Here is a 144,179-nt window from a genome sequence, read left to right on the forward strand (position 1 = left end):
CTTTTTACCTTTTGTCAAGGTAATAAGTGACCTCTTCAGTTGGGTTGCCGCATGTTGTACCAATAGGTGCCGTTTAAGCCTTGGAATATGCGCCAAATGGTGACACAAGACTAGTGAGGGTACAAGATTATTTTTTGCTCAATATTGGACAAAACAGACCCAAATGTTTGTTGTACCCAACACTTTTACTAGGCACAAATTTACACTTATTTGAATAGAGTGTACTCAAAAAGTTATGGACGGATTTGCATGAATATTGTCTTAGGGTGGTCCTTGGTAGAAGTACAAATTAGGTTTTGGAAGTGATCCGGATCTGGGTCTGGATCCAGGATTTTTTTTTAAGGATTCTTCACCATTTATCCGAGTACTTCTTGTGGGTGTACTGACAATATCATGATGGCGGGGAATTGTTTAGCCCTGGCGGAGGTTTGCACTCTCTGAGTGCTTTCTAGTTTCATGTACTTCCATTCTAAGCTTGCCTTGTATTTTTTTGGAGAATTGGGAAACAAACCAACAGTGACGTTTCGAAAAGTACACGTTTATTGTAGTTGTACGTTCAATATAGTGGAGTTTAACACCGCTTTATGTTCAGAAAAATTTACATTTTACGTGGCACCAGTTGGCATGCAATGTACCAGCAAATTTGCAAAACTAGAAAAAGAGTCTTTTTTTTTATAGAGCTCACTTATAATGTTCAGAGATTAACGCTCCATTTCAGTATCGATCGGACTGTGTGACATTTCCTGGTAAAAAAAAGAGACAATGCACTTTATTTTGTGGTTTGTCTCATGTGTCATTGTTGAATATATACGGCAATAATTATTGTTGTGTATACCCCTGCTATACAAATAGTTGTGATAAGTGCATATTGAATAGACGTTTTGTAATTTATTTGAATATTTATTACTTTTCATCCGCCCACTGTTAAAAAGTGCAGTTACCTGGGTTATTCATGGTATTACTATAGTTTCATCTTGTCTATTTGTCTGATGTTTGCACTGCTACCGTCCACAGTTGGCGATGCACGTACTGATTTTTAGGTATTTTAAGTATTTTAAGTATTTTATCCCGGTTTTTATACGCGACAGCGTTGTAACAACTCTGTATTGAAAGGCGATATTCAAATAGAAATGCCTTAATACACTCTAAAAACATCCTGGTTAGGTTGACCCGGAATCAGGGTTCTATTTAGCCGAACCCTTTTTGGGGTCAAAAATGACACTCTTCCGGGTCAAATTGATACTTTTCCGGGTCAACTTTAAAAAAAAAAAAAAAATCTGGGTCAAATTTTTTCCCACTTATTCCGGTCAAAAATGACACTTTTCCGGGTCAAAGTGACACTTCCCCGTTCAAAGTGACACTTTCCGGTCAAAATAACTATTTTTCCGGGTAAAAAAAATGACACTTTTTGTTGTCAAAATGAGTCATTTTGTTGAGCCAAATAGAACTGCGATTCTGGGTCAATCTGACCCGGATGTTTGTAGACTGTATCTTGAACGGATGAGGGCGCTTTATCGACGCTATTTTGAGGGTTTAAACAAACATGTATACCATGTAAATTACATGAGTGTACCTCTTGCAACAATATTCAAACATTACGTTTTTACCATCAAAGTCAGAAATATTTGTGTGCAGTTTTTCCAATGGTGTTGAAATTCGCCAGGATGGTTCCTAGTAAATCATGCTAGGGAGTTGGGGTTGAGCGGGATTTTTATAGTGTTTGCACTTTGAAAATGGCATCATTTTTCCGAATTGAATACTCCGACACTATTTATCATAACGAGTTCCCATCAGTGCATTCGGCCATTGTGCGGGTCTAATTACCACGTTACCCCTCTTTTTAAATTTGATGTTGGGTCGACCATCACACAATCTCCATTTAGCTCCCCCGTCCACCTGTCCGCCTTCCCCGTCAGCCTCCCAAATTGACATCAAGCCCTCAAGCCCTCCTTGATTACCAAACGCGCATAGACAACATCTCTCCATTCTACTCCCGATTCACCCTGCATTCACCGTCGTCCACGAAATAGAAGGGGGAAAATGATGTCTTGGGCCTGTTTATCGTATGATGAGCACTCGACGAAGATTTCATTTGATTAAAAAAAGGACGATGTTCGAAGGCGTACAGAGTGCATTGGCATTCGGAGTTCGCGTATAGAGTGAACGCCTGCTCCGTGAAGCCCCGGACAAATTACAAGATTGTATCCGCGAAGCTTCCATCGATCAGGCAGTTATTTCGCGGCTTGCTTTACGAGGCAGTGACGCACTGCGTCGAGCCAGCGATGCATCCAGAGCACATTTCAGGTGAATGTGAATGGTTTGGGGCTCCAGGGGTGACTCTTTGTAACTCAGCTATAAAATACATCCAAGCTTGATTATTAAGTGCTACCGTTTTGGTTTGTACATTCAACGAGGTATTTTGGGTAAGTATATCGGTCAACCACAATGGTTAGCTATATTTGGTACAATAATTTAAGGCAACATTTTTGAGCACCGACAAATTTGTTAAGTGAAGGAAGTATTGGCTTAGCAGCAACAAGTCACCAAGCAAAATGCTATGTTGTGAATACTGCGAATGACTGGTTCTTGACATATTTTGGCCTGATTCAAAAATTTGCTAAACGATGTTTCTTTAGCCTAGCAGCTTAATGAAATGTAGTTTCTCCAGTTGCACCTTTGATACTGTCTTTGCAGCTGATCCGTACGATTCCTTGTTTCCTTGTCATCCGTTAGCAACGAGCATAGCTAATCTCACTTAATCTATTCGTTGCGCTCGATTAAGGGATTAATTCGCCGTAACATTGATTATTAGAAACGTTCAGATTTTTGCAATTTGCATGTCATTGTTATTAATTAGTGTCGTAGCTCTGTTTTCAAACAGTACTCATAGTTTGATGTTGTATAAGCGAAAATGAGACTTGTTCTTGGGCAGGACACTTTGCTACAATCGGTGCAATACGGCATATAGTTACTCTTACTAATATGATTCGCAACCTTGAGCTAGTATGTCCCCAAGAAGTGTCGTCCAACTATTTTTAAAAATAACTACAAAACCATGATTCAGGGGTCAATTTTGAAAATTGTTAATTGTGCAGATACTCCTTATCCTTCATCTAAACCCCGTATGAGTTTCATTTAATTTCAGTCACGCATCACTGCACATTGGTAAATTGATCACAACAACATTTTTGGACACTGTGACCAAGTTCCATGCCTTAATCCATTTCAGTGCTGTGTTATGCAAACTGTGTCAAATTCTGCATGCTATATAAAAACAAAAAACCTGATGTGGTGTGGGATTGGAATCATTTGCCATTGAGCATTAAACCGAGGTCTTGCCATGATGACTGATAGCCGGGCAAATGAATCCAATCCCAACTCCAGCCCTTTCCACAACATGCAGGATTTTACACAGCTTACACATAACACAGCACTGAAATTCATATACAAGGAACTTGGTCACATGGTCCACAGGGGTTTAGGCCAAGGATTATGAGTATCTGCACAATAAAAGAATTCAAAATTGACCTCATGGTTTTGTAGTTATTTCACAAATAGTCAGACGGACACAAGATATATGTGTGATGCGATCAAGCTGAATGAGTCGTTTGTCGACTCTGGTCAATTTTTTTTGACGGATTTGAAAAGAGCACAATCTAAGCATTACTGCTGTGTAAACCGCATGCTGGTACCTCTTTAGTTCACTAATTATGGAGATCGGAACACCAAGAGATGTGGAGAAGTGATGTGATGACGTGGCCCTATTTTGGCCTGAATCTCCAAATGAAAGATCCCGACAAACACTCATTTGACAGACAGCATACATCGCAGATAGTGATTATATTTTTGCAGGTCCCAGTGGGGTAAACCTGTAGCCCTCTTTGCACCGGACTGACCCACTAACTGACCGTTACTGAGGAATTATACTTGCTTTTAAGTCTTACTGTTGCCCAAATATTTGAAATAAAAAACCCGCAACGCCTATAAATGGTTAAATCCGGCCCATTGTGTAGACCAGATGCATGAAAAGACTTCCAGTGAATAGCCATTCTGAATCAATTGAATAGAATAATGTAGGCTCTTGGACTAGATTAAGTAGAATATACTTTTAGTAATTTGTTAAAAGTGATGATCAGAATGCACTACAGGCCTCTGATACTAAAAACATCTATGTCATCACTTTACTCAGTGACGCAAAATTACGTCAAGTGTACCAGAAATGGTTCAGCCAGCTCAACCGTGCCATTTCGACATCCATCAACACTTTTCTATAGGTGCCCAAACCGACCGTGAAATCCTTGCGGCTTTACCCCTCCGAGAAACGGCCAACTGCCCCGGCTATGTCTTAACCTGGTCTTAATAGGAACTATAGGCTTTTACCTAAATGTACGATTGTTGCATTGACACCCTGCCAACTACCTGGATTGTAGTAATCTGTGAAAACCAGCCTGATCTTAATCGGTGTATTTAGGAATATGCACGCCAATTTAAAGCAAGAAGAGCTTACTGGTTAAGGATTACAGCTATGTTTGACAGAAAAAAAATTATGTTAGAGGTAAGATATAAATTCGCCAACCCTCGTAAAGCCATGTGCTTTGCCAACTACGATATTATCAATAATATCTCGTTCTATTCTGAAATATTCATAGTTGATGTGGAAAAACTGTATTGATTTCCGTTCCAACTCTCCCATTGACACCGGCGTATCATCTTCATCAGCTTTGTTTCCCAAGCCTCACTTTATAATAAATGTGTCGTTTTCATTTCATTTATAAGTCAGTTCATTGACTGTTTATATTCTTATGCATTGCATATCGGAATATCGTGTGATCTGGTACACGGTACCTTGTGGAGACATTTGCACAATAGGGAACAAAAGATTGTACAGGGTGAGTAAAAAAAAAAGGAAACCCAAATGTCGGGACTACTGTTTTATTGAAGTTCTGCATGTAGCACTTTCAAAATCTTTTTTGACACGCCCTGTATGCGTCTCCACGGAGCAATTTCTATAGGTAAATACGTCTCCACGATGTTATCAGGGACTGGATTTTACTCAAAAACTAGGAATTTCCAAGGTGTGTTGATTTGTCGCAAATTGAAATATTTTATGTAAGGGATAATAGCCCTAACAGTCCTGAATCCTCCAATTTCAATACGATTTTGCACACACCCTAGGGAGTTAGGGCTAAGTCCGAACATTAGCCCAGGTAATTAATTCTTGTTAAAATAGGAGCATTTTGAAAGTACACTTTCAAATTCGAAAACTTTAGTACACGAGAACAAAGAAATGACTCCACAAGGATACAAATTCCAGTATGTGTTGTTTGAGGTACACATACAAAAGTAAAGATGGTATTCTAGTTTTGCTAAACATGGAATTAAGACGTTTCTTACATTTGCCAATTAAGTGAGTGGTATTGTGCAGAAACCTCAAGTGCATTAAACTCCCTAACTCGGTATTGCTATGCAGACAGCACAGCCACTTAACTGTACCAAGCTAATGCGATGCTGACTCCTTACATTACGTGCGGTGCAAGTTAAAGAAAACCCACCAAAGCAGTGGGCGACTTAAAGTGTAGAGCTTTACAGCTCAATCTTGTTACGGGGTAATCCTATACGATAGCACTGCCTTGATGACAAGTGCAATCAGTGAATCAGTCAGTCAGTCAGTCAGTCAGTTAGTCAGTCAGTGACGTAGGTGCAATGAGGAAACTATGCTAGATCTCTGGGACTAGCACAAAGGTTTTATTTACAACTCACGACCGACTGTCCTCTACAGTATGTCCCAAAAAGTGTCCGTCTGACTAATTTTGAATAACTACAAAACCATGAAGTCAATTTTGAAAATGTTTGATTGTGCAGATACTCAATGTTCTTGACCTCAACCCCTATGAGTTTCATTTGATTTCCTTAACGCCTCACTGCACAATGGTCAATTGATCACGACAACATTTTCGGACACTGTGACCAAGTTTCTTGCCTCAATCAATATTTCAGTGCTGTGTTATATAAGCTGTGTAAAATCCTGCGTGTTGTCTAAAAGGGCTGATGTGGTGCGATTGGAATCATTTGCCCTTGAACATTAAACTGAGGTCTTGCCATGATGACTGATAGCCAGGCAAATGGTTCCAATCCCAACCTTTTCATAACGCAAAAGATTTTACACAGCTAACATAACACATCATTTCAATTAAATAAGTCGAGGAACTTGTTCATAGTGTCCAAATATCTGTTGTGGTCAATTGACTATTGTGTCGTTAGGCGCGATAGAAATTAAATGAAAGTCATAGGGGTTTGGGCCAAGGATAAGGAGTATCTACACAATCAACAATTTTCAAAATTGACCCCTGAATCATGTTTTTGTAGTTATTTCAAAAATAGTTGGACGGATACTTTTTGGTACTTTTCTGCACAATCAACAATTTTCAAAATTGACCCCTGAATCATGTTTTTGTAGTTATTTCAAAAATAGTTGGACGGATACTTTTTGGTACTTTTCTGCACAATCAACAATTTTCAAAATTGACCCCTGAATCATGTTTTTGTAGTTATTTCAAAAATAGTTGGACGGATACTTTTTGGTACTTTTCTGCACAATCAACAATTTTCAAAATTGACCCCTGAATCATGTTTTTGAAGTTATTTCAAAAATAGTCAGACGAACACTTTTTGGGGCATACTGTATGTAATACTAACCTGATATTCTAATTACTGCCCTGGATATACGTCACGTGAATGTTTATCTCAGTTTTATACTTTACCTCAAAAGACCCTACGACCACACGGAAGGGAATTCGAGTGACGCAAACGCAGACGCCAGATTCGGTCAAAGTAAGTATACCAGATGGACACTCGAACATGAAATCAATGAAATGTTTGGAAATTCCAATACAGAAGGCTTGTTAGTGGTCCCTGATTGCATTACCGTCATCAGAGACTTGAGTATTTACTACTTGGAATCATCAATGTAATTATCAACCAGACTTGTGTCTCCCTTTTTGGGGTTGATGCAGAGCATTCAAGTCAAGTCACGTAGGGAAGTTTCCCATTAAGTCAAGGCATGTTAATGGCAGAGCTACCTTTGTCATGTTGCCACCATTTCAGTCACGTTCCCTGCATCCAATAGATGATTGTTAATGTGCAAAAAGAAACCAGACTATATTTCCTTCCAGGCTCGCTTTGGTTACGTTGATTTGAATGGGGGGAAAAACAAGATGGCCGAAACATGATAAAGGTATATTAAGGACATTTTTGTAGGACACCCACAAAAATGTTCTTGCGAGCATGAAAAGGAGATGGTAGTAACGTAGTCCAGTACGTGTTTCCAAGTACATGTATTATCCAAACCGTATACGTGAGATGGTTTTAGGTTAAACATTTATAATGTTGGTAAGAATTAAGCGAGTGTACGGTGTAACTATGTTTGTTACAGCGTTGTTTTACATGCAGGCCTACCTCTGGCTAGTCTGAGTATCACCCGTTGTCAAATGGAGACTTCTCCATCCCAACGTCTTATATCATGTATTAGGGAATACAAATTTTATGTGACCTGTGCGCCTGCCAATCGGAGTCGACTTTTAAAATTGTGACGTCATTTCGATAAGAAATGTGGATTAAGCTGTTGATTGGCCAATTTGGCTGCCATGTTCTTGTAATACATGTTCTTGGCGCGGTTCTGTTTTGCATAATTAATAGCCGAATCTGCTCGCATATCATAGACCCTTGCTGTGCAAGGGGATATTCCATAGGCCATAGAGCAAGGACCCGGAACAATGACGAACCTACAACGATGGATCGAAATGACATTTTACAATCCGGAATCATTCGGCCTGCTTATAATTACAATACCCTGCGATTTTTTTTAATGACGATTTCGTTTGATTGATAAAGTACTGTTAAATGCTGGGCCATGATATTCCTACTTTGTGGGCAATAAAACAATTTTAACAGAAATGTAAAGCGGTCATTGCAGGCAGTTGAGATCTGTCTACGATATAGGACTCCAAAAACCGGTTGCTTTTTAAATGTGCTACCAGTAATTTTTTTGTCAAAATATTTGCATTTTTTGTCGGACACCTGTGCACCCATACATGGAAATGTTCATACATTGCTTGGACAAATTCCCATACAAATAAAAATAGATCTTATTTAAATAACAGGCTAGGCCCTTTGGGAATTTGATCTCACAGTTCCCAGAAAAATAATATGAATGAGGCAATTTCTATTTTTATTAAAAGTCAAATTGAGCTGTCATTGCCGACAGCAATCCTTGACCGCAGAGAAGCGCGTGGTATAGACGCATCCTACGGCTTTACGGGAAATTGAAGTAGTTTAATTGTTTTACCACATTTTAATTACACCGCTTTGTGGTTTGACGTTTGGTTGCCGGCTATACGCCCACTGCAGCCATCTGCCCATGTTGGAACAAAACAAACAAGAACAAACCAACACGAAAGATATCTGTAACATCAGATACCCATAGTTATCTCATAATGTTAATATACAGTATTTATCACAATACATGTAGTTTATGTTTGTGTTTTCCCCTCAGAATGAACCAATCAGTTGAATTATATATCGCAGAGATGAAAAACTGTTATCAAATATGAAGTTTGTGTCATCTACTTTTACACTGCACTAACGCACTACTTTTTCACATGGTGGAAGGGACTGATTAACGTTTATTTTCGTAACGCCATTTCCCTCAATTTTCATCGCCTTTTGCAGGTTGCCAGGTCTATGTACTCGTAGATAGAACTTTATTCTCTTCCGATTAAACTCTAATTGATTTATTCCCAAAAGGAAAAACAAATATCTCAGTCTCGAGAGCCTGTAACCACCTCTTCTCCGAGCTCCTTGTTCATTTTCCTGGAGCATTCGCTAACCTAATTCTAACAGTTCAATATGAATCATGCCCAATGTGAATGAGTAAACTTCCCAAAATGTATGAACACAATGCTTGAATACCCAACGTAACACATATCAATATGATCTAAGCATGAGCCATCGGACATATTCAGCGCACCTTTTACCAAATACTCATATTCTTGCCCATCACCAAATGCTTGTATACTCAGACGATATTGATTTGTCATTCAGACGTGATGTCTGTGCTATCACGTTTGATATTAGTATTCTTTGTAGGCTTTGAGAAATAGGGCTAGACTCCAGCTCTGGAATATTTGCAAATTTATCCGAAGACTCTCCGAATAGTGAGACGAGAATATGTGTTTTTTTTGGCAGTGGGTTACATAACGTGATAAGATTGTGTAGCTATAGGAAAGCCTAAAAGTAGAATTATTTATAAAAGAACCGGGTGGCATCGTAAATCTGCGGCCACAGCTATAAGCAGTACCTTTTTGATGAATTGGGCCAGTGTGTCCTAAAGTCAAGTGTTTATTTCCCACGAGAGCAGATTCTCAAATTAGTTCCTGTAGTACTTGTTTGAATTGACAAAAATGAAAGTACCCTAGGGCTTGCGAAAAAAACCTTACCTTACAGTAGTAATTGCCTACTTCAACATATAAAATATTCAGCCAAATTTAAATGCATAAAATAGCGGGGTACGTCTGTTGCAACCTGATTTGTAAAACAGTGAATAGGCCACAAAAGTACAATACTCTTAACGCTGTAGTAAACAAAAAAGTAATTATAATTAAGTAATGTAATTTGTAATGTGATATGAAATTAATTTGGGTTGTGTGTTGTACCATTTTGATCAGGGCATAGGGTAACAATACCATTTCCATATGCCGTACTTTTATGAAATGGACGATTTTTATGGGATATAATTTATAGTGTTTTCTGTCCATTAATATATGCAAATGGTATGAATAACCTTTAAAATGTGTGGGTTTGGTTTGTTATTTGTCAGGCTGACGGTTTCGTGATGAACATTATAAATACCAGGCCAATAAATATGCGGTGGTTAATGGTTTATGGTTTATGGGGTTTTTTTTACATATCATTTCACAAAAACATAATATTAACAACAATCTATATAAAGAATGATAAAAATGATACGAGGGATCCATGCAAAAAGCATAATGCTTGTACAAGACCTGGAACCCGTAATTACAAATTAAGTTAATAAATTAATATGTACATGAATTATATCAGGTGATTACATGTTTACTAATTAAATTGAAAGGAAATTAAATTAACAGGAAATATACACATTCCTGGTGATAATTAGGGAGCAATACAATTGCTTTTGATAGAAAAGCTTTTGATTATTATTGTTATTTATTATTTTATTATTATTATTCTTATATTTGTGGTACTGAACCAAGGAATCCTCAAAAGCGCCCTAGGCACTGTAGCTCGCAAGCCTGAAGAAACCTGTAGAGAGAAGACAATGAGAAGAAATTACAGTTTTAGAGGTTGGAGGAAAAGCCTAGAAGAATATTCTGGGGAAAACCCACGGAATCAGGCAGGGACGGAAAACTCAATCCAAATTTAGAACAGGGCAGGAATCGAACTCAAGCAATGGGAATGGTAGGCGAGGAAGGAACCACTGCGCTATTTTTTTTTTCAAATGAAGGAAATCTTAATAACTGACTAAATAAGTCTTTCGCACCATAAATCACCTGAGAAAGGCCACCAGCGATAAATATGTTTTAATGTTGAAGGTAGCGTTCATATCGTCGCAGAGCTGACAAACCGACGAATAAGCGAAAACCTTGTTTGGAGTAATTCGTGTTTGAAGTTGGACACTTCTCCGGGCGCCGTATTTTACCCTTAATGTTTCGATAAAAAACTGTTAGTATATATTCTGAATAAAATATGAAACTAAGTATCCAACAGGTCACTTATTTAATCAGAGAAGTTGTGCGATATGATTTTATTTGATCGTAAACGCATTCGTCAGTTTGTCAAATTACATTAATCTGCAATATCCGGTTGTTCTTCACACTGTTTGTATGCTATTCGTCAGTTTGTCGGATCGCGCGTGCACGCACGCGCAATCCGACAAACTGACGAATAACATTCGTTGGTACTTTGAACGCACACCTTACATAAGCTGGTTACCAGCGAAATGTTTGTATGCTATTCGTCAGTTTGTCGGATCGCGCGTGCACGCACGCGCAATCCGACAAACTGACGAATAACATTCGTTGGTACTTGGAACGCACACCTTACATAAGCTGGTTACCAGCGAAATTTCGTATTCGTCACTATGTCAAATTATGGATTTGTTTTTGTGAGTGATTCGCCACAAGGGGGGCTCTGAATCTCAAAATCCAGACAAATATTAAGAATTTTGGCATAAATACTTGAAAGAGCAACCTTCATAAAGCCTAAAAATAACAAAAAATCGAAATCGCCAAAATGGTCGATTCGCCGGTTTGTCAGCTCTGCGACGATATATAATGTTTTAATGTTGAAGGCATACCAGTCTTGTCTGCGATTGTTTATGGTGTAAATCGAGGACACACACGTGCAACATCATCGATGAATTGAGGACAGGAACCAAATCGAGTACAACGTGTACAAAACCAATGAGAGCTGTTGCGAAAAAAGTTTGATTATAAACAAAGGAAAAGGGAAGAGGAACGATAGAAAATCCTCGAAATACATCATAAACAAACGTGGGTGTTTCGCCGTATGTGTGTTTTTATTTGAAGTCGCTATATTATAACACATTCTCTTTCAATTGTAGGTGCAAGTCCAACGTTTTACTAGTCTTTATGTTACCAATATAAACCTCCTTGATCAGGTCATTAAGAAATTATTATCTTACAACCGACAGCCTTGAAAAAGATGATAATGTATCATATGCCGTACTCTGTTCTCTGTATTTGTGTCCTCTCAAAGTCGGGGTTGTATCTCCGTAATGGATGACTGCGCGCATCATCGTCTATTGCTGTCGTCAACGGGCACTGCGGTGAAATGTCAAAGCGTAATAACAACATTATTTGCGCTTTGCTTCACATCCGATGAGGCTGTAGCGAGCCTACAAAGGTTGGTTTCCTAACTCTGGGGATCTCATAGTGAAGATAGAGCGATGTGCACGAAGCAGCTGATGGCTGTAACATCTTCACGATAATAAATGTTAGCAGTATCCTCCACTGGGGACTGTATAGTGTTGTATTTCTGCTGACTGACTCACTGACTTGTACTAAAAATTCAAGACCTACAAAAATACCGCAGTGTGCCATAAAATACATATTATAGGCCTACCCACACAACCACGCGCAGAGAAAAGTAGTTTTAGGGTCCCTTTCGGAATTTTCAATTTCATCAACTGACGCTGTACTAGGTATACATGTAGGCCCCACGTATACAGTTAACGTGTAAAGTCTGTCGTTCTGAAGCACGGTGCCAGCCATGGGCGTCGATTGGTGGGGAACGGGGGGCGGCGGGACATGTCGTCCTCCCAAACTATTTTCGTCCCTGAATAAAAAAAATTGTAGCCTTCATTAGGTTCTGTAGCTCAGAATATCTGATTCAATGACTCCAAGCTCGAAAATTATGCTCGAAAAATGATGATCTTTTGCTAAAACATTGCCATTAGTCAGAAATTGCCTCAGATCGCCCTTGGGCCCCGAACCCCACGCCGTTTAGGCTTTGTGCTCGCATTCGTTCTGATCTCGATACACATGTATGTACCACCCCGCACTTTTGAGAAGCGATTGACGCCCTTGGTGCCAACAGGCTTTCAGAGCTAGGACCAATTCCAGTTTGGCCTGGCTTGATTTGTACAGTCTTTGTACTTTAATAGCATTAATATGAATTTGGTGCCGGTGCCTAGGGCGGAGTAGGGCCTACGGAACACTTGTGCCTGGGGCCTAGGAAACACTTAATCCGGGCCTGACTGAGTGACTCACTGATCGAATGTCACTTGTGAGCCGGGCAGTAATATCGTATTGGATTACCATTTGCACTTAGATACCCAGCTGATGAGGCCATGGTGAGCCTATACAGTGGGGTTCATTTTTTATAGTTGCATAGGCTCCCGTGCGAAAAAGTAGCGATGTTTTCCAAGTATGTAATTGCTTTAACAGCTTCTGATGAATGTTGGGGAAGGCTTGAATGAAGAGCACTGCACTATGATATGTGTTTCTTGTCACCGAAATGTCTTGAACCCTTGTTGTGATTTGAAAAACGCACATTTTTTTTGCATTTTTTCTAAGAAAAATGTGAAACCTATAAAGTGGTTTGTTGTAGTGCCGCTCACCAGGAATTCACCAAACAAGGCCGCCTAGTAAAGCTGATCCCACATTTTCTATTCAGTAGATTCGGAGTGGCTATAATCACTGGAAGTCTTTTTATGCATCTGGCCTACATAATGGACCAGAGTCAACGCATTTCTAGGTGTAACGGGGTGATCCTATACGAGAGAACTGCCCGGCTCAGAAGTGATAGCCAGTCAGTCGGTCTGTGAGGTAGAGACAAGGGGACATAACTGGCCCACCCCTCTGGGATAGGCAATAATATCCCTGCAGGGTATGACTGTTTTCATCATTAACTTTATGTTTTCCCGTTTGACAATACTTCATTATTGGAATGTGTTTACCATTAACGATCTACCGTAGTGGAAGTCTAAGGCTTCCGTTTGCGTACGACAATAATCCGCATTTCAACGAACCCACAACCGGTAAACACATTCCAATACTATTCTGACTAGCTAATTATAGATCACCCAGAAAGTTACCCATTTACAAATATTTCCACTTGATCGACGGGAGTTCTGACGTCTGATTGAAATAGGTTAAAGTCATTATAGGCTACATCATCAGCCGTTGCAGTGGCAGTGTCTCAGCCCTAGTTGGCGAGGTGTGCCTTTTGGAAATACTTTGTTACTCTCAGATATGAGATAAACAATTATTTTAACTGGTGAAACGTCTATATTTTAAACCTATAGGTGTGTGCTTTAATTTAGTCATGTCCTGGGTTGAAATGAGAAGTATTTACTCATGGCGATTTTTGAGAAGTATTTACTCATGGCGATTTTTTTTTGCTGGCCCCAGAGGGCTAGCCTTTTAGTATCTGTATCACTGTTTCTTGGTGTAACGGGGTAATCCTATACGAGAGAACTGCCCGGCTCAAGAGTGATAGGTGTTCAGTCTCTCAGTCTGTGAGATAGGAACAACGAGGACACTAATAACTCGTACATCTGTGTAAAACACCGTACATCGTGGACTCCTTATTGTCCCTCTTTTGTTCATACTCACTTTTAAACAAAACCTCCCATGTTTTGTGCACGATCACACATCGTGGACCTTCGGTCAATCGTGGACCCTATTGCCCTTTAAACGTGACGTCACAGGTGACACGACCTGTAGAATATAAAACGAAATAATTTGTATTTTATTGCCCAAAATTTTGCATTGCCCTGATTTAATTTCATTGATCTTTAACATGCCCTTTAACATGTCACTCGCGTACAGTCGGTTCGTCAACCCCATTGGACGTGTAATACAGGTGACGGCCCTCCACTTACAAACTAATATGGCAATCGCCACACGTTAGTGGCATGTTCTGCGAACCAAAGCACACTACATTAATGTCCCTGCTGTCCATATAACGTCGGCATACGGAACCAGACCATTAGTCCTCGATACAGAATGTTGGAAAGCACTCTGACAGGCCGCTGTCGGTTTGTGTACTATGTCAAGTGAGTCTGCGTGTACGCTATACACTGTCCTGTCTACGTGTTGAATTATTTTGCATCGCGTGCTGTACCTGTAATTATTTCGCTCGCACGCATCAGTGCAGCAACGAAACTCCCTGTAATAGTTTTCACCGCACCAGTTGATCGGTAGGACCCAGCATTATAGAGACGAAACGTGTGCGATCCACTACGCCCGACTGGCGCTCGTAAAGACATGGCCAACTGTACAGACAATGCAGTAGCACGTATGCCATTGTCTCTTCGTTAGTAATATTTTTTTAATATTCGCATCGTTGAGCGTGCAGCTATTAAATAGCGATATGCACGATCGGCGGACTGAACAGTTGCGTATTCATATTTACATAGATGGACTTGGTGGGTCTGTATTTTACTGCACCTGACAGATTCACTACAGTTGCCGTGCGTCTAGACGTGAAATCGACACAGCAGCACATTCAAGTAATAGTGGATAAACGCACCAGTTTCAATTGATTGATTTTTTAACTGCAATCTGAAAATAAATCGGCAAGAACAAGCCGCTTTTGACTGTCCGCCTGAGCTCAACTTCTTACAAAATCGTTCGCTCGTTTAAATTCCTGGAACTTGTGTTGTCGTCTACAGGTTGAGCACCTTGTCACGACCAGGGGACATAATAAGGAACGCCTCTTCGTCAGAGAGCACGCCGTTGCGTAAGACACGAACACGGGTCTACCTGGACCGTCCATCTGCATGATTGGTGAGTACTCTTAATATTTTTTCATGTTCTCCCTTCACAGGTTGAAAATATCAACCTTAGTTAAACCAACAATTATCCCTGCTGTCGTGCACTCGATCGAACGGTAGTGCACTTCCATAATTTTGAAAAGGTATTGCAATGATGTGGTCATTTTTTTTGTTGATTATGTAATTTGATATCAATCATTTTATTTTGCAATCACGATATAGTATTATTTTTTCATGTTCTCCCTTCACAGGTTGAAAATATCCATCTCATGTAAACCAAAAATAATCCCATTCCCTAATTTGGTATCCATCGTTGTATTTTTCAAAAACAAAAGACAATCCCTATTGTCATGCACTTGATCGAACGGCAGTTCACTTCGTATATTTTAAAACAGTATGCCAATTATGTGTTTATAGTTTTTATTTATTTGAATTTGTAATTTGATATCATTGTTATTATTTTTGTAAGATCTTGGAGATTGTCACATGCGGTACATTCATGATATGACGCATCAATTATGAATGAATGCTTATTAATGTTGTCGTAGTATTGCTGAGAGAATTATCCCGACAGCCAGCAGGCGCTATGTTTTGTTTTGTCACTTTGCATGCTTATCCTTCTAAGGTCTACCCTGAAATACGAACTCTTGATATTTTTAAACAAGTGCCATAAGGATTAAGGCAAACACTCATAACAACATCAAAACAGAAAGTAACATTTGCCATGCGTTCGAACGGCAGCGGTGGCACTCCATATAATTTGAATGATTCGTTCCGCTCGCCAGCTCGATGTTGGGCAATCTGAAGTTCTAGAGTCAACATCTATAAAGATATTCTCTTCAGGTTGATTTTGAAAGCATCTTCTAGTCATGTCTCCAGACGTACTCTGTTTTTGTTCATAGTTGTTAGAATCGCTCCTATTCATATGATACGGCACATTACCACTATGCTAAGTTCACACATTGCCGATTTTTAAGTATACTGGAACTTATAAAACCTGAAAGGATATTTGTTAAAACAAATGGTTCCACTGGAAGCGGATGAATTTCTGTTCATAAAAATATTCACGTAGTTCTAACTCACCAAACAATGTAGCTCTCGGTATATTTGCAGTGTTGTTTTTTTGTTACAGGAAATGGCAAATATAAAAGACTAAAAGACCAAATAGCATCTTTATGTTTATGATCGGTAGATGGCAAGTTTGGGCCTAGGCAAGGATTAATCGGTCTACTGAGTTTTTTTATGAGGAAAACCTTGCAAAGGGTAAAACAAGAATAGCTTTTTATTAAAACGAAACTACACTGGAATTGGCATAGCGCATGACTAGTTTCAATGAAAGCCCGTCCAACTCCTATTAGGTTGGGGATGTGTGTAAACCTTGCTATTTGTTAATGTTGAGTACAGAATTCTAGCAACGTCAATGAAACTTTTAAATGAAAAGAAAAACCTTCAGGGGAGAAGTATGAACATTTGCCCCTATTGAAAGATCGAATGAAAAAAATCCTGGCAAGCACAATCAACTTTGCCACCATTGTCATGGCCGAGGTTATTGCTTTCGGGTCAAAGCTTCCATAATGGCGGAAATTTTATAGTCATGTCATGATTTTAGATACCTTGAGAGAAATATGGATTCTGCACTGCCTGAAGATTTAGAAAATACCTCCTCTGGATATTTACAGTGTTTGTGCTAGACGTTCGAAGCACTGCGCTTAGCCGCGGCAAAACTAGAAACGAACAAAACGAAGGAGATATTTGTAGAGCAAGCATAATGTATAGCGTAGTGGCGCAATTTCATCGTAATAGAACACTGCTGGCTGGAACACATTTTTGCCTGGGAGTAGGGGGTGCTGAAGCATATTCCAGCAACCAAATCCAAAAAGTTTGGGGTGCTGCAGCACCCACAGCACCCCCCGTTCCCGCGGGCTTGTAGCATTACTTAATTCTCACCAAATTAGTAATTAATGCTTATTCATGTTGTCGAAGCATTACTGAAAGGATTAGACTGACAGCCAGCGTGAGCTATGTTTTAATTAGCCACTTTGATTTCCCAACTAGTAAGTGTCCTATGTACTTGTCAATTTTAAGATGCAAGTTTTTTTCCCGTAGTAATCAAATTGTTTTTATAAAACACAATGATCGGTACTTGAAATTTTCAATGTGTGGTCGAATGGGCGTTGTCTGTTAAAGCAAATGAAAGCTTCAAGGCTATGTAACAACTAAATGCAAACACTGTCCTCGCACTTCATGATATTTTTAATTAAAAAGGCTTAATTATACGTCCATTATTATAGGAGAGCAAAACCTGCGCAGCAAAATGGAAATTATCAGTATATGGGTTTATTTTCAGTTATTCATTTTTGACAATGATTTTTTGGTTACTTTTTCTTAACATATGTTTTTGAATGATGAAGTGGAACTTTTTTTTTCCTTGTGTCCCGGCCTATATCTCTGGTTGATCTTACAACGGAGCAGAACATGTTTAGCACATGTTTCTGTCACTGATATCGGCTCAAGTTCTGTTGCTGATGGTGTCTGGTGTTTATGATTCAGTTACCAATTGTATAATGTCTTAGCTCCCCTAAATATGACATATGTCACTTTTAAGCACCAACGTTAATTGGATTCAAAGGTGAACGCGATTCACAAAATGGGAATCGATTCTCAGAGGATTATGGTCTTTATTGTGAACATACTATCGAAAAGGAACAGTAACAAATATGGGGGGGGGGAATTCGAAATCTGGATAAATACAGGAGAAATTACGATACACGGACATTGATAATTGGAGGCAAGCAAAGTACGACATTCATTTTTGACTGCCGATGTCCATGTACACAGTATGGTGCTGTGGTCCAATGGTTACGGTGTTCGACTCGTGTGCCGTGGTATGGGTTCGAATCCTGACCGTGGGAACATGGTGCTTGTGCTCTTGAGCAAGGCACTTTACCATTATTAATTCGTCCGTAGGTCCCGTGTGTTGTGTAATGCACGTTACAGAACCCAGTAACACTTATCGCTAAGAGAAGGGGTTTACCCCGGTGTATCTGGCAGTGGCTGCAATATGCGCCGCAGCACCTTGTAAACCCTTATAAGGTGCTACATAATGGGTCTCATATTCTCATAAACGTCATGTACCCGTCTTTAATAATAGACATAATTTCCAGCGCCTTGAGTACCTAATTGTTGTTAGATACTTGCGCTATATAAGACTCCGGTATTATTATTACATCAATTGAAAGTTGAAAATAAAAGTGATTTTTTTTTCGTGTTCCGAGTTAAGGCTAAAAAATTTAAAACGAAAGTACTTTGTGGCCATCACGCTTTCTAAATTTCACTACATTACAAGGAGCGTTAACCTACAATAACAACTTAGTCTAACGCTGGGATCCGCTGATAGATGAAACTTAATTCACTTTTTAAAGACACTTCTTTTCTATAACCAAGCGAATTGATCCACGGAGACAGTGCAGTACAATTTTGCCGGTTTCACATGTTCGTAAATTCATCGTTTTGATACCCTAGCGAGTCATTACGTTGCGAGTGATTTGGCAATTTTGTTTCGAACAAAACATCTGTACATCAAAAATATCACCGCACGCATATCACATGGGGCCATTGTCATTAAAATATGATGCCTCAGGCAATGAACCAATAAAAATAGATTTCCTTTCGATAGAAACATATTGGTTTATCTATATATTCAACTGCATCTGATGTGCAATGTTTCTATTGAGCCGGGATTCTTGTTTTTTCATAAAGAATATGCTATTTTTTTTTAAATGCTTCATCTAATGTTCTGTACACTACGCGCATAACGCAGTTTTTTAGGCTATGAGCAGTGAAGTTAACATCCATTTATATGTTTTTTTTTAAGTCGTGGTTTTTTTCAATAAAAAATAATTTGAACACAATAAAGTTAAAGTTATAAGTGGAACTTACGACCATAAACCATTTATTAGTTTGAAATGTTTTCTGAACATGTCAAACTTGTAAAATTAGTTGGGTTTTTTTTGCAATCAGTTGTACTTTTCATTTTATCACCCGATAGGTAAATTTTAATATTTTATATTTGTAGGTACACTCTCTGCATGTGTACAAAACGTTTTCAAATCTGTTAGGAACTGTTCGTTGCCGTTTGGCAAATTCTCACGACAATTGATGATTACAGCATAAAGATCGAAACGTCGAAACCAAACCAGCTAACCGCAAAAACAACCTTTCTGTGGGAACATGCTACACATTACACCAAAATATTTTGGTCACATGTCTAATTGTAATATTGTGTTGTACTTTAAATGTTATGCCAGATATCTCTAGTTGCCAATATTAGTTGCGATGCATATGACCTTCGACATATAAAATTTAATAGCCTTTCGCTTCGGACAACGCGTACTTGTATTAGTTTGTAGCAGGTACTGGTAGAATATGCAGTATAGGCCACATTATAGATATTTTTTTTTTTCAAATACATTATAAACGTATTTAGCAACAAATGCTCATTTGAAGAAAAAAACATAACTTACATCGGCGGTGAATGGATTTAGTCAGCGTCTTGCTGAAAACATATGGAATTCACCACACATATTTGAACAACGTGTGAATGATTTATTCTTGATGATTTATTCTATAGTCGCAGATCAATAGTTGAGATATAAAGTCGCGGTGACATTGTGATGTTGAATATCACGACAACGATAGTATCACATAGTGGTGGTTGGTATGATATTTATTCCGGTGATAACGAGACGATTGCGGTCACAAAGATATTGAGTAATTTCATCAAAAATCGGGTCCGAATCAGTGACGTGAATAAAAGAAAGACTTTACATAGTAATGATATGCATACTGTCGACGGTATTCAAATCACGGACTATACCATATGTAATACAATCCCCGTTTTATTATAGTGATGTTTTTTAACGATACTCGTAATGAATACGTCACAAAAGAACGGATAGATTGATATTTTGTAAATGAATAGTTTAAATCCTGAAGCGTTGAAAACATGTCCGCGAAAATTGACCAATATAAGCCCCTAAGTTTCTAATAAAATATAACTACAAATTTTACTTGAAAAAAACATACAAAATAAATCAACTATTTAACCATTTTTTCTTGGGGGGGGGGGGAACAATTCGGAAAGATGATTATAAAAAGATTGTAAAAGGAGGAACAATGTGCAGTTATGTTATAGTCACGTGGTATTATCACGAATTGCTTTAAATTATGTAAACATCTAAAGTATGTTGTTCCAAGTGTGCCATCGGCGTTGCATTTTTGGGCGTCGTATTGTTAAGCACTGGCAGGGATCATTGTGATTTCAAGCAAGACTTTCATGCAAGACGGCCAGAGCGTATTGTGTACTCGCACTTGTTTGAGGTGTGTCTTGGGGTATTTCTCTTTCGTGTCTAAGCGATTTTATTGACGTCTGTACTCCTGTCTCCATGATCAAACTTGCCTTGCCATGTGACATGTGCTGAGGATCTCTCGCAGCTCTTAAGACAGCGCCCCCTTGGAAAATATGGCTCTGAGAGATAAAAAGAAAATCAATTCTACGGAATGAAGTTTGACGGCACGAGCAGCAGCGAGAATTTGGCTTCGAGCCTCTAGGGTCGCCAGGTGCTTAGCGGCGGCATGTAAACATCAGTCGGGACACGGTGAAAGAAAAACACAGTATCCGTGCGAGGATATTCGCCCCGGAGTTATACGGATACAGATCTGCGACTTGTCGCAGATGGAAAAATGCAAAGGTGAATGAACGGAGAAATATCGAAAATTATGCGAGTGTTTCGTCACGCCACAAATCAAGACTAGACAAGCCTTGTAAGACTGGTCCCGGGGTGCCGAAATGTCTAATGGTCTTTCCACACAAACGGTAACAAAAGTGTGACATTTAGAGGGAACCATGGACAGGATTCGATAGTACGAAGTACTCTGTCATGTTTTCCCTCATTCTACATCCAATATCCTAGTAAGAACATTGCCCACCAACAAGTTTGAAATTTTTTTCTCAGGTTTCGAGAAATTACAGATGATTATCTTCAAGATATAACGTACAGACATTTCATTTCAATTTTAAGTGTTTGGAAGCAGTGCATGAAATTCATGAATTACCCCAAATGTGTTCCTATTGAGGGATCGCCACTGGCCAATCTTAGTTTAAACTATATGTATTTTTTTTTTTTTTTTTTTTAACTACAGGGTGTACACATCTTCAAGACTTCTTGTTCATAACAGACTTCATGTTCATAACAGTGGCAGAAACTTGTCACAAATTCATGTCCATGTTTCGAAAATGTATCAAGTCGCATCATAATTTCATAAACACTAAACAGGCTGCTTGAATGTTGAATGATAACAACTCTACATAAAACAAGTATAAATGGAACATGGGCAGGATTAATCATAACAAGGATATACAGTATGATTCAAGAATGTCCGTCCGTGGTATGAACATTATCCTTCATTTCATCTTAAAGATGGCCCAGTAATTTCCTACATATCCAGTGAATCAGCCTACTTATTTATCAGTGCCATCACGAACAATACAGAAATGTCTCAAAACCGAATATTAGCAAAAAAAGCTGCTTTGAAATCAACCTCCCATGTCTCACACATAAAGTTATCAGCTGTAACCGTTAGTGTCGACAGACCCGCTAGTCTTTACATGCATATAACCTACATCCGTTTGCTACATCCGATACCTTTAGTTGATATGTCTTAAGAGTCATTAAGCATTGAGGTCAAATTTTCTGTACCATATGGGTCATTAAATTTTACTTGTTTTCTTGTTTGCATGTTCATCACGACCAATTGCAATAGGATTAATCCTAAACCAAATACTCAAAAGTACAAGTGTTAGTCATGCGTGACCTCTGCCCTGCAGAACCATGCAGGTATCATACAACACGGTGCCATGCGTAGGTTTATGTGGACCGCTTAAGTCAAGGTTTCTGTTGACTATTTGAAGGTACTAATTCGTTAGATATTATGTCGTTTTTTTCCCATTATACTTCGCATAGGCCTCATGTTATCTGAGGCGTTAGATCGTTTGGACAGCAACACCCACTCTTGTTTGACTATACTCCCGAGGACAATGCTTTGTGTTTCCTTTGTCCCTGTTATATTACACTCTCCCATAGACTAAGCGCACAAACCTACTACAGAGGACCGTTTTGATTAAAAACCCAACTCCCGAGGACTGAAAGGATCTGTTGTTCTCCCTTTGTGTGTATGTCCTCGGGGATTATGTAGAACAAAAACTTCGAGGTGTGCACTTTTGTTCAACAGGGAAACACGTCGATGTGCAGGCTTGCTTGTCTAAATTTCAAATGATTATGGATTGAATTGTAACCAAACAAAACCAACAACTGGTACACGTACCTGCAGAAAAACCAAATACTTGACTGTAGTGTTGACAAAATGTTGGAAACATGGTAAATCAACGATGTGTACTATACAAATACATCCTGGTTGTCGTAGAAGTGCACAATTACAGGTGCTGAAGTGTTGACTGATGGAGGTAACCATGTAAGCCAACACCGAAGAACCAGCAATATTGCACTTGACTCCTGAAACGATTGTATTTGTTTTACCACACCTTGTACATACTAAGTTTCATTGTGAAAAATGGTCAAAAAAATCCGTTGAAAATCATTTTTAATCGTTCTTTCGTTGTAAGGGTAAGAGTATGATACCAACCACCAGCAACCTCACTTGCCGTCGCAACTATTGCATAGTTGGGACACTAGGAGGTAATAGTAGAGAAATATTACCCTGGTACATAATACGGCCGAACTATTGGGCGACAGTACATTTGACGCAGGTGCGGGGAGCTACTTCTTCTTCCATGACGCGTTGGAACATCGACCATTGAAAGAAGCGCTCGTGATGTACGAGGTGAAATAATTCAAGTTAACCAGATTGATTTTGGTTGTCACTTAACACCATTGGTGTTAAACTTTAAGAGATTCATTCGATCAACTGAAGTCATAGTTTACCGATTACACTTGCTCACCGAGTCCAATTTACCGTACTCGCCGGCATTTAGTAGTAAACGCAGCGTCAGCCTCTTTGGCGAACCATTAACCGACCGGTTGCCCCGAGCCCAACCGGCCGGTAACCGATTCCGGTAACCGATCGACATCGATCATACACGGCGGAAAGTCACTCTCTGACGATCCTCCTGCCTCGGGCTACTGCCTGCTCACTCTCTTCTCCTTCCCCGCTGGTCGTTCGTCGCGAACTCAAAAATTGATTTCCCGATATGCTGCTCGTCGGTCTATTGAATTAGCGAACACTCGACGCAAATCGTGGAGGATGAAGCAGGTAAATTGATACAAAAGCTTTTCCACTCTATTGTCATGCGAACGGTTTGTATTACTCGATATTAGAATAACTGCCGGCAGGTATGATCGTGTATTAAGTGGTCCGTTTACACATTACCCTTTTTTTGTCTGCATGACGAGTAGATAAATTTGATTTGGTGCGTTGTTATAACATGGAGCTAAAGCTCCATGGTTATACTTTCTCTCCAAATTGCGAATAAATCTATCAGCAATAGCCGACGAGTCGTTTGTGCAGTGCACTATAGAGCTCCAGGCTACAAGGTAGTGCAATAAGAAGGAAACCCTTTTTTTGCAAGCAATTTTCACCTACTTGTTGAGCATATTTCAAAATTAAATTCAATGGTATTAAAACACTGATCTTTAAACATAAGCGACCGGGAAAAAAACTGATTGCAAATGCATTTTGTCACTGAGATATGTAAAGTTAAAAATGTCATATGCCAAACCTGTTTGTCCACGGACGGCTTTATTCAATCCGCTTGCCTGAGCTCCGGAGCTTGATTTGAAGACAAAAAAACACTACACGAGACTTAAACGTGGACAACGGTGAATTTGGTGATTTGTATTCAAATTAGCATAATAACACTTTTCTTGCGATTTTTTTAAAGATTTTTTTCACCATGTATGATTCACTACATTATAAAAAAAAACAGTTCAAATAATTTAAGTAAAAAGGTTAAATTTGCTGTCAAATGTGGGTTTCCTTCTTTTTGCACCACCCTGTAGGTATAGTAAGATAACTTTACTCAGTTCGTCCCCCCAACAAAAAAGACAAGACAAATTATATTCAATTGATCCAGAATGGCTTTTTACTGGGAGACTTTTCATGCATCTAGGCTGCACGGTGGGTCCGATTTCGCCCATTCATCTGCGGTTATACGGGGTAATCCTATACAACAGCACTGCCCGATTCACAAGTGACAATCAGTTAGGTAATCAGTGAGTCAGTCATTGAGTAACATAGATACACAGCGGACACAATACTACCCCTAAATAGGTCAAGAGAAAATGCGATGTCTGTTTCGAATTGCTTTTTGAATGATTATATATTTACAATAATCAGTGTAATAATTAATCAAAGAAATTTGCCTCAGACGCCAAAATAGCGTAAAGTATAGTACAGCTGGCTTGTTTAATACTGGAGTTGAAGCACTAACTTGGCACTGCTAATCCCTCAATTAATGAATTGCAAACGGTCAGCGAATTTGGTAACGTTTGACCTTGACCTAACTAAACCTTGCGCTACTGTCAAATTTACATTTGTCTGTACTTTTTCAATGGCTGGCCTCCCGTCACGGCAATGAACAAATTACACCCACGGATATACCCTCAATTTGCGCAGAGTTGCTGGTAGACTAAAATAACGACAGAGGTTTTAGATTATTACCACTGGTATTCCCCTTTGCCATTTCTAAAAAAAAGGTCTTGCTCAGAAAATGACCCAAGGGAAAATGAAGCAGCTTTTTACTTATTGTGGTTTATCGCAAAGAAAGCTCCTCAGGAATTTACGTCACATGAAAAATAGGGCAGACGGAAGGAGACGGTTGTGCAATGCTTTCTGGGTAATTTAACTGCCATTATGTTGTTTGCTGCATTGGGGCGACCTCACATTCAGTGAGTTAGGTACAAAGAGGACACTTGGTTGGCCCTCTGGGGAATGTCGGTTACTTCGGCACCTAGCCAACTCGGCACCCACCAACTCGGCACCTTGACAACTCGGCACTTGCCACCTTGCCAAATCAGCACTTAACCAACTTGACACCTAGTCGGCCCTAGCCAACTTGGCACGTGACCAACTCGGCACTTAACCAACTCGGCACCTAGTCGGCACCTAGCCAACTCGGCACCTATCCAACTCGGCACCTGACTGTCACTTGTAACTTAACACAAAGTTGCACACTTGTGAAGACAGCCGGGCAGTGCTATCGTATAGGATTACCCCGTAACGCCAATGAATAGGCTAAATCCGGCCGATTGCGTAGATTAGATGCATGACAATACTTCCAGTGAATATAGGCATTCCTAATCGACCAGCTTTACTGGATTTGCTTTGCCTTTTTACACAATATTTACAGTATCAAAAGGTATTGCCGTGAGCGCACTAATTTAATCTGTCGTTGCTGTCTGTCTCCGCTAATTTATTATTACTAGATTTGATATTTTTAGACGGGCCTTCATCAAAAGGTTGAACAACACATTGCATAAAAGCCGACGAGACTCTACAAAAATATAACTAAAACGCATCGCCGATAAACAGAAATACCTCACATCAATATATGTCTCCGTACGCGCCGGCAGCGTCTCAAGCGATATAGCTTTATAATATAGACGATATAGTATGGCATTTGTACAATTTTTGTTGTACTGTATAAAAAAAAAGCCAGATTTATTTATCCTGGATGATAGCGAACTCCGCAGAGGGAGAGATGGGGGCAACCGCGTCGGACAGCCCGCTGATAATGTCCTCAGGAGACTGCATTAGTCCGTGTCGAGTCGCCTCCGCCTACCTAGCGGCTGTTTTCAGAGCAAATGTTGCCCAGTGCGATTGCGCCTTTTGGCGGCGGCAACTAGCAAGTAAGCTGTCATTTTTTGTTTACCTTCTTCCGTCCATGGAAAGATAATACCGGTCAAAAATTATCGCATGAAGTGCAGAGGCGAACATTAGTAAACGCTTTAATACTTACAATTTGTCTCAGGGAAACTGAGACAATTTCTTTTAAGCATTTACATGTACATACAGGGTGAGTAAAAAAAAAGGATCCGCATTAAAGATTTTTTTATGACAATCAGTCAAATTTGAAACACGAATGAAGTATGTCTTAAAAGAGCATGTTCTTCCACTTATCTGAAAAAGAAATTCCTGAAATTATCCATGCCATCATAAGTTAGGCATGTTTTACTAAAAGAACCCATTTTTATAGCTGTCCATGGAATGCCATTGGAAGCTATTGAGCTCAGTGAGAATTACAGACAACACACAAGCATTCAAATACAATTGAGATTTTAATAGTTGAAATCAAGACTGAAACATTATTCTTACTGTCAGATTTTGTGTCTGAATATGAGGAACAAGTCAACCCTTTTTTCCCTGAAATATTGATGGCATTTTTGTATGTTTTACTTTGCAAGTTCTCGTTCATTCATCGAGGTGGGAAAACGTCCATGTATCATTGTTAACGGTAACGGTCAATGAAAGTGGTGGACAGCCGAGTTTTGTAATCTTATTATTGAAATAAATATAACTTTGGAATAGAATAAACAAATTACGTGAAATGTTCACAGTTAAAAGTCAATAAGATGTACTTTATCACTATGTTGTTGTTTTTCATGAATTGGAGCAATTAAGCCAAATGTTTGAACAATATTTTTCAAATTTGCTCACTTTCTTGTTGACTCACCCTGTAGAACATGGAGAACTTTCCTAATCTCGATGATTGTAATGGTAGTGTTTACATGCATTTGTACATTGGTGTAGCCTTGTGTGGTCTCACTTAACGTAATTATAGTGTATTGTGTTCCATGTAGGTAATGTACTTGTTTGTTACTTTTTGTATTGTTTTGTGTGTTATATAGGGATAAGCTTAAAAGCTTTCGCTTCATTTTTATCCCTACATGTTGGTAATTAGCCAATTAATTAGTAAATTGCTTATGCAAATAAATGTAATTTCATGTATTCAATTCTTTATATTTTATTAATTGTTGTCAGCAGTGTAAATGTATCTCTTACCAACATGAAATAAATGTTCAAATGAAAATCTGCCGCAAACTGCATTATGCCGACTGATGTTGACCGAAATATACAAACTGCTCAAACAGCGGTATTACATAAACCATTATATTAAATACTTCATTGTGTTATTTTAACACGGCGATTTTTGCAGTGTGAAAATAAAAGGGGCTGGTGTTTTTTACTTTCTGTCTGTGAATTTTAATGTGAACCTTTACACAATTTCGAATTGTTTGACCAAAATCATCTCCTGGCCCTAATGATAAAGAAAAACGAACATTCTGTTACAATGTCTTTCATATGACTTGTATAGTTTTGGACTTGACTTTTGAGATTTTTTTTCGGGAGCATTAATCTCTCATCCGCATTCTCCAAAATCAAACTCTGTGGACTCAGTGTAGGGCTTTACGATAGAGGACAGACACACAAAGGGAGAACAAAAGATCCTTTTCAGTCCTCGTTGTTGAAAACGGTCCTCGATTGCACGGTTATGTGTTTAGTTTATGGGAGAGTGTTATATTACAGGGACAAAGGGAAACACAAAGCGTTGTCCTCGGATGTATAGACATTCTGGACTGTCTTGACTTTCCGTACGTAGTGTGGGATCCCTCAAATGTAATTTGATGGAAAACTATAATAAATTCTAGTGTGTTCTTGACGTATCTAACCATACATTGTGTAAATATTTGGCCGTAAAACAGGTACTTCTCAGACAATCCCTCTGGCTTTTACATTCCGTTACCACATAAAACTGTCTGCTCACGAAATTTAACATTATACTTCGGGGGCCAATGAATTAAATCACAAGCGATTTACGTACATTGCCACGAAATGATAACGATTTAGTTTTCGTGTAGGTATGTCCTTGATGATAATTTATTTAGTACAACTGCCTTCGCATGCGCTCTAAAAACGTCACTGTTCATCTAAAACATTGTTCAACACTCTTCCCTTGAACGTTAACACAAAGTGCTGTCTGATTGATAATGGAAATTTAATGGCCGCCAGGGAACATAAATACCGACGAATTATTGCCCTTATCATACTGACAGTGCAGCGTAAAATCTTCCATCTTTAGTTCGTGCTGACAGTGCAGCGTAAAATTTTCCATCTTTAGTTCGTGCTTTTCCAATCATGATAAATTTGACAGCATTTGAGGACAAAGGGGGATTAAACTGATACAAGTCGCATTACCTGAAGATGTATTATAAAGTTGGAGAAAAAAAAAGAAATTGGGGATCCCCGGAACACCATACTTTATAATTATTATGTATGCACTCATTTGATTAATTTCAAAATGTAGTTATTACTAATTATCAATTATATCAACCTGCGTGTTCGAAGCGATTAATCAAACGCCTCGATTAGTTGGTAAACCAATGATCAATCCTTAACACGGAAACAAATCTCACGATAGAATTGGATATTTGAACCCGATTCGGTAAACATTGGTTAATTATCTCGGCCAAGGAGGTAATGTTTTCATCGGATAATGTTGATTGATTGGATCGGATATTGTTGATTGATATTGTTGATGGTTGGTTTGTCTGTTAACAAGATAACTCAAAAAGGTATGGACGGGGATTTACATGAAATAATTTTAAGGGGTGGTCCTTGGTACAAGTAAAAATCGATTCGATTTTCGAAGTGATCCGTATCTGGGTCTTCACCATTTATGCGAGTATTTCTTTTGGGTGTACTGACCAAAAATGGCGGGGAATTGTTTAGCCCTGGCGGAGGTTTGCGCTCTCTGAGTGCTTTCTAGTTAATGTATGCCTTTCGAAACTGTGTAACTCTTGACTTAAGAGCGAAATGTCAATGCTTAAATCCTTACATCTCCTTAAAAATTTCCACTGCGTTATTAAATCTTCTCCAGCAAAATAAAACAGAAATATGGCAATGGGATAAAGCTGCAGTCGGAATAAAAACAGAATTCTTGAGATACAAATTCCGAGTGTCTTAAGGGCGCTAAAGCAGGATCCTTCGTTCACATCTTGTTTTGATAGGGACGCCGCGGGGTTTTGTAATCTTTCTCCTCCACGCCAGTCCATTAACAGAGAACACCCGTACATTATCCACAAACCTCCTCCGATAGCCACACTCAGATATATATACAAAAAAACTATGTGTTGCTTTACTTCCGATGCCTTTAAAGTTGTTTTGATAGTTGCTCGAAGCTTTGAGTTTCATAACTGCAATGTTTTTTTTATCGAGATAATTTAGTGGACGAAAGAATTTAAAAAGCATTGTAGTAATCGTACCGTGCAATTTAGTACGATGTAATTAACTAGAATCACATAGATATATGATTTTTTTTACTGACAGATGTCAGTATTGTAGTTGGAGAACATATTTTCGATATTAAAGGGATGTTACGGGTTGGAATGCACCCAATTCGGCTACGAAACGCGTTTAAACGAAATGATATTCAATTAAATGGAAAGAGCATTTAAAAGTAGAAACGTCCACACAACCGTCCTTTAAATATCGGGTGTTTTTGTGTTATTCTTGCGAGAACCATACGAGAACATTTTGGGGGCCGAAAACCGAGCTTTTGATGCTAGTTGTGAGTCCAGTCACACATAAAGAGTTGCATTCTGCGGACGTGTAAGAAACAATATTTTGTGTACGTGTTTTACATAACCCCCGAGGACAGACACAGAAAAGGGAGAACAACAAATCCTTTTTGTCCTCGGGAGTTGGGTCTTTTGTTCAAAACGGTTCTCTGTAATAGACCTTTATTATGTTGCCACCATTTCAGTCATGTCCCCTGTACCCAATAACAGTACTGAATGATAATGTTTGTGTGCAAAAAGGAATCAGACTATTTGTCCTGCCAGCCTCGCTTTGATTGCATAGATTTGAATGGGAAAAGGTCAAATGGCTGCACAATGATAAAGTTCTATAGGTTCGTGTGCTTAGTCTATGAGAGAGAGTTATATTACAGGGACAAAGGGAAACACAAAGCATTGTCCTCGGGAGTATAGTAAAACATTAGTGTGTGTATTGGTAATTTGTGTATTATGTATCACACGCACAACATGAACGATACATTGAATAGAAACGGCTTGAAATACAAAATATGTTGGCCGTCGTGTTCGATGTAAATAACCGGCTCTCATCGTCTTTTCTCGAGAACGGTAAGACATGAGGTTTGTTTCCTTTCAACCAGACCTTTAAAAAAGTATAAATAAACAATCCAAAACATGTTATAGTCGGGGATTTAAGGCCGTAATGCCCCTTTAACTATTAGAATTGAAATCGTTATACCTAAATATTTCATTATTTTAGCGGATGCTATTCTTTAGATGACAACGTGTCAATTAACAGGTAGTGTTACTCAGTAATATAATTTACATAATTCTTTGTAAATTTAATTAGACGTTACCTTGAAAGGGTGGATCAAAACTTCGAACAACGAAATTGATTCCACTATATGACTCATCTTGTTTAGTAAGCACAGTAACAATTAGCCAATTAACGAATTTTAATGACAAACCTCCACAACAATACCATATATCTGCATAACATATACAGCCAGATCGGATGAATGGTACCAATTATGCATGGATGAAAACATATTCTTCCCGCCCGTGCAATGCTGTCCCGGTCCGTGAATACATTCAGCGCACACTTTGGTGTGATGTATTCAGTTTCGATAGAAACAAAACTTGCATCTCTTTTTATACTCCATACACGCAATAAACCAGGTGTTGAGAGGCAATGGGAGACACTTGAGACTCTTGGTCGTGTTGGTGGCGGCAAACACACTTTTTTTTTTTCGTTTCTTTTTTTAATGTTAACGTCATGTTTAAACCAATGTGCGCATGCTCGACTTGAGGCAAACAATAGAATTCGCTGGTACCCCGCCCTGCAAACAGGACGCTGCGACAGGCTGATGAGTGAGCTTTACAGAATCTTGTGAAGGAAGTGGGGGTGGAATTCTGGGTAATTTATCATGACCTATGTATAAATACATCTGGCTGCAGCTAGCTGTTTAAGACCGCAGTTAGCCAATGCACGCAAATGCTATCCGAAAACCTTCTCATAGAAATTCGAAATAAGTGCCCATTTTTCAATCTGTCCACGGTCTCAATTGTCATTTGTTAGGAATTTAATGGATTTGGGTGAGGGTAGTTTTGCTTTCTTTAGTGTTTGAATCTTTCTTTCTTTATTTGGTTCTTTTTTTATTTTACTTAATTTTTTTTGCAACAATGGTCATATCCTTTTGGAAGTAGTGGTAGTCCTGAAAAGGATTGTTTGGTTAACGTCTTAGCTGTTTAATGTGCTGCTCTGTCTCTGCCCTCTACTTGGTAGCCTTTTTTTTTACCAAATGCAAGTTCCGGTCCATGTTCTTATTGCGACAGTCTCAATATCAGTTGCCGTGGATAAAAAATAAAAGCTGTACTTGCATTTAATTGGCCTTAACTTAATAAACACTTATCCAATTGGAAAGATTTTTCGGTGTTGAAAAGCTATTGAAATGCACTCTTTAAATGCGTATTGATATTTGCGATGTAGTTTTTAAAAGCTATGAAAAAGAGGGGACTTTGAGGGTTCGGTTGATTTAGACACCCTTGGAGAGGATCTAAAGTAATCAAATTTTAACGAACGTAAACATGAGCAAGCTTGCCCATATCACCCATGTATTACATGTGACGGCTGCTGAAGTTAACATGTAACAAACAAACACACACACACCCCCCCCACACACACAAGTAAATTACCACATCCAACACAGCTTTTGCCCCCAAATAGTGCAGTTTTACTAAACATGCAAATCACTTTCAAAAACAACGTATGGATGCATAATAAGCATATTGAAGGACCTGACCTGCACCATGTTTTGCATTTTTATTACCGTCGTTTGCAAGAAATCGAAGTTTTTACAGGGTAGGGTAGTACATGCTGTTACAAAATAATGAGAAATAAAGTGCAACATTTTGCATGTCAGGGATATGAATATTAGAGAGCCAAGTTTTGATTTTATTTTTAAATGAATAATAGTTGATGCCATTGCGTCTGAAATGGTATCGTTGATTCCATGATTGCTTTTTGAATGCCTTTCAAAAAGGCTTCTCTTAATAATAAAAATAATAATAATTAATAATAATAACAGGTTCTTATATAGCGCTTTTAACTAAGATCAAAGCGCTTTACATTATTATTACCCCTAATCATTGGGCTAATTAAACATTCCATATACCATCTCAGCTCCCTGGGGAGTATACAGCTCGATGCTGCCTGTTAGGCGCAAGGAGGCTAATTCAATCACAATAACCATCTCTGCCCTCACAGGTACCCATTTACTCCTGGGTGGAGAAAAGCAATGAGTGACAAAGTGCCTTGCTCAAGGGCACACGCACCATGACCCCGGCTGGACTCGAGCCCATAACCTGCAGCTTTACCCGCGGACCACGAATCCAGTACCCTTAACAACGAGGCCACAGCACTCCACCACAATAAGCATCAATAAGCCCCCAATTCCGGAAATTCCACTTAATGATGTTGTCGTTTTTAATATGTCAAATTTGCCTTAACATACTCGACAAGTGACCGTTCTAAACCGATGAAATCACACTGCCCGAGAAACATTAATTAGTACTGAATCTTGGGATTGGACAATCAAGACTGTCCCATTTCACAATTCATCCGGAAATGTTATATCGCTTAAAACTCGGATTTAATTAATTTAGTTCAATGAACTCTATCATGTCTTGGTGGTTATCGCACTTTTACCGTTTTGTATTAAGAAGAAGGAAAAACTAGGACATATACATCAAGATTAGAAAAACATCTTCGGTGGGCGGGGAGAGGCATTCCGTCGATGACACATCAAAACGCATCACAGGTGTATCGAGGCGCCGGAAGATATGCGCACGGAATTTCGATTAAACCGACCAGTTAAAAAATAAGACCGGAGTTTCAATATGTACATTGTGATTCGTCATCAGTCAAGGATGATCCGCGAAAAGTCACATCTGTCAATTTCTGGAGCGAAATGGTGATCATCTTCTCGAGTGACAGACAGGACACAACTGATTTCATTACTATTTTTTAATCTCTAGGAATCTAGTCCCATGTTGTTAATGGTTTATTAGCACAGATTCCAAGCTGACGCATAAAAATGTTACTCGCTGAGCGATATCGCATGCCGTATGTTCTCCATCACACACCGAATGTCTCTAATATCCAATTACGCTTGTGAAATTGCTTATTAAAGACATGTACAACTTTATTCATCAGTAACATCTATAATTAAATCATGATAATTTACACCAACTCGAGAGGTAGTGAGTTTTCGACAAGAAAAGTGAACAATTTCATGGGTTGTTTAACCCTTCACGGTACACTGATTAATGTGTACGTGCGTCTCTCCCCCACATAATCATTATTGAGATGCCAGTATACATTTTTATGGCTGATTGCAGACTATTAAACTCTGTGTCAAGCCTCGTTTTACCTTGTAAATGTTATTTTGCATATCCCCTGTCGCTAATTAACAAGACTTCTATTTTGTCTTATTCCAACGTGATTATCTTACCCACCCTGATAAGAAAAGAACGGCTGGTAATAGCGCAAGACTGCAATTTCACCGATTCGGGACTTAATGTCCGGGAATTTCTCGATAGCAGATTGGCTTGCATGCATAAAAGCTGGGGTTTCACTCCGTGGACGCTCAATTAGAGCCGAAATGAGCCGGCAGCGTATATAATCTAAGAGGCTTGGCGGGTCGGAATTAAACATGACTCCCGTGAGAGAGATCGTCTGGGGCTCGGTCCGGGGAAGAGGATTTCCCCGGAACACGAGGTGATTGCCACGGCTTGGTTCATTAGGCACAATTGAAAGACCTGGATGGAGAATGGTTTTCAAATGTGATTCATGTTGTTATTAAAGCGATGCCAGTTCATTGAATGTACTGTTGTGGCGTGTGTAACAATGTGTCATAACACTGCTTCATGCAAATGCTGTTTGTCACAAAGGCGCAGTGCCTGCGCAGCGCGTCAGATGTATTCGACGCTCCTCACGTAAGTACACAGAGACATAACGGTTTCTTTCAAGCAGAACGGCTCACAGATATCAAAGGTTATTACTTCAATCTCAATTCAAAACCGCATTTATTTTCCTCTTCATGACGGAAATGTTTACGTTACATAGTGTGGACATTCTTTTGTTTTCGTGTAGTTAAGAAAAACCTGGGGAAAAAAATCATTTTACTCACACTGTGAAAACTCTTTCAACCCATTTTTTTTCTATGATTCCGTTTAGTGTTTCTTCTCATTTTGCCACGGATAAACCTAACCCCAAAATGCCTCTAAACCTGTTTTCCAGAGAGGGGAAAATCTTGTGTGGACGTGGGCAAGTCCACACAACGTCGCTGATACCTGGTTTATGTGGACATCTTTTGTTCGGAAGTCCACACAGTGAATGTAATCCATTTTGCCTTGAGTGGTCTGCGTCCACGGACGTAAAAATAAAAAAGTATGTGCTGCCCCACATCACAGCAGTCAACTAGTGTCGAGAGGTCGATAATGTCACCGTATTTGTTAACTACTTGAATAGCAGTTCATGTTCTTTTTTGTATTGCAAGCAGTGGGGCTGTAATTACACCGCCTACGACAAATTAATTCACTCAGAGTCATTTTCCCGGTTCGAAGTACCAAGTTCCACGACCATTTCTGTTCTATCCCGCAACTCCTCGTCTTCAATTAGGCCTAACCGTCTAGCGTCGCAGCCGAGAACCCTCGAAACACGCTCGCACCGGAAATGGACATTAATGTCACCCAGATTTTTTCCCCTTCTTCAATTTCCACTCGCTTCCATCCAACCAGCAGAGTTGGACCGTATTTGACTTTCAGTAATTTGCGAGGCTTGATGAGCAGATTCGAGCAAATGTGTGTTTGGCTCTCGAAATTGGACATTTCAAGGGTTTGTACAGGGCGCCGTTCGGATCCACTCCTTTTATGCGAACCTCGAAACGGACAAGTGCCCTCCGGAGCAATTTGCTGCCGTCCGCGTTTCGTGGACGTTAATTGAAACTTCTCCGATTCACCAACATTCTCATTGCTCCAGATGACTGTTGGAACACACATGAACATCTCGGAATCGATTTGCATCTGTATCGGACCCAGATGTTTGGAAATGGGTGAAGTTACTCAAAGTTCCTAAATTGTTTTTTTAATTGCCATAGAATGGAGGAGGGGGCATGCCCTGGACCCCCTATAGCAGGGGCACTCAAATATCCCCCCCCCACCCCACCCCACCCCACCCACCCGTCTCCATGCGTTTCCTTAAAGCTACATCCGCCCCTGAAATACTTGTACTTTTCTTGTGTCTTTGACGTGTTTCAAACAGCCTCCAAACACGCGAACTCATTTCCCACTCTATCTATATTCAATCTGTATAATGATTCATACGGATTATCATTCGGTTAGGCCTTATTAAAACAACCCTCGCCTCTCTAGCCATCCCTGGCCATTGTTTATAGATTTGTTTAGCGAACCAATCAAGCGAGAGGGGTCGCCCTTGCTCTTCAGAAAATTAAAAACACTCGAGCTGCAGTTGCTGATACGTAATATATATTACGCAGAGATGATGGTCCGTTCCCAGAAAACGGGAATACTTAAAACAACTCTGGTAGATTTTTCCCCAGTTGATTCGATCCGATTATAGATGTCTAATTGAGCGAGGTTGCATGATGGCCGTATGGCTTTTATAATCAAATAGGCTTTCTAGGTCGGACCATTTCTTCTGCTAAAGAATCTCAATCCAAATTGGGTGTCAATTAATATTGTTAAATAAATATTTTATTTAGAAAATTTACTTGCAGATGCTAGATGCACTGTGATACGGATGGAAATACCCACAATTAATGGAGATACTGTCTTTTTTTTCTCTAAGTGGAAATTGTAATTATGCAATAGTTTTTTATTTGAAAATTAGCATCCTTGCATCTCTTGCTGGCTGACATTTTTTTATTCTTATTTTGACTGGGCCATTTCAATGGAATCCACTGGTCTCCCATGGGGCCCATGCAGTAAAGAGAAGACAATGTGAAGAAGTTACAGTTTAAGATGTGGGAGGAAAACCCCAGAGGAATATTCTGTGGAAAACCCACGGAATCAGGCAGGGACTGAAAACCCCATTCACATATTGGCACAGGTGGGAATCGAACCCGTGTCACAGCGGCGGAAGGCGAGGAAAGAACCGCTACGCCAACCGGACTCCCCAGTGGGAAAGCCAGGTTGGGTTTGATCATTGGAAATGTTTCCTGGCTCTCCAAAGCAAAATTTCAACAGTTTCAGATCTGACGATTAATGTTTCAGTTAGTCTTGGAGCAAGGCTTTATTTGTATCCCCTAATTTGCTGCCAGTCCCGCGACAAGCACGGTTAAGTTGCCGCGGTGGTGGAGGTTTCTATCAACAAGATGGATCAATCCAGTCTCGGCAATATTGGCAGCGCTATCCAGAAAATTCGGAGCACACCTCACGTGCATGCGTTAGCTTGAATACAGCGCGCGTGAGGTATGCTCGGGTGATTTCCTGGGTAGCGCTGCCAATATTGCCAAGTCTGGCTTGGATTCATCTCATGTTGATAGCGAGCTCGCTTGCCACAGATCGGCTGTGTCAGGGTTATAAAATGAAACTCCAGTCTTGGCGCGAGACTACATCACTGAATAGCATGTCTTGTCGACTGAGAGTCCAGTCGGGTTTTGATTAGACCCGAACATTCTCCAGAAAATGAAGAAGAAATAAATCAACTCAGATGTCGCGTTGCGTTTGCACCTTCTCGCTACTTCGCAAATGTCAATGTCGTCCATCATACACGTCTAGGTCTATTTTTAAAAGTGATGACGAACAGGTTCATTATTTACGAAAGTTGTTTTGTGTTTCCATAGGTTACTTTCTTTGTATGAGACTCGAATGTCATGTCATTTGATCGAATCTGAAGTTACAACTCATTTTTAATATTAGTCCTTTTTTGGGGGCAATGTTCTAGCAACAATTCAGTAATAATGATAATCAGTTTTTTTATGAATTGAGCTTTCATATCCTAGATTTTGAAAGTGCTACATGCATAGCTTCATTAAAAAAAAATGGGTCCTTCCATTTGGTTTTTTTTTTTACTCACCCTGTAATGTCCTCTTTGTACCTATCCCACTGACTCACCGCCAGTCACTTTTGAGCCGGGCAGTGCTATCGTATAGGATTACCCCATAACGCCATTGAAAGGGCTACAGTTGGCGCAGGTGTAGTCTAGTTGCATGAATTATTCCGAATCAATTGAACAGAACGTTGTGCACTCCGGACCATCTTTGCTCTGCTTCTTGGTGAACGGGAATGATCGTAAAGTATGAGGAGTTTGAAAATGTATCCATCTTCGTCCTTCCCAGTTGTCGACACAAATGTAGGCCTACACGCTTAATAAAGACCCGCATCAGATAAACAGCCTTGACATTCCACTTTCAATCTAAATGATGCTTGATTATAATGGAGATGAGTTGAAGGTGTTTCATTTAGCATGGAGTTCCACGGTTATTGACCACATGCGTAACGGCCATCTTAGAGGACATCCATTGTTTTTGTAAATCAGCAACAGCGAGTGCGCAAAAGGTTCAGTCGTGCATACCCAGGAAGAACACATTGCCATCTAAGATGGCTGCTACGAATAAGGTCTACAGCCGGATGTGTTAGAAGGGATATAGCCTGACCTACAATCACGGCCCCGGGTCGTCGGCGAGGCGCTGCCCGGCTCACACGGCGAGTCTCTCGGGTCGTAATACTATCATTCTCGCGCCTGCCCCGGACATTGTCTCTGCCTTAGAAGCTACCCGCATGCTCGTGTACTTCTTGCATTATTCAGACGTAATGATACAGTAATCAGTGTCCATGTTACAACACTCTCTCTGAGTCATCCCCATGATGTTTCTGTATTTGTAGGGCAAAAACCAAATTTTCTCAGAGAACGTCAAATTATGCAGATAACAAAACAACTGTCCGAGTCAACCCCCCCCATTTTTTTTTTTTAAGAACTACCATAAGTGTTTTAAAACAGGATTTTAAATTCAGATTTTACCTGATAATCACATGATTTAAATCTCACTTGACAAAATATAGTAGGCCTACACCTTCAGATGTTCTGAAGATCATTTTACAGGACCAGTATTGTGTATTGATAAAATAAATTAATTGGTGTCGAGAGAGGGCGGTTTAAATTGGCCATATTTTTTACAACATCGGAATCTCTTGAGTATATGTTTGAAAGAGTTCTGTGTGGACCATTTTGTTTTCTCAGTACACGTGTGCATATACAGAAGCTGTGATTTACTATGATGCCTTCACTCCTATTCAAAAAAACTATAGATATTATGTCAATAACCATTTTTGCTATCAACAATTCCCTCCGTATCTCTTGAATGTATTAGGCTCTTGTCTCTTCCACACCCAACTTCAGAAGGCTTGCCGTTAAAAGTGCCATTATCCCCCGATAATTCAGCCTCACTTCTACCCCCATTTAAAGCGGAAAGCACAGCCTTCATAGCTGCGCTATGTGCACTTTTTAACCGACACCAGAACAGATAACTATTGAGTGAACGCAGATGATAGATATACGCCATTACAAAAATAATCCCAGGCCCTTTCTGTTATTTCACCCTGCAGTTTTGGTTGCCTCATACAGCTTGTGTATATACATCCTCTGCTTCTTTATCTCTAAACGGTCTGACGATTTTTTTTATCACTGCGTGCCTGTGAAGTCACGTGACCGTGACGTCAGCGCGGGTCCCCGTATACGCCTGCCATGCGTGGAAAAAAAAGGCAACGGGACAGTTGTTCCGTTGTTCGAGCGATGCTGTCATTACGTGCGAAACCGTCGTGGCCAGCGGAGCGCATCTGTACAATTGGTTATGTGTAAATACAATTCCAGTGGAAAATACAATTTGTTATTTCTCTCTTTTGAATAGGTTTCTAGGGGGGATTTAATTCAGAGCTGATCTGATTCAACGAACGGCCTTGCGCTGGGAAGTAGCCTTGACAACTGGGCAAACTCTGGGAATTAGTCAAGAAAGAAACGTCAGTGTTGTGTTGGTTGTTTCTACCACCAGACGCACCAGAAACTGGAATCAATTTTACTCGACTGTGGATCTATACCCGCTGCCGTCTGCGCTGACGTGAAGATCAGAAAAGTGTGCCCCTTTGAGAGGATTAGTCTTCAACTGCGGTTGCCCGACTTTGTTAAGAAGCTGTTAACAGTGACACCCCAAAAATGGAAAGAATTAGTATGAAGAGGAACGTAGTGGTAGGAGCTGTTACCGTGCTGTTTCTAATATTCACCGTCCAAACTGCCGAAGAAAGACAACCAGACGAAGTTCGTATCGGTAAGTTATATTTTCTTGTTCTTGTTCTCTCTCTTGTTCTGTTTTGATAACTAGCTCCGAATGCTGGACGGGATACTTTTGCTGGTCCTAAAAGGGCCAGACTGTTGGCCTCTTTTAACCTGATTGACTGACTCACTGGCTGGCTTACTGACCAATTGACTGTCATTTGTGAGCCGGGCAGTGCAATCGTATAGGAGTACCCCATTACACTCAGTGATTGAGCTAAATTCAGCTCATTGTGTATACCATGGAAATACTTCAAATGAACAGGCATTCTGAATCAGTTGAATATAATTGCTTACGCTCTGGCAACAGTTTTACTAGCCTTGTCTGATTGTGTGCTTTGCCATGTCAAATTTAAGACAGTTTCATGGGCATCCATGTACATGTTGGTCTTTCCATACATTTGGGATCCAATTTTCAGTGTCCCTGCTACATCTGACATGTATAATATTTTGTAATTCAAGAATGGCAAATTACACAGGTCAGGTGTAACAGGGACAAAACAAAATGTTACACTTTTGGATCCTGCATTTATGAAATGACACATGTATACAGAATGACAAGACCCTTACTGATATTACATTGGAATGATTTGTCGCTGTTCAAAAGGCCCGGATGTGGTCACATCTGTTTCGATGTCAGTAAACTGGGTGCCAAGTCGTATATCACGCATGGCGTCTGTGATGTCATTACTACATACGACTGATCGCGTTAGCGTCCGTATCACAGGAATGATGAAGATTTTGTTTTTGTACTTAACACAAGATGTAAATGATTCATTTTTTTTTTAAATATTCATGGCGGGAAAAGTTATGACCAATTAGAAACTCCATTATGCTAAAACACACATAGCAACACAGAAGTTCGTTGACGTGTCATGTCAGCACTGTTCCAATATAGGACTCCGGAAGCAACTATTGTAAACATGAAATTGAAGGAAGTAATTGACTGTATGGTCACAGTAAATATGCGACTATATGCGACCTCCTCTGCTGCCCGATATATGCGACTTCCGAAAAACCCCAACGGTGTCCTATACCAACTGAGCTATCCAGCTCTCTGTGGGCCGGGCTCCTCAGTTTGACAATACGTTTGCTCAAGAAATGTTCAATAAATTAATGATATTATGGACATGACAAACAGTGCAGCTCTCTAGACAGGCCTTAGTCTCAGAAGAGATATGTAAAGATATTCGAAGAGATATGTAGTGTCATCGTCGACGGTTTAAAGTTGTTTCGAAGAAACTCAAGTATGTCCACTTTAATTTGTCTACACCTGTGCGTGACGATTGTATCAACAAATTCTAACCTCATTCGGAGGTAAATTCACAGTCGATTGTCCTGTCCATATAGATCCCTTTGTCGATTCTAACTACAAGACAGAAATATTGATTTTGTAATGGGGTCGTCACATCTGTCAATCGAAAGAGTGATACTTTAGCATATCAAAGATGAATGCACTTTTCAAAAAGTATACATGTACTCAGCCTAGCAAGTAGGCAAATCTACAGTGACATAAGAATCACGGTTCGATAGGATGCAGAATGACTCGTATCCAATCAAATCGGACAGAAGATTTTTAAATTGAGTATTACCCCGCTAGTATGGATCTGGCATCCTAGATATTTGGCAGCCCAGTTCTCCTTGTATAAATTCACATGCATCTGAACAAAACAGTATCGATCCGCAACGGCTTTTGGCATCGTACCCGGCACGGACAGGTCTTTTGTAGGGAGGATTAGAGTATTTACTTTCGGGGAATCAAGGGACCCAACCTAAATAGCACTTAAACGGTTTTAATACCTACGGCCGACCAAATCGGATGAGAGGGGATCAATTCACAATGTTGCGCGGTAGTCCTGACTTTTTTTCTTTTTCTTTTTAATAGAAAGCGCAGACCAAACTACTGTCACTTTAAGGACAGTAAAAGAACTTAATATCCTTAAACTCTGAAAACATTTCTTTGTTGCTTCGTAGTTTCGTTCCAAGTTTTCACGCCGGGGATAAACAATATTGCCATCTCAAAACAAACTGTTAGACACCATTCAATCATTTGGGAAGGGCTTAAAGAAACACTTTTTTTCATTTTTTGTAGTATTCGTGATCATTGATGTTAGAACATCCTTTTTCTGGAATGTTCTGTCTGATGAGGTTTGATGCTTGTCACAGCGCTGTGATCTATATGAAATAGAACTTTAAAACTTTGCTATTAAATGTGTAATGGTACCATTAAGGAGCCACGATATCGTAATTTCTTCGCACGATGGGAGATATCGGTAATCAGGGAGACATTTGCATGTCTCCCTTATGTCACAGCCCCCCTTTAGAGGCACAATTTTATTGTCGTTAGGTTATATTTGTTGCTCGTGGTCTAATTAGTAAATATACCGAAATTCGTGGGAAAAGGACAAGGGAATATTGGGTTAGGGCTCATTTAAGTTTGGAAAATGTTGTGCACAAGTCTATGGGGATGTCTCCCAAATGTCCAATCCAGGGTAATATTTATTATTATTATTATATTATTATGATTATTATTATGCATGCAAATTAAAACTTGTTACCACCGTTATATAAACAGCAAAGTTATTATAGTGAACACCATGGACTACAGCAAGTTTTGCATGCTGTATGTTTGTTTCGACTTTAGGAGCGCACTTTATTTCACTCGATTTTCAATTCATGAAAACAATTTGCTGAATTAGTTACGATTGCTCCATACACCTGCGTACATTTATATACTGAGTTCATGTACTAGTCACAATATTTTTGTTCACATGCTCATGCATATTGAGTACCGAAGTTGCCTACATACGTCTAACGTGGGATCGTAAAACAACACTTGCTGAATTTTTTACATAGTATGTTTTGTTCAATTACAGGACAGTGGACTGTGCGGGTACAATATTAATACAAAAATAAAACTGCGTCGGCGTGTCTAGGACGTATGTGCATATATTTTCCATTATCGACCTTTACAGTAGACATTTAACGCGTCTCGTTGCTTGCTAATGCTGGAGTTGGTCACACATCTAGACGATTAGTGCGGCATTATTATCTAGCCAAATTATAACCTACCGACTATATCACCATAGAATAGTAACTGGTGTATATTATAACTATACCATAACCTTCACTTGCATCTATCAAGCAAAGCATGATGAGGTAGTCCCTCTCCATTTCATGGCAGATTAACGTTTGCACTTATACTTACTTACACTGCGCACCTCAGTGTTGTAGTCGAGTATTTGTTTTACGAGTACCGAGTACTGCCGAGTACTTAGGTTACCGAGTACGAGTACGAGTACTTGTACTTCCGAGTACAAGAACTGGTCTCCGAGTACGAGTATACTTCCGAGTACGAGTACGAGTACTTGCACTTCTGAGTACAAAAACCGGTCTCCGAGTACGAGTTCTTGTACTTCCAAGTACGAGTAAAAGTACATACGAGTACTTTTATTTCCATGTACGAGTACTTGTACTTCCGAGTACGAGTATACTTCTTTTCCCGAATACGGCCATACGGCAAATGGTTCATTGTGTGTAATTGGCCCAGGCCCAGTCAGACCGATATACAGACCCACTCACGGCTAGTTGATTAATATGTTTGTCTGGACGTGCACAGAGAAAAATCAGGAAACTTCGATTTCTCCGATCCGCAAGCCAATCAACCATTTCAAACTGAAAGTTTCGATAAAATATGGCCGCGATAAGTCAAACTATTCCATTTTTTCCCCGAGTACTGCTATTCGAGTACGAGTACTTTGATGATCGAGTACAATTTTGACATATCAAGTACGAGTACTTTGCTGCCCAAGTACAAGTACCGTCATTCAAGTACGAGTACTTTGACATGCGAGTACGAGTACGAGTACTCTAAAAAAAAAAATTTAAAAAAAGTACACGAGTAGTACTCGAGCACGAGTACCGAGTACGTGTGCTACAACACTGCGCACCTGCTTTTGACTATAACATACTGCGAACTTCAACTGTGTCAAAACATCGAATACGCTGTAATTAAGCAATCCCTCTATAATTCATAGAAGATTAAGATGTTCCAAATGTCTACTATTCTGCCTATGCATTACACTAGCTTACACTGCGAACTTCACCTTCACCGTGATCAAGTTTTAATGAAGCGATCTCCTCTGCAATTAATTCAAGGCAGAATAACATGTTTCCAACACGTACTATTCGGCTCATGACGTGTCCGTCGAGCCTAGCAGCCTGGGCAGTACGTGGTGTTGAATAATTCATTCATTGCACCGAGGATATACGGTCAGCGACGTATACGGTCAGCGACGTATAGTTCAAGTAACAATTCTGAACTCATCAAATTACAATCAATTTCAGAATACAGGGTGAGTCAAAAATTAAGTGACCTGATTAGAAATCATATTTTAAAAAAATAAGTCTCTCGCTCCATTTAACCAAAAATAACATAGGGATCAAGTATATATCATTGACTAAGTAAGTGTGAATATGTCACGTAATTTGCGTACTATGTAGTCAAGTTATGTCTATTTTAACACCAACATCACAAAATTCAGCCGTCCCCAACGACCATTTACCGTATGAATACAATAAAACAAGGGCTTCATGAATGAACAAGAAAAGTTGCATAGCAAAACAGGCAAAAATCACAATCATTATTTCAGAGAAAAAATCCTTATATTCAAAACACAAAATCTGGCAGTAAAAATTAATGTTTCACTCGTAACAACAATTATAAAATTCTCCTTTGTATCTGAATCCCCGGTTCTCACTACCCACAATACCTTTAAATGGTATTCCATTGACAGCTGTAAAAATGAATTATTTTAGTAAAATATGCGTAGCTTCTCATAGCTTGGATCAATTTCCGTAATTATTTTATTTTTTTTTTCAAATGAGTGGAAGAACATGCTCGTTTAACATATGTTTCGTTGGTGTGTCAAATTTAATTGCTTTGTAAGAAAAAAATCGTTACTCCAGGTCTTTTTCCTTTTTTGACACAACCTGTATTCGTTTTGTTTTATTTTATGACATGCTATATTCTTTACTATTCTATATAAACTAAGTTCATATAGTTTAATCATATTCGACCTTGTGGAATATCGTATTATAATACAGTTTGATCCGTGGCCCGGATATTAACCGCTTGGGTTTATAATAATAAACCCTTTCACAATTATTTCATTTTAGTTCATGACATAAGCAGAATCCATTGCAACCTGCTTGTAATATTTCATCTCGCTAAATATTGTATCATTAAATATTTAACCTCGATGGCCCAATATTATTCATGTGTAATGTACACCTACTCTGGAGAATTACTGTGAATAACAGTTGTACGCAACCTTTTCTGTAACATGGTTCAATATGCATCTTCAGCAAGATAAACAGTGTGATTAAAAAAACAAAACACGAAACCCAAATGTCTGAAGTATTGTTTAAGTGAAGTTCTGCATATAGCACTTTCAAAATCTAGGATATGAAAGCTAAATTCATAAGCTTTTATTTAGTACAAGAATCATGCAAATCACTCGTGTGCTTTTCAAGTTGAATGAACATTTTAACTGTTTCAAAATGTGCACTCTTCAATACAACTAACCAAAAAGGGATGTCAAATAGTTTTCATACATTTAGAAGGAGTAGTGAGTTGCACACAATATTTCATTCAGAAAAAAAAAATCATTTTATTTCATGAATCTCATGCGAATTTGTAAAACATTCTTTTTAATGGCTTAATTAAAACCAAATTTATTGGTTAGATTTCATGATCGTAATGTGCACTGTTGTACGGGTAAACATGCAAATATTTTAGATTTCTCAAAAGCCCGTAAATCATCCCACTCAAACGTTTCTCCAGTGGGTCGACGACCGCGTGTCCAGTGCACATACCAGAATTAACATTCCTTCACTGTCTGCCGAATGTGTTAAATATTATGCATGCAGGCATTCTGTCCAAAAAAGCTGTCCCATCATTCAAAGGATTGGGTGTGAGCATGCGCAGTGACGCTACTTTGTATTCGTGCGCGCTCAAAATGTACAAGTGGTAAACATGGTACGGAGATGTTTGGTGGATAGATAAACATATTTTGCGGCATCTTCGTCGGGCGATAATTCCTTGCAGTCCCGGGCGATAATTCCATCAATCTTGCAGGAATTATATTGTGAAGCGTGAGGCTATACTTCCCATATATATTTTTTTATTAATTGGTTGGTATCATGTGACGCCAAGTCCAGGACAAGGCCTCGATGTTGCTTCTCTTTCCTTCAAATTCCAGGTCTGGTTTTAATTATATAGATTTAATATTTGGTATATGAACTACGAACTCCACGCGGCAACAAGTCAACCCGACATAACGCAACATGATCCGGAAACTAAATGAAATCAAGTCTCCGTATAAAACGTTGATAGCAACGTAGGCCTACATATACATGTGTCGCCCCAGATGCGGTTTACACTGTCGGACGATACCAACCAGTTGCCTCAGAATAAAAAAGTAGGTTTATGAGATATGACACAATCGGGTTAAGGCTTGGGCAGCCGCAGCATTCGCGATATTCTCGTGTCGAAGCGAGTTAGGACAATACTACATCACGATGCTCCGTATTATACAATGTGTTAAAAATGTATAGGCTCGTTGATGTCTATGATTCATGCGCTTTATGCATTTCAATTTGTGTGGTCGGCCCAACGGTGCGATTCGGAGGTATAGTCTGCTCAATTCAGAGCATGTATTTTTGCAGTAACCTAACCAATTTGCTCCTTATGAGATCAACATATCACGTGGGCTTACTACACCTGTTGATCAGGTTATAATTTTCGTCACAACAATAACACATAATTGCAACGTAATTGCACATAATTGCATACGTACATAATATTCATAGTCAAAAAAAGTGGTATTTTTTTTTAATATCCGGATACATGTCGTGTTCTTCAGTGGCATATAGCCAGGGTTCTCACCAAAGCGGGGGAGTTGGGGGAGTGGGGGTGGGAGCTGGATGTTACAGTGGGGACGCACAATTTCTGTTAAACCCGTTAACCATAGTCACTTATAGGACTGATACATTTCCAGGGAGGCTGGCTTGGGGCGACGATTTTTTATGGGAGGGGGTGCGGTCCCCACGCCCCCACGCCCCCACGCCCCCTCCCCCCCCCCCCCCCAACCCTTAAGCTACGCCGCTGGTGTTCTTTGCCGCGTAAACCAATCTGAAACTTCCGCTACACTTAAAACTGTTAACAAAAAACCTGTTTACCGTAGAATTTGTTGATGATATGCATTGAAGAGGGTCTTTGTAAAACTCGTTGTAAAAGTGGGACGTTAAGTGAACTCTTGTCTGAAAACAGGTAGGCTTTTGTATCCAGAACTTAAACAAAACGCAATTAAAAAGTCGTGAGTGACCTCGACAATTTGTTCTTACAAAGGAAATGGTAACGGAAGAATCCAGCTGGATATTTGCATTTTTCTCAACTCAAATCTGCTCCTTCAGACAACACAAAATAATTTGTTATTACCTTCCATATCGTTAACTTCACACTTGTTTTTCGTTAAAAAGTAACAAGTATTTAGTTAATTAGTAAAGAAGTAAGTAGTTTCATCTGCATATAATGTTTATAATAAAACGCGAAGGTATTCTCGTTCAGAATGAAAGTATACATTTCGGAAGGTCTGGTACATTTACACTGTTGACACAATTTGTGTGATAGCGTGTATTGGAGAAAGTGGGACACATGTTAACCTGTTACAAAACTGGTAGTTCTTTGTGTCCACAAATAAACGTATTTGGAAACGGATCGACCGGAACCGTGCCATGACTGAACGCAATTGCAAACATTTGTTCGAGAAACGGACAAAGAGTTATTTACGAATCAGTTGAAACCAGCTAGATTTATGGATATAACAGAAATGGAAAAAGGACTATAGATGCAAGTAAAGTGCGGGCTACAGCGCAGGAATCCAAGAGTAATCTTTTGAAAGGTTTTAAACATAAAGGTTTACTATGTTTGGAAAAGGAAGGTTTACGACATTTGAAACATTATTAGCTGTGAAACATATCCTGGAGCGTATTGAGTGAACGGTCTATAATGGTGTAGGATACGTAATTGAACGTGACGGGTTTCGTCAAGAAGAGATACTATCAACATTTTTTCTAGCAACTTCTTTCGCTAGCTGGACAATTGCTTTACTTATATAGGTGGGTTTTTTTTCGATTATTTTCAATATTCCAGTCAGGATATCTTATTCCGCTTTGTTATCTTCAAATGCGAGAGCACCATAAAGTTTGTATAATATTATGTTTCTTATAATATTTCTTGTAATATTTGTCGTCTCGCAACTGTAAGGTCTTTATAGTCCTTTCTCTGCTAAATGCAACAGAAAGCCACAAAGGTACAAAGTTGTTGCGTATACTGCTGCATTTAGCAGGCAACCCAAGTCCCCGTGCTTGTTGCATCTTGTTGCATTTTGCAGGGTAACTGCTTATAGTGCCAAGGCAATACAACAGAATCCACTGTTGCATTTGGTTGCATGTAGCAGGGTAACTGCTCATAGTGCCAATGCAATACAACATAATCCACTGTTGCATTTGGTTGCATGTAGCAGGGTAACTGCTGGTGTATACTGGGTTCACTGCACAATGCAACACATCCACTGATGCAGTTTGTTGCATTTAGCAGGGTTCTCATTTCAGTTGTGTCGGATAGTGTTGCATTTAGCAGGGTTCTCATTTGAGTTGTGTCGGATATTGTTGCATTTAGCATGTTTCTCATTTGAGTTGAGTTGGATATTGTTGCATTTAGCAGGGTACCTGAAGAACACCCGATCGGGCTTAGAGTTTATGACCAAAATATGGAGAAGATGTCCGTATATTTACCAAATTTAGTTGAATTGTAAGATTTTGCAGCATAAATAGCAAAAACTTAAGTAAATGCACAGAGAAAAAAAATAGTTGCAAAATTGCATTAGTCTTAAAGTGGTTTTAACTTTAAAATATTTTATTTAGACTGATTTGAAATATGCACTTTGCCCTCACAAGGCACTGGCTGACTTCCGTTAGGACCTCCTTCCTCTAAATCCGATTTATTGGAAATAACTTCTACTTTTCAATCGATGCGATATTGATTGATTGAATTGACTGGACAGGCCCAAGAATAGTCCATTAATCATGTTGCGGCCATCTTGATTTTTTTTCCATATCGTTCAGTACCGTTATTTATTAGAAACAGGGAACAGGACTGAAATGGTTGATGATAAAGGCTTGTGGTACTTGACTCTTCCCGCGTTCGCGTTAATAGCAATTCTATCGAGTTAAATACCGGCCAAATATTTACTGATTTAAAATTTGAATTGGGTCCTTATACACGGAACTTTCTCACTATAGAATGTTCTACCTCTCAATCAACATATGTTACAGCCGATGAGATATCTTCAATTGATTGCAAAGAACCAAGAACTGGGTAGTCCATTCAGTGGAACCCACTGGTCTCCTATTGGGGCCCGGTATAGAGAAGACAATTTGAAGAAATTACAGTTTAGATGTCGGAGGAAAACCCCAGAAGTATATTCGGGGAAAAACCCACAGAATCAGGTAGGGACTGAAAACTCAATCCATTTATTGGCCTAGGCGGGATTCGAACCCAGGTCACAGCGGTGGAAGGCGAGGAAAGAACCGCTGCGCTAACCGGACTCCCCCTAAAGTTTGCTTTAATAGCAATTGTAAGGTTAAATACCGTCCAGACGGAAAATCGTTTGGCAGTTGTTGACAATCCTATCTAACGGTGTCGTTCCAAAGGTTGTGTCACCGCTGCGATCGATGTATCGATTCTCGCTCAGTTTATCGCAAGACCAGGAGTCGAGTACAAATAATAATAGCCCGCGTGATTGTGGTGGTTAGTGAACTCGTGGCCAGAAGGCCTGCAGTGTTTTCTCTATCGGATGCCACTTCTGTCAATTGCATCGATAAATACTGGGGATTTTGCAATGGAATGGCTTACCAAATGAAAAACCAATCTGCTAGAAGTTAAAGTGCATATCAGTAGCTTATTTGGAATGGCGTATTGCAGCAGTCTGCTACAAGATAAAACAAGACCTAGTTTAATCGGTATGGAATCTGCTGAATTTAATTAACGATGAACTATTATCGGTGACGAAATACTTCTACAAAATTACACCTAAATATTCAAAAATCTCAAACAATAGTTTATGAAACAAATGGGTTTTGAGTTGCTTTTCTACTTGCAACAACTATCCGGGGTGGAGCATATGCCTAATACTATCAGCTGACAGTATACGAAGAGATCCATATCTTTTATAAATTGTGCATTAATTTTTGTAGGAAATGAGTTAACAAGTGTGAAGCATTTAAAGAGTGTCTGAGTGAACATTTCACATTAGCACTCATTGTTGGTGTCAAAGCTGTAGAAGTGAACATTCACTTTCATCTAATTACACTTTTCTTACCTTGCTAAACCGCTTCAATGTCTACCGTTTTACGCATGTCATACACTATTAATATTTGTTATATTATTTTGATTGTCCCCTCATGTTCACACCCAAAATAAACTGTTCATATAATGTTACAGATCATAAACTACAAGGGTTTTTCTAAACTTATATTCTAATTCTATAGTCTAATTCTAATCATATCCCGCATGAAATAGGTTAACCTAGTATAGAGGTTGCAATGCATGTAATGAGCGAAATCATGAGAATATTAAGAATCATGTGATGCTAAGTCACCAACAGACAAAAAGATGATTATCATTGTCGATAAACTGCCACCATGATAAGCCTCGTTGGCATGATCATGAGTCAACTGCATTTCTGCAGTTGATTGGAATTAGAATTAGAGACGTCTCATCCTCTTCTCATTCCCAATGCGAACAGCGCAGCAAGCTAATGTCCCTTGCAAATGAGTGTCACCAACTCCCAGCGGCCCGATCTGCAAGATATGGACTTACACAATCGCCCCAGTCCCAGTCAGCGTATGAATTATCATACCTAATCACATCTGGAGAAACCCAGAGGCCACGCTTTTGTGCTTGTCTTATTTGATAAAATTGCCACAGTGTTTCGGGGGGAAATTGAGCGAAGCGTTTCCACAGTTACGCTGCGAAGCTCCCCTGTCCACTTCGGTTCGGCCTGACTGAGAAGAAAGCAGCTGAATCAGTTTCCAGATCTTTTTTCACTTCGTCCCTTTTACGTTATCACGTATCTCTCAAGTAATTGGCATTTGGTGCGACTTGAGAAATAGGAGGAATGATTGAACAAGGTCAACAAATGTGGCATCTTTTTCATGCAACTCGCTATCTGACTTTTCTTTTGTTCACGCCAATCACTGAACCCTTTCAACTTTCTGCAGTCTTTTCAAAAAGGGAAGATGAATTCAAGAGGTTAATTAAACAGCCGTTGAATTGTCTTTTTATGCTGTTTTTTTGCTGGTCCCAGAGGGCCGGCCTGTAGTCCTCTTTGTACCTGACTGAACGACTAGCTGTCACTTGTGAATTAGACTTGCTTAAGTTCACTGTGCCTCAACATTTTGAAATAGGTGTACCCGTGACGTCAATTAATGGGATATACATCCGGGCCATTGTGTATAGGCCACATGAATGAAAAGACTTCCAGTGAATAGCCAATCCAAATCGATTCAATGCTTGTGCACTCTTGAACCAGCTTTACCATAGGCTAGCCTTGTGTTTCTGTGTATTCCAAACATGGCAGATTCGAAATTGGGTCACGGGAAGGGTATCCTTGAAAAAAAATCTAGATTTGATATGTATTTGGAACCATCTTCACTGCAAAAATTGCAGTGTTAAATTTACAACATTGGTATCTTTATAGGACCATCTGGTGTTAAATTTTACTGGTGTTGTCCCATATAGATACCGAATGGTGTTAAATTAACACTACAGTTTTTGCAGTGTTGTTAGCATTCTAAACAGTTCCATTTGCAGATTTGTATATGATTGTTTGAGCTTCTGCGGGTAGTCCTCTCCCTTGTTGGTCCGTCACTGCATTAAAACCAACCAGCCTGAAAGTCGGCGGTACTATTTCACGATGATTGATGATTGATTTGGGTTTTTTTATGGAGTCTTCATGTGCGGGAGAGAGAAGCTGATAGCTGTGTATGTATGTTTTGTTCTCGACAGTCACCTTGAACATCTGAATAATTTGTTTATATGCCTAGCATGTATGAGTCCGTCCGTTCTTCAAGCACGCGCCATCGTAATTATGAATCCCCAGAGTTTTTGCGTTTCTGTCATGAATTTTTTTAAACCATGGTATTAGAATGTACACATACCAACGTGTGATTACAACAGAAAAGTGTTACCTGTGACTTTTCTGTAAATTTAGAGCAATCTTGCAATGTGCAACATTTGCAAGCATTAACCAACAAAACTATCAAATTATTATAAAAAACTCACTTGTCTGTTTGTAAATAATATTCTCAAGCATTCTGTCAAATCATGACACCTGGCATGCTGTCATTTTTAAGGAAAGAGGAATTTGTCGTGTCAATTTCCAACAATGGTTAGCCAACCATCGTTGAAAAAAAAACTGACCTCTTTTTCAAATACTGCCCCAAATTCACCAGAATTAGTTAGTTCACATTTTGTTTGCAATCGGTTACACATCCGTGAAGGGGTGCAAGCCAGCTAGGTCTTGTTCCCTGACCTGATATTTCCCTGACGTCATTAAATTGCTTCGTTTCGTCTGAAGTAGGTCGGGAACCAGAGACTACAAGAACAACATATTTTTTTCTGGTTTTTCCAGCATCTCTGAACACAAAAATCTTAAACAGGTCAGTGTTACAATTTTTTCCTGTAAATATTAACCCCAAATCCGTCCGCTTCAGAGAATTGCAGTAAACGCAAATGTATAATTACCGTTAACGATAAACCTTGTAAGTATGTTTGCATTTATGGGTAAACTAACCAGCGCAGAAAATGTTTCCAAGCAGACTTATGTGCCCTGCAAAAAAAATCAGCCGTAATCAATCAAAAGCGATGCAAAGTCCATGGCTTACTTGCTGGTTGTACCCTTTCTGTTTAAAAACAACTTGGTGCTTAAATCACTTTCGGTGCCAAGCTTTTATTATGGAATCATTGTTTTTAGGCCTGTTCGTTGAAATACAACCGGAAAAGACTTAAATTTTTAATTAAAAACAAAATTGAATTCAAGCCTGCATCATTTACAGCCGTCCCTTAAAATGAATCCGTCAGAAAAATGACCTTGTTTGGAGCTCAGAAATTCACCGTCTGTGACTTAGCAAGTAAAGCCATTATCGTCGCTGACAATCAGGTGCTCCACAAATTTCTACAAATGTGACCTTGCCAGTGTCTGTAGTGGCGCATCATCAAAAGCTTGGATGTTGTCGTGGAGGAGTCGAGTTCAGGTCAAGTTTATTTTTCACGGACGAATGTGACATTTCAGTGTCGCGAACATGCTGAATGTCTGACGTGTGCTCGTCTTAATGTTTTCTCGCTCGGACTCCGTCGGTATTGAGTAAACAACGCTTCTAAATTTAGCTCGATGAAGGCGAGGGACAATGCTAAAATTTACATTTTCTGGATGCAAAGATCTTATCAAAAGTCATACTAACTCTAAATCTTCACACCGTTGTTTTTTGAACGACCAACAGATGTAACGATCGTGGCCGATATCGCGATAATCGTGATATATGAAAGGCTGCGATACAATATTGCGCGATACTGCATAAAAGGCATACTAGAATTCATCAGAGACCGAATTCGTAGACAGCACAGTTCCATTTACAAGTGTGCAATAAATAAATGTAATACAGAACTGTAGCAATGAGACAGATAAAAGAATACATGCGTAGCATGTGGACAATGAATTAATACAGGTGCATAGGCCTAAACGTCAAGATGTGTTATAACTATAATGCTCAGGATATGTATTGTGATATATGACGCAAATAGACTACAGTATATTGTACCTGAAACTTGGTATATACGGCACACTCTTCGACCAACCCAGATGGTTTTACGTTCCCTGGAGGGTATATCTTACCAAGCCTTACCAACAGTTATGTAGTGACCCGATGTAGCAATGATCATTGACAGACTGTATTCGAATTGCCTCACTTCAAGCACAGTTTACGGTTCTCAAATTGCGACAGCGTGATGGTGTTACCGCGTGCATGCTTAATGTTCAATTCACACGCACACATGCAATATTAACGAGGGAACTCATTTCGCACTCGTGCTAAACTAATTGCATTGGTGTTAGTTATTTCTTTACCTGGTTGCATTCAACCTGCACTATTTGCTGATTAGTTTTCCAGGTCGTCACACTGCAGCTACGCATTCAAGAAACTAGAGCCCAGGACTCGGAATTTCCCGGGTAGCGTTGCCAAAGTTCCCAATTAGACTTGCTTCGTTTGAGCTTTTTGATAGCGACCGCTACGGCAGTTTTATCGCTTAATCTTAAAACGCTGCGCAGCTTTTTGTCATGCCTGTGCGATTCACCGTCATTCCTCCGTTGGAAGTCATATTAAAAATTAGAAACTTTCAAAATATTGGACATTTATTGTTCAGCTTTTTCAAAAGTATTGACTGCCTATATTTATTTGGCAAATGCTGCCCTGGCAGCCTTGTTGGTAATACTGATACTGGTGGAATAGGTATACTTCATACTGATGGCTATAAAAGACACGTGGCATATAAACTCTAACTGAATCACAGCTACTTTATCAATTCAAATATAGTAAGACATTACATTGGAGGTAATTTCATACAAATTAACGTACAGAAACTTGTACATGTACCTATTATCTTTTCTTGTGTTGTCGCACTGTAACTCCTTTCAAAGATCTTTCTTGTCCCTTTCTGATAAACGTGTCACAGTTCAAGTGATATATCAACAGATTCCATCTCTCTATTTATTCTGCTTCTGTCTCTCTTGTAATCAACACCTTAATGGCCCTTTGCCTTGTGGTTGACAATTCCATGAAAAGGGTCCTTTAAAGTGCACTCTTATATGCAGCCTAAATTCTTATTAACCTTAAACGTATCTTTCATTGCAAGCCGTCAGCGTATAACTCATGGATGGAGCTCCTCTGGTGCCTTAACCCTGCTTCCCTCGTTAGGATGTTTGCTTGGGAGACTTCAGAAAATGTTTTAATTCCTTTCTTCCGCACCAGTATATAATTTCTTCTCTTTTCATTTCTGATGTTTCTGTCCGCTCCTTCACCTTTCTTTATCGACTTTTCAATTGAGCGACTTCCATTACAAATAGCTAATTTACTCTTGTGTTAATTGCATTTTCGGATGCCACTAGTTGTTCTTTAATAGTAACGAGAAGCTATCCCACATCCCAACATCCTCGCATCTCAAGTTCAGCTTGTTTGCCTCCGTCTTCACTCCTCTACCCACAGCTGCTTCTGTCCTCCTTGCCGAACGACAGGGAGAAGTCACAAAACTCTCCTAATGGGTCTAAGAGACATGCCGAGTTTCCAATCAGCGCTTATCAACACTGTCCCCCTTTTCCCGATCGTCTTAACGAGCCCCTTGGGGTGGATGTATCAACATCCCCCTGATGAGGATGCCCAAAGCTATCACCGCAGACATATAACAAAAAAAATATTGCATCTCCGTGAATCGGCCTACGGGGATAAGCTCGTACAAGGTAAACACAGGATGAAACAAACATTCTGGAGGATGGAAAATGAAGACGTTCGTCGCCATCTCGAGGATGCATGCTACTGCATCCTTGAGTTTGACTATCATCTTGTCATTCTTGATTGTTGCAAAGAGGCGTTTAACGGAACAAAATATGACAACTTGTGTTAAAAGGTTTTACCGCGACAACAAGACAAGCAACTACATACACACTTTGGCGCACAGAATCTTATTCGATTGATTCAGGATGGCTAAATAGTTCCTGGAATATACTGTATAGGTGAAGTGATGTGTATGAAATTCAACTTTCGCCATTTGCAAGGAGACTTGACATATTGCCTACACATGCATTATGAGTGTATATAAAACATGTGGTGCCAGACTAATGCACATAATGTAGATGCCACAAGACATACCAGAATTGGTAAGTCTCGTAATACAAGTCCCAGACTAGTGTTAGTCACAAGTGACAGTCACTCAGTGAGATAGGGAACTAGTCCAATGCACAGTAATATTAAGTCAGGCAGTGAGTCAGGCAGTGAGATAGGTACAAAAAGGAGAGCAGCAAGGACCAGCAAAAACATACTTTGGTAAGACCTCTGCACTTGAAAGCAGGCGGTCGTGGGTTTGAGTCCCACTCGGGAGGTAACACACTGAGCATGCAGTGTTTATACGTCGGTGAAGGGCAAAACGTAATATTGATTTACATCACCCGACGTCAATGCCATCTTATGTATAAGTACAGAACCATTGGTAAAGCTATGAAACATTAAACTAGTAACTGCAATTGTTTCGATTGTATACCATTTCCTATTTAACCCTAACCTGTAGGGTTTGTGAAAATCATATATATTGGAGAATTCAGGATTGTCAGGATTAGACATATTGGCATTTAGGCCTATTTTTCACCTTACTTAAAACCATCTTCAATTCAAAACCATCTTACCAACGTTTGAACTTACTGATGAAATGTTGAGAGCAAATCAGTATAAGACAACCGTCCCAAGACGATGCTGTCACGACTGCACGGTGTCTCAATGCAGCCTGTTGAAACTACAGCTGACGGAGCATGTCCAAACAAATCAGCTAGCTTGTGAAGTAAAAGCAAATAACAAGGAATTAAGAATAAACTTTACAATCAATCAAAGCGCCAATTTAAGATTTAAACAAGAATCATAGTTAATTCAATAGTTTAAAAGTGTATTCGGTCTAAGTTTCTAGAGGAAACTCTGAACGAATAAATTGGCAGTACAACTGTAAAAATTACACTCGTGAGTAGAAAGGGTAGCCTAAAATCAATTATTTATTCCGCATTCATTTTATATCGTTAAAAGTAAATGATGCATTAATAATAACTAAACATATACCTTCAGTAAACTATATAAAAACACTCTCCAACATGGTGGTATTTTTAGCTAAATATATCTTGTGTATAAGATAACTTCATGCAGTATTTCAATTGCAAGTAACAGGACCTCTGTGAATATGACCTACAAAATAATTCTTGCCAACTGAAAGAGCAAACGCGAGTAAGCGAGAGTGATGCTCACTGCAATCTGTGCCTGTGGGATGCGGTCTGAATAAACATTTTATGCAGCGGAGAGACAGAAGTGGAAACTGGAGAGTTTCGTTTCCCTCCCAATCTCAGCGGCAAGAGAGTTAAAATTCGGCCGTGGTTCGTCCCGCGAGTGACCCGCCGATGGGCAGGTGTTGAGTTGCACTATCCTCGTACTTAAATCCGAAATGGGACTGCAAAAGGGGTTTTGTGTTGTTTTGATGAACTCAGAGTAAATAACAGCATGCGTAAAAGTGACGCGGACTAGAACTGCTGTCATGCAACGCACGGTCATTTTTAAGGTAGTTGTCATACTTTAACCAAATCGGGCCGTGCAGCTCGTACAGGATTGCTGTAATGATGTGAAATAAAGCACTGTGACAGAGCATTTTTGGTTTACTAATGTTAGCAGTGCTCATCACATTCCACACTATAATATCGGCCAGCTTTAACAACAAATTAGAACCGGCTTCCAAATAATTTAATTAACACGAAGACAAATATACTGCTGACAGTCAGAAAAAAGGACGAGCTTCGAATGAATATTTCATTTCCAATAGAAGTAGTCCTTAGTCCAATTCAATATGTTTTAAGCCATAAAAAAAAATGTTTGAACTAATTGGCCACTTTTAAGACAAATTGCAATGTAAATAGAATATGTGAAGAAAAAAAAGGTTTGAAGTATTGTACTGAGTGATGTGAATTATCAAACGGCCTCGTCATTTTACAACGACCGATTCGGGGCCTCCTCGACGACTCACGCTCTTCCCTCCCCGCCGCACAGAGCTTTTTACCCGAGCGCTCACCTAGTTCCTTTCCGCCGTCGGTCATGTCAAGAGTGGAATAACAAATCGTCAAAGGCTCCTCGTCGGGTTATTTATAAATCACTTCCTTTCGTTGTCCTCTCCATTCCTTTTTTTCGTCTCCGTCTTTTGGTTCGGTCGTCAGTTTCGATTAAAGAAGAGCGAGACACGCCTGACGACTACTGAACTCGAATTGAAATTGGCCGTGTCGAGTGAACGCTTTTGACCTTCGTTGCGGTTATTTCTTCTCTTCTGTTTTGTTGTACTTGTATCTTTCTTTTTCCCAGGGCTTGAACGGCAGATCTGACGCACGTTCCCTTTTTTTTAAGTGATAGGTCTGGAGAGGGAAGATGCTTGAGTGTACTAAATGGATACTTTCTTGTGATCATTTAGCTTTTTCCTCCGGGGATGTTTTTGATCCTTTCCTCGTCAATTTACTAAAGTGGGATGTAGCACAAGAAGATGAATTAATCTCGATTATACGCGGGACAGACCTTGACCTTACGACTCAGTTATTAAACTTAATGAAACCAAACTTGTTGGGTGGGTAGATTCTGCTCGTTGTGTCTTTGATGTTCAGAGTTTTGATTTTTTTTTCTAGTCCCAGTGGGACAGCCAAGTGACCTCTTTGTACTTACTTAACTGACTGACTGGCTGTCGCATGTGACGTAGCAAGGCAGTGCTATCGTATAGGATTACTCGTAAAATATGACCAGGCTAAATTATGTAGACCAGATGAATGAAAAGCCTTCTGCAGCTGTACATTGTATTGAGTATAGACCGTACTGTATAACGTTGTATCATCGGCGGGCAGTAGAAGTGTCGGTTTTTCATTTGTGTCACTGCTGGGCGCCCTAACGCACAAATCAAATGTAATTGCTCACAAAAGGAAGCAATACTAAACGCCAGTGGGATTATATTCTATTGCTGGGATTGCAGTGGGCATTTTGTGACATCCCATGGTTCAAATTAGATCGTCATCATCTGCTAAATCTGGCACAGTGATCGACAGTTGTTTAGGAGACCGAGAGTGCGCGGGGGTCGTGCGGGGAAACCACTTTCCCTCACGCGGTGAAAGATTAATGCTTTGTGACACTGAAAGCGGGCCGATTCATCAGAATGCTCTCGGAGGTAAATTGGGACACGCACCCCCTTGATTACGGGTCCCGGTGCCGTGAACTACGTAAGTTCAGATTCACCCCGTTGACGGTAAGCAAATCTGTCTTCTGCAGCCAGGTATGGGCACTAAACAAAATACGCATGCGTGAAAGATGTCACGTGGTTGAAATTGTACATCACTGTTTTTAGCATACTTCGTCATGTTTTAACCATGTTTTAACGGAGGTGAAGTTTGCATGACGGTCAGTACTATAGGTTGCCGGGGGAAAAAAAGATTGATGGCATTCAGCGAGGAATTTACGTCCATGTGCTCGCGTGCTGGGCTGTCGTGTGCCTCATTCCTGGCGCGTGTTGGGCCCGCGCGGGGCCGGGTCAGTCCAGTCGATACCACCGGCACGTGCTATGCAGAAAGTGCGGTGTTATCCCCAGGGCTGGTTCGAGCTTCCTAGAGCCAGGCTGCCGGCTGCCTGTCCCGTTGAATAATGAGCCTGCCTCGACCTTTACACCCAGTAGAGTAAAAATATCCGATCCTATACATTACATATTGCCCGTATTATAAATCCATTCCCTTTTTTATTGATGACATTTCATTATCAAGATATGCCAGAAATGTATTTTACTGAGTTTTCATTTTGGCCTTACACAATTTACAAATTACTGCATTTATCAAGGAAAAAGTGCATGCAGGATTAAGGAACTATACCCATCACAAAATAGAAGAAAACATTTATCTTTTATAGGAATGTGTTGGCCCCTCATAAATGTGGAAAATTACCTTGACGACTGTTTTATGTTTTATTTTGTGGCCCGAGAGTTTCAGCCTAGTTTCCTCTGAAACTGGTTGAGACTGATGGACTGATACACAGACTGTCACTCGTGAATAACAGTGGTTGTATACTGGTAAAGAAAACCGGGCAGTGCTATCGTATAGGATTACCCCATACCGCCAGTGAATGTCCATTGTGTAGACCAGATGCATAACAAGACTTCCAGTAAACAGCCAATGCAAATCGATATTAGGTTTTGCCCTTCACCGACCTATAAAAACTGTACACTCGGTGTGTTACCTCCCGAGTGAAAGTTGGAAAAAAATCACTCGGGTGGGTCTCGAACCCACGACCTCCTGCTTTCTAGTGCAGACGTCTTACCACTCGAGCACCGAGCTTTCGGGATCGGTTAGCTGGTTCGAATCAATGTAAATCGATTAAAAAGAGTTATGCGCGCTCGGGGACCAGCTTTACTGGCTTGCCTTGTATTGTTTTTCTACACTCGTAACATACATAATAACTGACACTCGGTTTTAATTGCACCCGATTAACCTCAGCCTCTCATGTCATTAATATGCACGAAACTGTAGATAAATATTTCAGTTTTATGTTCAAATTAAACACATGGAGTTATTAAAGGACGCATTCGTGTCTAGCCGATCGACGTGTGAAGCCCGGTTCATACTTAACGCGAAAGCATGTGCGAAGCGAAATTCATGTCGTCAACAATGGTGGGCGCGCTTCGAATGTATTGTTGACGTCACGAATTTCGCTTCGCTTTCGCTTTCGCGTGAAGTATGAACCGGGCTTGAGGATGGTAGACCAACCATGGGCTAACCTCAACACGACCCGTCATGTGCATCGGTCACACCTGCTTGTCCCCTCATACGGTCTGACCTTTCATACGTTCCCGTGTCATCCCAACAGCTAAATGTACCATGAATTCTAAAGGCCCAGCGGTCCGAGAGAATTTATGAAATGGTTCCAAAATGCTACCAGGTGGCCAGGTAACCTTCTATTTCTATGGAAGTTAATTGGATGAGAACTCTTTGTTTTCGTATCTGTAATTGCTGATTGACACTTTGAGGGATGTTGCAAACACTTGAGACAGATGATTTAGTTATAAGATACAAATTGGCCTTTGAAATCGTAATACCATACTCTAGCCAATTAAATTCCTAGGGCTTGTGTCGAACGTTTTTCTCAGGTCTCTTCCTCGAACTGCACGCTCATTGTGGAACCGTATTACAATACAAGAATCCTTCTTCTCCTTTTTATGATTATCTCAGTGGATTGGAAATGTCATCTGATCCCATTTTCTCTCTTTTAAATTGCACTTGTTTTCCTCATTGTAACCACAAACTCAAGTGGCATTTGTCCTCATAGTTGGGGAACTTTATGGAATCAATAATAGGCGAGTCTAGTAAAGCTACTGCCAAGAGCTTAATTTCTATTCAATTGATCCAGAATGGCTATTCACTGGAAGTCTTCTCGTGCATTTTGTGTACACAATGAGCCGAATTGAGCCCATTCATTGACGTTAAGGGGTAACCTACACGATAGCACTGCCCGAAGTCTCTTTACCGTTTAACAAGCAGGGTTAGCTTATTTGTTGTTGAAGGATAAATCCCATACGATAATAGCACTGCTCGGCTCACTTCACCAGTCAACAACCAGGAGAAGTCACAAGTGACAGTCAGTCAGTCAATCAGTCAGTCAAGCAGTGAGATAGGTAAAAACAAACATGACACTTGGCCCTCTGGGGCCATCAAAAAGTCAACTCACTGGACTTTTGAGTGTCCACATTGTAACAACTGTATACAAGCATCGCTTCATTCTAGAAGCTCGAGTCATTCTCGGTAACCCAAGTGGTCTTGGGTTTTTTCTCAAGCCGCATTTCCTAGCAGGACGCGTTTCTCCCCAACCAGCAATTTCCAACAGCTGTCACCTGCCAACAAGTAACTCTACTACTGTTGCCTGTTCCACCACTCTGTCCCAATTAAAGCTCAATACAAGCCGAACTTTATCCAATTGACCCTGTCCGGATTGATATTTTCAAATTTAAGCTTGAAATACCCCAACAGCAGTTTTGACAGTGACGACTGTATTCATTATGGTTTGGGGAAGCACGTTTACGGAGAAAGCATCCTATAATTGATCAGTATTCTGAAAAATGACCCCATCTTCAAGAGCAAGCAAACTGTACTAAGTGTGAAGGATTTGTTTGTCTTTCGAGATATCGAGGACGCTGGAAAGTCAATGCTAGAGCTCTATGGTAAATAGACATCGTTGAAGCTCTTAATAGGTATCTATCGTGCTTAATATATAGACAAAATTTGGTAGTGGTAACGTTGTTCCAATGCAAACTTTCGACCAAATGAAAGCAATATAGCACTTGGTATATCATAATATATTTTTATATAAAATAAGCCTTATTTCTTTGCCGCAATATTGTAAAGATGACCTACAAGTACGTGATATTGTCGCCATGACCAATATTTGGAAGAGAGGCCGACAATTTTCATTAGAGTTAGAAACACAGGTCACCGGTTTCTGTCAACAGCGGCCAAATGGCGACCCCGATGGCAGATTGGTTCAATATCGTTCACGGGCGATTTCGTGGCCATTTTTGATGGTCAGTATTAATTCCAGGGACGAGTTTAATTAGGCCGCTAAGAAGAAAATATTGTTCAGCAAAACTAAATAGCCTGCCTAGTAAAATGTGGCTGATAATCAGTCGCTGTGCCTGGTCTGCGAAATTGAGCCTATATAGTTGTGAACTTGCTGAACTAGACTTTCATGCTCTAAAGGCAGCGGTCAATGCTGTGCTAAATGAAGTCACGCCCCACCAACGGCGCGGCACTGAGCGACGTAGCACACACGGGACCTACGTCAGCGAGCTATATTAACGAAAAGTTGTCGTCATTTTCGAATTATTGGTGCTAGTCGAGAGGGGATGTGGGTTCACGTTCCTGCACTGCTGACCTTAAGCTCAACCACTGGAATGCACGGTGTTGTGGCACTCGTAGTCGTCCTCGTAATCGTTGAAATGTACTCGTACTCGTAGGAGTAAGAGACAAATCCTAGTCCTCTTTCTCGTACGCTTATTCATTGCTCTCGTTCTCGCGCTCGTAGTTGTACTCATGGTGATTACTCGACTACAACACTGCTTTGGTTAATTGATGTTCAAACCCTAATGTACTATTTGCTTTTCACAGTGTTGGAATTTCACCTGGACTGCACTTGAGAAATAGTCATTACCGTCGTAGTTGTGTAGGGTTAAGGAAATACGTTTGTGCTTTAGAGGTTTTAAACACTTTGTTTAAGACCGGTTTGAGTCTGGATGCTCATTATTACCCGAGCCGAGAAGTCAAAACAAGTCAAAATTATAAATGTTCAACAATTTCGATCGACAAAATATCCCTCTAGCTATACAATGGTGAGGCCCTCTGGTAAACAACTCCTTATATGGAGATTGACGCGCGCGTGGCGCGTACTGCGTGATGAGGCGCACAACGCAGATGTACCGGTGTAGTGTGAATTTACAACTAGGAAATACTGACTCACTATTGCACATGTGTACGTGTGGATTGTGAAGGTTAAACGAATGAAACGGTGCTGGCACCGGATTTAAAATTTCATGTGACACTGGAAAAGTGTTTTAGACCAGCCAGCCCTGTCTTTATCAAACGTTTAAAACTGGCCACATGACGGGCTCTAGACCAATAGGAATGGGTAAACTGTCTTAGGTATATATGAATAATAATGAAAAGTGGCCCTATTCATTGGTAACTGACTGAAAACATTGTCGCGAGAAGAAGAAAAAACAGAGTCGTATAAGCTTTCGACTTGATATTCATGGCAGATTGTCCTGTGTCGAAAACATTGTACACCCATTTACAATAAGCTACAACAGTTGATTGTCAGGGTTTTGCCTGCACAATAATTATTGAAGACACTCGAGCCAGTCGGAGACAAAATTGGGTATTGACTCGGATATCTCAACCTGGCTGCAGAAATGTCCCTGTACTCCCCCGACTTCGCCCTTTGGGGCTACGAGAGACGACCTCGTCAAAAGCCCCTCGCAAATTGACCGTTGGAAAGTGAATCGAGCCAGCGCCGTTGCACCTTCCATACAAGACACATACTTCAACCCCTGCGGGCGGGATCGAGTCAGATTCCGACACAGCTCTGACACGCTCGGGCGCGCGCTGCGATCAATTCCTATCTCTACGTCTCACTCCGTATTTAAGCTCCTTTTCGTGGGATTTCGTTTCCATATCGATCTGCCCAGAAGTTCGCACACTTCTGTAACTGACGTTTATCTCTGAGATGGAAACTTGGCCTAATGTCTTTCGTTTCTCCCCGAGGAGGCATAAAGTGAAACACACGTTAAACTAGTCTTGTGTTATAGTGCGTAGGCACAATTACAGGTTGTTGCCAACAGCGGTGATGTACCTTACACATTTAAATGTTTTGAATGTAGATACCTCTTGCTGTTGCGAACACCTGCGGGGTAACGCTCAACTGGGAAATGCAATGAACATTTCGCTTGCTTATAACACATTCGTTTTTTCATATGTGCAGAATTATTGGAAAAATAACACTGATGCGATCGTGATTTTAAATCAATCACTAGATCAAAAACGTTAACAGAAAAGTATCAGAAAATTCAGTTTCTTTGCATTTAGTTTTCTATAACTGAGAATGAAAGGGTGGGGTGTATTCTCAAAAAGAAATATCATTGATACGACATCACTTCTTATTTTCACATCCAAACTCCAACATGATGTAGTAAAACAAACGGACTGCTTTCTAAGTTGTGTGGAAGTAACTTGAAATCAGGTCGCACAGCTCTTTTACTAGAATTTACTGGAAAAAAATTATATGTTATGCGCTCGGTTCTCTAGTCAGATCTGACCACATCATATTACAGTAAATGTTTGAATAGTTCAGTGCATTTATTTTGGTATTGATAAACCATTCTGGCCTTTTTCCGGACCCACACTAACTCACAAAACAGATTTCATGTCAAACGGAGCAACTGCAAACATTCAGATCCGTTCATTCTGATGTCAGTGACTTATCCTTACTGGATTTATCAACGGGGCGATTCTGTATAAATCCCTGTTGCTCATTTTCAGCCCACGCGCGCAGGACGTGCGCAGTCTCTGACTAATCAGTGCCGATGCTCCAGGGCGCGGACGCATCGGGACGCAATTACAACGATCTCTAAGCACCTGTTCGACCCGTGAGCGACCGTCTGCTGCTAATTAGGTGCGAAGATCGCCAGCCGTGGGATTTTCGCCGCGTGACTTAAACTCCTTATAGAAAGAGATAGGACTGAGATTTAATTATACATAACACACAAGGGGGACTCGCCGGGGTTTCAGCCTTTGCAAACGACGGAATGCTCACGCGTAGATTCTCGTGTACTTGGTAATCGAACATTTGATGTTGAATAGCAATGTCCGGACGTGTACATACATGTTTCTTGCTGAAAACGAGCATGCACGCGATTCTATTCCCTGTTTGCGTCGCTCAAATAGTTTAAATATCAATATGAATACACTTATTGAAGGTCGTTATTAATATTTGCATTCGTCGTTATTTAATGAAATGGACTGAATTTGGGACTAGTGATATGATCGTTCCAATCACTTGTTCAATGTTTTTGCCGTCTTGAGTGTCGTCTGTGTGGTGTGAAAACAGGAATAACACACATGTACCAGCGTTCCGAACTTACGAACGAAGTCGACAGCTGGCTGGCGCCCGTTATGAACAGATGTAGTATTTGAAACTGAAAGAGAGAAAAAATAGGCCTACCAGTTTTTTGACAGAGATGGTTCGGTCCAGACCATCGTAAGTCTTGATACAAAATACCTCGTTTCTTGAAGTCATTCACAGGAAGCTTAATACTAACTTACTTACAATCAAATAGGCTATGTCATTATAATTTTGGCGTTTGCGTTTCTGAATGTTTGCAAATGGTGTACATTATCTTGAATTATATGAAAATCTAAACGTGAAAGATCAAAGATTCTATTGTGTGCAGCATTATAGCGTATAGGCTTAGCCGACAATCGAAATTGCTGATTGGGCTTTTATAAAGACGAGCACGCGTGCTTCGAGCTTTCCTTTTCAAAATGCAGCCACTCGAAACGGTGCGAGGCAAACATTTCACGGCCAAAAAAAGGTACTGAAACATGAGCGTCTTACTTTGCGAGGACGCATGTTGATGCGCCATCACACGGGACCACTCAGCGTCTTCTTCAGCGAAACCAAATCCTTAGAGGCTCTAGGGTGACTCGTGTCCGTACACGCGTAATGAGCGATGTTGTATTGCATGCTGAACTTTTTTCTTTTATGTCCGTTTTTTACGAAACCCCGCCCAAGGCTCACCTTTGATACCCTCGTTCCCGACGCGAGTAATATCTCCTTGCGTGCAGGACTTTTTAGTAATGTGGGTTTATTTGAAATTCGAGCTTAAGAGACAGTGCAGGAAAAACACGGCACGACGTTCAAGTTCGCACCGGCGAGCAAAGCGTGCGTGTCCGCGCTCCAAGCAGTTTTTCGCTCTTTTTTTTATTCCGATAACGAATCGTGATTCTCGCGCACACTTCAGTAAGATTGGCTTGCAAAGAACGCGTGAAAGTCAATATTATGCGTCTAGCTCGGGAGACGACTGTTTGCGACCATTTGGGGCCTTCTTGTTCTTCGTTTTCTCCCGTCGTTCTTCTGATTGGAAATTTCTGTCAATGTATGTAAACAAGACGTGAAAACTATAAAAAAAAAAAACCATTTCACAACACGTTCGGTGTAAAACAATTCCTTTAAAGGTTCCTTTTCATTGCGAATTTTGTTTGATAAAATTTTACACAGCTACAATGCAAACCTCGTGTTGCAATTTCAATAATGAGATCTTGATTATGCGTAGTTTAGAGGGTTCTTAGTTATATTCCAAATATATCAAATAATATTTTCTGTTACTTTTACTATTTTGTTTATATTTGCCCAGCCTTGGTGTCATTTTCCAATACTTGCCCAGTCTTTAGTGTTATGTTTCAAAATTAATTGCGCAGGCTTTTGTGATATATTTCAAATACTTGCCCACCTTCAGTGTTATATTTCAAATATATTGTGTTATTTAATTCTAATACTTGCCCAACCTTTAGTGTTATATTTCAAATGTATGCCCAACCTTTAGTGTTACTTTAGTCAAATACCTGCCCAATCTTTGTAGTGGTACATTTCATATTTTTTTCCCACCAGCCTTTAGTTTTATTTTTATTCAAATACTTGTCCAAGTTTTAGTGTTATACTTCAAATACCTGTCCAGCCTTTAGTGTTATATTTCAAATTTTTGCCCAGCCTAGTGGTATTTTATTCCAATCCTTGCCCAACCTTTCTTGTTATATTTCAAATGTTTGCCCAGCCTTTAGTGTTATTGTATTCCAATACTTGCCCAACGTTTAGCGTTCAACTGTTTTCCAGCCCAGTGGTATTTTATTCAAATACTTGCGCAACCGTTTTGGTGTTATATTTCAAATGTATGCCCAGCCTTTAATGTCATTTTCAATATCACGATTAAAACATTCTTTTGAAATTGTATGTATGTTCCCCAGAAAGGTTTTTTTTTTTCAAAATGACTGGTGTACATGTTTTACGACGCGCACATTTTCATCACATCCAGTCTATGATTCCAATATCATGTTGACCTAATTTCGTGACATCGACAATACAGTGCCTGCGCGCACGTGCGTATGTGTATACCGTACGTGTACCAATGTGACGTCATATTAACGGTAACCAACGTGCACCCCAAACATTTTTAGCATATTTTGCATGCTATTTTGCCCACATTAATTAGTCTGTCACCACTGTGACACCATTCACATTACAAGAGATACATATCGTCACCGACACCACGAAGTAACACCAAAGTCCACTCCAGTGTTACTTCGTGAAAATGACAATTTTTGGTTTCACGAAGTAACACCCAATTAGTGTGCTTCCGCACATGGGACACTGGCGCGAACGATTTTCGTTTTCACAAAGTTAAACACTGTTACGGAAATACTATTTGGATAAAAACATTTTAAAACGTTTGACAGGCATGTAATTAATCCGTATTCTTGTGGAATTACAGAAAAATTTAATAAAGCCTTTAAACTGGTGAAATAAAGATGGGTGTTACTTCGTCAAAACAAATAAAGTATCGAGTGAGCGCACATTGTACTTGGGAGTTACTTCGTGAAAACGAAAATCGCACAGTTCTGTAAAATACGCGTGCGTAGCGCACCCTAAGTCCACTCGGATGTTACTTCGTGGTGTCGTGGACAATCAGTGCAGAAGATAGCAGTTTGCTGAAAGTAAAGATCACGTGACCACTACCAATTTGTAAACAGAATAATGCAACACGGTTCAAATGCTGCTTTTCGCTTATAACTGCGTTGACGTCACATCAAGACGCTGTCAATGAGGTTTCACGAAAACGAGGTCCATGATATTTTAAATCGTATTATTTTTCTTTCTATATTACAGGCGGGATCTTCATAAAGAACAGTAAATATGAACAGGCTTTCCGTTTTGCAGTCAACCGGATAAACCGCAAGAGAGTTCCCGTCAACGGAGCTCCTGCGAACGACACATTGTTTGAGTTGGTGCCAGTCGTGGAACACGTGGCCGGCAAAAATAGCTTCGACGCCTATAAAAAAGGTATGATTGAGTCAAATTTCGTCCATTTTCTTTTCTTACACTTATTCCTTTGTTGGGGTGAGATAAATGTCCATCGTTGTAACTGTATGTAGAAAACGGCTCTTTACGAAGTTTCTAAAGCTATCTTTGATGCGCGCATTGCTGATATTGGCAAACTTTTGATATTATCAACATTTTTTATTTATGTTAGTACGTTCTCCACAGTGGAGGTCACGTGTAACCAAGGCGTGACGTCATATTATGTCTTGGGCCAATTTTACGGAAAGCAGACTCAATGAAATTAGACCCAGAACTTATATAGGATCATTTGCTTTCATGCATGTTGTTCGACTCCAAGATTAACATCACTCAAAATCCAAAGACGAATGCTCAAAACCTAACCTCTTGAAGTTTCAACTCATTTTTCGAGATAAAAAAGTGGATAACCATGCACAACTTTTTGATCACGAAACACAACATCTTCAATATATAACTCTTCATTCCAAAAACCAGCAATTGACTGATCGTTGGAAATCACCTACATTACTGGATTTTCTCTAAATGACAGCAAGCCAGATGGAATAATTATACAGGGTGTTTAGTACAAGTACGAACTTTAATCCAAGTAAGCGTCTTCATAATAATTCGGTGGGTTACCTTTGGGACGCATGCAAATGATCCGATATGCCTTTAAAGGCCGTGTACGGTTAAGGCATACTGATAAACTGTTAAACCGCTTGCCTCTTCCTGCTATAGGTGCTGCATACTGCGGAGTCTTTTTAAATGTTGCGCGGTCACGCTCTCTCCTTCCCCGCGTGGCTGTTTGTTTAGCCACTGCAGCACAAAGAGTAAAAAGATGATTTATACACATGACATTTCTAATTTATGACGATGAGCCTACCGACCCCCGCTGCATCTTACTGGCCGCCCCACGCCGCTGACAAATGGTTTATTGATTCTGCTCGCCCGGGCCCATTTAAATGTGATATCTAATGATGCCATAGGAATGTATGTTATTCACAAACTCCGACAACTGAGCTGTTATCAAGGCCTGATACGAAGACATCCTTACACTTGATGTGATGTACAGATGCAGCACATTTGATATAAAAAGACCGCAGAATGGATCCACCACAGGACGTTGTCATATCAAACAGTTTCAATCTTAAAGGGAAATTACGGCCTGGAATACACCAAATTGGGCCACAAAACGCGTTTTAAACGTAATGATATTAAATGGAAAGGGCATTTTAAAGTAGTACAAAAACGTCCACACAGCCATCCTTTAAAATCTGGGTGTTGTGGTATTAGTCTTGCGAGAACCATGAAAACGAATTTCGGGGGTCACAATTTTGTCCCGAAAAATTGAGCTGTTCAGTTGTGTAATGGCGTTGTGTATAATTTCTTTCCTTCCAATTTGCTAATTTTAATATTAAATGTGATACTGCATATTGTAACATTGTAACATTTTAACATTTATGAAATCGTGATTTCGTCACTAACGCCGCGACGAATTGATTCCGTTTTTACCCCAGACACCGCATACAAAAACAAACGCTGATGTAAGGCACAGAATGGCACTGGACTATTTCTCATTTTCATACGCATTCAAAATTTTGGATATTCAAATGATCCAAATACCAGGGTGAGAGAGCAGGTATAGTGGTGGGCGCGTACTGCTTGATACACTGGGAACGAGGTTGAGGCCAGCCAAAAGCTGGTCCTCTAGGCCTTTATCATGCTGCCACCATTTCAGTCATGTTCCCAGTCTCCAATAACAGTGCTTAACCCTAACTCCCTAGGGGGTGTGCAAAATCATATTAAAATTGGAGGATTCAGTACTGTAAGGGTTATTGATAATGTTTTTGTGCAAAAAGGAACCAGACTATTTTCCTTCCAGCCTCGCTTTGGTTACGTTGATTTGAATGGGGAAAACAATTAAGATGGCCGCAACATGACAAGGGTCTGTACCTCACACAATGCTATTCAGTTGATTCGGGATGGCTATTTACTGGATTCTTCATGCATGCGGCCTACACATGTGGGCGGATGATAGCCTATTCATTAGCGTAACCGTGACGGCCCGGAACACAAGGGACAGTCAGTGAGTCAGTCAGTGAGATTGGCGCAAAGAGGACAAGTCGGCTGGGCCCTCTGGAACCCGCAATAAGACGAGGAAAGCTAACGAGATCTTAAGGATCCTTTCGCCACCACTGACAGAAGAACAGATAAACTGCTTGATACCTGCCGAATAGCCCTAGCCCGATTGCTTCTGTCGATAACAGACTCCTCTTGATGACTTATGTATTGTACCGGTCGCTATAAACGTCAGACCTCGTACCATCCTAAAGCACTCAATATCATGCTTGCAAAACTTGCTTACTAGAAAATGTCTGATCTCTCACTTCTTGAAAATCGTACTAGTTTCAGAACATCATTAATTATTCTAAAACTCCTGGCCATTACTACAACTGTTCATCTTTCAATTAGTACCATTTCCCACTAAAGTTTCCCTCAAATTCTAGGCCTTTTGGTTTTGTCAAGCTTCAACCCTCTAGTGATCGATTGATGCCCGAAATTGCATTGGGTCTGATTCCCATTTCCTGAATACGAAGTCACAACGATGGTGTTAGCGTGGCACCAGACTGCAAGTGGCAGTCGGACTAAAATAGCCCAAACTGTCCATTCGAAAAGTTCAAGCACTTAAGTTTGGATTAAGCTCTTAAACCGACGCCAGTGCCACTCATTTGCATGATTGCCGACCATATTGAGGATTCCATCGATGATTGCAGAGGAACCTTGGCGCCAATTTTCGAGATGATCATACCATAATCAACTCTATTTACACTACTACTGTATTAAGTTGCCATCCGGCTGTTGTTAGGAACACACGCAGCGATCACAATCACAGTGCAATATCAATCATTTTAAACGGCTGTTTAGATCTGACTCTATTCGCCACACTCTAGAATCCAATCCGTTTATTTGGGAGATTCATTGTATTTAAAGCACGTCAAAACGGCAGTGTTAAACTAAAACTACTAGTATCTTTCAACACAATTTTTGCATCTACCTTGTTAAACATTACAGACCACATTAAGTAAATTAAACATTTATTATTATGTTGTCTCGATACAAATACCAATACAACAGTGTTAAATAAACACTACATGTACTAACTTCGGAATAAACAATATGTGTTCTCATTATATGTTATTGGTTAAATATAAATGCCGCGCAGTGTTCAATTTACACCGATCGTGTAACATCTACACATTTAGCACGTACAGATACTCATGATAGTATTAATTGAGGACACCCGCAATATACATGTATTGGTTCAATATTAATACCACAATTTTACACTGCAGTTTTGCAGTGCGAGTCGAAAGTTAGAGGAGATTTAGAAATACTTGGTTTGCGAATGCTCTACACCTCCAAAGAAACGTGTTTGTTGGTTGGGTCTTTAAACGAAGTTTCCCCGTTTATCTATTTGATCAGTTGTCTTTTTTGTTTTGGATTTGGGCTCACCGGGAGTCGTAAAATAATGCCCAACTCGAACTCAAAGAATCAAGAAAGATATATCGTCCTTAACATCGAGAAGACTTTGCAGACCTTGTAAAAAAATCATAGCTATTTGTTGAATGCATTGGTTGAATTATAACCTATTAAGTTCGTTTTCTGTTTCAGTGGCACACCATTATTCAAGTAAATGTGCCCCGGGCAAGGTTGTAATCATAATGACTTTGTGGTAGGGTTTCACCGAAGTGGTAGTTATACATTATATGAAGTATGAGCATGAAGTATAGGTCACACTAAAAGTATGTGACGGTCGTGAGTGACAAAAATTAAGAGCTTTCCATTTCGCCGACCGTGGATTAATGTAGTAGGAGTATGTTTCATGACATGGCATCCAGAATGACAGGGTGGATTTATTTGTGACAGGACAATAATTTTGTTCAAGGGATAATGTATCGCTTTGCTTCCGAGTTTCCATTTTGCTGTTCTTTAAGAGGCCAGCCTAGTGTCCTCTTTGTACTTATCTGATTGGCTCACTGTGACCTTTGACCTGGGCTGGTTTTAGATGGGTGAAGAACCGGGCAGTGCTATTTTATAGGAAAACCCCCATAACGCAAATGAATGGGTTAAATCCGGCCCATGGACCAGATGTATACAGGGTGGTACAAAAAGAAGGAAACACAATTTTGACAGGAATTTTAACCTACTTACTTGACTCATTTGAGCCTTTTTTTGTAATGTAGTGATATAGCTCAACCACATGTGGTGAAAAAAAACTTAAAAAAAAGGTTAGAATAGTGTTATTATGCTAATTTGAATATAAGCCACCAAAATCACTGTTGTCCACGTGTAAGTCTAGTGTAGTCTTTTTTGTCTTCAAATCAAGCTCCGGAGCTCAGTCAAGCGGACGGAATAAAGCCGTCCATGGACAAACAGGTTTGGCAAATGAAATGTTTTAACTACCATATGTCAGAGACAAAATATGCATTTGCAATCATTTTTTTGTCACTTATGTTTAAAGATCAATATTTTTATACCATTAATTAAAATTGACTTTTTGAAATGTGCTCAACAAGTAGGTCAAAATTGCTGTCAAAAGTGGATTTCCTTCTTTTTGCACCAACCTGTACAAAGACTACCATAACAGTGAAAAGTCATTCTGAATCAATTGAATAGATCTTCGGGCCACCTTTGCCAAACTTGCCTAGTCTTGCATTTCGAAGTATGGACAGACTTTAAGCTCACGAAGCCCATGCGTCAGAGAACATACATTAACGGGGAGGCTCGATGATAGTTTCTGAGGACGATCAGTTTGCGCATTAGAATATTGTCATCCCGGCTCCCAAGATGGCCAGACTAGGATGATGGATCACCGAAATCGCCATCATTACGCATTAATAAGGGGCATCATTTGCAAAGGGTATGACGCTATTAAGGTGACAGATGGGCATGCCTTGCATTCTCGTGTACTCCATGCTGCCTCTACCAAAACATACAAATCCTCAGCAGGGCCATTTTTCTCGTAACATGAGGACAATTAAGTGGGTTAGTGGAACATTTTGACAGGTGTTGAGAACGATGGATCTTCTTTTGATGTGCAGGTGCTGAAGCGGATATATCAGGAATAACAGCTCTCGTATAATTTCCCTTTCTAGAATTGATTATAACCCCCGGCATAAGTGGAGGTTTTCAAAAGATGCAGGCTGTATGGCCAAAAACATCATGTGTGGCCGATTGTGGAGGATGCATTGTGTCGAGGTCCTATGCTGAACCTTGTGTCGTTGATTATTTGGTGTGCATACATTTTGGCCCAGATTAGACTTGAACTCATCGGCGTTGCTCCAGGATATCATTGGCACTGTATGAATCTATTAACAGTAACTGTTGAAGGATTCGAATACCACAAATAAAACAATACGTACACTAGAAGTTACAATTTGGAATTTTCACTTTCAATTCGACGTATACTTGTCAAACTCTCGGACAGGACTCGACCACAGCAGTAAATGTACACAAACCCATGGGTTTTACTTATTTTTACAGTACAGTACCTAAATTCCTGTGTAAAAGAATTGTCATAAGAATCATGTCCTCAATGTACCTATGTACTTGACCTTTTCAGAGGCCCCACCTATTTTTGGGATCCAATAAATACATATACACCTGCGACCTTCTTATAGAAACATGGTAGGCATTTCGTAGGTAAGGAAGTAATCCCTCTCGATGTCAACTCTGTCTACCATGTCGAAGAGATCAGTTGTAAGCCTGGATTTCTCCCCATCTGTCGATCTGAGAAAACAAGAAAGGGCAAGCCCAGTGAAGCTGGTCACAAAGGACAAACAAATCTGTTCAATCGATTAAGAATGGTTAGTTAATGGAAGTCTTTTCATGCATCTGGTCAGCACGATGGGCATGATTTAGCCCAGGCGTTGCTAGGTAATCCTATACGATAGCACTTCCCTGCTCGCAAGCAATTGTTAGTGAGTCAGACAGTGAGTGAGATAGGAGCAAAGGAGACTCTTAGTTGGCCCTCTTGGACCAGCAAAAATTGTCTTGCAAGAAGTTGTCGTCCACTGTTTATTTCAAGGGGACATTGAAAGGTATAGGGGAGTGAGATTGGCGCAGTGGATACTATTCTCACCTTTCACCGCTGTGGCGTGGGCTCGATTCCTGTCCTGGTTCACATGTTAATTGGGTTTTCAGTCCCTGCCTCGCTCCTTCTGCTTTCCCCAGAATGATATTAAGGGGTTTTCCTCCCACCTCTAAAACTGTATACTTTCTTCTCATTGTCTTCTCTCTACGGGTTTCTTCAGGCTTTCGAGCTACATGTGCCTAGGGCACTTTTGAGGAATCATTTGGCATTATCAGAAATTGAATTTTGTTTAAAAATGCATACTTCAGAAAGTAGCTGTTGGGTTCTGTAAAGATTAATTCACATTTAACTGCCTGAAGACCACCCCTGTGTACGTAATATTTAGCCATGTGCTTTTTTAAAATCACGCATCAAGTTTATCATCGAATGCAAAACGCCTGTAATCGGCGCGTGCAATCCAAGCAGCCTTGAAATCGAATTGACTTCATATACCAGACACCGTGGCTTTTGGAAGAAAAAAAGTGCTGGTCATGACACGCGGACCGCAGGGTGTTGTTGAATCGGTTAGGGGCCATGCAAGCATCTGTTATGTAGCAGCCCCATCTGTCAAAACTCGTCTTCGGTAGACAGCAAAATGCTTATAGGTTTTTTTTTTCCGCGCCGCGAAGTCAGTTCCGGAATGCACGCGCGCGACGCGGAGAAAAAAGTGCCCTACGCCCGCTGTCTGTTTTCAATTGCGGCAGCAGACGAAAGAAAAAGAGGAGAAAAAATCTCGATAGCCGAGGGGCTGTTTGTACATGACGATGCATTGCAAGCCGAAGGAAGACTGGTTTCCTCTTTGGGTGATGTCACATATTCAGTTACATGGACGGAATCACGGAGTTCGGTGCTAGGATAACAACAGGCACTCGTCGGGCTAAACAGTGAAATCAAGATGTAGTCTGTTCAACGGGCTTCAATTCATACGTGTATTTTCTTTTCAAACAGACATCATTGCATTCCAGATTTGTTATCATATCATAACTGAATCTTAAGAGTTAAATTGCAGTTCAAACTTGTGCTTCATGGTTTTGGTTTGGATGTTTGCGACTTGAACTGCCATCGTCTTCCTTCACGTTTTCTTTGACGATCTTGTCAACGTTTTCGTTGTCTATGTCGTTGTTTTGGTTAACACACCTATGTTCCGCCACATCTATGTTCCGACACCCCTATGTTCCGACTGCACATATTTCTATCCCCATCCCTAACCCTAACCCTAACCCTAACCCTAGCTAACCCTATCCCTAACCGGGAGTAACACAATCTTATGTGCGGGTTATCGGAACATAGGGGTGTTAGATTATAAGGGTGTCGGAACATAGAGCAGTCACCGTTGTTTTCTGCCGCCCTTAAACTCACATTATGCTGTTTCAGATTTGGAAATCAAGTGATCGGCAGTCGAAATCAATTTGTGGAAAATATTTTCCCCAGCTTTCAGAAACACACTTTTCAAATTCATCTAAAGGAGATATCTTGGCTGAAACTCGAGTCTCCAGATTCGCTCAGAGCATTCATTGAAGATGTCTTCAAGTCGTTTTTTTTTTTTTTTTTTCAGTATAACTTTAAGATTGTATTCAGAATTCTGGACTGTCAGCATCTCTCAAGACAGTCTCCAGAGCGAGGCGATCAGCTGTTTTCTTAATAACACCTTGAGGCATCAGCCCAAATCAGCCATGATGGCCTCGACCTGAATTCCAAGATGGCAGCCATCAGTGGGTGTGTTCGATTAGCTTCCCCGTTTATACGCGGGATTTACGCTTGAGGAAGCCACGAAATGAGGCTAATCAGTTCAATCAATTAAAAAGTGATTGAGCAGCACCTTTCGTTTATGTCCATTCAGATTCGTTTACTAGACTTCTTGTTCGCTTTTAGAGGGCGATTTCAAACATTCACCATTCCATTTCACTTTTGATTTAATGCCATCGGCACCAGATACAATAAGGGGTTTCTTTTTCATTAACCGTCAATCAAATTAGCTGTACCTGAAACTTAGAAAATGTATGCTTGCGTAAATGATTGCACGGGTATAAACGTAATTGGCCGTCTTTTTCTCAAAACCGAATGCAGGGACAATGAAAACCTTTGAACTTTCGTTGAATTTAAATGGGATCAAAGACGTGCATTCAAATTCAGACGAAAACGAATGACCGATTTTCAGAAGTGAACGAACATTTCAGGAAATTGGCCGGGAAAACCTATATTTGGCAATATTTGTATCACAAATCTCTCCACCGTACTCACTTCGAATTCAAGTTCCTACCATCTTTAATCTAGCTAGCACAGAAATAGTCCGGTTACGTCATTACACCCGGTCATCCACCAGAGACCCGCTCGCGAGCTGGGGCAGTGATGGTAGACACCGGGTCAGACACGAGGATCATGTGATGGCTAATCGAACGTGCTCGTGTTTGCCTACATTTTTCTTGCACGTGCTAATCGAACGCACCCAGTGGCAACTTGTTCAAATCGCAACTGGCCGGATAACCCGACATAGATTCATCCAAACAAACTTCATTCCTTTTAAGACACCAACAATGGTCATCAGTATCGTCAGATGTATCAGTTTTATTTTTAGTATACTTTACTGTGATACCATATGGTCTTCGACGGTGTAAGTCTATCAACGTGGACATTTGGAAGCTGGGAATTTGACGAAGAGAACCGAAAAATGAATAAGACCCTTGTTTGTTCAAATTGTATTATGATATTCATGCAATATTTAAAACTCATAACGTATCGGGGGAACCCTCTGTGGACATATAATTTCATCTTGTTTTTAAACGGCTGTATGTTTTGTAGTTATCCAATCCGTTATGATTTCATATCTCGATTACCAATCAAAGGTCTCTTTTCTTACAATTTCAATCAAAAAGCTTTTCTCACAATGACAATCGAGAAAAAAAGGATAAACTCCAGAGTCAACGATCACCAGCCATTTTAGAGACCTTTATCCGAGTCGGTCATTGGTAAAGAATGTTTTCAGTTCTAAAATGGAAACCTCCTGCTCGTCAATCAATCAGTCCGCATTGACCAATCAGATGACGACTATTAGACAGGTGACCGGTCAAAGCTGGTCACAAGCACTGTGGGAGGGGGAACTCATGGACAAAATCTGGAATGACCCGTGATCTCATCCCTGAACTGCTATTGACGGGATGAGAAAACTTCGACCTTGAAATACCAACGATTGTCACTGACGGGACTTAGACTGATGTCAGGTACAAGATGCCTGGCGAGTTTTTAATTACTGCGAATGCTAGAACACCAGAAAGCGTAAATCACGTAAAGACCTTCACCAGAATATTCTCTCATTAGAAGGTAGACCGCGATATTTGTGGAACTCTGCAATCGCTGGAAGTGATAATGTCTTGCTGTCTCTCTGATGCTTGACGATGGACAAATTCATTGATAGTTTCCTGGTCACAAGTGCGTGGCAATTATCTTTGCTTGTTGTTGATGGCTTGAAGTCGTTTTTTGTTTTGGAATACCCACTCTATAAGCTGTCTTTATGGGAAGGATGTGTGAAAATGTGTGAAATGTGTGAAATGTGTGAACGGTTCGACTCGACTCGAGTATCCCATTTCTCGTCAAAGGATGGTTAGGGTTGGCGTCGTGTGTTCCTTGTAAACAACAACAGTACATGCAATATCTAGAACGATATCAGGGCCGATTATCAGTCAAACAAAACGTGTGGTTGTGTATATCCTCTCCAACTAAAAACCAATTTAAAAGTCTAAACGCCAAACTAATTGTAAATTACCAAGGACAGTATTCATCAAACCGTCGTAAAAATGGTGTCTGTCAATCCAATGCATAAACCATAATCGGTGGCCTTGTGTTCGTTTGCCGTAACTGTATGTTCCGTCGTGATTAAAAAAAAAGGGGACAAGGACAGCCGAATAGAGCTGGTCCCAGAGTAAGCAATATTCTAGTCAACTGATTTGGAATGGTAGGTCTCTCTGAAATGACGTCACATCCTACAGATTGCCACGTACATCGGCATTTTGTGCGTCACATTTTCATGACGCGCATCGGCAGTGCCGTATGTCAAAGAAACTTCGAGCAACATGCGTATTAAGAAAAGTTTGCAAACTGTGCGCACGCGCACCTGATGGCGTTGAATATGTCTCGTTCAAATGACGTCATTTCATACAGACCATCCACGTGCATCGGCGTTTTGAGCGTCAACTTATTTATTTATTTATTTATTTATTTATAGTTTTATTTAGACAGGGTAGCCTCATCAGTTAAAAACTGCTATTACTGAAGGCCCTGTATAAAATGATAAGAATAAAATGAAATAAAAAGGAAAACATTATGTAAAATCAATCAACATTAAATAAAAACTAGAATGAAGAAACAACAATGCAAATATGTAAAATATAGGGATGTGAATAACAAAAAAAAGAACAAATATTAAGATACACATAATTATAAACACTAACGAAATGCAGCACAGAAATTAAATTTAACAAAACAGAAACTAAAACAAATTTTTAATTAAAATTACGAAATTGAAAATTAAAAAAGAAGTAAAAACTTGCCGAAAAAAATCAACCAGTTAAAAAACTGCATAACGTGCATCGGCTGCGTCGTATTTCGAACACATTTCAAGCAACAAGCGCGCGTGTTTGGAACATTTTCAACACTGCGCAATGCGTGCTTGATTGCGTAAAATACGCAGTTGCAGTTCTCTTACAGAGATGGCCGTCATTGAGCGCAGTTTTAATGTTCGTACGAAGATGGCGTTCTATGAGAGAGATTATTCATTGGCGTTAGGGGTAATCCTACACGATGGAACTGCCCGGCTCCCTCAATCAGCCTTCAACCAGTTTCATTCACAAGTGAAAGTCAGTGACTGAACCAGCTCGGTCAGTGAGATACAAAGATGACACTTGGCTTGCCCTCTCAGACCATGCCAGCAATAAAAAATAACTGCTGCTTTTCCGTCATCGCTGTACAGAAAGCTACAGTTTATCAATTGCCTCGTTGACGTGACTTTCTCATAATTCATGTGAGATGAGATATTTTTGTTTCACTGGTCGCGTGCGGTCCTAACCCCACTGTCGTCCGTACGCAATAAATCGTGTAATTTATGCGATGTCGGTTTGCTATTGAAGGCGGTCCTAACATAAGTCAGGGAACCGATCAATCTGTTTGACCTTTCCAGTAAATCCTATTCAGTCCGCAACGTAATAGTGCAGTGCACATATTGTAATTTTACTGGCGTCATTATTATGGATATCACCCAATTTACGAACGATGATTGTTTTTAAATGAAAGAAACATACAGCTCCAATAGTACACTGTACCCCCAACGTCGGGTTTGCGGTTTCCCTAACAGCGTTACGCTTGTGTAGACGTGTGATTTATCACCCTTTATCCCGAAGATGATGGAACATCGTGTACAGATAAATTGGCCCAGGAGACTGCTCAACTTGATGTCATATTTATCGGTATACAAAAGAAACAGATGGTGATTGTGTTTATCAAGCACATTTTTAAAAGACATAATTGTACTGCCCGCCTTTAGCCACTCTATACTGAATTCTGCACTGTACTGTAGGCTCAACATGGTTTGTGAAATGTTGTGCTATGAACAAAAACAAACCCTCTTCAAAGTTTTCCCAGATTTGTTGATATTTTCTCTTTACGAAACCAAAGCAATTTCATTGGTGAGAAGACTGTTTAGCTTTGAAGCATTAGAGAAACCTTGAGGTAGTACATACCATGAACAATCTACATGTGTATCTGTCCGAGATACTACAGCATGTACAAAGATAGTCTTGGCTCAAGACGCTAGTGATCGATAGTGGATGGTCCATAGTGCGCCCTCTAACGGCACAACAATTAGACCAGCGGGCCTATTCGCACTAACGTCTTGGCCATTTCGTATCAGTGGTTAAATTGTTTCTATATTTTCTCAGTAGGCTTTCCTACGGAACTAATCAGCGATCGAGAAATAGTTCAAAAGCTCTCCCAACTGTTGTAAACATACGGGCTTTATATATGTACGTACGGTGACGGTGACCCAGCATCATATCGCTTTCCTAGGGAACCAATCAGCGATCGAGAAATGGTTCGATGGCTCGCTCGACGGTTGTAAACATTCGCGACGCGACCAGGTCTGTATCGTGACTTTGGGCGGATCCCTGGCTGTATGGCATACCGGTGTATGGCTTCTGACTAGCACCCCTTGAACAAAGATATTGTCCAATTGGGGAACCGCCAACATAGGGCTGGATAGCTCAGTTTGTAGAGCACCGGAACGGCTATTCGGAGGTCGCAGGTTCAATCCCGCTCCAGTCAATTCTTTGTTCAACTTTTCAATTGTTATAATTTACCTAGTCAGTTTCCCTGTGTGGTTCATTTGAAAATCATACATTTGCATTGTCGTTGCAGATCTCAGGTTATTTCTGTCACCTTTTGAAAGGTTTTGCACACATCAAGCCACAATATAAAATGGAAATTCGCGGTAGGCCTAATGAAATCTCACACTGAGGTTGTCGGTTTTTATTTTGTATTTGTTTTTTACCCTAACAACGTCATTCAGTATTATTCGGTATCAAAAATATTGCCAATATACGGTGTTACTAGATTATAGTCCAATCCGACCTTCATCCAAGTAAAATTTCGCGTTTATGCATTCGTTAACATCGCAAAAGCTGAAAGCTGAAGTCAATTGCCGGAAAGAAAAAAAAATCTCACAAGTCGACGGACATAGGTGTCAGCGAAAAAAGAAAATCTGCAAATCAATAAGAATGGCCTCCGGCTTTCCGTAAAGTGATCGTGTGCCGGTTGACGTCCCAATCGATGTGTTATGACAGTCTTTTTGACGCTTGCCTGCGGGTGTTTTGTGATTATTTCTCTTAAATCTCCTTGAAACTCCTTCTCCTTCTCACGTACAAACTGTTGGCAGAGTCAGCCAAATGGTTTGGTTGAAAGTTATACTTGCATGTCTGTTGCTGTTGTTTTTATTGTTGTTGTTGTTGTTGCTGCTGCTGCTGCTGCTGCTGTTGGTGTTACTGATGTTGTTGGTCATTTCCATAATTTTGGGGTACAATTGTTCTGTGTCCCTGTTACATCTGACGTGTAAAAGAGTTTGTTATTCAGGACACATTCTTTCATGCTTTCTATCTCCAAGAGTGATTATGTAAAGCAAGGTATCTGCCAAAGAAATGTTAAATTATAAGTTTGAAGTCAATTTTAACGATACTTGCATGGCACATTACACAGTTCTGGTGTAACAAAAACACACAACAAATGTCACTTTTGGACCCAGAATTTATGGAATGACCTTGTTGCTATTACTTTTGCTGTTGTCGTCGTCGTTGTGATTACCCGTATTGAAGCTGTGCTAGCATCGAATATTTTAATATTAAAGGCGACCCTACCGCCAACCTCAGGTTGACTAACCTAGCTTGCCAAAACCTCACTTGACAAACCTCACTTGCAGTCAAAAGCAAATGCCGTTTAGGGAAGTAAATTCCTATTGGGGAGCTGAGTTATCCACAAGAGCGCCTCGTATTTGTCAAACACGAAAAAACAAGCTTATTAATAAAGCTCGTCCCAGAGCACACAATTCTATTCAATAGATTCAGAACGACCTCTTCACTGAAAGTCCTTCAATGCACGTGTACACAATGGGTCGCATTGTGTACACAATTAGCCCACCCGTTTGGCGTACCCTTACACAATAGCACTGCCCGGCTCACAACTGAGAGTTAGTGACTCATCAGTCAGTTAGTCAGTAACATATATGAAACAAAATGCACTAGGCTGACCATCTACGTCCAGCAAAAACTATAACAATAGGTTTCCGCAAGTGCGTAACACTTATATATAATCTTGAATCTTCATTTTTTTCTGGTTCTCTCCTTGTTTTTAGTCTGCAGACTACTCGCACAGGAGGGTGGCGTTGCGGCCCTCTTTGGGCCCTCAACGGCCGAAGGCAACCTCGCCGTAGAGGGCGTGAGTGACCGGCTGGATGTGCCTCACATCATAGCCAGATGGGAGCACAAGGACCGACCAGACGGTAATCAGCACCGGTTTGTCAACTTGTACCCGCACAATCGATACATCAGTGTGCTTCTGAGCAACCTCACGGAAGCATATGCCTGGAAGAAGATGACAATAGTCTACCAAGATGAAGAAGGTACATGGCTATATACTTGCAACTGAAACATTTGTTTTCATTGTGCATTCTTGATTAAACTATACAAAGCAACACGAGGACGTAATAAACTGCAGTTGGGAACCTTTTATCTTCCTTTCTTTGCTTTTTGCAATCCTTCTTGGTTGTCATTGCAAGCTAGGGTGATGAAATGATGGGTATCCCACCGCTGACACCATTACCTGGATTACCTCAACCCAACTAAACCCAACCAAACCAAAAAGCCATTAAGCTAATCTAACTCAGTCCAACCAAACCACACCGTATGAGACCTAACTCCAACCAACCGAACCCAGCGCAGCCCTACGAATCCCCGAGCCCAACCCAACCCCACTCAACCCAACTCGGTCTAACTCAACGAATCCCGATCCAACCAATCCCAGCCAAATTCAACCCGTGCCAGCCCAGGTCCAAGAACCCAGCCCAGCCTACCCTAAATCAACCCAACCCAACCCAATTCAACCCAACGATAACATACCATCCAACCCAATCCAACCTTACCGTACCGAACCCAACCCAAACCAAGCCAACCATAACATCCATCCAACCCAATCCAAACTTACCTTACCGAACCCAACACAGCCCAACCCAAACCAACCTTTACATACCATCCAACCCAGTCCAACCTTACCGTACCGAATCCAACCCAACCGAACCCCAAACCACCAATTCAACCCTGCATCAAGTAAACATTGCTTCCTTGATTTTTTTTTTATCGTTGACAGCGCTCCTACGATTGCATCACGTGCTGGAACGATCCCGGGGCGAGCTGACGCTACGAAAGATGACAGGCCATAACCTGAATATGCTCCTGAAAGAGATCAAGAGATCGGGAACATATCATATCATTATCGACTGCAGACAGGAAATGCTCAGGCCAGCCCTTGAACTTGTACGTATTACTGGCCATTTTGCTCTGCATAATGATTGCTTACATGTTCCCCTTGATGCCATAAACTGTTCTAGCGATTGAACAATTGAAACGAAGAAGCCTCAACAGAAGTATATTTCGAAAATGACTTAACAGGTGTGAGAGATGGTTACCCCCCCCCCCCTAGAGTGACTAATGCTATTTGATTATAGGTTAATAAAATATCAATTCTCTTCAGTTCCCTGAATAACCTCATCAATATTGCATATCAGATTTAGTGCTTCAATCCTGTAGTCTTTTTATGCGTTAACTGGATCCCTCATCCATCCTTCCCCCTTGAAAAAAAAAACAATTATTGGACTTCAACACCCAGCCACTCACTTTCGAAACTCCTGGACCTGCCACCTTAAGAAGTTGAATTCTTGAGACTAAGAAGATCTCAGCCTTACTGTTTTGGTCATAACATATAATTATCAGGTATGTAAGTCACCCAAAAGCCTGATTTCACCTTTTTTGTTCAAATTGTAAATGACGTAAAAACCATACATGTGTGTAAATGTACAGATATACACTTCGTCACCGCCACCACGAAGTAACACCCAAGTCCGTGTTACTTCGTGAAAACCGCTACTGACTAATTTTGGTTTCACGAAGTAACAGCCAGGTGTGCGCGCGCACATCGGACACTGGCGCGAACGATTTTCGTTTTCACTAAGTTACAATATTGTTGCGGAAATTAAATTTGGATACACAACATTTTAAAACGTTTGACAGGAATATATTTAATCCCTAGTCTTGTAGGATTACAGGAAAAATTAATAAAAGCCCCTAAACTGGTGAAATGAAGATGGGTGTTACTTCGTGATAACGAAAATGTACCAAGTGAGCGCACAGTGTTCATGAGTGTTACTTGGTGGATACGAAAATCACTCGGTTTTGTAAAATACGTGTGTGTGTAGCGCGCACTTTAGTCCACTTGGGTGTTACTTCGTGGTGTCCTTGACGACTTGTTCTTGTGTAACTCCATTATCAGGCACAAATATCAGAGTCCGCTTAACGACCCTGATGTATGAATTGAACCTTTCAGAATTCTAAAAGAAGAACCGATCGAAACTCAAAAAAATATAGTCTTTGCTCGGGTATCTAGCCATGCATGCATAGGAAGTGCCAACTCGTAGCTTTTGTGAATTTCTCTCACACATGTACAAAGTTAAGCCATGCATTCCCTCAAGTATTTAATTTCAGTCCTAATTGTGTATTGTTATTGAAGGGTAGAGCACGGCGCTATCTCCCAGTTTCGCTTCAATTCCAACCAATACCGTGATTGATTTCGGTTTGGTCGATGTTTTGACATCACCATGGTATTTAATTGGCCAACCTTGTACGGAGAGGTGAACCGTGAAAAAAGTCTCTACTGAAAGCTTCAAGAAACAAAGAAGGTTTCTGAAAATGAAAGTAGAATACCCTCGGCAGGGACCCTGTTATTATTTTTTTTAAAGGAGTGGTTTCCGATGGAAATTTATTTGGGACAAGTACCCTAAAAGTATTGTGTGTGATTAGATCATTCCAAAGGCGACCAGTTTATAGAATACAGTTCAGAACGTCTGGGCTGTTTTTTTTTTATTCCTCGAAGGGCATTATAAAACCATGTAGGAGCAAGTTGTTCCGCAGATGATGTTCGCGGTTTCCTTCAATGAAATTATTTATTAAATTAAAGCCAGACTATTTCTTAATCCACCCCTTTTTACCCCATTCCATTTGGGTCCCTAGTTTCACAAATACAATCAATTCAGTGAAAGGGTGTAAATTTTACTTGCGCCATTCTCCAACTCTCCGCCACTGACCAACTTCAATGCCTATTCAGTGCCTATTCAATGCTTAACCCAGATTCAGCATGTCCAGGTGAGAGTGACCCAATTAAAATTTACACCCTTTCATTTGATTGATTGAATTTCTGGATCCAGGGACCCAAATGGAATGGGGTAAAAAGGAGTGGGTTAAGAAAAGAACAGGCTTTAATGCGTTTTTTTTTTCATTGAAGAAAAAATATTATGTAGTTGTAATCATTTTTACTTTTGGCACACTCTGTTGTTCAATATCCAGTCACTGGGCGCTCTATTTTAGTGAGGCCTGTCCCAACAATCTCCAGGTTGCTGTCTGTTTTCAAACATCGAACTTTCTCGATGTTTCTGGTGAACAAGTTCGAGGTACTGATGTCTCAACCCTGCCACGTTTTTGCAGAGTTGCGAATGCAATCTTCATTGTAATTTGAAAAGTAGTTTTTTATCTGTTCGTTTCTATTCACAGTTACTGGAACTACAAATGCTGCAGAGTCACTACCACTATATATTCCCGTCGATGGTAAGATTCTAACTGATTCGTTTGTCTAGAAAAACCCAAACAAATGCAAATGCAATACTAGGAGAGCGATTTGAAACAAATTTGTCCTCACAATTGTTTGGTAGATCGGTGATACAGTAACTGAACAAGGGTCCTGGCCCGTTCAGATTTATAATAAACAAAAGTGTGACATCTGAACCACACAAAGACACAGAAGACAAATAAAATAAAAAATAGTCCTCTTTATACCTGACTAACTCGCTGATTCACGGACTGTCACTTGTGACTAAGCCCGGTTGTTGGCTGTTGAAAAGAGCCGGGCAGTGCTATCGTATAGGGTCACCCCGTAATGCCAATGAACGGGCTAAATCCGGCCCGTAGTGTACAGCATGAGCATGAAAAGACCCAGTGAATAGCCATGTGTAGCAATGGAATAGAGACGCTTTCTATGCTTGTCTCGTTCCTGTTTTAAGCTCTGGCAGGATCTTCTACAAGTCACTTGGGTGTCTGTCGGTCGGTCGGTCGGTCGGTCGGTTGGCCCCGAAAAATTGACCAAAAATATTTAACCAAAATTAAGCAAATGCCATGCCGTCGTCGTAACTAAATGCACTCTAAAAATTGTTTGTTGCAATTTGTAAAGTTGTTTATGAAAATTTTGTAAACGGAGGCAAGATATAGGTGCAGTATTGTTATGGTCACGTGGTATTTCCTGTAGTGGTTGGACGGTATCCAGAAGGAGGAAATGAAAATTACCAATATGGTGTTACATATGTGCCATCGGCGTCGTTTTTTTGTCGCAGAGCTTATTGTGCACTCTCACTTGTTTGGTTGTAGGACACGTGTTTGATCGACATGATGCGGTACACCGGAGGCTCCGTCAACATTACCTCCTTCCATTTGATGAACATGAACAGCATCCGTGTCAAGACTACCAGGCGAGACTGGCACCACTACCAGGCGCTGGAGGGCGCCCCATACAACGAAACACCTTTTACGGTAAAGTATCTTTAAACTTTAAAAATATCCATAAGTAATTTACACGTCATGTTAATGAGCAATGTATGTAGCGCGATCCATTGTTTTTTAAGATGGGATTTTACAAAATGTGCAAATTACTGGATTCGCCGATTGTGGTGCTGTTAATGTAGGCCAACATTTTGATGGACACCTACACTCTAACAAAAAAAAAGGACCCGTTTCTCAAGAGCTGACTAGAAACCTAACAACTTAGTTGCCCAGCAGAAAACACATGCCCTTAATTGTTTAAGCTGTCGACAAGATTCTCATTCACTGCACAATTTCCGAACAATAATTCTGACATGCATGCTGTTTAAACTACCGTCAGTGGTTGCTTTCTTACAAAAACGATCATACCCATTGTACCAGTTCAGGTGGAATCATTTCACAGGGTATTTGGGACCTACAATCCCGGCCAAAATGGTTGGGACACTTCCTGAGCCTGCCACGGTCACCCACTCCCCCGCTCCCCCGGTCAATGTTGTTCTCTCCAGCTGATGGAGCACACACCGCGCAATGAGTGGGGGCCGGGGGTTGGGGCCCAGCGAGATTTGGCCATGATTGTAGTCCTTTCTCTTCTCCGGATTACGTGTTATCAGTTAAATCTGTAAATATAACGAAAGTTTTTCTGTCGACTTCCCCAGACCGACATAGCGTTCATGTTCGACGCCGTCAGCGTAGCTAAACAGGGTCTGCACGACTTCAGCGGACCGGTGTCGACGCAGCAACTGTCCTGCGATGCCGGTCAACAGGACTGGGACGTAGGCTTGAGCTACTTCAACGCGCTCAAATCGGTAAAGTGCAGTTAGAGAAACACACAAAGGATTTATTTCCTCCATTTAAGAGTAACGTGTGACGTATTCTATCGGCTTCAATCTGTAAACCTGATAAATAAAACAGTGGCCCTGGTGGGTCTTTTTTTAAGTCCCGTATTGTGATTGCTGTATCTTTTGAAAAAAACGTCTTAACCGATTAAAAAGCATTTGGGGAAGACCAATTATTCTAGACATCAATACATTAGACACGATTTTGAATACTATCCCTACTTTTCTGAAAACATGCCCGATTCGACTGTTAGGTTTTTGTGGGACAACCTGTAAATTAAAAACCGAAAAAAAAACCTCCATCTTTACATGAATTTCAAATTAGCATTGAACCGAGGTCCTCATCCGTATTAATTGAGGACCTTTTCTTTTTCCTCTCAACAAGAGACAGAACGGAGGTACTCGTTAATTCCTACCATTAGTACACGTATTGTTGAAGTTTTATTAAATGAATTAATATGACTCGGCAGGTTAACATGCTAGACGGTCTGACGGGTGAGATCCGCTTCGACTCCAACGGGGAGAGGGTGGAACCGACGTTCTACGTCTCGGAGGTTCGAGGAGACGGTTTGGAACAGGTAAGTGGAACCATAGAGCTAGGTCCTAGCTCTATGGTGGAAAAGGCTTTATTTTGCAAGCAGCTGCTTCAACGCGAGTTTCTATTTATAAACAGTTACAACTCGTATTTATTAAAGACAAAGGATCATTTGCCTTAATCCCTGCAGTAGCTTACCTAATTACTGTCAAATTTAAGTTGGATTAAAGATGGTATTACTGGTATTAAAAACCCTGTGAAATGATTAATGTTCGTCGTATGTTACAACATGTACTCTTCCAGTAAGTGAAAACCAATGAAAACCAGCGCAAAGCCTAGGCAAAGAAATGAAATAAATAAATAAATACATGTTTAGTAATTTGCGTTTATCTTCCTTCAGGTTGGATCATGGAGCGCCATGCAGGGATTGCGATTCGACCCCATCATTGAACCAACGTCCAACATAAGCAAAGTGAATAGAACGCTCAAGGTTACCACCATAATGGTGAGAAACTCTCTTTTCCAAATAGAGACATTTAGTCGATTTCGGTCTTGGGTTCTTGATCTTTCAGATTCGGTATTGTCAATCCGATCTTGAGGTATTATCGAGTCGTTCACAAGTCAGAAGTCAACAGCACAGGGGCCAATTTCATAGCGCTGCTTCTGCACAAAATTTGCTGAAGCACAAAAACGTCTTGCTTAATAAAATCATGTTACCGGCCAAAACTCCATGCGATTGTTATGCTAAGTAAACAACAGCTAAATACCAGTCACAAGCAATGTACATCACATGGAGTTTTGGCCGGTAACATAATTTTACTAAGCGATGTTTTTTCGTGCTTAAGCAAATTTCGTGCTTAAGCAGTTCTATGAAATTGGGCCCAGTTCACGTCACAAGAGGAACAAAAATAAAGGAACTTTTATTTGTCACAGTTTATTGGCAAGCTTGACATTTAACTCTGGATTTGATGACTTGGCTGACTTGGCAAGCGCTCGCGATCGACTTCTGTTTAGGCCTCGCTTCTTTGTCCTTCTACTCCTGCAGGAAAAGCCCTACGTCATGCTGAGAGAGCCAACCGATGGTACGCAACTGGAAGGCAACGACCGGTACGAAGGCTACTGCATCGACCTACTCAAGATGATTTCCGAGGAAGTCGGCTTCGAGTACGAGATCCAGCTGGTAAACGATGGCAACTATGGGGCGGAGGTGGACGGCAGGTGGAACGGCATGATCGGCGAACTTATCGAAGGAGTGAGTCTTAGTCTATTCATATTTAGGCTGTTGGCACCGGTTTTTTTGTTGGTCAGAAGACATTATGCCTTGGACCAACTTAACATATTCTAACTCTAAAGTCCCTCGTCAAATGGACCTGGAATCTGAGTTCTATTTGGCCCGACACTTTTCAGGGTCAGAATGGACACTTTCCGGGTTAACATGTCCCTTCTCTGACTCATTTTCCAGGTCCTATTTTAACCCGAAAACCTTAGGCAAAAGTGTCATTCAGACTCTGAAATGTGCCATTCTTAAGCTTAACGTCTTCCTGAAACCTTTGTCAACACAGGTGGCAGACATGGCAGTAGCTCCACTAACAATCACCTACGTGCGTGAGCAGGTGGTGGACTTCTCCAAGCCCTATATGCACCTGGGCATCACCATCCTGTACCGGGTGCCCGAGCCCCAGAACCCGGGCGTCTTCTCCTTCCTGAACCCGCTCTCCTTCGACATCTGGATGTACGTTGTCATCGCGTTCCTGGTCGTGGCCCTGACCATGTTCCTGATAGCACGCTTCAGCCCCTACGAGTGGTACAACGAGCATCCGTGCAACCCGGACTACGACAAGGTGGAGAACCAGTTCAACCTGCTCAGCTGCATCTGGTTTGCCTTCGGCGGGCTGATGCAGCAGGGCTCGGAGGTCAACCCCAGGGCTTTCTCCACCAGGGTCCTGAGCGGCTTCTGGTGGTTCTTCTCGCTCATCCTGGTGTCCTCGTACACCGCTAACCTGGCAGCCTTTCTGACCGTTGAACGGATGGTGTCGCCAATCGATGGTGCGGATGACCTGGCAAAGCAAACCAAGATACAGTACGGAACTAGAAGTAGCGGCTCCTCACATACATTCTTTAAGGTAGCGAGAAACATGAATATCTTTTAATGAACCTAGTAATTCAAAATGAAATACAATGTCTTTCCTTTAACACTGATAATCTAGTCTATGAGTAAAATCAGGCAAGTGACTGGGAATTTTTTCCTTTTTCATACAACACCAACGTGCGTTTACTGTCATCGGTATTAAACTCACGTTTTAAGAAAGCTATACATGTAGCCATAAGTTCCCATAATTTACGTAGACACCATTTCTTAACTTGATCAAATCCATTTGAAGAAGATTCAGAATTCCACATTGACGAATAAATCTTCTTGCCTACTTGCTTTAATTTTATCAGATCGTTCCTACAACCAGTCAATCATATGAATCATAATAAACTCAATCGATTGCCACAAGTTATCTGATGTAAGCTGCAGAACTCAACCAAGTATGATTCACCCTCAAATTCTTTGCACATTAAAAGCAGAAACCATGAGAAAACCTTTTTAGAACCTTTTCTTAATTGGATATTCTTGACAGCGTTCGAACATAGAAACGTACAAGACGATGTGGGAGTTCATGAGCTCGAGACCCAACGTCTTCATGAACACGTATACCGACGGGGTCCTGAGGGTCCTACGGGAGAAGAACTACGCCTTCCTGATGGAATCCACCATGGCGGAGTACGTGGTAGCCAGACACTGTAAAAACCTGACTACCATCGGTGGCTTGTTGAACTCAAGAGGCTACGGGATCGGGACGCCGCTCGGTAAGTCTTGGCATCGACCAGGGATGGTGTCGAGTCCATCACAGGTCCCTGCAAGTCCGCAACAAGTCCTCCAGTCCCAATTCAAAACACAAGCTGTTCACATGAGAATTGGACAAAGGCATTCCTTTGTTATTGTTCATCCACTGTTTTTGCGTAGCTGGACTTCTGATGAACTTGTGAAGAGCTTGTGATGGACTTGTAATTGACTACATCTCTGCCATTTTCGCACCTTGGTGATTGGAGATTCAGATAAGAGGTGTTGACCGGCCCTTAAAAGAGATCGTTTCTCAGGCAGGAAATCTTCTCACAGCTAAAATGTGCATTTTGGTATTTCAACCTGAGGTCTGAATTAGGCATGTTTCTAGTAAATAAAAATAACCAGAGTGGTTAACATTTTACCAAGATGAGTCTATGTATATTTGGGGAGATAACTAACGCGTTATCAATGCTGGTTTGAGTCTCAAGGTACTGGAAGTATGCCGTTCCGTTTTTTGTGGGCCACCCTGTATGCCTTAAAATTGCTCTTAATTCAACCCTTGCCAGGATCCAAACTCAGAGACAGGATCACCAGCGCCGTGCTCAAAGCCCAGGAGAACGAGAGCCTGATGAAGCTGAAGTCCAAGTGGTGGAACTCGGAGCAGTGCATCGTGGAGGGAGCCAACAACTCGGACGCCAACGAGCTGGGGTTGGAGAACATAGGCGGTATATTCCTGGTGCTGATAGCGGGCGTGGTGCTGGGGATATTGGTTGCGGTGGCCGAGTTCATCTGGAAGTCTCGGCAGAACGCGGAGATAGACCGGGTAAGTGTGGAACTCTTTGCCCGAGGCTTGCTTCCTTCATTCTAGATGTGATCTTCTTCAAGATCAATTCTTCTCAATCCTCCTAGTGGGAAAGTCAATGCTCAGAGCAATGTGTATAAACCCTTTAAAACCCAGCAGGTCAGTTTGAGGTAAAGGGACAGTATAACTGTGTCACACAGAGAGTCACTGTGGAAAAAGCAGCACTGTGAAGAGCAGTGAATTAAGTGCGACAGAATCTGCCTGCTTGCCCTGAGCTTAACCACTGCAGTAAGGGGAGATTGTCTTTTTGAAATGGCAATATGTAGGCCTAACTGAGATCCTGGTTAAATGTCAGCAGTATTTGTTGATGTTAACTATTTATCTTTTCCAAAAAAGCTCAAGATTAGTCATTTGAGAAGGTGGTATAGGTCACCCCTGCATTGACATATTTCATTTACTTCTATTCTCCAGAAATCGCTATGTGCGGAAATGATGGCGGAGTTCCGCTTCGCCTGTCGATGTAACGGCAAGCCCCGAGCGACCCAGCGCAATATAGACCACAAGTACATGCCGGCCCCCTACCCCAGCGGCGGGATGAACGGACAGACCTTTCCCATGAGCATGGCGGAGACGGTGGCGTAGGGCCGTAGGATGTTCCTCTCTAAATGCAAAAAGGGGGACACATCTGATTTATAAAAATAAAAAATGACTTGTAGATACAGCAAAGAAACCAAACATATAAAGACTGCCGCAAATCATCAGGGGCTTCCAGAAATATAACGGCAGGGCTGTCAGATTTGAGACTTGGAGGAAAAACCGCGACACGGTTCGGAGAATTTGGAGGAAGGCTGTAAGGCTGACGACCTGTTGCAGGTCCATCTTCGCAGTTAAAACCGCTTCCAAGAAGAGAACAGGTCTGGGAATTGAAAGTCAGCATGTCTTCAGGTGTCCAGCAGGTGAAGGGATGCACTCACATTCTGAAGTGGGCAGATCCATAGCAGAACATTGTGGTTTAAAAATACAGAATGATGATTGGATGTCCAAGTCAGTGTCCACATTGTCAGGTGAAAGATATGGCGAGAGCTTGAGTCCTGTGGTGGGAATGTACATAGACTCTTAAACAGGTTATGAAATGGAATTTATAAGAACTCCAAAAACTGCAGTAAAAATAAAAAGGTTTAGTAATTCAACTCGGCCAGTGCTGGAACACATAAGTAGTAGTGTAACTTTCAAAAGCTGATGCTTTGGAAGGCGTTGCGCCAGACAAATGTTAAAAGAGGTGGTCAGTATATTAGTGAGCGTTGCTCTCAAATTTGCAAATAAGAAGATGTCAATTAAAACAGCTTTATTACGAAAACCTGCAAAGCATTTAAAAAGCGTGTGAGCGCCAGGGAACTTTATGGTACCTTGTCACTCATGCCGACATATGATTCGATAGGAATTCCATGGTACTGAAACATAGATGATATATTCTTCGAGATTTTTATCAGGATTGAGCCAGGTTTATAGTTTCCACATGCGAGAGAGATCCAGTGGTGTGAGGTCGACATCCAAACTCAGTGGCGGGCCAGGTTTTTTTTAATGGGGTGTGGCTGGGGTCCACGATTATTTGGGGGAGTGGCTGGATGAGGTGTTTCAGACAACGTATAAAAAGACCAAAGGCCTGAGGCAGTGGATAGAGATCTGCCATATTAAGTGATGACGATATTTTGGTAACTTAAGCAAATTTAGGTTTCTCTTTCATTATGTATATAATTAACAGTGATCAGTCAGAAGAGAGAAGGGCTGTTAGCTGCCCAAACTGCCCCCCCCCTTGATCCGCCCTTTAAACACAAAGCTGTAGGTTTGGTCTGTGGTTTTGGGTCCCATCCAGTCGCCTCCAACAGCAATGTCGACCACTGCAGAAGAGTGTTTCATAGTGCATGGTATTGAACAACACTTTCCATCTAAGGCTGTGCTCCGTGGTCATATATGGGTTGATGTGGCTGGCTGCCCGAAGACGCCTTTACTTGCCTTCAGCTCGACCACGTTGTAGCCGCGTCCTTCGCAATTCAGCATCCCAGCTGCCAGTCAGGATGATTAACCTCCCAAATTGTTGTTATTATTATTATTATTATTATTATTAATATTTGGCAAAAGCAATATAAGCCAAGTGCAAAACCATTTTATACATGGAGTACTTGCGAATCAAACTTTCAGTCCGAGAAGATGTAAAGTTATAATTTTGTTTCAAAATGTACAGCTTACATTTGTATGATTACCTTGAAAATGGCCAATGACGTACGATCTATTTTGTTTCTTTCCGAAATTCCGTAGATGGTTGTATTCTTTAGGACAAGAGTTAAACTGTAAATGCAATTGATAAATGAAAGGGTTATATATGATATTTGACTTTATACAACGCCTGAATAAATCCCCGTAATCCGATTGGTAGGTCGTTGATCACATGTCATTCAATTATTCGTCCCAACCCACGGCCCAGCTGCACCACAACAATAGAAGTTCTATTCCACGGTAAATAGTGTTCCATTGCACGGTCACACAATTGTTGGTTTTGACCAATCACAGACGACGATTTGTTCAGGTGATGTATAAGACAAATCATGAATGTTTTAGGTTCGTGCAATGGAAAGAATAATTACATTCGGTGAAAGATGGTATGTCACATTCCAACTAGCTTCACCTCGTGGACCTTTATCATGCTGCCACCATTTCAGTAATGTTCCCTGTATCCAATAACAGTACTGAATGATAATTATATTTGTGCAAAAAGGAACCAGACTATTTTTCCTTCCAGCCTCGCTTCAGTTACGTTCATTTGAACGGGGAAAATAACAAGATGGCCGCAACATGACAATGGTTTATGGAATATTCCATCTGTCACTTCATAAAAGTATTCTTACCATTGCACTCATAAACATTCATTATTTGTATACTGAGTAATATTCTCAAGTGTGATTGTTGGTAATTTTATACATAATATTGTTTTGTTAACCTCTTTATCAAAAGTGTACATCCTTGTTAGATATTAATAGAACCAGATATTTGGCTATTTGTAAAGAGACTGGCATTTGTATTGTACATTAAAGGTTTGGTCGATAAATTGATAGCTTCAGCTGTTTGGAGAAAACAATACTTACGTATTAAAGTAAAGGGTATGTTTATATAGGTAACACTGTTAATTAATGGGCGCATACCTATACGACTGGATACCACTGGATGAAGCAATATTTCATATCAGAAAGCCCGGAATGAGGGACGTTTATTTAGATAGTTGGCCTGAAGTAGTGGAAAACATTGGCATATATCTGTTAGTGAACCAAAAACAAAATAGGTTGGGATTTTTTTTAAAAATCAAGCAGGGCTTGTTTCTTTTAGAATTACGTCATCAGTTGGCTTTCTATCGCCTGCGACCATATAACTGTCTTCCTTTAGAATAGACTTCGGCTTAAGACGATTGCATTTTTCTTTAAAAATTGCATTTACTCTGTACATGACCTAATTGTCGTTATTTTGTAAATAATAAGCCACCAGACCAGAACGTCCGAAATATTTTCAAATCCCGAAGATATTTCGCTGCATTTTAAGTTTCAACTTCGCAAAGAATGTTTTGAAACGTGTAGGCTAAATTTAAGGGCCTTATTCATTCTGTTCAGTGTTAACAGCTGTTACATATTTCAAAAGGTGATAAAGCTTTACAAAATTTGGCCACTGTATTATTTACATTCAAAACATTGATCTTAAATCATAGACAAAACTCAAACGACGGTTGAAAGTGAATATTATATAGCTTTGGAAAGATACCTTTGACACCAGCAACCATTTTGCTGTTGGAAGGACTAAGGGTTGTCTTTTGTTGACTTTCTTCTCACACAAAAAATGCTATGCTTTTTGATGCGTCATTTAGTCTTTAAGAATACTTGAATGCATAGCAGATAGTTTTGAAGATACATAAGTATATTTCGTTTGTATATAAGCTGGAATGCAGGAATTCCATACTCAATGAATTCTTAGTGAAGCATTTTTTTTATACAATGTATACAATGTAGTAATACATGTATACAATGGTGCAGGTATGAATGAGTTGTTGTAAAGGGTCTTACCTGGAAACAATAGTTTCCACCTGTTGTGGTGAGTGCAGTCTCTTTCGGTCGGTTTCAGCTGGTCTGTTGTAATTCTTTATCTTTAACTTGGAACCTGTCCAAAAGTCGACGGCGCCCTCTATAGGTGGATCTCAGACTTGACGCAAACGACTGGATCGTTTGCGTGCGACGAATCATACATTAATTACTGCTTGACGTTTTGATTTTGTATGTAAAAAAGTATATATTGTAATTATCAGCTGTTCAGATGACATTATACGGAATGAAGCTTTACATATCGGGTTTTAGATGTACAGATTTTGAATTTTGCCGTTTTGAAGCGTGGAGCTTTTGAAACAGATTTTACGTTTTCCATACTAGAGCGATTGATATCGGATAAAAAAATATATTGAAAACATTCTTAACATTCTCATGAACATAATTCAAGCATACATGCAATAATTAGTGTTTTCAAGCAATATGTAGAGGTATTTTTCAGTGTACATAGTTATTAAGTGGTTTGGAAAAGTTAAGTAAAGAATTTATTTTTTCAGCAGTAGCGTGTTGCAGTTCCTGATGATTAATAGTTTCGTTGAAGCATTCTTGAATATTGTGGTCTGTGATACTTTATAGATTGTGTTAACAGCTGAAACATTAGATATCGTTAGAGTGTCGTTTGGGTTATATCGTTTAAATGCAAAATTATGAATTACTGTCTTTCGGAATCTAAATGCCTTCTTTTGTGTTTTGTTACTTTTTTATGACGTAAATTAGATCTGATGGTATGCCGATGGACTTATAGACCTTTGTACAATTTGGGGAATTGTTAATTGGTCATTCTTGTATAAGCACTTAGCTCGACCTAACGCGCTGACGTAACAACTATCGACCAATGGGAAGATTCAGTTATGAAATGTGACTTTCAATGCGACGTTCTAACTGGAGTATTTCTGTTTATTGTTGTTTTCAAAAGAGATTATTTATTATTCATACATTTGAGTGTATCTTACCAAAGTAGACTATTGCAATGAAACATAGCGATGGCGTTTAAAATGTTATATAATACAACAAACATTTCATGACGTGTTTTAAAATTCTTACGATCTTATTTCATTTGTGTGTGAATTCTCTAGTCTTCTCTTCTTTCTCTGTTCCGAAATGTTGATTTCCTTTCAAAAACCAAGAGCATATACATTTCGATTGTCGATTGGCACTTTTTAAAGTCATATTCGACCTATGGTTTAGGAAACTTCTTTGATCAATGCTAAAGGCTTGTAAAATAAAACAATTTTAAGATTTGTTTACTGCAAAGTGCAAACGCGTTAATTAATCGAATTTGCATAGAATGTATTTCCTTTTTATGCCAAGTCTGACTTTGCTCAAAAATTAGAGTGGCTGTGCACAAGTTATTTACTTCCCTATAAATATTACATTATTTGTTTTAAGTGCTGGTATTGCTCGTTAAGAAGAATCAGATGTAGAAATGATTAGCCATATTTCATTTATTTTCAAAACAGTTCCTGCGTGTAAGTGCAACATGTTTGCAAAAATATCAAACCATAAATGTCTTCGATTTTGTTGTTGTACGATAAAGAACAAAATGCCATCTATACTGGAGAGTTTGTAATTATTAAACTGTAATGTATTTTCATGAACTACTGTTGTCCCATTGAGCGATTGAACAGTCGTCCGATATCCAATTTCTGCAATTTTAGTCCAAAATATAAATTAGTATTTTTATGCGTTTATCTCTAATATCCGCTAAAATGTGTCTTTATTTTCTTCTTTTACTCTTCGTTCGGTTGAAGGCCCTTCTTTCCTTCGTCTTTTGGGAATTATGAACATATTTTTGCTGGTCCGACTGACCGACCGACCGACCGACTGACTGACTCCCTGACTGACCGACTCCCCGACTGACTAGTCAGTCATTCTGACTGACTGCTACTTGTGACTTAGACTGGTTTTCTTTTTGTCTCGTAAAGAGAACCGGGCAGTGCTATCGTATAGGATTATTCCGCAACGACAATGAATTGCCTAAATCCTGGAATTTCAGAAAGCTTTTGGGAATGGACAGAATCTGACAGGTGTATACAGACACAATATGTCCACTATCGACACTGTTATTTTCAGCTAATATTCAGTTTAAGGTGGCATGTACACTTTTCGTTTCTTCATCATTATAGGCCCGGCACTTTGTTGGCGTACAAAACAGAAAATGGGTGTGGGGTTAGTCGTACTCGTCGGGTCAAACAGCGGGGGGGGGGGGGGGGGGGGGGGGGGGGTATATTCTGTGCATACTCCTGTGATCTCCCCCTCGGTCGAGCAGTTTGACTTGGTCGAGGATTATTGAGATGAGTATTACAATTATCTAACCACTGAACACCTATCTGCATGATCTATTCCATAGACCGGTAAACACCAGATACACCTCGCTGCGTGCGCTGTAGGAGGTCCTGAATAGATTTCTGTAACTATGCAATTGATTGTGGGAATTTTGTAACCTTTCGGGCCCCTTTATTATTTATTTCTGACTAGGACTGGTTGATTGATTTCCTCCGCTCCTTGCAGCGCGTGGGGTCCGAATTTTGATGTATCAATTTATTGCAGGGGATGAAAAGGGTTGTGATTGGATTCTGTGGAGCAAATCTACAAATAAGCAGGTTTGCACTCTCCCCGGTCAGTTTTGACGCTGCAATCCGTGTTCCATTGGTCCTGGCACTCTATCGAGTTATAATTCCATAATAAAAGTGTCATAATAAAAGTGTCAACTCGACCCGAAAAGTGTCATTTTGACCCGGAAAAGTGTCATTTTCGACCCGGACAAAAGTGTCAATTTCACCCGGAAAAGTGTCATTTTGATGAGGAAAAGTGTCATTTGACCCGGAAAAGTGTCATTTTGACCCGGAAAAGTGGCAGGCCCAATAGAGCCTTAATTGATTCCGGGTCTTATCTCTCATGTGACCGAAGGAGAGCTGGTTGTGAAGCTTGCGTTCAGTTTGTTCACTTGCCGGGTTTTTTTTTTCAATTTTTTGTTAATTAAAATATATGATTTTCTTCTTTTGTCTTTAGAGACATGTACACATGTTATGTGTTTTTATATGTTTCATAATTGATTTCATTTAATTATTCCTTTTTTTTTAAACATTTTAGGACAGTCACTTTATATATGCAAATGGCTTAATTTTAGGTCCTGAAAAAAAGAAAAAAAACTGCTGCAAACTGCTCACTGGCTGAATTGACCCGGAATATAACAATTAAAATTAATAGAGTGGCCTTGTAATTTCATTCTTAGCTAGGACTACTTCAGAGGCAAAATGTTTGGTCTTGGTAAAACCTCGAAATAAATAATAAATAAACTGCCAAATGTACCCATGGTAGGCCTAAATTGGGATTTCTATCACGTTGAATATCTCGACCAACATAACGGAAGATTCCGTAAGAATTCAGCACTTCATATATTCCGCGAAAAGAGTCTCAAAACTTCAAATTAATTTTGAAAACACGCCCCCCAAAAAGATTGAAAAAGATCGATGCAGCAAACAGTCAGCCCAACACTCCTCACTATACCACACGTGTATAGCATCTTGTATCCAATCTCTGTATATGTACTTTTCCCGAAAATTACACCACCAGACTAATAAATGAACTATCTGGTACCCAATCTCTTTTTTCTGTACATATAAATCTTTCCATAGCTACATCACCAGACTACTAAAATAAATGATTTCACTCGTGGTCGTTCGAGTTTACGTTGGGCTTCATTTTAAATCAGTTTGCCCCTGCAAAATGTGTACATTATATGAGAAGTCATTCTCGACTAATCCTGGAGAAATACGGAGAATCTTGTCTGGAAACTGTGGAGAATTTGGTTGACTGAAGTGTGAGTAAATTTGATACGTGTTCCGTTAGTTTTCGACATCAATTGCGGTTCCATGCGGTCCCATGCGGTCCAGCTGTCTGGAAGCACACGTGCTATGCAAGGTGGGTGCGCGAATGCAGGGCAGTGGGTCACGTTTGTTTACGCCCACCGCCAGGTGGAGGGTATGCCGGCATTTACCTCAGAAACCCAGATATGTTAACAATGGAATGAAAGGCAGAAGTTCCCCGGCCTCAACGACAGACGGCATCTGGAAATACGCCATCAACCATCACGGGCGCGGCCGAGCGGGACTGAATGGATTTTTTTCCTGTGAATTGTGACAGTTCCAGATCAAGGTTTTTGTGACCGGTTCCGCTTGATATTTCGGCTCTTTTGTGTCAACTGTTCAACATCTACGTGTTGAGAGCCCTAACGCGGCAAAAGTAACGAAGTGGAAAAGCGTGACAACCCCCAAAAGAGTGTAAACAAACTGCCGTTGTCATGGTGATTGCTTAATGGCGTAAAACCTTGTATTTTTGTGGACATGGGCTCGAAATTCTAACGAGGATTGATGCAAGGTAACTGGATAGGCCGTTGGACAAAACAAGTGGATGTTTCATGCAGTTCAGCAGCGACAACCATCTCGACAGAGAATTATTGCCTTCAATGTTTAGTTGGTTCTTGATGTGTTGTGGCCGCTAAACTTCACCAACCGAATCACAGTGAGAGATAGTTCGGCATGTATACACTTTCTTGCAAACATTGCTGGGGTAAGTGGTCATATTTCATTTCCTTTTAAATACCTTTTCAACACTATTTTTCACTGTATTATTATTTCATATCACTATTAATATTAATTTACTGAAAATGTAATTTTGAGGTACATCATGAACTGAGTATAGGCCTAAGCAAAGTGTACAGCGTAAATCCACTTACATGAATATAGTTAACCATTTCAGTTTTAACGATTAATGTTACCGTCTTTTTTCATTTCGGAAAGATTTCCATATACGAAGTTCACTAATGTTCCTTTGTATTGACTAACAAGCCCCCATATAGCAATTTCATGTCATCAAAGTCAATTTGAGCAGTGAGAAAATACAAGCATTTTCTTAGAAAACACTTAGACTTTTTCAGTCCAATCTCATAGGGTTTGTACACAGGGTGTTGAGTAAACTTCGTATATGGAAATCTTTCCGCGCCTTGGACTGGCTACCTATCTCACTGACTGTTATAGTGCCTATTAAAGACTGACCAGCTTCACTATAGGCATGCATGCTCTTTTATATTATGCATTTTTTAAATACATATATGAGACTACTTTAATTGTATTGTATAGCAACTATGCATCTTTGTCCTCCAACTATGGGTCGGTGATAACAAGGATTGTGGAAGATAATTTTGATGTTTTTTTCAAAATGAGAAAAGATTTTAGTTATGAAAATGATTACAATGAAACTTCTTGCTATTCATGGTGTCGTTAAGAACAGCTCCTGCTCGGCACGACAGTCCAGTTATTTTCAGTATTCGGTCACAGACATCCAACTTTTTTTATTAAAATATGAAACTAAACTTGTCGAGTATAAAAAGCAGTGCTTATTATAAGTGCCCCCAGCCACACACACCTGCAACCTACATCCCATAACGGGAGATTGCTTGCAGTATTGATTCAGATATGTCTTGTGTAACTCCGTGTACAAAAGTTTATGGGAACAGGCCTATCCAACAGTGATTGACATGGATATCCCACAAAGTATATTTCAAACCCAGTATCCAACGTTTTTGTACTTTTGCCGTCGCTCAATTTTTATGGGCTATAGTTTGACTTCAGCCCGAGGGCACTGATTGTATCACTGAATCGCAATGGTCTGTACGGAGACTGAAAGTTTGCCCTTGTCGACGCGCTTCCGGAACCCTTGAATAAAAAGGTTAACGTGTACAATTTCCAAATTTTATTATTTTTTGGTTCATTGATTTCTTAAGAAAATAATAATTGGAGTAGGTAATATTGTGGAATGCCGTGGCCTAGTAGTCTGGGGCATTGGATTTGCGGTCTGCGGGTAATTTTGTAGGTTGGGTTCGAGTCCAGCCTGGGGTTATGGCGCGTGTGCCCTTGGGCAAGGCACTTTGTCACTCATTGCTTCTCTCCACCCAGGAGTAAATGGGTACCTGTGAGGGCAGTGTTGGTGCCTGTGAGAGGTTGATTACGGCCAAGAGCGCCGAAATGGCTGCCTACCAGCTGTGTATGCTCCCAGGGAGTTGAGAAGGTTTAATGAGTGTTTGCCCATTGAACAAGAGTAATAATTATTGTAAAGCGCTTTGATACCCCGCTTAAGAGCGCTATCCGCTCCGTCCACAAATACCCCCTCACCGGCAAAGAAAGCACAGTTGGGGTTACCGACCGACGCCATCTTGCCTGACTGCAATTTTGCCGCGACGCGCGGCCGTACCATGTACCACTGCGTGTACATAGTACAAATCCCCTGGCGTACGTGCGTCACACACAAGGAACGGTGCGCGTAAACCAGCTAAATGTCCCGCCCATGGGACGTCGTTGCTAGGTAAAATGGCGCCCTCTTTTGTTGGCGCACGGAGCCCATATAAATGCCTGTTATTATTGTTAAGAAAATCACCATCGAGGCCCCGAAATCAATGCCTTTGTAAAATTGTCACAAGCATACATTTTTTATAGACAATGATAAATCGCAAGACACGAAAGAGAAATATCATGCCGAAACTTGACCTCTCCCTTCCGAAATCATTCGGACTAGTGCAACTTACGGATGCATACCCCTCAATCGGTGAAGGTAGTCTACGTAGAGGGCTTCAATGAGCATGGGTGGGTGTACTATGAAGATGAGGCATGTCCCCGCGTCAGATTGACGTCATTCCTTCCTTCCGTGAAGTATTTAGTTTCCTCACATCATTTCAGAATTTCCCTGTCAGCCTAAAACCTTGCAGCCTGTTTGCTAGAATCACCCGGTCTCGGCCGGGTGTTTACAAACTCAAATTTTAAACAAACATTGGTGAAATATCCCGCGATCCTAGAAGCATCGATACCCCGTCCACCCAGGACATTTATTTCCCGGAATCGTAAGTTAAATGGGCTTATCCGAATACTTATCTCTGTAGACGCAAATTGAAGTGGGCAGTTGCAGTCGATTCAACGTTATAATGTACCGTGGATAAGGTTAATGCCTTAAAAAGTGGGGGCTACTGTGAGTCGAATTAGCACCTTATTTGAATAAATATTTTGTTGGCAAGTATGTTTTTGCAAAGCGGGATCATGACGAAAGCATCATTTTCCCGTGCATATGAGAATTCTCTTAGAGCCTGCCGTCTGGCTATGCAATTATAAAAACCTCATGCATTAGACATAGCTCTCCAGTTGTACAGTGGCAGGAGACACAAATCATCGAGTACCAACTTCGTTTGTGAAACAGCAAATGTAAGTAAAAGTGTGATTAAGATGGGATTTTCTTTTCTTGACGATATCAAATGTTGAGATTTCTTGTAAAAACCAGATTAATATCATTATTAAAATGAAATAATAATCAAATTACCTTGTGAAATTATTCCCGCCTGAAATTGTATACTTCAGAAGAAAACAATCATTGGCGGTGGTTTAAATAAAAGTGTGCCCGTGGACACACTTTTGATACGTGTATAAGTAATGGAATCTGCTTACGAAACCCTATGTTTTCTCTGTTTTTTGAAAATGAATAGTGGCCATTGTGCTGCAACCTCCACAGGTTATAGTTGGTGATATATACCTTTTTTAAAAAGTTAGAGCCATTGTGGAACCATTCTCCTGACGACGGACAGAGTATGCTCTCCGAAACGTTGAGTTCAACCGGTTCTTCTCAGAACCGTCATATACTCATAGAGATTAATTTCACATGGTGTTTCCGCAAACTATACCTTGCTGATATCCTAACCATGCAAACTTGCTATTCATATCTGGAGCCATTTTGTTGCTAGTCTGAGTATCACCCGTTATCCACGGAGCCAAGAGTCTCCTGTATAACGTCTATGTCTAGCCATGCAGATTGCAAGCCGCGCGCCAGCAAATATGAGTCAACTTTACTAAATCGTGACGTCATTTCATATCCAAATCAGGACTAACTGGTTTGATTTGTCAATTCGAATGCAGCGTTTTGTAATACAACAACAGCAGGGCACATTATCGCGTAACATGATACAGGGCGCGTGGCACAGGTTTTATTTTATCCATTGTCTATGATGCGCAACTGGTGAATGACCGAAGACTCGATATAGAAAACGCCCGCAGATTGGTCGAAATCTAGAGGTCAAGAGGCGGTTGCTTTGCCTTATTAATCAGCGAATCTGCTCACATATCATAGACCTAATTGCCGTGGTCTAATGCATAGACTATTTTGTTGCTTCACACAAAAACAAAATGCACAAAAGGCAAATGATCATATACTATCTTTAAAAAAGAACCATACTAGTATTTTTTGAGTCACCTTTTCGTGCGTTCACCTTTTTGTAATGCGTGCACCTGTCTTTAGTTTGAGCATGAGTTATCCCCAGACATTCCTCAGGCCAAAAAATAATTCATGTGCATCCTGCCACCTTAGGTGCCGTTGCCATGACAACGATTTGTTTTAACCGGGCCTAAATGACGCGTAAAAAATCAGCGAAGCGGCAGGAAGAGAAGTGGTCGGTAAAACTGCGTACATGATCTAAAATATTGATTCACGCATTCAATGTTAATGTTTCCGATGGAGACATTTAAAACAAAAATAACAGACTTACAATAAGGACACCCAACGTTATCGTATTTAGAAAGTTTATTTATTTACTGTAGGAAAAATGTAGCAAAGGCCATTGATAATGTATTGATCACCACCTTCTGTTTCGACTGTACATGATGATGTCCCGTATAGTTGTTGCTACGAAAGCTTATGCAAACTTTCATTCTAGTTTATTTAGTCGTTTGAAGTTTTACCTTACTTTTCCATTCGGCATAGGGCATTGAGAATACTAAATACTGAAAAAGCTTAATCCAGTTTATGATTCCACAACAAAAATATAATCCCGATTATGGGATTTGAAAACCAAATTCCAATAATATAACACCGGGATTAAACCGCTTCTCGGGTACTCTCTCACATACTCCCTTCTGAGGGGGGGGGGGGGCAAAGCACATTTCCCCAAAAATCCTTGTACTTTCTCCAGCATATTATTCTCAATTTATCATTTTTTTCGAGGTGGGCGGGGAACGTTTTCCCACCCCACCCTCATTGACACCCCTGAAGACGCCCATTTTTGTTAAATGTGTATTAAATTAAAAGCAAATATTACTTCACACCTCTTATTTTCTTTTTCCCCCCTTTTTTTCTTGGGGGGGGTGTTTTTCCAGGGGGAGCGCCCCCTTGCCCCCCCCCCCCCCGCGACGCCCGTGCTCTCTCACCTTCCTTGTTTAGTTCAAGCAGTTGGGGGACCTATATTCCTTTATTGAAATGGATTGAACCCCTACTCTTATTTTATAACACAATCGACTCAACTCCACCTGTCAACCTCAATAAAACGCTAAAGAAATAATCACCCAGGTCAGAATAAATCCTACAAATGGACTTATATCCGCCAGCAAAAATGACAGTTAATGTACACCCAAGCTTTTTATTACCTTTTTTTTTCCTGCTGAGATGTACCGCTTCAAGGCATGCATTTTCGTATAATGTGGAATTCAGCGTTTTCCCGAATCCTTATCAAACGCTCTGATCTCTTCGATCGATGGAGCCCTTGTTCTACATCTTAGATGAAATCCTAGAATTGCTGGAGATAGTGTGTTTCATTGCTGACAAAATCACTCAGCTGCCCGGGGGAGCGTTTCTTGTCTAATCCGTCCACCTGCTTCCTATTGGTTTTATAATCGGAAAGGCAAGCGTTGTTATTAAGAATGACAAAGTTAAAGTATACTTTATCCTTAAAGTTGGATGTGCACATCACTGTCTCGTAAAGATGTAGCTGTATGAGATGCTCAGCGTTAATTCAATACTTTAAACTAGTTATTTTGGAATTGGATCCCAGTACTATAGACAAATAAGTTGGTTATTGCTTGTATTGTTAGCATTATTGTTATTATTTTAGTTCTGACGATGATATCAGAACGCTTATGACTTTGGTCCCATATTAGGGTGCATATTTTGAAGGTCCATATCTACAGAACTACTGGTCCGATTGGGTTGCAAATTGGTTTGTACATATAGACTGGGATGTGTTATAGATGGAGATTGAAGTAACGTCATCATGACGTCATCACGTGTCACGTGACGTCACATTAAAAGTGCATTTTCCTATGGCCTATATCTACAGGACTATATGTCCAATTTGGTTGTATTTTGGTATGTACCTAAGCAGGAATGTATTGTGACGTTGTGACGTCACATTAAAGATGTATTTTTATAAGCCTACATCATATGTACGAAACTATTGGCACTGATCACTATGTAACTTTCTACTGATCTATGTCCCATCAGTCAATAACATAACATGACATGAAGTACAACAAATTGCCGAAAGAGCCATGTGTTTGTCCACAAATATAAATCTAGTTTTATCTGTTGATGGAATTTGGCTTGTCACAGTGCTTACACATCAGGGGTCGGACTGGTTTTTTTTGGCTAGTCTGTGTACAAACGCATGGCAAGAGAAGTGGAATAAATAATATTCTTGACTGTCTGTGAACTGAGCAACAATAGGTGGGTTGAATCCTGAAGGCATTACTTTAACTGCAAACCTATAGGGATGCTTCTCGGTAGTGTATACACGAGACGGGTTTCCGAGAGCGAAATATAACGACGCTTGATACTGCCTACATGTGATTAGGTAAATGTTAGACATTTACTTGAAGATCTGCGAGAGCATGGTCGTGTTTCCTGTCTCATTTCCTTGTAAACCAACCTCTGTTTGTCTGCGCGCAGCAGAGGTTCGACTCTCACGAACGAGCGCAAATACTCGTCATCTAGGATTCGAAACTTTCGAAAACGTCAGTAATTGCGATCTGTAAACGAATAAGGAACTTGAAGTTATTTTGACGAAGAGTTGTTTGCTAAGTCTAGCTGACTGTAATGTCAGGAACACTGCATTGTGCTTTAAAGTGTGGTCGCAATTTCGGGCTATCGAGTACGTTGCTTGTCTTTGCCGTTTTTGTTGCAGTTGTTGATATTGATAACTCTTCAGGTAATGAGTAGGGGTGTTGCTTCTTATGATGACGCCCATGCAGCCCATTCTGATGCGGTGCTACGTGTGTTGTTGGTAACTTGAAATCGGAGTTATGCATGAACCTTCTGTTTTTGTACTTCCTAAGTGACCAAATAAGAATCTTGCTTGAATTGGACTTGAATTGTTTCTGACTGTCTGACTCACGCAATGACTTTCGCTTGTGAATTGAACTTGCTCTGCTAATGGTCGAGCTTTCTCAGCCCTGTCTTGTCTCGTTAATAAGATGGGGTTACGACTAGTGGAGAAGGTTTGTTAATGCAACAGAAAGTGAATGCCGGTGGAAATAGAACAGTGGTTCTCCCCACTCGGAACCAATTGTCTCATTTTTAAAGACTGTGTTTATGTATAAGAAGCCATCTTTTAGTTGGTAAAGGATTCTTGTTTTGGAAATGTCTTGACTCAGTTCTCATGATGTCCATAATGTGTTTCCCTTCTCGCTCTGAAGGCAGCTAACAGTAAATTCTGTTGTGAATACATGTGCGTTTGAACTGTAAGCGTGACTTCAGTTCAGCTAGGTTACGTACAATGTTGGCTGTTATTCATCGTGGCTGTGACGTCACTCAGAAATCGCCACACGTTGCCATGGTGACTGCTTCACCCCCCCCCCCCCCAAGTTATACATGGTGTGTAAATTGCATTGTCGAAAATCGCAAGTTTGAGGACTACCCTACCATGTTTTCCCTTATATATTGACCTTGAATTATGAACTTTTATTGAGTCCCTAGCGAAAGCGGGAAAAATCGGGAACAAACTGAAAGTGATGTTAACCTCCACAGAAAGTGACGTGCCTTTGCCACGGTAAATCCGATAATATTCAAGATAAAAGAAACAATAGTGTTCAAGCGAAAACACTTTGTTGCAACAAATGAACACTCAATCAACCGAGTAGCGATAAAACCTCCCGCGAATCCCTTAAATTTCATCAATTCCCAGCGAAGGTTCGACCCTATTGTGAGTGCCCCACGCGGCGGGTTCCCGTCACAAATCACTGACGACTTTTCATTTTCATTTTTATGGCAAAACGTGCACAAGTTAAGTTCAAAGGCCTCACAATTTGTATTGCAGCGAACAAGATATTAAACTCTCTCCGAACAAAAACACCCCTCATTTTCTGTGAATTCTCGCAGCGGACCACTACGTCACATCAGGTTCGTCTGGCGTCCGTTTCAAAAAGCGCCAATCAGATTTCAGTAAAAGAGGCAAAGTACGACAACCTCTGTGTACACTGTATTAAGACTAACGGTTGAACCCGTCATAAACGCTTTCGTTTTTTCAACCATTTATAAATATTTTAATAAGTTTAAGGGGGAAAGACGCCATTTACTGAAGTAATGAGAAATAGATTGCATTTTGAGGCAGATTCATTATCAGATATCCAAGTACTAAAACAAAGCCTCAAACACCCGATTTAAGTTGTACAACAGCTCGTAACTGATATTTGCCTGTCAGTAAAGCAAATGTTAAACGTTTCGTTAATACATTGTAAACGCCTCATGAACGGACGTCACTGTTAGGAACACTTAATAACATATTGTATAACGTTAAAACGCTTCCTATCTTTCTAGTAATCAATATTCTTACAAGTAACTTCTTACAAGGCGACTGTTGAGGAACACTTAATAACATATAGTTTAACGTTTAAACGTATTTTAACTTCCTAGTGTTCCTATAAATATTTTTACGAGTAACACTCCTAAAATACTCAATGTCCTGCGAATAAATGTACCTGTCAAAACGCCGCGCCGTCCCTTTAACGCTGCTCAACGACCGGTAATTGAAACCGGGGTTGGACTTTGTGCGTTTTCTTCATTTCCCGCCGACGGTCGACGCCATATTTCATAATTACGGCGGGGAAAATGACGAGGAGGGGGACATTATTGAGGTGCCGGCATCGCGACGTCTCGGACCCGCAGCCGAATCGGCAAAGGAGGGGATCGTTGTCATGATAAAATAGTCCAATTCTACGTCGCTAGCATTCGTGTCATGACTAAGTATCAACGCTTATCGAATCTTGCCGGCAAGATTGATTTTCGGGTCTCGGGGTAAAGATGTGCGGACAAGGAAATCATGTGTTGTTTCAAAATAGGCTTGATTTCCCTATCCTCTGAATCAAATCGATTGCATTTCTTGCGAGTGCTTTGAGTAGATTTTGTTTTGCCTGCTTAAAGGTACACTTTCACTGCTTGTTATTATACTTATTCATAAAACAACGTATTCTTTTCAGTGTAATTCATCATTTTGACCTACGCGAAAATCCTTTGACATTCGCAACACGGACATGGCAACTATTATCAGAGATTCGTAACGTTTGGCTTTCCATTTTCCGTTAAAACACACCGTCGCCACCTTTTTTTGCGGGAAGATGTTTTGATCGAGCCGAGGCCAAAGATCAGTGGTATTGTGTCCCTTAGCAAGCTGCACAGCCGTGATTCTTCCATAACGAGGGTGCGAGATGATCATTAACTGCAAAGCTACTTTGAGTTCTGATGGACAACTTCCTTGAATTTCATTCACCGTTTTAAATTGAGGTTTTGACAATGATTTTCGAAACCTCAATGGGTTTTTCGAGAACGGTGCTAATCAATAGTTGAAAATGACTTTCTTTTTTATCATATCGTCAAGTTATTTTTATTATTATTTTTAGTTTAATAGCATGTTCCCCAACAACTCTTCACTGTTTGATTACAACTTGGCGAGCTTGCAGAAAGTGCACAGTCTGCGAAGCCAACCACATAATTATGTAGCGAAAGTAAAGTAAAGGACAGTATATACCTTATGCATAGCGGCCATATTAGAGGGCATATTTTTATTTTAATTCAGTAACAATGAATGTACGAAAGGTTCACTCTAGCATATCCACGCCAAACAAAGGCATTGCTCTCTGAGATGGCTGCTACGCATAAGCTCTATATATGTTGGAAGTTATCGTTTTCTGCTGCAGCAATTTCAGGACTAACCTATTACGAATACTGCTATAACGAACATTTGGTTATAACGAACATCCAGTTTGGCTCCCACAATATAAATTATGTTATAATGCACAACCAATGTGGCGAACAACCACTACAATGAACTTATTTATGGACCCGATTATGTTCGTTATAGTGGCGTTCTACTGTACCAAATCCGGATTTGATTTCTGTTATTGTACAATGACTGGAAATCTCATTTTCCTAGCCTAGATTAAAACTTGCCGAAAAGAGCCTCACAGCATTTGCCGACTGTCAAAGTAAGCGTTAATGTCTTGCGAGCAGAGCCGAGGGAGCCCACACCTAACTTGACACGACTCACCTAACACCAGAGGCTAACATTAAACACTATCACCATGACTGTTTTAATTCGTCACCTCGCTGTATTGCGGCGAGTTCTCGTCTTCCATTCTCAATGACGTCACAGCCATGTTTGTCATGACTCTCCTTGCATCCCGATGAACTGACCATAGGCGCATCATTCGTCTCTGTCACTCGCCCCGATGCCTCGTCCCATTCGTAGCTGTTATTTTAGGAAGTAGCAAACAACCACGAGTCACGTTAATGCGGTACTTGTTTATCTCATTTGTTCAACATACTTGTGCCGAATAATTTAATCTTTGACGCTTGCTGCGATGCGGAACATTTCAGCTTTCAATAGTTCAACGCTTGCCGTTTTATGCGTCAATTAATTAAATATTTAACACTTGCTGCGTGGACAGGTGCCTTTTGACACCTGAGGGACGCATAGCACCTGAGTCGAAGATGAGGGCACCTGTACCCTATTCCATGTATAACCTTAGACATGTATAGGTCATCTACCGCCGTATATACACACATTGATGTAGGCTATGCATTGTCCCTAGTCCTCACAAAGCATATTCAAGAAAATTGTTAATGCCACTATAGCCGTAGTTTAAAATAAATTCGAAACTTTAGTACCAAAGTTCCCATGCCTCTGTTTTTTCCCATTGGGTATTGTGTGCCATTGTTGGTGGATCGAAGAGAGGTAAGGCAGAGAGGCAAAAAAGCACCTGATTTTGCATGATTAGCCCATTTAGCAGACTCTCATGACTGCAGAAATTGTGATTCCAGAATGCAGACTGCAGCGTAATGGAGAATTTTAGCTGTTAGGTGAATTTCTCAATAGTTTGTCTTGATACCCACTGTTTGTTCCAATAAGACGAGGAAAGACTAGTTGAGTTGGTACCAGACTGTACACAATTATATTCAATTTATTCAGAATATGCTTTTCTTGCATCTGGTGTACACAGTGGAACGAATCTAGCCCATGGCGTTCATTGGAGTTATCCTATACGATAGCACTACCCGGTTCTCTTCACCAGACCACAAGCAGCCTATAAGTAAGTCAGGCAGTGAGTTCATCAGTCAGTGAGATAGTTACAAAGAGGACACCATGCTTGCCCTCTGGTACCTACAAAATGTCACCTTACTCACGTCTGATATCTGACCGTAGCTCACAAAGATCAGCGGAGTTATATCCATCCATTTTAGCTATCAAGTACGTAAATTGCGACGGGATTGAATTTTCCCCATTAACACCGTCTCCAAGGATTCAGCGATCCCCCAAAAAGTCATTACCGCAACCGGGGCAGAATTAAATGAATCTAGCCCCGGGAATGCTAAGGCTTCCATTGCTAGCACGGTCGTAGGATTCTCTTACCGCTGTCTTGGGATGGTTTGCACTGTTGGACGAGCCATGCTGGAGTCCCCCGCAGAATGCCAATTGTTCCCTTGGTCCGGTTTTTCATAATGAAACATGTATACTGCGAGCTATGCTCTGTAACATTAGTCTGTGAACTGGATTAATTTGTTTTTGGCTACGAGTATTGTGGCGTCTGGTAAATGGGATGGGGTCTTTTCACATTCGATGGCTGTAGGAAATCGAACAAATATTACAAGAATAGGCAACTCCAAAAGCTGGTCTCAGACCAATTTAGTCTAAGGGGTCTAGGTTGTCTTCCGAGTCATTTCTTGGGCAAAAGTGAGGCCAAAGCACGCCACATTCACAGCATTGACAGCATGTTAGTCAGTCAGTCAGTCTTGCGGGGAGTCACTCAGTCAGTCGGGGAGTCAGTCCATGAGTCAGTCACTCAGCAGTCACTTTAGTCTAAGGGATCTAAACATTTGTTTTTCGTTCACCCGCGTGTCTTTAAAAACCCAGTTTCAGCTGACCCAAAGATGTCAATCGTCAGTTGCCATTAAAATCGGTGTTTTAGGAAGACGAGAAAAAAGGGTAATGGTACCAAAATAACGTGTATCCGTGTTTTCCCCAATCATGTTATCATATAAAAGAAAGACATGGTGCGGTGCGCGCATGCAACATTGTCAATTAGGCGTAATGGTTGTCCACTGTCGTCAATTCGCGGGTCTTACTTTATTCAAGGGATTGAACCAGATGATGTAAGTCTACTCACGGATTATTCCCACGAATAAGCAACGCATGCCTTGCGGTTGGACTTGTCTTTCACCCTCTAGGGGATGGTTTCTAGAGCACTGGTCTGATTGGCTCGCTGATGTCTGCGCCAGTGTTGCACAGAGGAAAGGGTCGTGAGAAGAGGACCAAGTGAAACAACACGGGTCGTTAAAGAGAGTATCTGTGTCTAATGGAGTTATTTCACCTTTGTTCATTTTCCACTGGAGAGCCAGCTAAGTGTCATCTTTGTACCTACTCTCGGTGACAAACTAACTGTCACTGGTAAACCGGGCAGTGCTATCGTAGAGGATTACCCTGTAACACGAGTGAATAAGCTAAATCAGCCCTATTGTGTAGACCAGATGCTTGAAAAAAGTGCCACTGAATAGCCATTGTAAGTAAATTGAATACAATTTTCGTGCGATCTGTGACAAGCTTTATTACCTTGCCTCGGGTCCTTGTTTCCTTTCAGTTCGTTTGTCTCAATGTAGCATCCATTTGTCTGGTTGTGACCCCTCCAACATACGGGTTTATGGATTCTGACTCGCCTCCGAAGTTCAAAGTCGTTTCTAAGTTTGCTGGATAGCCAAGTTTGTATAGTTCATCAGGTGGTCGCAGGTTCCATTCTCGACGCAGTCACTTTTGTTCAACCTCATGTTCATTTAGCATGAGTTGAAAGGCCCTTGGTCTTCAGAGACTCGTATGTGAGCATTTCTCTTCTCTGTCATGTGCCCTAAAGGCATTTTGTGTTTCTCAGATTGTGACTTAATCGCGGTTCATGAAGATGTCTGATGTAAGAGATTGAATAGAACTAATCACGTCAGACTCAGATATGTTTATTCATGAGCTAATTTGAATAAAGTATAATATGCAGTTGGCGGCTTTACGTGGAACTCGTGTGGCAAACAGTTCTATTTTCGCCCTAAATGTGTACTATGACAGTCGTCTTTTGTGTCATCTTTGACAGACTTTGGAGAACATGCGACAGTGTCTTTAAAGCTCTTCAAAGGTAGGATTATAGAACGAGCCCACACGCGCCTCGTCCATCGCATATCCAAAAAGGTCTCCTGTTTTGTGACTTGACTGATGCCGCAAGTTTGTTGCCCATGTTTTGATTCTAATGTGCAGCCCCTTCGGCAGCTATGCCACAGACTTGAAAGATTCCATCAAAAAAGCACGTTCCTCACAGAAGCTGTAACAGAATCAGTTGCGAGGACACCGAATAGTGTTGAGTATATCTACGGTTTGTGCATGGAGGCTCACGGTCTGTTGGACCCATTATTCCATGACATTTTCCCCGGTAGATCGTCCCCGCCCCTCGCCCCGCGTTTTTACATCGCGTGGCTGTGCACGGACGTCAAGCTCGCATCGGATCGCCCGCGGACAAGGAGCGGTGACTTCAACATCATAATAAGGCCCCTACTGTTCCACGCACACCTGTATGCGACAGAGAGGTTCTAACAGACCTGTGTGCGTTAGGATACAATCGCTTCTCCAAACGGACTTTGCCATCTGCGCTGTCATCTGTTGAAATAAAGACAAAATACGAATGTGCTGGAATTATCTTTGGATGTGTCAACTAGGAAAGAGATGGCAGTGATATTGGAAGTATTAATTTGATGTGTCTTTTCGGACTTCATCCGCTGGCTTGGAATTGGAACTAAGTGGCAACGGCTGTTGTCAGATGTAAGGAGCTTGGGATGACATTCTAGGACTAACATTAGATCGAGATAAGAGTGTTCCTGGACCATGAGGAGTATAACCCTTCAGGCCTCTCTCTGCTAGCTTTAAGTGAATGCCGGCGAGGGAAGAAATCTCTGGAAATTCTGTCTGCATACGCTTGCAGGCACATAGGTAAGGTACCGATAATACTCCGAAAATATAAAAGCAGATGTACTAGAAATGTAAACGAGTGACAAAAAAGGAATAGTATTCCGTTTGTTTAAATCAAGTATGTGTTTTGTATCCCCCCCCCCAAAAAAAAGCAAGCCCCAATTTTACAATCTGCCTATTTTAAAGTACATGACGATAATAATAAGAAGATGAAGATAAAAGATAAAGAAGGGAATTCCTTTTGTCGTAACTCTGATGAGTGTAAAATCCTTTTTTGTATACGAACGTGCAACATCTTAATCAGCGATCTTGCAATGCAATGGTACATTATTCTTTTATTCCCACTAAAAAGAAGGGCCGAGATAATTATTTTAAACAGCTGAACAATCTCAATACTCATAAAAATATGTTAGACCCAATTTTTGATTGGGGACTTTCTTTCATTTTTTGTTCATATTTATTTCATATTTTGATCAGCTACCTAGCAATACAATGTCTTTATTCTTTTATTCCAACTAAAATAAAGGCCGAGATAATTCTTTTAAACAGGTGAACAAACTCAATACTCTTAAAAATATCGTAGATCAAATTTTTGATTGGGGACTTTCTTTCATTTTTTGTTCATATTATTTCATATTTTAATCAGCTACCTAGCAATACAATGTTTTTTATTCTTTTATTCCCACTAAAAGAAAGGTCGAGATAATTCTTTTAAACAGGTGAACAAACTCAATACTCTTAAAAATATCGTAGACCCAATTTTTGATGGGGGACTTTCTTTCATTTGTTGTTTCATATTCATCTCATATCCTGTGCGTAAGAACGACAGGAAGCCTGTCGCTATAGCTCTGTGCATATTCAGAGAATGATAAGCAATTCTATTACTGTTAGCCTCGTCTTCCGGAATCTCATTCGCCACACAAAGCAATGACTTTTCTCTTGTCACTTAAAATTACATTTGCGAGTCAAGGTCTGATTTGCTTGAATCGAAAACCTTGCTGGAATTACCAAAGATGTGCTTGGGTAGTACGTCGCAGCTTTCTCCTTGATGTAGCCGTAGGCCCCTCGAGCCTCCAGGGGCATACCTAAAGCATAATCTGTCGTAATAAGCACTCGTTCAAATTGAAAAATCCTAGCAGATTTTCGTTGCAGTGTTGTAAACCAAATGTTTGAGTGTGATCCTGGTAATTGCTCATCACATTTTTTGGAAAACACTCATGCCATATAAAAGTTAAACGCCGATATAATATTTAAGTTGACAACCCTTAGCAATTGATAGACAATGCCCCTAAAGTTGTTCATAATCAATTCATCAACACGTTTATACCAACCCAAAGGAAAATAATACAGTGTAAGACGAACTCGTGTTAGGTACAACATTTTCAGAGGTTTTGTTTTCGTTAATAATAAGCCCCAAAATGTAGCTGCAACTGATAGTGCTAATAAAGATAAATATAAATCGTGAATCTGGAATATATAGTCGTTGCTCTTTCAGTTCATTGTCGGATTTAAATAATTTCATTACCATCAATATTTAACTATAACTTTGACTGTTTAGCTATAACTTTGACTATTTAACTATAACTTCGAATATTTAACTATAACTTTGAATATTTAACTATTACTTTGAATATTTAACTTACTTCGAACATTTAACTACAACTTAAAAGTTATATAAAACTTTGATTTTTAATACCCTTGTAGTACTTAACCGACTGATTTGACGTTCGTAAATGGTAATTGAAAACCCAAAAATACTTTATAAGTGTCAGATTCCGAGAGGCGTTTGTTTTTTGAAAAGAAAACAAGTGCGAGTGCACAATAAGCTCAAGCCGTGTGGCAAGAAGTCTTGCATGAAAGTCTTGCATAAAATGGATCAAAATGATCCCTGCCAGAGCTGAAAAAAATGCGACGCTGAAAAATGCGACGCAGATGACACATATGGAACACCATACTTTTGGTAAATTTTTGGGACAGACAGACCGACCACCAAGTGACAAGTAGAAGCTCCTGCCTGAGCTTAAAAGAGAGACTGGCCCAGTCAAAGATGCATGGTCTTGGAAGGAGTGACCACTAAGTGTCTATATAAACTTCCTTCAGAAACATCTTGAGGCAGGAATACAAAATGATACAGGAACAAGTAGATTCGTTTACCTGCAAATAACCCTTTCCCTACCTGGACCAAATTAAACTGTGATTGAAACCGTCACTCGGGATCAGGTTTGGAGACACGATTGGTAAATATTCGCCAACCCCAAGACGTTCCTCGATCGAGTCGTTTTGAAGAAAAAAAAGAAGGCACCTGATATCCCGGACAAAAACCATTGCAATTTCATGAGTTTTGTATATAGTGTGAAGTCGGACCTAGCAGAAACCTGTTTGTATTCAGCGGGGTGGCTTTAGTTCAAATCCTTTAACGCTGTGGCCGTAATGGAGTGCACTGCCCATGATGAAGTGTTCTTATCAAGTTCAGGTCAGTTTAAATGGTGGAGTTACTGGACAGGTGACAGTAAAGCAACTGCTCTCCTTTTGGAATGGAATCGTCATATTGTAACAGAAAGAAGGTTGTTTTTAATGAAAGACTTGAAGGTCTTGCATGTTACGTGTTGGAAAGTCAAAGAAAAAAAGATGTAAGATTTCCGGTAGCACCGTGAAATCAAATCTCTTCTTGCGACTTTGTGTGGCTCTGAAAAGAACCAGTTTGGTATACGACGTTTCGGGCAGCATGCTCTGTCCAGCTTCAGGCTGTATTTAAGAAACAAAGATTATTTGGAAATTTGACGAGCATGTACAAAAACACATTCTTCTCTTTCAAATGCAACCGTGTAAAAAGGCCAATTGTGTTCAGGATAGCGCATGCGTACTTAAGCAAACATCGTGGATTGCTTTTTTAATTGTATTCTCTCCGGGGGGATTTTGGTACGTGTTAATATTACAGTAAAATCATAATCTCGTTGAATAAGTTCGGCTGGTGTCCATAAGCAAGGTACTTGATCGCAATTGTTCATCTGCACACGCAAAAGGGCATCGACGAGTACACAATATTGTTTTCACTAGTCGATGCTGTGATTACTTTATTCTATGTAATATGGGAGGCTTATTGATAATTTTTCTAAAATTATTATTCATTGTCGCATCTATACAATTTGAGGTAAAACTGTCACGTTGCGGTATTTTGTGTAAGTTACCAGGTTTTGGGGGGGACAATATAAGTGATTAATATAATTGACGTTAAGCCAAATATAAGTTCCTAAGCAGCCAACGAAGTGATATTCTTTCACGCGTTTATCAGCTAAAATCTAGCGTTGACAGTTTTTATCTTTGTGTGGCCCGCATTTGAAACAAATAACCCAAGCGACCACGGGCACAAAGCGGAAATCCGCATAGCCTCTTCTCGAATGTGTAACAGTTTTAATCGCTTTCCGGCCGGCTCGTAGCGATGGCGTCAAGGATGACAACAGCCTCATCCAGACCAATTCATATTAGTCTTCACCTCAAGCACCCACTTACTGCTCGCTGGAGTGTCTGGGGATGGGCCAGTTCAATGAGTAGTTCTTGACACAGTTAATAACGGTTCGAGGGGATACCGACACCAAAATGAAAGGGTAACACGTGACATTCTCCAGGGTGAGTCAAAAAAATTAAACCCAAATGTCAGAACTATTGTTTTAGAGAAGTTCTGCATTTAGCACTTTCAAAATTTAGGATATGAAAGCCCAATTAATAAGCTTTCGTTTAGTACAAGAATCATTCAAATCACTTATATACTTTTCAAGTTATAGAATTTTAAACACAACCACCGTTTTAAAGTTCTGTCCACGGATCACAAAAAAGTGTGCGTTCTTTCAGCAAAACGAAAACATTCACACACATTCCTATGTTTTTTGTTTTCGTTAGAACACTTACCTTTATGTGATTCGTGGACAGGACTTTAAAACGGTGGTTGAGTTCAAAATTCCTTAACTTGAAAAGTACATAAGTGATTTGAATGATTCCTGTACTAAAAGAAAGCATATGAATTGGGCTTTCATTTCATATCCTCACATTTGGGTTCCGGTTTTTTTACTCACCATGTACATGCGATTTCATATCATTGGCGAAATTCATTATAAAACAATTTCATTCCTCCTTTTATTATACAAGGTGAGTAAAAAAAACGCATCCCAAATGGCAGGACCGATTTTTATATGAAGTTTTACTTGTAGCGCTTTCAAAATCTACGAATGAAAGCCCAGTCATTTAGCTTTCTTTTAGTACAAGAATAATTCAGATCACTTATGCACTTTTCAAGTTACGGAATTTTGAACGCAAGCACCGTTTTAAAGTTCTGTTCACGGATAACACATAAAAAATTAATGTGTTCTTGCAGCAAAAGGAAAACAATTCTCACAGGGATGTCAAAAGAATCAGAAGCCTAGCCCCAACATGTCACATGACCAAACTGGGGTCAAAGGTCATCATGGGGTCAAAACCTGATTTATTTACTCAAAACACTACTTCCAGAAATTACATGGTACAATCACGTGACTCATGCGTGAACTCGCATTCATTGGCCCGCACCTTCAGAGATCCGATCGAGTTTGACTATTCACGTATGATCTAATGTTGTAGACAGAGTTAGAATTGTCATTCATTTTATATTAATCTTTTGCCAAAACAGAACACATGGCGTCACAAAACAAATTCTGTTTTAATCTCAGAAATCGATCTGAACAGAAAAAAAACCATCTGTCTTCGCAAGTACTTATTCATCAACTGGTGTGGTGTTTTTTTTACAAGAACCTATTTTTCGAACTTCACGCCCACATTTGTTGATTCAATTCAGAGCATATCCGTACGATTTCAGGAAAATAAATTGGATGTTTTTCAACTTTTACCGGCATTTTCGCGCGAATAGTAGCAGACATGCTTGTTTTCAGCTTCGAAGCCAAAGTTATAAGTCGGCCTAGGGGACCAACAAATGAATTTTGTCCGTAATAATCTGCCTGTAATACCACCATTAATTGACTATCAGATCTCAGCCGACGCTGTCAAACAGTCCAAAATTAAAATTGGCAACAATGTACGAGAATATTAAAGGCAAAATACGGTCTCACATCACTCTTCATTTGTCCATACATTATCCCAGACACACCTGTACCACCTGTTCTCATTGTTGCCCGCAAGGCTCGTAGTAAAAAAGGAAATCCGCAGTGATGTGAACGACTGACCAATCTTGAACTCAGTTATCTAAGTTAATTAAGCACTCAGCCTCTCTAGGCATTTCCTCCACTTTTGAACAAGTTTCCCCCTTAATGGCCCATCATGTAAGACCAGATGCATGAAAAGACTTCAATTAAATATCTTTTCTGAATTAATTGAAAAGTAAGCTGGCCTTGTCCGGTTTGTTCGAACACATTCACTCAAAATATTCAACTTACCTGTTCACTAAAGTGACAAACAGTGGAAAAATGGATGCCAAGCTTTCCCTTATCTCGTGGTATATTATATTACATGGCACGGGCATTGTAATCCCTTTAAGGCCGTATCTGATTTCAAAAGGCCTTTCTTCCCTTAACATGAGAAATTTTAGACCGAAAAAATAAATGAATTCTTTACTGCATCGACCATGAAGCGAGCTTGACAGCCAGTGCGTGGACGTCAATTCGTTAATTCTGAATTCCCTTGACCAAAAAGACGCTTTTCTTGATTTTTCTTTATATTTGAAAGGGACCGTATAACTAACGGCGACGACACATTGTGACATCGGATACTAGCCACAGTTTTACCCTCAAAAAAAGCTCTGTTGTGCAAATGTCAACCTTGCAACTGAATTGTGCGCTGGAGAGGTTTGGGAATTCGTCTCGTGTTTTGTTTGTACCTATACCTTAATTCAATTAGCCATTTTCTCATTAGGCAATCGGTATTTTCTCATGTTTGTGTAACGGAATGTTACAGTCATAGGGGAGCAGATAGGGGAATATATTTGGGGGAATTGTGCCGTGTATGTCATGACAAAGATATTTGGCTAAAGGGCCATCGCAGATTTGTCCTTTGAAACAATATAGATAAAACAAGCAATTTCAAAATGGAAACTTACCCGCATACGGGTCGGGGGTTATTCAAGAAAAGAAAGATAATAGACGATTGGACAGTGTTTTTAATTGACACATCTCCATTATTTGACGACGATTATATGAGGCCATTGCTAACGTTCTTTAAAGGCTTATACTTGAAAATTTCATATACAAGATTATAATTGAAAAACTTTAATAAACTTCAAAAGATTATACTTGAAAAGCTTGAATATACTTCAAATCTAATACTTTAAAAAGCTTATTTTTAAAAAAGCTTATACTTTAAATGTTTATACTTCAAAAGCTTATTCTTCAAAGCGTATACTTCAAAAGCGTATACTTCAAAAGCTTATACATGTACATCTAAAGTTAATACTTCTAAAGCTCATACTTCAAAACTACTTCAAATCTTATACTTCAAATGCGTATACTTCAAAACTACTTCAAAAGCTTACTCTTGAAAAGCTTATACTTCAAATACGTATAATTCAAATGCTTATACTTCTAAAGCTAATACTTATCAAGCTTATACTTCAAAAGCTTATACTGCAAAAGCTTATACTTCAAAAGTTTATACTTCTAAAGCTAATATTTCTAAAGCTTATACTTGACAACTGCTTCAAAATCTTATACTTCAAAAGTGTATACTTCAAACTACTTCAAAATCTTACTCTTCAAAAGCTTATACTTCTAAAGCTTATACTTCAAAAGATTATACTTCTAAAGCTAATACTTTATAAAGCTTATACTTCAAAAGTGTATATTTGAAAACTACTTTAAAAGCTTACACTTCAAAAGCTTATACTTCAAAAGCTTTTACTTCAAAAGCTTATACTTCAAAATCTTACACATCAACATCTTATACTTCAAAGCTTATATTTCTAAAGCTTACACTTCAACAACTTATGCTTCGAGAGATCGTACTTCAGAAGCTTATACTTCAAAAAGCTTTACAGGAGGATCTCACATATTGTATTACTGCTTCCCACGCAACTTATGAAAACGACAACGGGCCAATAAATCAGCAGGAATTATGATGGCTCTATTTCGTCTTCCGTCAGGCAGAATATTAATATACAATTCCATTTCCTTTCTTTTCATTTCTCAAAGGCGACCGCGGTCATTGAATTATGAATAAATAATACCTCAATACCGGTAATAGCACAAATAATGACTGCTGTCTGCCTGGTAATATATTCGTTGAGGGAATTGGGCCACGTCTGATGTATGTGAGACATGGGACCGCGATGAATTTTTTAACACATCGTATCCAACAAAAAAGTTACTGATGCCGGTTTCGGCCTCAATTGATCGCCAAGTCTGATGTTTTATTCTGCTCGTCGACAACCTTTGTCATTCCGTGTAAGACTCTATCTGTGGCAATTAACCCATCTATCATTCATTGTGCAAGATGAACTGAGATCCCTATCTTCAAAAGTCGTCCGGGTGACCTTTGGCACTTTTGGACCTTACGAAGATAGTGATATTAAATTCTATTTTCATCATATAATTTGTTTTTTTATGAGAAATTATTTTAACACCTTTGGTGAAAATCCACTATGAAAGCCAAAAACGGAAAATAGGTTTGAGCAATTGTTTGAATATGAGATGTTGTCCGTGCTTTCCAACACATTCCATATCGTTCCGGATATGCATCTTGTATGTTTTATTCCCAAAATCAACCCCTAGGCCTATATACTTCTTTGTATTTTGGGCGTCTGCAACCCTCTGAGAATTGGCTTATATTTTTTTAACTCCTTGACGCGCAAAACAGGTACTCCCTGCGATTAGACTTGTTCCTAGTCTCTATATTTATTTAAAGGGGCGGGAACAAGGCTTCCCTGCGAGAACTGAATTGTTGCGTGGTCGCTAATAATTCGACTTGTTTTCGTCCGATGTCTCATTCGAAAGCGAATGAAAAAAAATGGCACTTTGAATCTTTTTTTTGAAGTAGGACGCCGGGGGAGGTGTTACAACTGATAATGTAGTAACCAACGGATAACGTATTAGCAACCGATGATGTCACACAAATTGACAAATACTGTATCACTATCCGATAATGTAACAAAAATTTACCCGATAGTGTAGTAAATGTTACCACACCATCGGTCAATATTTGCTGCATTATCGGTGAAGACCAAACAGGTCTTATCGGTTAAGACCGATAATGTAACAACAATCGACTGATAGTGTACATTTTACTACACTATCGGTAATTTTTTGTCACATTATCGGTTAGTGATACAGTATCGGTCAATTTGTGTGACATTATCGGTTGGTCATACATCATCCGTTGGTTACTATACATTATCAGTTGTAACAGAGTGCATGGAAAGTACATCTTTAATAGTAACAAATTATTGTTGGAGGCGTTATAACCTGGTCGAACTATCAACAGTTATTTTAGATAAGTTTTGTCGCTTCTTCTTTTCCAATTGGAGACGATTTACGTGTCGCATCCCGCATTAATTTTGATTGTTTGTGACATTAAATCAGTTTTCAAAACAAAACCAAGACACTGACGTTATTAACCGCATGGACGGAATGCAAACATCGAAGGTGAAGGAACGGAAATAAACTAAAGGCGCGAAATGATGAAATGCAGATTGGGTCTTTGGCGCGCGATCGGCAGCTTGAATGTGCGTCCCCTGTCACGGTGCTTTCTATTTTTATAGGAATGTCGTATGAGGAGTCTGCTGACGAAAGACACCTAGGAGTCTGAGTGTTGTTCTCCTGACTTGCTTGATCTCATGTTTGCCAACGATGATAATAACCCAACTCACTTCAATTCTGAATAAGTAATACGCACTTGTACGTGATGTTCACGGGTATTCGCCCGATCCCTCCCGGAAAATTCGTGAGGGAAAGCGCACGCGGTTCGCCCGTAGGTCCGCAGCGACTTGAATTCGTTAACCACGCGGAGAAGACTAGCGTCGTGTGTTAAACAAGGGGAAGTGATAACCAGAATGAATAAGTAACCTACTGGGGGCACTGGGGAGCGGTCATTAAACTCTTAATCTGATGGGAGTGGGGGTATTGGAATTGTCTTCGGGGTATTATTCATTGGGAATACCGTTGATCAGATCGCGGAATCTTCCCTGGTTCGGGGAATTCATCTCGTTATTTCTGTTTCCGGAGTTAGTGTAGGGTGATGACCGTCTTTTGCAAAATCTTTTCACTGCAAATCAAACTTGATTTAATTTACCGTTCTTTCTTTGGTATTGTTTGTTAGTACAATTTCTCGCACGGGAATACGACTAAATCCCCACCCTTTTCAGCAAGGTAGAACCTTGTGCTGTTTTTTTTTCCTCAGTTGAAAGATATTTATTCTGGTCCCAGAGGGGGTAGGTCTACAGTCCTCTTTTACCTGACTCACTGACTGACTCCCCGACTGACTCACTCCCCTACTGTCACTCGTGAATTTAGACTTGTATTAGTCCTGACCTGAGTACAAAGGTTTGAAATAGGATTAACTTCTGTAATGCCAATGAATGGGTTATATCGCCCATATTGTAGGCTAAATGCATGAAAATATTTATATGCCGTCATGAATCGATCAAATATAGCTTTGTGCACTCTGTTACCAGCTCACACTAAGCTTGCCATGTCGTATCAGTAATTTAAGGGATGACCCCAACTTTTTTTTTAAATGATTACATTTGAGGCAATTTGGTCCATCATAGGTCCTTTCATCTGTAAATCACACGTCCTCTCACAGGGAGGTGAAAAACAACAATGGAATGCCTTTCTCATAGTTCATTCGAAAGGCTTGTTACTTGAATTGGGACTGATGGACTTGTGAGGACTTGTGAGAACTTGTGATGGACTTGTAGTGACTTGTGAGGACTTGTGATGACTTGTGAGGACTTGTGAGGGACTTGTGAACACTTGTGAGGTCTTGTGATGGACTTGTGATGGCTTGTGATGGGCTTGTGAGGACTTGTGAGGACTAGTGATGGACGTGTGCGGACTTGTAATGGACTTGTAATGGCTTGTGAGGACTTGTGATGGACTTGTGAGGACTTGTGATGGACTTGTGATGGACTTGTAATGGCTTGTGAGGACTTGTGATTGACTTGTGAGGACTTGTGAGGACTTGTGAGTGACTTGTGATGGCTTGTGATGACTTGTGAGGACTTGTGAGTGACTTGTGAGTGACTTGTGAGGACTTGTGAGGACTTGTGATGGACTTGTGATGGCTTGTGATGACTTGTGAGGACTTGTGAGTGACTTGTGAGGACTTGTGAGGACTTGTGAGTGACTTGTGGGCACTTGTGAGGTCTTGTAATGGACTTGTAATGGCTTGTGATGGACTTGTGAGGACTTGTGATAGACTTGTGAGGACTTGTGATGGACTTGTGAGCGACTTGTGAGGACTTGTGAGGATTTGTGATGGACTTGTGGTGGACTTGTGATGAACTTGTGAGGACTTGTGAGCACTTGTGAGGTCTTGTGATGGACTTGTGATGGCTTGTGATGGACTTGTGATGACTTGTAATGGAGTTGTAATGGCTTGTGAGGACTTGTGATGGACTTGTGATGGATTGTGATGGCTTGTGATGATTTGTGAGTGACTTGTGAGGACTTGTGGGTGACTTGTGAGCACTTGTGATTGACTTGTGACGGACTCGACTACGACATTACATTGTAACAAGTAATCACTGGTTGATGTCAACAGGTATGCAGCATTAAACTAGAAAACACTCAGAGAGCGCCAACCTCCGCCAAGGCTGAACTATTCCCTGCCATATTGTCAGTACACCCAAAAGAAATACTCGCATGAATGGTTAAGAATCCTTTAACATTTTAAATCCTGGATCCAGACCCAGATCCAGATCACTTCCAACACCTAATCGATTATTACCAAGGACCACCCCTAACAAAAAATGTCATGCAAATCTTGTTAAAAGACAAACCAACTAACCAACAAACAAATACACTAACTAAATCCGATGAAAACATATAACCTCCTTGGCGGAGGTAAAAAATAGAAAAGTACAGGCTGAATTTAAATGAGATGATTGGCAAATGGACACAGGAGTCAGTTTGTCTGATGAGGCCCCGAGGACGCTAACTGAAGTATATAAAATGTTTGATAGTTGAACCCCGGTCAGTGAATGCATAAACTGCACTGACGAACAAATGCGAGGAATAAAATGGCGGACATTGCTCACTTCGGTCAAGTAGGGGTGTAAAAGGGTTCGGTCCGTGGTGTTTTTTAATTTCTGGCAGGAGCTTCTACACAAGTCACTTTGGTGTCGGTCGGTCGGGCGGTCGGTCGCCGAAAAATTGACCAAAAGTGTTTTACACAAATTAAGCAAATTCCATGCCGTCATCCGTAAATGCACTCTCAAAAAATGTTTGTAACAATTCGGAAAGTTGTTTATGAAAATTTTGTAATCGGAGGCAAGATCTGTGCAGTATTCTTGTAGTATTTTTTGTAGTGGTTGGACGGTATCCAGAAGGAAGAAATGAAAATTGACGAGAAGTGTGGTGTTCCATATGTGCTATCGGCGCAGCATTTCTTGCCAGAGCTTATTGTGCACTCGCACTTGTTTTATTATTGTTTTTTTAAGTAAAAGCCTGAAAATTGGCACTAGGCTGTGAAGTCAAATTTAAAGGACTAAAAAGTTGCCTATTCTGTGCCATTTATTAAGTTGATTCTTTCCCAAAGTCTTTAGTTTGCTTGGAGTAAGATCAGTTCCACGGGCGATGACCGCTTACGATGGACATCACATGGGTGCCGAACTATCGACATTCGGCTGTTTACATTTGTGTTGAAATGCTTATGCTTTTACACGCAAAAACATATTTTAAAAGTTCAAGGATTCATGAGAGCAGCTTACACGCTCAGAAATAGAAAGTTATACTGGAAGTGGTATTTTGAAAGACATTTATACATCCATGTCGCCTTCCCCTGCTTTCTTTAACTCGTTAGAATGCGAAGTAAGAATGAGAAGTTTTTTACACAAAAAACTGTGCTCAAAATGTGAAACACAATGCGATTTTAAAAACCTGCGGTTATCGTAAAATACTATAGTCTGACAGGCTAACGTTGGTGGTTCATGTTTATTCCGTCCGGTTTAGTAGAAAATAAAATATGCCAATATAATTACATTAGGTCAGAACTGTACCGCGAGATTGAATGGAGACACATCGGTGCGCACATGATTTTCCCACTTTTCCGATATTTGATTTCACGTTATTGTCAAATTGGTATTCATGAGAGAAACGAGCTTGGGACAAACATGTACAACTTTTTTTGATGCGGCTATATTCTCGTGTGGAAAGTGCGGAGCACCCTTCGAATAAAATAATCATATAGGTACATCAAATATGGTGACCTGAAATGCGTAATGACGGCGATTCCCACTGCATGATCCAACTGGGTGTACGGGTAGGGAAGGGAATTATACGTGCATCCACCACCTTTGGAAAACTCAACTGATCAGTTTTCACGCTCTTGCTGGCGAGGCGGGGTAGACATTCATAATTTCCTAGATTTCATTCGAACGGAAGGGGGATTTCTGTGATGTATATACTACAGACCGTAAATCCTCGTCGCACGAAACAGTAAAGCTGGTCTCCGAGCAAAATTCCCTTCAGTTGATAAGAATGGTTTGTAGAATAAGCTGTATTTGTAATGGAAATGGGACAATTCACTTTCGCCGTTCGTATGGTGTGACTATCATTGTCTTGGCTATGTTGCATCAAAGGGAAAGGGTTGCATGAAGGTACATGAAACAAGCAGCCCCAGACCAATTAGCATATTTTGAGATATGGGAGACAAAAAAGTGGTTTCCAGACGTAACGATTCCGACTGTTTCTGATTAATCTTAGGTCAGGTAACTACTACAGTATATATAGCGGCAAGTGACCAAAACGAGAGGAATGCCTCCCGTTTCCGAAAATGTCCGAAGTTTGCCGAATGCATTTCGTCCACAATCTTGTACAGCGCCCGGATATGTCTGGGTTTAAAATAGGTTTGATTCACCTGCCATGCTTATTAAAAACTTAAAGAATGAGTAGATAATTGGTATTCATTGCTTGCATTTAAAAAACATGAAACTCAATGACGACTTTGTGCATCAAATATGCATTTGGATCATACGAGGGGCGAATATAATATAAAACTGTATGATATATGAAGCAAGACGATTGTTTGTTTTTTTATTCGGGATATTATAACCTTTTAATGATAAAGTCAAACCATGCAGAAACGGAGCCGAGCTTTGAAAAAAAGGGCCATCATGTTTATTTTTAGCCCGATGGCGGTAACCTGCCCTTCAATTTAGACGTCAGGGCGTCGGGATTTGTCAAGGAACCAGACTAGGAGACACAAATAGGAGGGCGCTGTTTGATTTAGGTAAAGTCTTTTGTATTTACCCAAGCCAAACGGCGCCCTCGTTTCGTGTCCACTATATCTCAAGCAGGCTAATGCATGTGTGGTGCAGAATGTTACATCATACTTTATGTACATGTTCATGAATATAGGCAACCTCGTAAATGTTGGTCCCAGAAAAGTGCAAGCTACAGGTTCATCGTTGACACAGATGAGTCTTTGTTTGGTTTGGGGTTTCCATCACAATGATGCCAGTGGCGTGGAACTACCGGAGTATTCAAAGGGGGGCTCCGCAGCTAAACTCAGTTTGTTCGTTGATACGAAACAACCTCCATGGTTTGTTTACGCATCGTTGTGGGTATAGCAACAAGGATGGGAACAATTTACATGTAACCATTGAAAGTGATACTTTTTTTTTGACATTTTCAGACACAATGCATGGTTGTCTGAATTATGTTGGGAAAAGTCTGGGCTTAATGTATCGAAGTAGACCCCCCTCATAGATCACTCGCTGTCTGAGGCGTTCAGCTAACAATAGGAGAATCTCTGTTCAGACAGTCGAGTCATTGTGCTGTGTGTGCATGCATATCGACTGGTGGTGGGAACTGCGGATTTGTTCATGACGCTTTTCCTAGATGTTGGGTCTATGTAAGTTTCTTTTAGTTTATTTATTTATCCACTGTAGTAAATTGGAATAACATACAAGTGTTTTCCTCGATTTCTTTCTGGAGGCACGCTGATTTTTTTTCCTCAAGTGAAAAAAGAATTCTACAAAACAGTTTTTTAGATTATGAATCTAATTTTACAGTGTATAGAATTAGCGATTATAGGTGCTATCTGTTCTTGTGTTAACATTTTTTTTTGATTTACAACAATGATTACTAGTTCTAGTATTTGTTTTGACAAACTGTGTAGATAGGCTACTTCATTGCATAAAATTATCATCTGATGGTTTTGCAATACAAGGTTGAAAATGGATTAAAACAACTCCAATGTGCTTATTGTGATTTGAATAGCAGTTCTGTCTTACTTAAGAAAAAGTCTAGTTTCGGCCAAATCTGTAACCCCAAAAAAATGCAAATTTAACCAATGTTGATCCCCGTCATGTGACACTTCTTATCTTAGTGACAAGAACTGAGTTGACAATCAAAAGAAATCAGTTTTGAGATGTCATAGTTGCTCCAATTTTTTTGGGAGATTAGACAACTGGCATTCAATGATAGATTACAAGAAACCCAACTCGTTAGTGTGCATAGTGGATTTGAACAATCATCCCGTGCTGAATGTTTCAGAACCTTCGAAGCTAGTTCAGCAATGCGGATCGGTGACGAGTGTCACTCTCTCCTGTGGATTTTGGTTTTTCAAGTTAAGTGTGACCCCAAAGACCAATGAATAGTATCATGACTATGGCATTAATCATGTAAAAGAGAAGCAGAGAGTAAAAGATGTACATTGAACCCTAAGACCGTAGATTTAATGTTCTACACGTGGGTTAGAGGCGGTCAGTAGGGGGAGAGATTCGCAGAACGACTGGCCAAGAATTTGGCGCGATCGCCCCGTGAACCCTGCCTCGCGACTGACCCCAAACCGCTTCCAAACATGGAAAATTTCGATTGTCTAGGCGACTGGAAGCAGACATCTCTCGTGCCTCTATCAAGTGTTATTTGCGATCGCAGCTGCTTATCTTGTCAGGAGCAGAGAGGCTTTTATCATTCCTGCGGTCGGGTTGAGGGGGAAAATAACTTCAGTGGTTCTTCTCTGAATACGAATGGGTCCGTCGTGTCATACGTGCATCTTGGCCAAACACGATCTTGTGTGACTTCGTTCCTTCCTTAAAAGGAAGAAAAATTAATAAGTAGGTTTCGGAAATTAAAAAAAAGGTAATACAGCATATTAAACTCCAAGAAATGTTGAAACTGCTGAAAACAATAGAGCCTAAGTCTTAACTTCCAAAATATTTCATTAAAAGTATACATTTATTTGATTCCGTAAAAGAATTTCTTCAGAAACTTTCAGCTAAAAAAGTATCATTGGAATATCGTTAGAATACCGTTAAAATATGTATTTCAATAGATATAAATGTGTTAACAGTCACCCTCCAACGATATAATAGTGCCTTCATTTTTTTCTCAAAATTTAGTATCAGTTAAGCTAATCAGAAATACCTTAAATACGATAGAAGTAGAACTATTAGATAGCAGACACTGACAAATCTGAACCCTATTAATATGTTAATCAACTTAGCAAGCAAACTCATTCTGAGCAATAATGGTCCAGATTAATTGAACACCCCTTCCGGCTATTTTTTGTGAATCCTAAAAGGGTTGGAACAAATACGGCCCCCTATTGAGGTCGTAATTATCCACTAAATGCCTTCAGCGAAATGTCCATAAGTGGTCAGCGTTTAATTAAAAATAACCGGACGCCGCGTGAAATTCCCGTCATATTTCACATTCGGCCCCAATCTCCGAGAAAGCAATGTGTGGTATTATTAGAAAAGGAAGGGGTGCTTTCTGGCCGTAAAATGGGAGGAAAACACCCGAGTGATCTCCCGTAGAGCACTCCTGATGACTTGCAGACCCCACTCCAGATAAACTAGGATAATGGAGGAAAATATCGCTGGCAATAACAAATAAAAAACACACTCAAGAAGATACCTCTGCATATCATTGTCATTAGGGTTATCTTCGCCTGCATGCGAAACATGAATTTGCCTGACAAAACAATGAATTCTATCATCAAGGCCAATGTAGGTATGCGTCGTCAATTTCAAAACAAGAAATAGAACTGCTGCAAATAGCTTATTGACTGGATTGACCTGAAATATCCAAATCACAAAGTAAGAGGGTCTTACTCCTCGACACTATCAGGATTTTGACATAGATCCTGCTAGCTTCGAAATGTTAGGTCATCTAATGTTTTGGATCAAAATTATTCTGTTCAGTCGCGTTGAATTCAATTCAAATAATTTTGTATTTCAATTCAATCATTATGCATATAAGGGAGGCAAGGAAGCATGCACGCACTTGGAATTGTAGCTAATTCCAATGAGTAACATTTGAATTATTTAAATATATTCAGGATAAAACCAGATTAAGAAATGGTATTTAAAAGCCTTGGCTTGCCATTGACTGACAAGTTACACTTATACCAAAAAAGCAACTTTTTCCTCATGTATTTTACCATGCATTTGCACTTCTTGCTATTCTGTATGTATTTTTCGTTTTTTCCCAGATGATGTCATATCTGAGACTCCGTTTGTTTTTCCCTTCTTTCTCTGTTCTGTTGGGTATTAATAGTAATCATTTCTTTGGCATCATGCCAATATACATTTGAAACAAATTTACGTCGGTGGAAGAGAAAAAAACTTAATTTAAGGAAACTTATATTGTCCGTAGTGGTGTAGATATTGTCATGCATGTCAGAAATAATTCAGAACCCCTTATACACCTTATTCACGACGAAGCCATTTTTGATCGCGTTCCCTGAATGTATTTTATAAATTGTAAACTGTTGCATGGGATGGTGCCAGACTATTTATGCGTTCCAAGCCTCACTTTCACTTTTGTTTTAAATGTGGCTTATAACATTAGGGTATGTTTAATCACAACATGTTACATTATTCATCAGAGCAGACTGGTATTAATTTGTAATTAACTTTATGTCATTGCTTGCATTTCTATTCGCAAGTTCCAAAAATGAGGAATTTACCTCGCTTTTAAATTAATTTGGCCGACTGGTGAATAAAGTTTTTGCGTTCGTGGTGCACTTGTTGACAGCCACCGATCAGAGTTGTTTTGGAGTGTACCAAGAAGAGCACGCCACATATGCGTCATGGGATATATCTAATTACAGAGGAATTCTCAAACATGAATCCGATGATATGGATTTATAGTTCTAGAGTAACATCTGGGAAAATAAGTTTGTGATATACCAGTGAATTATTCTACCGAAGGACATGTCACCCACGTAAACGGGCTAACGTAGTTAATAGACTAAAAGAAGTATGTAATGGGGTTGAAATGTACATTACGTGAATTCCATTGCATCTATATGTGACTTGGACGTCATTCATAAAATAGTAACACTGCAGCTACAGTGGCGGTTCTACGGGGGGCCTAGGGGAGTTTAGCCCCCCCCCCCCCCCGTCAATTCCAAAAAAAAATGTCTGCACTAGCAAAATGTAAAATCTGACGTACATGCGAACGGTCTCCCCCTAACTAAATAGTCGTGAGAAGGATGCATTTGTACACTTTTAGTTAATATAGTGTGCCTGATTGTAGGATTTTATCAGCGCTCCATATTGAAAATATGGCACGAGCCCCCCCCCCCCCCCCCCCCCCTCCTCCTACCTACCGGAGAAAACAACTGGTCTACATTTCAGCACGCCTCCCTGAAAAAAATTCTAGATCACAGGAAGTTTTATATTTTGGAATTGAAGTTCAGCAAAACCTGCGCTCTCCATTGAAAATATGGCACGAGCCCCTCCCCCCCCCCCTCCTACCTACCGGAGAAAATAACCGATCTACATTTCAGCACGCCTCCCTGAAACAAATTCTAGGTCACAGGAAGTTTTATATTTTGGAATTGAAGTTCAGCAAAACCTGAGCAGCAAATTGTACACGCAGGTTCTTATTTCTAGAATAGAATATGCAATTACACGAAGCATCATTTACAACTTACGGGTTTTATAGTAAGTATAAATGTTTAACGAATTTAACTCGTATGTACTTCTGAACCTGATGTTGTATTTTTAATGTATCTGGTGATTTTAATGTATTTTAATTAACACTAATTTTTATGCCCAGTTTATTGCTTTATTGGTGAACAGCGCATGTGAATATGTTTAAATATAATTTGCGCTTTATAATACCATTATTATTAATATGAAATCCTGGATGACCAATTTCCAAATAATTTGAAAACAATTTGAACAATCCTGCGAAAATGAGTACGTCAGAATCACACATCTTCAAAACTCATCATCGCTGTCAACTAATGCGCATTTTGTCGAGCTGTGTTTACATGTTACGGTATCGAGTTCCCAAAAGTACGAATCTAATGACTATTCCATGCGACCAGCCGGATAAAAATATTTCTGCAAAAATGACGATGGTCACCATTTGTCAGAAATCGAGATCGTCATCATCTTCACAGATTTGTTGACTCACAATTATCTGGCTTTCGTTTGGGGCGTAGGAGGCAGCAGCTGAACGATCAGAAATGTTTGATAGCATGAAGATACCTCCTGCCAGGTGTCAATGTTCATTACTTGTCCTGCCAAATTATATCCTTATATCAGATCAGCACTGGCCGCTCTTGTTTAACTACTTAAAATATCGCTGTCGTGACTTTGCGACGACCCTTATGTACTGTTTTACTTCAACGTCAATTCCAAAAACAAGCAGGCGAATGTGATAAATTTTGATCTCTTTTAGACACTGTCCTTCTATTTCGATCGCTGTTTTCTTTTTCGATTGCCTGTTTGATGACGATATTTCGACAAAATAATGTGTGTGGTTTTATTTCAAGAGTGATACATCACTAAAAGAAAAAGTGGGGCAAATGCTTCGGATTTTGCCCAATTTTAGTCAACATACCAACTGCCTACACTTCTGAGCAAATTCTTTCCAAAACTTAGTCAATAATTACCCGCATCAAGCAACAATTGAGGTAATTTCATACTGATGTTTGGCAAATAACATTTCCCAACAATGTTTTACCCAACTGGTTATTCAAAATGTGGTGTGTACATATCTACCTGTTTGTAGTAAAACCAGAATCGGTTTACTTTAAAAGCAACAACAAGATGCATTTCAAGAAGGCCGTGGTGATATTTGCTCTGGGCTGTTCTTTTGTCCTTCTTCTTCTTCGTTCTCTTTTTTTTTTCACGTGGCTGACAAACAACAACGACACAATCTCCCCATGCTTTTCCCCGGTGAAATGAAAATATTATTGTTCAGGATTTTGTTTTGAGGGCCGGAGTGTCTGCGGCGAAGCTGACAAGATTTCCATCGGCCCGCAAGGGAAATCAAACGGTAGCGCGAGGGGTGTTTAATTGAAGGGGGACTTTTATCAGCGAAGGATGTATGCCTTTGAAGAGGCTACCTGGTCCGAAACTGTGTTTTCTGTTGGAGCGATAACCAAAAATTAGTACTGGGGAAAAAAATGATTTGAATGTTCCCTCATCTACTCGTGGGTATATCGAGCCAAATGTAGGAATTGTGTTTTGACTGACAGTCCAGCAGGAGAAGTGACGGAAGGTGATGATTGAAAATGTAACGTGGCATTCAAACTAACTCAACAAACCTCAGGAGACCGGTTCTTTAGAGCTGAGCGGGGATTTTTGATTGAAGGCAGTAAGGCGTGAGCTTGCCACGTTGGGGAACGAAGCCCAAATCCTTTCCCCTACGCATAAGGGCCTTTTGCCTTCCATTATGGGATTTTGGATTTTCATGTTTTAGCGAGAGGCACCGGGGTGAATGGCCTAAAGTGCCTCGTCGCTGACGGCCAATTGATTTCCACAAACTGCAGTGACATTTCTTCAGCTTCAGGCTAACATGTTCATCCGTCCCCAGATGCTAAGTTCCGGGTATACAAACATAATTAGACTGGCGTAGCGAATGTACTGTCGTAAATCATGCGGACGAGGGAAGTTTGACTCCACGCACATTTGATTCAGAAAGTCTAATTGATTCAATGGACGTCTCGTCGTGCGTCTGGTTGAGACAATGGGCCGGATTCAGCCCATTCATTGGTGTTATACGGAGTAATCCTATACGACAGCACTGCTCGGCTCACAGGTGACAGTGCGGCCAGTGAGATAGGTACAACAAGTGCTAGGCTTGCAAGTTTACTGTAAAAAAAATAAAAGGACCCAATGGACAAAATAAAAATGTTAAAATTTTAAGTTAGAGCAGTGTCCGATTTACTTAGCAGTAAAGCGCGTCTATTTAGAGAATTGGATTAGTCCATAAATTGGACGCCTAATACAGATAGGAAATATTATTGTAATACTTTCAAAACAATACGCGAAACATTTTGGCGTTTCCGCTGTTCAGTACCCAAATGTGGAGGGAAAGCTTTCACACCCAAATATCTTACACAGTTTTTTTTATTATAATGGAATGTCTTAAGCGCAAATTTTATGTAAACATATTCAAATGCACTGTATAAAAATATATATATGCTTGGTTTATAAACTAGTGTTGATTTTAAATGTATTAAAATACATTAAAATTACAAATCGGGATCAAGAATACATCAAAAGATATCATTAAAATTAGTGTTATAGGCCTATACGAGTTAAATTCATTAAAATTACTGAATCATTTCAACGAAGATTGTTTCAAAAACAAACACAAACTTCAGTATAAATATTCATTATACTGTATAAATATAGTGAATCTTCTGAATGAAACTGTACTTTTCTTTTCAATTGAAGCCCACTGGCATTGATACCCGAAAATATCAAATATAATAAGTCTATCAGTTACTCCCTTTGTAAGAAAAATTGACAAGAATATTGCGGCCATCAAGACAAATTTCACCACCTTGATGAGGAATTCCCGTCCGGTCAGCACGTGTCGATCTTACGCTGTTAAAAAAAAGGGGGAAAACCGCAGACATTTGGCATGGCTATGCGCCCGTCATGCGGGCACTGTCCTTGACAAGTTGCGGTGTTTCACGGTAGGGCGGGGAGTGTAGTCCTACTGATTAAAAAAGAGGAAAGAAACAAAATATCAAACACTCGATCACTTGCCAATCGCTCCCAAGTCGGCAATCAAAAAGAAACACGACTCGACTCATGGATTGATATACGATCGCAGCCTGCAATGTTGTTTCTGACTAGCTGGTAGATCCATCTTCCGCTCCGAGTCATGAGGAGTGGGGGTTGTATGTTTATGCCCTGAAGAGACGTTGTGTGTCATCACATGGTCAATTGCCTCTCCGCTAAACCACGGTGTGATCTTGGGGAAACCACGCCAAACAGCTGATGGGGTAGTGAACCTGAAACGTAGATTGCACGCTCAGTAACCGTGAAGCAGCGACACTGATCGGGGTTGCACCGTTGACCCCGTGAACCATACGAGTCGCCGAATTAAAAGAGAGAAAAAAAGAAGAAACTCCCAGAAAGTCTAGGTGTTCTTTCAGCAAGTTCACTACCAGCGTGTTTTTAGGCCACCAAAGCAGATGCTTTCTATTGGTAGAAGTACTCTCATTCGTGTCTGTGCGGTACCCAAATGTTGTCTTAACCCTTTACGTGAATGTAACGCATGGGATCCAAATGTAGCCCAGTTTTGTACCTAAATGTTGCTCGATCCTTAACTGTAGCCCCAACTTTGTACTTAAATGTAGCCCGAGCCCTAAAATTAGCCCTATAACCCTGTACCTAAATGTAGCCGGAGCCTTAAATGTAGCCCCAACTTTGTACCCAATTGTAGCCCGGACCTTAATGTAGCCCGAGCGTTGTACCTTGATGTAGCCCAAGCCCTAAATGTACTGCTATAACCCTGTACTGTAGCCCGAGCCCTAAATGTAGCCCCAACCCTGTATCTAAATGTACCCCGTGTCCTAAAAGAAGCCCCAACCCTTTTGATACTGAAATGTAGCCCCAACCCTGTACTTAAATGTAGCCCGAGCTCTAAACGTAGCCCCAACCCTGTACCTAAATGTAGTCCGATCCCTATACTCCTTTAACCCTGTACTTAAATGTAGCCCCAACCTTTTACCTTAATGTAGCCCTAGCCCTAAATGTAGCCCTAGCCCTCAATGTAGCCCGAACCCCAGTACTTAAAATATGTAGCCCGAGCTCTAAATATAGCCCCCATTCCCGCCCCCACCCAATTGCGATTCCAGACCTAAATGTTACTTTAGCCCTCGGCAATAACGAAATCTAGGCTATAAAGACAAGTTTATTTAAAACTCAAGGGATGATAGACAATATGCAAAAAATAGATATACATTTAGCTCAATATACGGCAGTGCGATGAGAAGTAATGCCATTTTTTTCATGATTTTGTGGGCCGAAAGCCAAATATTTTGACACCGAGGCGCACGCATGAACGTACACCGAAACAAATGTTGGGAACACGGTTTTGATAGCTGAAAAGTGCTCAGAAAGGACACGATTACTCGACACCGATAGAAATGTGAACTGAGCAAAAAATAATCGATTTTTTTAAAAGTAATTCGACTGTTTGTTTTCTTAAACGGTCCCGCTTCCTTTACATTGTTGCCTACATTTGATTGCCTGGCGCAAATCGTAATTAGTGAGTCATTAATTACCATACAAACCGACGCAGACGATTACCCCAGTACACTGTGATTCAGAAACCGTCTACCGTAATCCATATCTTTAATGATGTTCTTGTAATTAATGTTCAATCAATGGCGTGAGAGTAAAGAGTCGCTTAACTTATTAAGTGTCACCCCAATTAATGTAAATTATATTACACATGCAGCAGCCGTATGTCTGAAATCAACTGAAAGTGCAACTACCAGTTTGACATAAGAGTTGAAACAGTGCGTTCTGAATATGTGTACACGAAACATTTGCACAAATTAAAAGTATGCTACAGTTGTCAAACTGTCGGAGAAAATAATGATCAATATAGTCGACAACTTTTCCATGAGTACGAGTATGAGTGCTTAGCCATGAGTACGAGTATTGCAATACCGTAATGTAGTGCATGAAACGGTCGTAGGTCAGAGTACGCGTGCCGCTATCATTAAGATTACATTATGGGTCGGTGTTCTATAAATGTTTTACACATGAACACGTCTACAATCTCATGAATTTGTCCTTGTCATTCCGCCACGTCACCCTGAGGACTAGCCACTAATTCCCCGTACACATACTCCGGCAGATGTGTTTTTTTCTGCCCTCTTGCGGGATGAAGATGAGAGGGAATAGTAAGAAATTGTTGGAATACGTACCGGGCAATAGCTGACGTTTATTGACCTGGCTTGGACCACGTGGGTAGCCATTGTAGTGGTGTCCGTTAAGTCTATTCTCCTTAACCATTAACAGCAAATTGACGCTCTCTCACGCCAGGCTCTCTCGGTTCGTGTTTTTGCATAACGTCTTGCCTTCAAATTTGAATTTTTCGAAGTGATCGTGCTACTCATGCCGTATAAAACATTTGCCCGTTTTCCTGCACGCACGTGGAACGTGTCCAGTCTTCCTCATGTCAAATTTCTTAAAGAGGAAGTAAAAAAGGCTAAGACGCCATTTTCACTGTTCTCACCCTCATCATTCCTATAATTCTCGACATTTTACACCACCGTGACCTTAACAGCTTGTTTCTCTCCGCCGATGTAAGCCTAACTTATCTCAATTCCTGTCAAACTCGCCCTGTATATTGATTTAGCCCTATTAACCATTATCGCAATCATCACCACCAGTACTGTTGACATTTTCACCACTCTGGCCTTAAAGGGAATGTACAACATTTGCTTTTGCTTTAATTTTCATAAATAAATGGATTTGGAGGATTTGGTTGTTTTAGCACACTTGTTGCACGTTTTGGGCTTGAAGATGCTGGAAAACCCAGGATGCTGGAAAACCCAGGAAAACCATTCATGTTCTTGTAGTCAGGTTCCCTGACCCCGATTAAGATGAAACGGAGAATTTATAGACTTTGGGGAATTGTAAGGTCAGAGAATCAGTCCAGCAGGCTTGTACCCCTTCACAGGTGTGTAATCAATTTTGCAAAGAGTTTTTGCATCAAAGAGTTTGCAAGCAGTTTTCAAAAAAAAACCAGTTTTCTCCAACGCTGGTCGGCCGACCAGCGTTGGAAAAAATACCATTTTTCTTGAAAATGTCAGCGAACCAGGAGCCACGATTTTACAGGATGCTTTAGACTGTCATTCCCTAACTACCCAATAAGGTATTCCATGATAATTTGATCATTTCGTTTTGTGATGTTTGCAAATGTTGTATCTTCCCTTTAAGGAATACTTTGACTAGCCCGCCGCTGTTTTGACTTGCATTTGGCTAACCGGCTACCGCTAAAGTCAAACCCTGGGCAGTCACTTCACCATCAACAACCTCATCACCACTAGTATCTCCGCTTCTCACCCTCATGACCCTCACACAGAATCGCTTTTTACACCATCCTCACCTCATTTGCATTATCACCCCTGACAGCCTTGTCATCATACCATCACATGATATTCACCAATTCCAACATAAAGCAGCCTTGTAAGATATGGTGGTCCACTGAAGTCAACAGTTGCCCAAAAATGTCGCACACATCATTTCATAATTTTATTTTGAAATGGTATATGCATATATTTTATAATCTGTACAGACAAAAAATTACACTTGAATAACTCAAACAAACTTGTTTTGGCTAGTTGAGACTCAGTCTAATTGGCTTTTCATTTATGATAGATTGCTTTCACTAGAGGGCGCCCTTCCTTGCGTGATTTTTAACTCCTGTACCATAACAAGTGCTGTACAATATACAATTTCTGCCTTTCGAAATAACTGACAGACATCGCAGTTACTGTTTGCTTTTTTCCCCCTGCATTTTAATATCAACCCGGCTGTCGCTTTGCATATCCACATATTTGTCAGCTTCGTGCGGTACACTATTATTCCTGTCAAATTATTCCACAAAATCTTCGATCCAACTTGTCAATATCTGATTCCCCGACATACGTTAAGTACACAATGTTTAATGTGCACCGTTTGCACAACGCTTTTTGCCTGCATTTGATTTAAAATATGGCCAGAGAAAAAAAATAAGACAAACAGAAATTGACTGCCTGGTAATTATCCGCGCACGGCTGAGCTGTATTTGCGCGCAATTACTTCGCGCACGGCAGGTAATCATAAGACAATGCGATTGCCAATTAACTCCGGAGCCAATTTTCTTCGTCATCATTTACCTAATTAAACATTCATGACGCTTACCCTACCGAGGGGCCGGTTTTTTTCTTATGAATATTCTTTTAAGTACGGTGTGCCACGGTTGTGGAAACACAAGACAGTTTGCATAATGCGAGAGAGTATAATTTGAAAGTATTTTTTATCCTGGAACTGTTTTGAGGATTTCATAAAATAAACAGTGTGAGCTTGTTTAGCTTGAGTGCGTGTCATGTACTCTTTCCATATAAAATCACCATTTTAGAGAGAAAATGGGCTGTGCAGAACAACAAATCTGTCAGATCTTCACGTTGCAAAAAGGCCATTTAGAAAAGTTTACTCATCAAGCTAAGAAATAAACAGCTATAGGCGATATAATAAGTTCCAAAAGTGTTATCGAAATTGTAAACAGCAAGACAAGGTCATCCTGGTAAAACTGGTCCAACAAGAGACTAGGCTTCCGAAGTCATTGTTACGAGAATTCAACGCATATCGTAATCTGACCGCGGACAGGCCATGACGGACAGGCTCCATTGCCTAATCGGCAAGGAGGAAACAACTGGGGCACTGAATTAATATATAAAATATGTTTAATATTTAAAATCTTCAGATTAGACCACCTGGGTCCATTCGGTCAGCGTAGGACTCCCCCCCCCCCTTCGCTCTAGATCTAGAAGTTATGATTCGACTCGATACGACACATAATCCGCAGATGAATGGTTCAATCTTGAAACCAAAATGTATCCGTTATTTTCAAAGAGTTGAAGTTAACTGTTCATGCGACGGAAACTGGGGACAAAGACGATTCAGAGTGACATACTGTCAATCGAAATTATCAAATTTTCATCCAAAGCTCGACAGAAGTAATTCTTTTCAAAATATTTCACTCTAAAACAAGAGTGGTTTTCCATTGAAAAAAAATGTCTAGGCCCTAGTTTCACAAGTTAGTAATTGAATCAGAGAAGGCTGAAGGCCTTAGGTAAAGGCCTTACATTTTTAAATCAACAGTCACATTATTAAACGAATTGTAATCGGTTTTGACAAATGCGGTGGGAATGATAAAATTCCATTACGAATTAATAACATGAGTCAAACTTAATTCTTTCATTAATAACGATGTGTAAATAAGCGTAGGCCTTTCTTTCGCGGAAGTATATGACGTTTGCAATCGTTGCATGTAATAGAAGAGTAAACGTGACTAAAAAGAGATCCCCACAATATTGAAATCCTGCTACTGCGAGATTTGAAATTCCATGCAACACTGAAAGAGCCGGGGAGAAAGATATCTCTCTCTGGACTCTCTGAGCAAATAGCCGTATTTCACCATCCGCTGTAGTTTATTGATTGCTGTTGCCACTCACGGAATAACAGCGTTGTCTCTAGCAGAGACATCCCTTTGCGTAGGCTGCTTTGTCCGTGTCACCGCATTACCCAATCAGATCGAAGTTTGGACTTAACGTGAGGGCGTCGAGGGAGTCCCAGCGCAGCCGCTGGGATGTGAGCCAACGCACGCCTAATCCCCCAGCTCTTGCTGTTCATTCATTAGCGGAACACCGCTCGTAGCAAACACTGACACACAGTTATTTTTTGGTTAATTTGTGTAGGACGACGAGTGAGGCGCACTGGATAGCATAGCACCGTGCAACTGCAACTGCACCAGATACTGTGGGAATAGACGTTGTGCTATCAGGGTACGATAGCAGAAGATTCTCTGCACTGCGTGGGACTTCACACACGCGCACGGACCTGGCCGCGGCTCATCATTAGCACATAGTGGAATACCGTTACGACTGAACTCGGAATTATAACAGGAGGGAGCAATCTGCAAACCCAACCGCAGCTTAAAAAAACTACAATAGGTGGATGCCACTTGACAGGCAGGGTTAACTCAGCGTTATAATCCTATCAAAACCTGGATAAATGTATCCTTCCAACATGGACGCCTACCGGATTGTCTTGTTCCTTTGGACGTGTTGTCTTCCCCTGGTTTTCCCTCTACCGGAACGAGTACGGCTCGGTAAGTCCAAACATTTTCTTTCTGAAAAAGATACAATTTTTCTTTTTCTTTGTTTGAACATTTATAAAACTCAAACCGCCAGCGTCTTCGGCATATCGATTTTAAAACGGGGTGTGTTTGAATGGGGGAGCGTTTCGATCACTTCGAGTCGATACTTCTTACCTCGGGCAAACTGGTCCCCCAGGAGTTGAGCGGAGTTTGGCTAAAACTAAATCCTAGGGATTTGGGGGACAAAGATAAGTTGGCAGACCCCTGGGCCAGAGGGATCTGGATTACCACCAAGAAGCTTGTCTATAGTGTCTATTACTGACTGAAAGAAAACACTTGACACTCGCTTGCGCCTCTCTAATTGAATACAAACACAATTTTACTTCAGGGGAGAAGGCGGTTTCTGGTGGTAAAACCTTCATGTATAACGTTGTCGCAAACTTTTCATTTGGGAATAAAAAGACAAGGCAAGGCCAGTACAATCCGATCCCATAAGTCATAAGTGGCAGTCAGTCAGTGAGATGGGTACAAAGATGACTTTGCAGGGTAAGAAAAAAAACACGAAACCGGAATGGCAGGATCCAGTTTTGTATGAAGTTTTGCCTGACTTTTAAAATCCAGGTTATAATAAACCCAGTCATATAAGCTTTCTTTTAGTTTAAGAATCATTCAAATCACTCATGTACTTTTCAAGTTAAGGAATTTTGAACACAAACACCGCTATAAAGTTCTGTCCACGGATAAAAAAAAAGTAATTGTTCTTTCAGCAAAACGAAAACAAGTCTCCTAGGGATACATGTGAATTGTTTTCGTTTTGCTGAAAGAACATTTAATTTTTTTTTTGGAATCCGTGGACGTAACTTTAAAACGGTGTTGTGTTCAAAATTCTGTAACTTGAAAAGTACATGAGTGATTCGAATGATTCTTGTACTGAAAGAACGCTCAAAAATTGGTCCTGACATTTGGGTTTCGTTTTTTTTTAACTCGCCCTGTATAGGCTGACCCTCTGGACCTACAAAGACTGGCCCACCGAGTCGAGCCATAACTTTTTATTATTCAATTAAAACAAGCTTATGTTTGGGTTGGGCTTTACACCACGGTATTGTAAGGATCGTGTCGGGGCTTTTGTCATTACTCAAGACCGTTTCGTGTAATCAGTGTTAGAAAAAGAAGTTGGAAAAAGAAAAGAAAAAAAAGAAGAGAGAGTGTTGTTTATTCCCGACACGCCAATAATCCCCCGGCTGTAGTTTGTGCCGTGTACACGATTGTCTCACTTAGCAAGTACACGTGATGAGTCCTTGTTTGCGGAGGCTTGTCTACCCTGCTTTCAGACGACACAGCTTAAATATCCAAAAGCTATTCAGTCTAGTGACTTGCGTGAAATCCACCTGTTATATATTCGTTTCACTATTCGTTTCAGGTGTTTTGTTGAAATAATAATCCATAGTCTGTTTATCTAAGACAGTCTACAATTTCAGCAGCGCACCTAAAACTCCTAATTAGATTATTTTCCATGCATTATTTCAGGTTGGTGTTCACAATAGCAGTAATGGTTAAAAAAACACAAGCTGTTTTATCTATTTTCATGGCAGTATATCGCAATACTTGTGCGTGAAATTTTATGGGGAAAAAATGATGAAAATATTTGCTGAGCTAGTAATATTTGTTTTGTTTGTTCTTATCCACGGCCAAATTTTATGACACTGCTAAGCACAAAATGTTCTGCTTACCAGAGCCTCTGTCAATTTCATGGAGACCGTGAGCAGTAAGCACATCACAAGGTATACTTACCTATAATAAGAGGGAATAGTTGCTTAGATCAGTGACGTATAGAGATCTCCATGCGCGTGCAGCCGTTAGCACATCCACGCCTTGAAATAGTGCTTAAGGTTAGCACAGTTTGTTAGCTGCGGGATAGCAGCTTAACAAATCATCATGTTTCTCCGTTAGTCCGTTAGTTAGTTAGTAAGTAACAAACGTTGACATTGTCTATTGCTCCTACATATTTTGACCAATTTCAACCAAACTATGTCAAAAGTATCAGTAGACCAGCCCTAACATGGCACATTGGGGTCAAACATGGGGTCAAACATGGGGTCAAACTGGGGTCAAAAGTCATCATAGGGTCACTGGGGTCAAAAACCTGATTTTTGTTTTAATCAAAACACAACTCCTTCCATGCAATACATGGCACCATCATTGTGACTCATGCATGAACACGAATTCGTTGGCTCACATCTTCCGAGATGTTTCTTTTTCTTCTAACTGAAAGCAGCGTCACTGACGCTGGGGCCAGGTGATTTGAAAACATGTCATTTTTAAAACATCTCTATCATCGGCACGTGGGCGTTTACATGATGTAGCCTAAAACCGTGGAATTTGTCGCTGCATAGCCAGTATTTTAAACTCATCTAAATTTTATACAGCTTCCCTCGATAACCCCAACCGTTATAATGCTGTATTCAAGGTCGTTGGCAGGATTTGCATTTCGTTGTCAAAACAATACTGCATAGGCCTACTCGGTTTAATTACCGTATATCATAAATGAGCCAAGTTGAAAGC

General features: G+C 40.3%; 1 protein-coding gene across 3 annotated transcripts; it reads left to right on the forward strand.

Moving 5' to 3' along the window:
* Positions 1 to 14,421: 14,421 nt before the first annotated feature.
* Positions 14,422 to 97,645, forward strand: LOC119730480 (glutamate receptor ionotropic, kainate 1-like). 3 transcript variants are annotated; one of them, XM_038203414.1, is made up of 16 exons: positions 14,422 to 14,620; positions 15,239 to 15,353; positions 39,378 to 39,791; positions 68,213 to 68,386; positions 82,405 to 82,671; positions 83,415 to 83,581; positions 85,868 to 85,921; positions 86,735 to 86,896; positions 87,562 to 87,711; positions 88,212 to 88,319; positions 88,677 to 88,781; positions 89,322 to 89,528; positions 89,839 to 90,399; positions 90,901 to 91,129; positions 91,673 to 91,929; positions 92,380 to 92,550. In XM_038203414.1, the coding sequence occupies exons 3-16, from the start codon at positions 39,680 to 39,682 to the stop codon at positions 92,548 to 92,550; spliced, it is 2,724 nt and encodes a 907-aa protein (XP_038059342.1). In that variant the 5' UTR covers positions 14,422 to 14,620; positions 15,239 to 15,353; positions 39,378 to 39,679. The 3 variants fall into 3 exon arrangements, with proteins under 3 accessions (XP_038059342.1, XP_038059343.1, XP_038059344.1); XM_038203415.1 differs by lacking the exon at positions 14,422 to 14,620 and having other exon boundaries at positions 14,689 to 15,353; XM_038203416.1 differs by lacking the exons at positions 14,422 to 14,620; positions 15,239 to 15,353 and having other exon boundaries at positions 39,250 to 39,791; positions 92,380 to 97,645.
* The last annotated feature ends 46,534 nt before the right edge of the window (positions 97,646 to 144,179 follow it).

This window comes from Patiria miniata, unplaced genomic scaffold (assembly GCF_015706575.1).
Source record: "Patiria miniata isolate m_02_andy unplaced genomic scaffold, ASM1570657v1 HiC_scaffold_22, whole genome shotgun sequence".
In the NCBI taxonomy this organism is placed as follows: Eukaryota; Metazoa; Echinodermata; class Asteroidea; order Valvatida; family Asterinidae; genus Patiria; species Patiria miniata.

Bases quoted from the DNA above. Each gene is read 5' to 3' on its own strand.
- LOC119730480 (XM_038203414.1), top strand. From the start codon at position 39,680: ATGGAAAGAATTAGTATGAAGAGGAACGTAGTGGTAGGAGCTGTTACC. The intron at 39,792-68,212 runs GTAAGTTATATT...TCTATATTACAG, and splicing joins ACCAGACGAAGTTCGTATCG to GCGGGATCTTCATAAAGAAC. The intron at 83,582-85,867 runs GTACGTATTACT...TTCTATTCACAG, and splicing joins TCAGGCCAGCCCTTGAACTT to TTACTGGAACTACAAATGCT.